This window comes from Prionailurus viverrinus, chromosome D4 (genome assembly GCF_022837055.1).
Source record: "Prionailurus viverrinus isolate Anna chromosome D4, UM_Priviv_1.0, whole genome shotgun sequence".
NCBI lineage: Eukaryota > Metazoa > Chordata > Mammalia > Carnivora > Felidae > Prionailurus > Prionailurus viverrinus.
The window spans coordinates 41,777,636-41,921,814 of record NC_062573.1 but is presented as its reverse complement, the minus strand read 5'-3'; the positions used below and the strand labels follow the sequence as shown (position 1 = coordinate 41,921,814).

The 144,179-nt window shown below is 40.8% G+C and overlaps 2 protein-coding genes and 1 long non-coding RNA gene across 7 annotated transcripts; 2 read left to right on the top strand and 1 right to left on the bottom strand.

The window, feature by feature from the left end:
- The first annotated feature begins 44,755 nt into the window (after nt 1–44,755).
- MTAP (methylthioadenosine phosphorylase) lies at nt 44,756–101,473 on the top strand. Of its 5 annotated transcripts, XR_007146517.1 has the most exons (10): nt 44,756–45,004; nt 54,472–54,558; nt 55,784–55,842; nt 58,736–58,903; nt 79,314–79,416; nt 84,243–84,482; nt 89,650–89,772; nt 90,485–90,662; nt 92,325–93,044; nt 101,461–101,473. XR_007146517.1 is itself a non-coding variant. In XM_047831325.1 (8 exons), exons 1-8 carry the CDS (start codon nt 44,972–44,974, stop codon nt 91,208–91,210), a joined length of 837 nt encoding a protein of 278 aa, XP_047687281.1. In that variant the 5' UTR covers nt 44,757–44,971; the 3' UTR covers nt 91,211–92,299. The 5 variants fall into 5 exon arrangements, 2 of the variants coding, with proteins under 2 accessions (XP_047687281.1, XP_047687280.1); XR_007146516.1 differs by lacking the exon at nt 101,461–101,473 and having other exon boundaries at nt 92,325–93,818; XR_007146518.1 differs by lacking the exons at nt 44,756–45,004; nt 101,461–101,473 and adding an exon at nt 54,330–54,369 and having other exon boundaries at nt 92,325–93,818.
- Nucleotides 101,474–113,996: 12,523 nt separating this feature from the next.
- Nucleotides 113,997–142,844, top strand: LOC125150886 (uncharacterized). Its single transcript, XR_007146541.1, has 3 exons — nt 113,997–114,100; nt 133,076–133,145; nt 142,762–142,844. It is a non-coding gene; the product is annotated as an uncharacterized LOC125150886 (long non-coding RNA).
- Nucleotides 118,574–125,149, bottom strand: LOC125150882 (cyclin-dependent kinase inhibitor 2A-like). Its single transcript, XM_047831328.1, has 3 exons — nt 124,784–125,149; nt 120,953–121,259; nt 118,574–118,785 (listed from the first exon to the last, which is right to left on the bottom strand). The coding sequence occupies exons 1-3, from the start codon at nt 124,907–124,909 to the stop codon at nt 118,772–118,774; spliced, it is 447 nt and encodes a 148-aa protein (XP_047687284.1). The 5' UTR covers nt 124,910–125,149; the 3' UTR covers nt 118,574–118,771.
- Nucleotides 142,845–144,179: the final 1,335 nt, after the last annotated feature.

Genomic DNA, 144,179 nt, shown 5'->3' with positions numbered 1-144,179 from the left:
GACCCTCAGGGGACAATGGAAGTGTCACTATAAATGAAGCATCAAGTCCTTTGTGAAGCTCAGGCTGGGGAAAGATGGGTGGGTGAGGGGGTGGGTGGGTCTGGGTGCGAAGGGCTGTATTTGTGTTCAAAAGCATTAAAGGTCTCCCCACAGGTGCGGAAAGGCTGGCCAAATCATGCTAGACAAAAGCAGTGGTTGAAGGTCTGCCAAAAAAGGAGAGGCATTTGAATTAGATGCAGGACACCTGGCCCATTAGCTCATGGAACTCTTCGTTGCTCACATAAAGATGTGATTTACCAGAATCCTGTTTAACCACTAGTTTTAATACATGAGAGACAATAAATTGTGGTAAAGTCATGGGAGTCTTTATTGTTGTTGAATTCTGTCACGGGACGCCTAAAAGAAATTTTTTAAAAATAGTTTTTAAGTTTATTAATTTATTTTGAGAGACGGAGATCAGGAAGGGCGGAGAGGGAGAGAGAGAGGATCCCCAAGAAGGCTCAGCGCTGTCAGTATGGAGCCCTCTGTGGGGCTCGTGAACTGTGAGATCATGACCCGAGCTGAAATCAAGAGTCGGATGCTTAATCAACTGAGCCACGCAGGCGCCCATGAAAGAAGAAATTTTTCAGTATATTGGTGGAGCAAGTCACCAACTGCCTGTTTTGACTAAGGGTTTCTTCCCCTCTCCCCTGTTGTTATTATTAATTTTTTTTTGGCATGGGAATACAGTTTTTAAACTAAGGGCATTGGCATTTTCATGGTAATAATATACAGTAGGACTGTATACTGGAATAATGGACTCACAATGTTGGTTCAGCAACTGTATAATAAACAGAGAACTTACCACATGCCAGGCACCATGCCACATGCCAGATGTGCTGTTGTGAAATAAGATGAACATGGTCCCTGCCTTCCACTGTTCCAGACAGGGTTATTCACGATTTGTGGATTAGCGAATTGTTCCTGACACTTCTGGAAATTTCAGCCCCGTGGAATCTGGTTAGATAACTAATACCCCTCTTATGCTTAACAACTGGATACCTGTATGTGCTGGACGCTATGCTAGGAACAACAAGTTCAAGAATCATTAAAATAGATGGTCCATGTCTTCAAAGAACTAACAGTCTAGGATGTGCGTATACTATGTCCGTGATGGAAGACTCGAAAATGGGGAACACGGAAGCCATTCGTTCTCTCAAAGGATATGGTTGGTGGTTGTGCAGAGGTAATGGGTTGGGGAGTTTTCGCAGAGTGAGGGTTGAGCCCAAGTCTTAAGTATTAAAAGGATTGGGGCAGATAGGGAAGGAAGTTAAGGGAATTCTGGTGGGAGGGAACAGCTTGAAGAATGGCCCAGGGGCATGAAATTGGTGTGTGGAGCAACGGCAGGTAGGTAGACAGTCTGTCTACTCTTTCCTGTCACATCCCGAAGAGGAAAGGCTCAGACCCGAAGACTGTCCTGGTTAAACATTTCAGTGGAAAGTTAAGACCAGTCTGTCATTTCTTATTTGAACACCTGGAAAGTCTCTAAGCACATCAAAGCATGCACAACTTTCTGGGGCTTACCACATAATCAACTTCAATATCTATAAAAGCAAAGGACAAGTTTAATAGGCAAATGATGTTGATTGATAGGATCGTGCCATGTCAACACTAAGTAGAGGCTAAAGTTTAAGAAGTACAGTATGTCCTTTAGCAAAACTGACACTGAGTCCTGTGATGGCTTTGACTTGGGTATAACTGGTAATTCTTTTTTATTATTATTTATTTTGAGAAAGGCAGAGAGAGAGAGAGAGAGAGAGAGAATGCACACGTGCATAAATGGGGAAGGGACAGAGAGAGAGGGAGAGAGAGAATCCCAAGCAGGATCCATGCTGTCAACACAAAGCCTGACTCAGGGCTCAATCCCACAAACCGTAAGATTCATGACCTGAGCTGAAATCAAGAGTTGGACACTTAACAGACTGAGTCACCCAGGTGCCCCAAACTAGTAATACTCTTTACTGTGAATCTATGTAAGTTGGATTAGTGCAGGCCAAGGGCAAACTGTGTTTACACCTGATGGAAGCATCACAGCAGAGTGATAAACCCTGAAATCAGATTGCCTTCGTTCTAAATCCCAATTATTCTGCCTGTTAGGTTTCACCTTTTCAAATCACACAAATTCACTCGGCCTCAATAATTTTACGTGTCAGACGTGAATAATAATTGTACCTGCCTTCAGGGGCTGTTATGAGGATAAACAAAATTGTGCATGTAAAGTACATAACCCAGCAACTGTATGGCCTTGGCGTGTGTACAAGCTGCTATTGTAGAGCAGTGGCCAAGAACCTGAGTGTCCTTCTCTCGAATCCTGCCTCTGCAGGATCTTTGGCAATTTACTTACTTTCTAAACCTTGGTTTCTTCACCTATAAATAAGGGAAAATAACATGGGGTTATTGTGAAGATTGAATAAGATAATCGTCTCCCGATAAAATTAGGGGGGAAAGCTGCTGAGCAAAAAAAAAAGAAAAGAAAAGAAAAAGTTTAAGGAAAATACATGTAAAGTAACAACCATAATACCTGGCATATAGGACATCCACAAAAAAAGACAGCTCTTTTTGTTATTATTCTGGCAATCATACAATAAAAAACTGTTAATTTTCTCAGCAGTTATATTTTCTAAATTTTTAAAAAATTATTTTGGGGGGTAATTTTGAATACATTCTTGATATTTAATAAGAGCTTATGGTTAACCCTTTTGTACAATGAACATTCTTTGATGACCTTCTCTTTATATGGATTAGAAATTTTTTTTAGTTTATTTATTTATGTTTTTTAATGTTTATTTATTATTGACAGAGAGAGAGGCAGAGCATGAACAGGGAAGGGCAGAGAGAGAGGGAGACACAGAATCCGAAGCAGGCTCCAGGCTCCGAGCTGTCAGCACAGAGCCGGACATGGGGCTCAAACTCACAGACCGCGAGATCATGACCCGAGCCAAAGTCCGATCCTCAACCGACAGAGCCACCCAGGCGCCCCTGGATTAGAAATTTCATGCACAGTTTCTGCTTGCTGGCAGAATTTACTCCTTTCTGTTTTAATATTTAGACTTTATAGCTTTTTTTCTAAGCTGATTTATTTATTTTGAGAGAGAGAGAGAGCACAAGTGGGGGAGGGAGAGGGGGGTGGGGAGAGAGAGAGAGAGAGAGAGAGAGAGAGAGAATCCAAAGCAGGCTCTACACTGTCAGCACAGACCCTGATGCAGGGCTAGAACCCACGAACCATGAGATCATGATCTGAGCCAAAATCAGAAGTCAGGTGCTCAATTAACGGAGCCACTCAGGCGCCCCATAGACTTTATAGCTTTAATATCCATGATTATTTCGAGGCAGTATTGGGGTTGGTTTTCCTGGGAAGCAGACCTTGAAATGTAATGAGGAATGTGAAAGGTTTGGGGAGAATAAAATAAAAGGAAAGAAGGCATTGTAGCCAGTGAGGTCAGCCAAGCCAAAGGCGAGCTCCACACAAGATTTGCTCATTAACGTCATCTTAAGCATGGTGGAAAGGCTACCCTACCTTGATTGATTATTGGTCAGAGCTATACTGAGAAGCACATAACCTTAGTTTTCACCAGCTGGCTTAGTGATCTTCCAGAGCGCTCCAAGAAAGGCATGCCCTCAGTGTGGAAGCCGAGATGGGTCGTAAAGGAGATGGCTGGAGGTCTTCAGCTAGTAAAAATTCTCATGGCCAGGCAAGTCCCTTGATGGTGGAACACATGGGCGGGGCATGTCTGTGTCAGCTACGGGGAGACTTCTTAGCCCTCTTAGCAGGCCTTAATCTTGCTTCCATGCCACAGCTTGGAATAAGGAGGGCTACCAGCAACCAATGTCCCCTTTACATCAAGTGCTTCTCAAGGTATGTTCTCACAAGGAAAGTGTGACTAGTGTTTGAGGGTCCTTGGTGGCTCGTCTTGCAAACTGTACTCTCAGAGCTTGCCGTGGGAGATCAACCATTTATTTTCTGAACAAAGGTCAAGATTAAGCTTGAAAGATTTAGCTAAATCACCAATACAAGAGGATTCAGTTAAGACTGGAGCTCACCTCCTCCTGCCCAAACTTCACCAAAAATAAAATCTATCCGAGGCACAAGGGATCCAAGGTGCTTGAGGTACAAATGTTATTTATAACATTGCGCTCCAGGACTTTGTGAAAATGAATCCACAAGAGGCATTAAAATGCCTACATTTTTTCCGTCCTGTTTTCGTTTTGTTTACTTCAACCCAGGATCATCATAGGACTGAGATGGTTCTGAAAGAGAAGAGGAAATAGTGGTGTGGGTTTATGTTTCGTCTTGTATGTCTGGTTTGATCTGATCATTTCAGCAGGGCCAACGTGTATATTGCAAATGCCTGCAAAGGCAGGCATAAGTAACCTCTGTTCTCGTGACATTTTAATAAAACTATTACATAGATGGCATCAGGTATTGCATTTGCCTGCAATTGTATTTTCTTGAAAGGAGAATGATCAGTGGGAAGTGGCACCAGGATGATTTAGTGTGCATCCATTTGCAACTCATTTAAGTTTCTGTGTAGCTCTGTCAAAGTTTTCCATCTCTGATGTTGGCATCTTGTCAATTACAGTAGCTAACCTCTCTACCTGTGTATCTACAGGAAACTGGCAGGCATGTGAATGTAGGAGCTGTATGGTACCATTGAGTCAGGGAAAATACAACAGTGGTTCCGGAAGTGGGTAAAATAATCTCTCGGAAGGTAGAATCAATTTCCTCCACCTTGGTTTTGGTTACACCTCCTCATTTTTTTCCCTTTTGAAAATCTGGATAGCATGCAAAGTTTGATATATCCAGGTTTTCAATCTTGTCAAGAAAACAGCCATATATAATGTATGGCATTATAATATATAATATATGATATTATGAGATTGTTCCTAATTTCCAGAAAAAAAGAAAAGAAAAAAAAATTAAACCAGAGAGCCAATGAGAAGACCCTTGGGCACTCAGAGCTCGTAAATGACATACATTGTTTCCTTTAGTTCAAGTTTTTCCTTTCATGAGGAAAACTCTAAGATATACAGAAAGAGTTCTTTATGGCTGGAAGCTCTTATATAGCTAATGGATTTTGACAGTGTGTTACAGCTTGTTTAATCCAATTGAATCTGATTATTCATGTCAGTAACAAGATAAACCAGTTGACAGAAGGAATTTTTTTCAGCCACTGGTTCATATCAAATCTGCAAATTCAGTTGTCTAGAAAAGAAGAGATAGGGGCAGGAGAGAGGTCACAGAAATGTAATAATAATCCAGGCTCTTCCTGAAATCTTAATTTGACTATGGAGAAGGTGTTGAGTGTGGAGACAATTAATACTCATTCTCTAAAAAACAGGGTGAAAACTTTCCAGTGGACCACCCCCCCATTCATCAAAAACAGTTCCAACTATGTCCAGCCCATTTACACACACACACACACACACACACACACACACACGCCATCTATTCTACCACTATACAAATCCTTGATGTTTCCTCAATAGAAAAAATTCTCCTCTCTTCTGTTTCCAGCCTTTGCACATTGTATCCTTTGCCTGGAATATCTCCTTTAAATTGACAAGTTTCTTCTTCTTCAAAATGCAGCAAAAATACCACCTTCTTCATGAAGTCCTCCAGGATCCCCTTAGTGTCCCATAGCAGTTTGTATATCCTCTTAATTCAGTGTCACCTCAACCTTCTTTGTGCTTCAGCACCCCAGGGATCTAGCATGATCCTGTTAGTGATGGCAGCTCAGTGGGATTCTATCTGAGAAAGGAATGTCAGGGTTAGGGTTAGGGCACAATGCCTGTCTCCTGTGGGGTTGAAACTTCCAGGATAAGAGTGTAATTTGAAATACCCACAGTTCCCCTGCCCTACTCCCACTCCATCAGAATCTGGTTTACCCACTCTCAAGTCCATAGTCAATCACTACTCCAGTTATTCCTCTTGTCACAACATGTTGTCAATATTTGTTTATGTTTCTTTCTCTGTACAACATGGTATTATTCATCTTTCTAGTCATCATGCCCCTTCCCTTCAGTACAGTCCCTCATATATAGTAGGTGCTCAATAAATATTTGTTCAAGGAACTAGTGAGTGAATGAATAATTACTGAGCAAAGGAATGGTTTCTGGGACACCATAGGCAGTTGGCATTCATAATTGGTGAAAAGATGAACCAAAAAAAAAGAAGTTCTCCAAACTGAAAAGAAGGGGTTCTAACTGGTACCATAAAATCATATAAAAGTATAAAACTCATTGACAAAGACAATTATACCTAATATAGTCAAATTCAAAATACATCAATATTGCAATAGTGGTGTTTAAATTTTTTTTTTTCAACGTCTATTTATTTTTGGGACAGAGCATGAAAGGGGGAGGGGCAGAGAGAACATGAACGGGGGAGGGGCAGAGAGAAAGGGAGACACAGAATCAGAAACAGGCTCCAGGCTCTGAGCCATCAGCCCAGAGCCTGACGCGGGGCTCAAACTCACAGACCGCGAGATTGTGACCTGGCTGAAGTCAGACACTTAACCGACTGCGCCACCCAGGCGCCCCTGCAATCGTGGTGTTTAAATCACAAATAACTCTAGTATAAAGATTAAAGAAAAAAGTGGCAAAAATAACTATAATAATTTGTTAATGGATGCACAATTAAAAAGATGTAAATTGTGACATCAAACACATAAAATGACTGGGGAGCAGGAATTCATAAGTTTTTACCTATCAATAATTACTTTAGATGTCATGGACAAAATTCTCCAATCAAAATTCTCTAAACAAGGGATGGAAAAAATATCCCATAAAAATGGAGACCAAAGGAGAACAAAGGCAGCTGTATTTATATCAGAAGAAGAGATTTGAAGCCAAAAACTATAGTAAAAGACAAAGAAATTCATTACATAATGATAAGAGAGCCAATTCATTAACAGGAAATAATTTTGTAAATATATACGCAACCCACCTTAAAGTACATAAATACACAAAGCGAATATACAAAATATACAAATATGCAAAGCCGATCTGAAGGGAGAAACAGACAGCAGTACAGTAATAGAAAGGAACTTCAATATCCCACTATCAACAGTGGATAGATCATTTAGACAGAAGATCAGTAAGGAAACACTGGACTTAACCTATGCTTTAGACCAAATGGGCCTAAAAAACATCTACAGCACATTCCATCCAACAGCAATAGAATACACATTCTTCTCAAGCACACATTCTTGAGATAAATGGAATATTCTCTTGGATAAATCATATATTAGGCCACAAAATAAATCTTTACAAATTTAAGAAGATTAAAATCATTTCAAGTATCTTTTCCAACCATGATGTCTGAAATCATAAAGCAGTAAGAAGAAAACTGGAAATTAACAAATACAGTAAAACTTTGGTGTGTGAGCAGAATTCGTTCTGGAAACATGCTTATAATCCAAAGCGCTTGTATATCAAAGTGAATTTCCCCATAAGAAATAATGGAAACTCAGGTGGTTCATTCCACAACCCAAAAAAGATCATATAAAAATGATTATAATACTGTAATATAATACAAAATAATAAAGAAAATACAAAATATAAAGAAAAATAATTAACCTGCACTTACCGTTGTAAACCTTCGTGGCAGTGTGAGGGAGATAAGAGAGAGGAGGGTTATTGTGTAGGATGACTTTCACTGTCACTAACAGATGTTGACTACAGTACAGTATTAATAAACTTTTGCCATATACTGTATTTAACGTAACTGGCAATAAGGCAGCAGAGAAAGGGGTCTATATATGCAGACAGCCTGACCTAGAACCAAGCAAAACATTCCTAAGCTTACTCTTGTATAAAAAAGCAAAGGACTGTCCATAGGTGCTCTGAAGTGACAAAAAATACACTAGAGCCGGTTGTGGGCACCTTCCAACCTTCTGAAAAATCACTGGTATCTTCCAAACACCACAGCCTGAGACTGAGCATCTGAGCATGGGAGACAATCACTCACAATCCTGCAGAGAGAGAGAGAGAGAGAGAGAGAGAGAAAGAAAGAAAGAGGAAAGAACCATTGGCTCATCTGTGGTCATGTGATGTTTGGTGTCATGTACTACGCATCTTGCAAAACATCGTTCGTTTACTAAGTTAAAAGAAAAATTTGCTGGTCTTGCGGAACACTCGCAGAACAAGTTACTCGCAATCCAAGGTTTTACTGTTATGTGAGATGGAACAACACTTTCTTTTTTTTTAACTTTTTAAAAAACATTTTTTATTCACTTTTTGAGAGAGAGAGAGGGCGTGAACGGAGGGAGGGACAAAAGGAGGAGGAGAGAGAGAATCCCAAGCAGGCTCCACGTCAGCATGGATCTCATGAACCATGAGATCATGACCTGAGCTGAAACCAAGAGTTGGACTCCCCACCGACCAAGCCACCCGGGTGCCCCAGAACAGCACATTCTCGAACAACCAATGGGTCAAAGAAGAAATCAAAAGAGAGGTCAAAAAATGTCTCGAGACAAATTAAAGTGGAAATGCCATATACCAAAACTTCTGGATGCAGCGAAAGCAGTTCTAAGAGGGAGGTTTGTAGCAATAAATGCCTACTTTAAGGAAAAAGAAAGATTTTAAACAAACAACCTAACTTTATGCCCGAAGAAACTAGAAAAAGATGAACAAACTAAGCTAAAGTTAGTGGGAAAAGGATGTAATAAACATCAGACCAGAAATAAATAAAGTCTAGAGAGACAATAGAAAAGATTAATAAAACTGAGAGCTGTTTTTTTTTGAAACAATAAATGAAATTAATAAATCTTTAACTAGACTAAGAAAAAAGCCAGAAGACTCAAATTAGAAATGAAAGAGGAGACATTACAACTGATACCACAGAAATACAAAAAATCATAAGAAATCACAATTAACAATTACACATCAACAAAATGGACAACCTAGAAGACATGAGCAAATTCCTAGAAGCACACAACCTACCAAGACTGAATTTTGAAGAAATAGATATAGACAATCTGAACAGAGAAAATGCTACTAAGTGATTGACTCAGTAATCAAAAACCTCTCAACAAACAAAAGTCCAGAACTGGATGGCTTCTCTAGTGAATTCCATGAAGCATTTCAAGAAAAATTAATACTAATCGTTCTCAAACTCTTCCAAAATATTGAAGAGGAGGGAACACTTCTCAGTTCATTTAATGAGGCCAGCATTACCGTGCTACCAAAGCCAAGCAAGGACCCTACAATAAAAGAAAATTAGGAGCGAATGGGTGGTTCAGTTGGTTGAGCAACCAACTGTTGATTTCAGCTCAGGTCATGATCTCAGGGTCATGGGATCTCTTACAGGCCTCAGGCTCTGCTTACAATGTTCTCTCTCTCTCTCTCTCTCTCTCTCTCTTTCTCTCTCTCTCTCTGCCCCTCTCCCCAGCTTGCACTCTCTCTCTCTAAAGTAAATAAAATGAAAAAAAAATTTTTTTAAAAGAAAAGAAAATGATAACGCCAATATCCCTGATGGACAAAAATGCAAAACTCCTCGATAAAATACTGGCAACCCGAATTCAACTTCACATTAAAAGGATCATTTACCATGATGAAGTTGGATTATTTCCCTGGATATCAAGAATGATTCAACATATACAAATCAATAAGTGTGATATACCACATTAACAGCGTAAAGGATAAAAATCATATGATCATCTCAATAGACGCAGAAAAATCATTTGACAAAAACAACACCTTTGAGAATAAACACTCTCACCAACGTGGGTGTAGACAAAATGTACCTAAACATAATAAAATCTGTCTGTGACACGCCCACAGGTCACATCATACTCAATGGTGAAAAGTTGAAAGTATTTTCTCTAAGATCAGGATCAAGACAAAGTTGCCCACTGCCATCACATATACTCAGTATAGACTTATACTGAGCAATCAGCTCAGCAATTAAGCAAGAAAAGAGAAATAAAAGGGATCCAAACTGGAAAGGAAAAAGTAAAATTGTCTCTACGTGCACATAACATAATCTTACATGTTGAAAATCCTAAAGCTGTAGTAAAAGACAGTTAAAACTAATGAATAAATTCAGCGAAGTTCCAGAACACAAAATCAACATACAAAAATCAGTTGGATTTCCAAACACTAACATCAATCTATCCAAAAGAGACTTTATGGAAACAATCCCATCCACAATAGCAATGGAGGCAACGAACTATCAGGAATAAATTTAGCCAAAGAAAGATGTTTCCAGATACACTGGAAACTATAAAATATTGATGAAACATGGGGCGCCTGGGTGGCTCAGTCGGTTGAGCATCTGACTTCAGCTCAGGCCATGATCTCACAGTCCGTGAGTTCGAGCCCCGCGTCAGGCTCTGTGCTGACAGATCAGAGCCTGGAGCCTGCTTGGGATTCTGTGTCTCCCTCTCCTTCTGACCCTCCCCCGTTCATGCTCTGTCTCTCTCTGTCTCACAAATAAATAAATATTTTTTAAAAATAAAAAAAAGAGGGGCGCCTGGGTGGCGCAGTCGGTTAAGCGTCCAACTTCAGCCAGGTCACGATATCGTGGTCTGTGAGTTCGAGCCCCGCGTCAGGCTCTGGGCTGATGGCTCAGAGCCTGGAGCCTGTTTCCGATTCTGTGTCTCCTTCTCTCTCTGCCCCTCCTCTGCTCATACTCTGTCTCTCTCTGTCTCAAAAATAAATAAATGTTAAAAAAAAAAAATTTAAAAAAAAAAAAAAAAAGAAAGAAAGATGGTGCAGGAATAAGGGAATAGTGGTAGAGAGAGGAGAGAGCGGGAAGATGGCTACTGCTCTGAGGTTTATATCCATGACCAGTTTTCAATATCTGTTTTCATTTTCCTTTTTACTGGAAATTGTTTCAAAATGCAGATGCTAAACTTATTCATTTATGTGAAGTATTTGAAATACTATCAATTTATATACAAACATTTGGGGACACCTGGGTGGCTCAGTTGGTTGGGCATCTGACTCTTGATCTCAGCTCAGGTCATGGTCTCATGGTGTATCAGTTTGAGCCCCTCTTTGGGCTCTGTGCTGACGGCACAGAGCCTGCTTAGGGTTCTCTCTCTCTCTCTCTCTCTGCCCCTTCCCCATTTGCACTCTCTCTCCCTCAAAATAAGTAAATAAATTTTTAATTAATTAATTAATTAAATACAAACACCTGAAAGAAAATTGGTTTCAAAAATATCTAGATGTGAACACAATCACTTAAGGGCCAGAGTTTCAAATTTTCTTGCAGATAACTGGAGACCTTCTGATAGAGTCTTGAAATTGTTTTAAGATTTTCTCAAGCATACAAATATATAACAAATTGTAAATAACAAAAACATAACTGCCACAAACACGAGGCTTATAAGTGATGTTCTTAAGCCGAGGTGGCCAGAGTAGAGATAAGGCGTCAGTCCCAGGCTGGAGTTGCCTCTCCCTCGTACTAAGTTTATATTTTTAATCCTTCTTGATTTTTTTCTACATCCCCGTGCTTCTGTATGCCAGACCGGTCACTTGCTGCTAACAGGACAGTTCTCTAAAGGTACAGAGTTTCTATGCACTTTTGTAACTGCTCTAAATTCAGAGCTGCTAATGCAGGCTTTCCGTCCTAGCCATGTGAACTCCGTCAACCACATTTCTATTGCTCCTGCTGTTTCTATTTCTGTTCTGAAGTGCTCTTCTATATGTCTCCATTGCAAGAAGTAGATACAACCTTTTATGCGACTAATATCAAATGCTCTAGCCTTCTTGCCTGAGTCACCGTGTGAGGACTCCACTGTGGCTTAGAGAAGAACAGGCCAGGCTCTCCTTCAACTGCTGTCCTCAAAGTTTCCGTTAGCGTTGGATTCCAAATGGGATCACTTTTTGATTATTACTAAGACACTCTTGTTTTCCACAGCTTTATTGAGATAACATTAACGTATAACATTGTAAGACACACTCTTGGTGTGGATCTCAGACTAACCTACCATGACTTGGCTTTTTAACCAGCTCATCGTCCTCAATGGACATTTTTCAAAGATGCTGATTAACCTTCCAGTGAGGAAAATAGTCTACATGCTCCAACTTACTTGACAAACATTCCCCAAATTTCTAAGCCTTTTTTAGACAGAATTAAAACAGATAACGATAGTGGGATGTCAGAAAGCTTCTCTTTGTTCACGGAAGGCAGAAGAATTCAGAAAAGTCTGAAATTGGTACAAATGGGGTACAAGTTAAACCTAAGGGTCTAATTCCTGACTTTAAGGTTTTAACCTTAGTAGAATAGTAAAAAGTTCGTTGTTTTCTTTAAGAAGTTTTAGAACAGACAAGACAATTTTTTGTACAAATATTTATTGAGAATCTACTAAATACCAGGCAACAAGAACCAGTGAGACACTGTCCCAGTTCCCATGGAGTTTGCAGTATAGAATCCAGGTCATGATCTAATGGTTGGTGAGTTCGAGCCCTACATCGGGCTCTCTGCTGTCAGCTTGGAGCCTGCTTTGGATCATCTGTCCTCCTCTCTGTCTGCCTCTCCCCTGCTCACAGTCTCTCTCTAAAATAAACAAACATTTGAGAAAAAGAATCAAGGCAGCTAACTAACCAAGAGGTTATGACAAAGTTTGATATGTGTTATGACAGAGGATATTCAGGGTATTATAGTGTCAAGGAGAAGTCAAGAAAAGCCCTTCTTGAGAAAGTGCTACTTAAAAAGATACCTGAAGGGTCGGGGGAGGCGTTGGAGTTAGGAAAAGAAGGAGTAGGCGTAGAAGGATGTTTGGAACATTCGCCAAAGCATTCATTTGTTTCTACAAATGAAAACACAGTGACAACATGGAACCCACAGAAATTCAAAGTGGCTGAAATTCAAAGGGAAAGAGCAGAGTGGTCTCAAAATAAAGCTGACACCCAGGAATGAGAGACAGAAAATTGCAAATCATGTTAAGGATTTGTTTTTCCCTAAAGAATATAGAAACCATTGAAGGAATTTTATTTTATTATTTTATTTTATTTTATTTTATTTTATTTTATTTTATTTTATTTTAATTTCATTATTTTTTTTAAGTAGGCTTAACACCCAGTGCAGAGCCCAATGCAGGGCTTGAACTCAAGACCCTGAGATCAAGACCTAAGCTGAGCTCAAGACTGAGCTGAGGGGTGCCGGTGGCTCAGTTGGTTAAGCGTCCAACTTCGGCTCAGGTCATGATCTCACAGCTTGTGGGTTCGAGCCCTGTGTCGGGCTCTGTGCTGACAGCTTGGAGCCTGGAGCCTGCTTCACATTCTGTGTGTGTCTCTCTCTGCTGCTCCCCCACTTGTGTGTATGCGCCTTCTCTCTCTTTCTCTCTCTCAAAAATAAATAAGTAAATATTAAAAAATTAAAAAAAAAAACTGAGCTGAGATCAAGAGTCAGATGCCATCCAGGTGCCCCAAAGGAATTCTTCATTTAGAAAAAAAATGTCACTGTGGCCAACAGATTAGGGGTGAGTCAGGATGCAGGAGACCAGGTAAAAGGCTATGAAAGGTAATGGTAACTTGGACTACAATAGCGGCAGAGTCAATAGAGAGACATGGATGGAGTCAGGAGATTTTTAGAAAGTCACATTGATTAATTGGAAGGGAAGGGTGAAGGAGAAGGAAGAAGGAAGCCGGGAAGTGAATAAAGAAGAACCAAGATAGGGGCGCCGGGGTGGCTAAGTCAGTTAAGCGTCTGACTTCGGCTCAGGTCATGATCTCGCGGTTTGTGAGTTCGAGCCCTGCGTCGGGCTCTGTGCTGACAGCTCGGAGCCTGGAGCCTGCTTCAGATTCTGTGTCTCTCCATCTCTCAGCCCCTCCCCTGCTCATGCTCTGTGTCTCTCTGTCTCTCAGTAATAAATAAACGTTAAAAAAAAAAAATTTAAAAAAAAAAAAAAAAAAAAAAAAGAAGAACCAAGATAATAGCTTGAAAGTGAGGCTGTTGCTGAGCTCAAAAAGACGATTCCAGGAATTTAAGCACAGAGCTGTTTTTTGTCAAAGGCTAAAAATAGTGTGATTCCGAGTCTTGCTCAACAGTTCTGTAAGAGTCTCCTACTCATTCAATTTAATTTTTGAAGTCATCCTTAGTTCTATGTTAAATCCACAGTACCATCTGTGAAACAGCGATTTTCATTCAAACCAGCCAGCTACACCCCCACATGTGGGAAGAAATCCAATGTTCACACTTTTAACACTATAAAATATGTGTGTAAATAGAGATCTACTTAGCATAATTTGAGAAAGTACCAATTGGGAAAACTTTGATGCAAAGTAGTACGAATTACACAGCAATAAAGCATATTTTCTATATGGCATTATCTGTTGTCTTAAGAGTTATGAAGAATTTAATATATTCTTGATGTAGCAATAATTGAAACAAGCAAAATCTTAATGGATCCTGTAATTAGATTCCATTGCAAAGGATTACTAAAAGAATACAGAATATTGATCTGTTCGTGGCATGGGGCATTCTCAATATATATGTGATTCTTTTAAAATATTCATTATGTGCTCTATAGCCACAGAAATTATTGATGAGAAAAGGTATTGGAAGACAGCCACATACCAAGGGTTCCTATCAGAAGTATAATGAATGTGGTAGAAGGTGGAAGGAAATTAAAAAATCACTGAAAATAAATGGAATTCTGTCCTGCTCAGTATCAATATGCTGGGAATACATTCTAGAAACCCAACAGTACTAGAGGGACACATAATGAATTCGAAGTTCTAGTAATCAATATATCATTTTGAAATATGAGCTTTCTAAGCATCTTTTTTTTTTCCTAAAAAATACTTATAGCAAATTTTTAACGAGTAAGGACTTGAAAGCCGATCCTGGATGTGTACATGTGACAAAAATAACAAACTCCTCACCTCCTCTGTCCCTGAATTTGTTTATCCCTCTCTGTTTCCTGTCTCAGTGATAGTACGTTCCTGCTGCTAGCCACCAAAATAAAAATCTGGGAAGCATGCTAGGCCTTACCCCTGACATCTACTCAGTCTCTGATTTCAGCCGATTGAATTTCCTATATGTTGCTCAAACCCATTTTTCATTCTCTGGAACCACCTCCAGCCATGGAGGTCACTCACCTGAATTACTGCAGTATTTTCCTAACTGGATTCCCTACATTGAGGTCTTGCTTTTCTTTCTAACCCATCATCCACACTTCCACCAGGGAGATCTATTTGAAACATAGACCAGTGCAGGTCACACCCTGTCTAAATTCCTCCATCACCTTTCTTTTGCTCCTTTGAATCTATAACTTTTATTCTCTTTGAAAGGTTTTAATGAAATTTCAAACGTTATGACCTTGTACATCTTGTACCAGATTAACTAGTCTTCAGAAAACAGTTGTAAACCCTGCACGAAATATTCGAAAAGCAACAACTGAAAGATACTGGAGAGTGACCAAAAGCAGGCAGAAACTGGAGGTGATTTGACGTTTGAAATCAGGGAATCACTGGGTTTATACAGTGTTTCCCCTGACGCCTTCTCTGTGATCTCAGTGGTGTTTGACATATGGAGTTCAAAAAAAAAAAAAAAAAATATGCAGTCTTTCTGGCCTGGGAAGTCAAATTAAGGATTTACCTCCCAGAAAAGATGAAGCTGCAGAAAGGGAGGCTTAAAAGTTGCGTGTAAATATCCCCTCAAATCCTTGGCTGCATGTGTATGAGGAAGAGATGCCGAGAAAGCTGCAGAAAAGCGGTTTAGAGTTCAAGTCCAATCATATTAGCAGGGATGGGTGAATATTTGGGGTTTTCCACTGAAATTCCAGAAGGGTCATACGTTGAAAGTAAAGACTACATTCCAAGACTAAGGGATTTTCTCTTGAACTAAGGACAAAACTGAAATAGACTTGACTTAGTAAATTGCAAAAGCAAACCCGACAAGTTCAAAATGATCTGCCTGTAATTTAACTGTTTAAAAAAATTTTTTTTAACGTTTATTTATTTTTGAGACTGAGAGAGACAGAGCATGAACAGGGGAGGGGCAGAGAGAGAGGGAGACACAGAATCTGAAACAGGCTCCAGGCTCTGAGCCGTCAGCACAGAGCCCGATGCGGGGCTCGAACTCACGAACCATGAGATCATGACCTGAGCCGAAGTTGGACGCTTAACCGACCAAGCCACCCAGGTGCCCCTAACTGTCTGTTTAAAGAAAACTTAATTCTACTTAGAGCAAGGGTTAGCAAACTACAGCCTATGGCCTGTTTTTGTACGGCCCTCAAGATAAGAATGATGTTTATATTCTTAAAGCATTGAAGAAGAGGAGACAGATGCAGAGGCAGGAGAAAGAGAAGAGGAAGAGGAAGAAACAACAAAAATAACAGGTGACCCACAAGCTCTAAATCACTTATTACCTGCCCCTTGACAGCAAAATTTTGCAGCTCACGCTTTAAAGGAATATGTAATAATCCAGAGTCTCTACAATGTGTCATCCATAATGTCCCATATGCCATTATAAATTACTAGTAATGTAAAGAAATAGTCGAGTGTGTCTCAAAGTCAAGAGAAAAATCTATTAATAGAAATAGACCTGGGGCGCCTGGGTGGCTCGGTCAGTTAAGCGTCCGACTTCGGCTCAGGTCATGATTTCATGGTCAGTGAGTTCGAGCCCCGCATCGGGCTCTGTGCTGACAGCTCAGAGCCTGGAGCCTGTTTCAGATTCTGTGTCTCCCTCTCTCTCTGCCCCTCCCCTGTTCACGCTCTGTCTCTCTCTGTCTCAAAGATAAATAAACGTTAAAAAAAAAAAAAAAAGAAATAGACCTCCAATGTTGATCCATAAAAAATTGTACAATAATCTTAGTACGTATTCCAAATATGGCTTCAGGAGGTGAAGAGAAGAGAAATTCCAGGAGAGATTTGTAAACTGAAAAGAACAAATGCAAAAATGGAAATTCTAGAATTTAAATTCAATATCTGAAATAAAAAATTTGTTGGATGGGACTATCAAGTAGATTGCAAACAGCACAAAAGAGGATCAATAATTATGAAGACTGCCTGATAAAAATCATACAAACTTCAGCACACACAGAGAGAAAAGGTTGAAAAAATTTAAACAAAGCTTCCATAATCTTTAGGACAGTATTAAACAGTCTAACGTGTAATTAGAACTTAAGCAGAAAACAATGGGTTAAAAAATGTGTATGTTTCTTTACAGACATAATAGTTGAACATTTTTCCAAATGTATTTAAACACCATAATCCAGAGGCACCTGGGTGGTCCAGTGCTTAAGCATCTGACTTTGACTCAGGTCACGATCTTGTGGTTTGTGGGTTCAAGCTCCACGTAAGGCTCTGTGCTGACAGCTCAGAGCCTGGAGCCTGCTTCAGAGTCTCTATCTCCCTTTCACTGCCCCTCCCCCACTCATGCTGTGTCTCTCTCTGTCTCTGTCTGTCTCTCTCTCTCTCAAAAATAAATAAACATTAAAAAACATTTAAACACGGTAATCCAAAGACTCGAAAAGCTCAGGGAATTCCAAACAGGATAAATACAAGTGCTATATTTTGAGTTTGCTTTAGAGACAGGTGCAGAGAATCCTTGGAATTGGAGGCTCACTTTGTACAGCTTGTCAAAAGCTCTGCAAAAGGTGCTCTCCTCTCCATGAGGACAAAGTCTTGGCTCCTGGTTAAAGTAGTTGGAAAAGAAAAAAAAAAAAAGAACTTTCTCCTCAATTGTCAAATCAGTATACTTGTATCATTTATCGCAGTTCTCCAATGTGCTAGGCCATTCTGGGTCCTTTAGCATGTGATGTCATTTAATCCATACAACCTTGTTTGTGTGTAACGTTATAGATGAAGAACCTGAGGCTTACTTTGCAACCGTTCTAGGTCATGAACCTTGTCACTTTTAGCAGCAGAACTTAAATACAATTCTGTCTATAAATGAGGCCTGCACTCATTCTTCCCACTACTTTTTCCTTAGATATGCACACGTATTATACACAGAGTTCAGTCGCTATTTGCTAAATGAACGGCTAAAGTTAAACTTCATGAATCTAATGCCACTGTCATTCCCAGGTTTGACTAGCTATGGCCTGCAATCGGCAACCAAATCCAGCCAAAGCAGTCAAGCATTTGCAGCTTCAGACTCATCCACCGATCCAATCTAGAATGAGTCTTGTTTACCTAAACAGAGTAATCAGCGTACTAAGGTGATCCCACCAGGCGGCTTTCTTTGCTTAGCAACTGGCTTGTTCCATTCTATGGTTCAGTACTGAACTTGAACTTTAGTTGCCTATTGTGTATCCCATTTACCCAGTTAGGCCTGGGGCTGGACCCCGTCATCAAGATGCTTTTCAGTGTGAGTAAACCCTACCCTCTGTACCCATTGGCAAGGGCCCTGATCCAACCAAATAGTCCACTTAAGGCCACACTAATAGGACTTGGAAAATTACTCTTGTCTCCCATGGCTCTCAAACACCAACCTAGATTGAATACCAGTTTACTTTTTGGTCCTTATGGGCATTGAAAAGTGGGGTGATCTGCATGTCTATGGTGCCCATCCTATCAATGAAGGGCATGTCCTGAAAAACTAGCATTTCCCAGTTACCTGATTCTATACTTTATGCACCAGGCAGACATTGAGGTCCCAAATGCCTAGAGACAAAGCCTGCTGAAGGTTTGGAGTTTTCAAAATCCAATCCCCATGAATATTTACCTGTATGTTGAAGTGTGGTAGTGTTTGTGATTGGTGAGCCTTCAATCAGAGGTAACATATCTGACACCTTGCCTTTACAAAGTAACAATAATAACGTTAGCTAAAGCATTTATTGAGTATGCCCTATGGGTCAAATTTACATGTGTATGATCTCACTAATCCTCACAAACATACAAAAGTGTGGAAGGCGAAATAGGGGTTTCCAAAAGATGTCCACACATTAATCCCACCAACCTATGAATGTTATGTTACAATGCAAAAGAGAAGCAAGGTAACAGGTGAAATTAAGGCTGCTAATCATCTGACTTTAAAAATAGGGAGATTTGGGGGCTCCTGGGTAGCTTAGTCAGTTAAGCGACTGATTCTCGATTTCAGCTCAGGTCATGATCTCACGGTCATGAAATCTAACCCCCCGTTGGGCTCCATGCTGGGTATGCAGCCTGCTTGGGATTCTCTCTCTCTCTCTCTCTCTCTCTCTCTCTCTCTCTCTCTCTCTCTTTCTATTTGCCCCTCCCTTGCTCTCATGCATGCTTGCTGGCTCTCAAAAAAAAAAAAATAGGGAGATTATCCTGGATTATCTGAGTGGGCCTAAAGTAATCGCAAGAGTTCTTGAATACGGAAGAAGTCAGTGCCAGAGTGATGCAATGTGAGTAAGATTCAGTGGGCTCTTGCTGGCTTTGAGAAGGCAAGGGGGCCACAAAACAAAGAGTGTGGGCAGCCTCTAGAAGCTGGAAAAGGCCAAAAACCTGATTCTCCCCTAGGATCTCCAGAAAGAACACAGTCTTACCAACATCTTGATTTTAATCCAGCGAGACCCACATCAGGCCTCTGACCCACAAAACTGAAAAGTCAATGTGTGCTGTTTCAAGCCACTGAGTTTGTGCTACTTTGCTATAGGAACAATAGGAAACTCATTACAAGGAGATACTATTATTCCCCTGAATTTTAGATGAGAAATTTTGAGTCCCAACCAAGGGGCACTCATTACCTCAAAACAGAAATACTTTGTTTTAAGAGACCCTCACCATTTGGACCACGAAGAAGACAAAACGTGAAACTTCTGTTTGTTTTCTTTAATGATATTATTCTTTCTGCCACCCCTCCCTAAAAATGGATGTGAATGACTGCTTGACTACATGTAAGTGTCATATAACACAGGGTTTTAAAAACTAGAAAATTGGTCCGCACAGAATAAAGGAATGTGTCTGGAAAATCTTCTTCGTCTCACCATCACGGGATGCATATTCCATATAACTCAAGTGGCAAAAGCATCCTGTCGGTTCTAGTACTATTTTCCATGCGAGAAGTCCAAGAACTAAAACAAACAAACAAACAAAGTCAGTAAAAAGGAGTTAGCCAAACAAAGACATCTATCAGAAAATGGCTCAAAACTGGGACCAGCATGTGGATGTTTTTAACTGAGCTAAGGTGATTTTTTTTTTTTGGGGGGGGGGGGGTCTGTGTATAAATCAAATAGTTGTGTCTCTTGAGGTGAACCACCTCATATTAGTGACTTTGGCATCACGTAGTGGAGCTTTAGTATTTGTGCCAAGTTCCTTAGGTGTGTCGGACACATCACATGAGCCTATTTCATGATAAGCCCCGTGCCTGTTTTTACTAAATATTACCATAAATCCTCACCTGCATACGTCTGAATAACATGTTTCTGTGGTAAATCCTTCACCAGGCGATAATCTATACCGAGACTAAAATCGCCTCAAGCACCTTCATTTTTGGTATTTTGTTCCAGTGACTTTAATCTACAGCTTACTTCATGAGCAAAGTATATGCCAATATATCTAATGAGGCCTTAAGCCCTAGTTGGCTTAAAATATCATTCTCTAGGGAAACAAGAGGTGGTTACTATTATGAAGTCAGCTAGTAACACAAAAAGTACAGTTTGGCAATTTATTAGTTTCATTTGTAAGGCTGCAGAGCTAAGAGCTGAGACAATTTCTTTAATCCTTTGTCCCTTATCCTATTTCTCCCTCTGACAGCATTCATTTGGCTCCTGCAGCTAAGCTTAAGAGTCTGGCTGGGGAGCTGCTCTCACACTGGTGGGGCTCTTCTTCACCCTTCACCTGCTAGCTCTCCCTTGGTCATGAAAATCAACATGCGGGAACAGTTCTCACAGATGCTTGGGCCACATATTTAAGTCCCTTAGTCATGGCCCTTCATTTCTGACTTTCTGTCTTGTTGACTCAGAAAGAATTAAGATTAGGAAGAATATCTTTCTTCTTATGCACCTCTAGTAATTTTATGTGCACATGATGGCTATCTCAGTCAACTAGAGGCACAATACTGCTGCGTAACAAATGATCCCTAAACTCGGTGGCTTACAGCAATAAGCGTTTATTCTTACACTTGCGGAAGATGTGGTCTGGCTAACCTAGCCTCTTTTCCAGGCTGTGGGCTGGCTGGCTTTGGTTCCCGGCTGCAGGTTCAGTTGAAGTCTATTCTAAGTGTCTGTGTGAGGGGGCTGGGCTGGCAGGGAAACAGCTCTCCAGGTAGAGCATGTTCTTCTCATGGGGGAAACTGGAGTACAAGAGGGCAGGCAGAACCATTCAGGTATGTTTCTGGTCTCTGCTTTTGTCACCATCATTGCATCACCAAAGCAGCTTACATGTCCAAGCCCAAAGTTGAAGAGTAGGAAAAACACACTTCACTCATATGGGAGCAAGGCAAGGGAAGGAATGATATAAATCTGTCATGAGACGATAAAGAATTGAGACCCCAAATTCAGTCAACCACAATGGTCCATATGTAAAGGATATGTTGAACTTCCTGGGGAAACATTTTCTAGCAAGACTGGAGTAGAAGAGGGTTAAAAAAGCAAACGTCCAGTGGGGCGTCTGGGTGGCTCAGTCGGTGGAGCGACCAACTCTTGATTTCCATGTGGGTCACGATCTCCCAGTTTGTGAGTCTGAGCCCCACGTCAGGCTTTGCCCTGATAGCTCAGATCCTGCTTGGGATTCTCTCTCTCTGTCTCTCTCTCCCTCCCTCACTTCTCTCTCTCAAAATAAATAAGTAAACTTTAAAAAAAAAAAAGCAAACTGGGGGCACCTGGGTGACTCAGTTGGTTGAGCATCTGACTTTGGCTTAGGTCATGATCTTACCATTTGTTAAGTTCGAGCCCCCCATCAGGCTCGCTGCTGCCAGCCTGTCAGTGCAGAGACCCCTTCAGATCTTCTGTCCCCCTCTCGTTCCCCCTACCCCACTTGTGCTTTCCCAATAAATAAATAAATAAATAAATAAATATTTGGGAAAAAAAATAAAGCAAACTGCAGTGAGAATAGCAATAAAGCAAATCCGGCAGTTATAAAGTTATACATTTTATTTGCTAGCATCCCTAATTCTTGCATTTTTTGGATAATTACAAAAGATCCACAACTTCTACGGTTACTCTCCTTTTTCCTCCCTGTGTAGATATTCTGCTGCTAGCACGGAAGTATTTAAAAACAACCCTAGCTCTGGAGTTTGAAAGACCTGAGTTTTAATCATAGATCTACTGTGTAATTGCTAAGTATCCCTGAATGATTCCTTCTGCGTTTCTTGACCCAAGTTTTCTCATCGTTAAGTTATGATAGTATCTTCTGTGTTTCTTGTGTTTCTTGACCCAAGTTTTCTCATCATTAAGTTATGATAGTATCTGTGCTGCAGAGTTCTTATGAGGATCAGGCATAGAACGTGGCATGTAGTAGGGATCTAAAAAGGGGGAACTGGGGCACCCGGATGGCTCGGTCCATTAAGCATCCAACTTCGGCTCAGGTCATGATCTCATGGCTTGTGGGTTCGAGCCCGCATCGGGCTCTATGCTGACAGCTCAGAGCCTGGAGCCTGCTTTAGATTCTGTACCTCACTTTTTCTCTCTCTCTACCTCTCCCCCGCTCATGCTCTGTCTCTCTCTCTCAAAAATAATAAATAAACGTTTAAAAAATTAAAAAAGAAAAAGGGAGCTGATGTTCTTATCATTTGTCCTTACTCTCGCCCCCTCTCCCTGTCCTATTATCCAGCATCTACCACAGAAATGTGTTTATTGGTTCAGAATGATCAGTGGACATTTGACCATTTGTCATAAGACAAATAACAATTTGGGACCATAACATGTGGTGGTGGTGGGGGGTGGTATTAGAAGCACACCACCTGGGGGTTGGTAAATGTCTGCTTTGCTCTCATTCCTGTGGTATATCTTGTGGATAATGTAAGCACGGAATTTCAAGCAGGTCAGTGACTAATTGTACAATCAGTTTTCATCTAGGCTACAAAGAAAAACAGATTTCACCCCCTGGCCAGGTGCTTTAGGTAAATAGGGTTTAGAAGCTTTAAACACTTCTTTAGAAGAAAGGATCCCTTGAGATCCTATACTTCACCTCAAACTTAATGTTCAGCCCCACTTCAACTCCCTAATATGTATCATACTTATGACTCACTGATAAATTGTGCAACCAGTTGACTAATGCACAGTCTATTTCAAGAAGATATGGTTCATCTCTTTTTCACCACTGTATTCTTAGCACTTGGCACAGTAGATGCTCTATAAATACTTGTCAAATCAACAGATAAAAGAAGTAATGACTAAATCTGAATTTTAAACAAGGAGAAAGACTTCCTAATTAAGTACAAACCAAGCCCATTAATTTTATTTTTCAACAAAATGCATTTGTATTACTCGTTTCTGTATTGTCTTTAAACTGTTATTTCAAATCATTTTCAGTCCTAGGCCTTAATATTTGAATTATAATAAACTACTCTTTGAGATTTACTATGTAATAGCTCAATTTCCTACTTTGCATGCATGTAGCATTTAGGGGTTAAAGACGAGGTCATTATCATCTACCAAGGATATATTGGAATTTATGAAATGAATAATAATGTTTAAATAAAGCTCTCATTATCCCACAGGGCAATCTTTAAACAACTGGACTTTAACTTTTTCATTCTCATATAAGGATATAATTATACTCAGACTTATTTTTATTTATTGTACTCTCTTTAGAATAAAAACCAAATGCTTGGAAGTCATTTAAAGGAATTATCATAAAATCAAGGAATTCACTATTCTATGAAGTTATATGTGTGTGTATGTGTGTAAAACACAATATATGCAATATAGTCTAACCTGGTAGGTGACATAAATACTATGTAACACAGAGCTATATATAATATTTTATTCCTATAGTTTTATATATAATGCAAAAAAATATATAGTTTCAAACAATGAACTAAATCTCAGTGTGTTCTTTTTGTGGAAAGGTTTCTAAGTAATGTGGCTTTTTATCATAATTAATTTAATTTGAAAAAGTTCATAAAACTATAAAGACAAAAATAAAATCATACATAATGAGGATATTCCCATAATCTTCACTGGCACCATCCAGGAAAAGGGAAGCCCTATTAAATATTTGGTATATTTCTTTTCTTTTTCTTGTGAAGATATAGATAGAAAGATAGATTAGACAGATAGATAGATAGATGTAAAGGTGTGTGTGTTTGTGTGTGTGTGTGTGTGTGTGTGTGTGTGTGTATATATATATATATATATAGGGAGAGAGAGAGAGATAGGACAGATTAACAAAATTGAAGTCATACAGCATAAACCTCTTTGCTCCCTGCTTCTTTCACTCAACAATACACCATATATAGTAAGCATCTTTCAAAGGTTTTTATTCGTATCATTTTAATGACTGTATAACATTCTATACTGCGTAAGTACCCAGTCCTCTAATATTAGACATTCAAGGTATTCTACATTTTCTAACATTATAAACCAGACAGCAATGATCTGCCGGCAATCACTTTATGCTACCCGGCAGCAGGTTTCAACCTAAGTAGTAATGCTCCTTTTTGATCAGGTTTGCAAACCAGGCTAACTAGTTGGTCAGTAATCACACAGTAGATGGGTAGTTCTTTAGCCAGGGACCCACCCCTGGTTGAACCAGCCAGGGTCAGCAGAGGTCATATGTTCAGTTCGAAAGTTAGATAATAGTGCTATTCAAAGTATGGTGGCTGCAATGTTATTTAAAAGTAGGCGAGATGGGTTTAGGCAGTACAGAAACGCACGAGTAGTTATTTGTTTTTAATGAGTAATAAAGTAATATCAATAAGGTAACCTCTTGGCATAAATATTTAAGTCTGTTTTAGTGATGATTTACGCCTTCCATTCATTCGTCAAACAAATGCTTCTTGAGAATCTCCCAGATCCCAGGCTGTGTTTCCACACATTGGGGATGACACTCTAAATAAGACAGGTAAGATTTCGACCCTCAAGAGGCTTATTGTAGCAAGAGAAACACATAATTAAAAAAAGTAAACATAAATATTTGAATTCAGGTAGTGATCAGTAATATGGAGGATATAAAGGAAAGTAAGAGAAGGAAGACAAGGAGGTCTAGGTATTGCTACTCACAGAAGCATTCATTTCTATGAAATGAGAAACTGAGCAGGTGTGAAGATACAGGGGCACAGCATTCTCTGCAAAATGAACAAAAGTACATTCCACATACTGCATACTGCATTCTGCATACTACTTACTGCCGAATAACAAAATGAACGACCTGAAAGAGCAAGCTTAGCGCATTCCAGAAAGCAATGCCAGACCGTTTGACTTAGGCAGACCGAGCAAGGGGTACTGGTAAAGAGGTCAGGAAGGTGATTCAGAAGGCAGGTCACAGAGGGCCTTGTCAGACCCCGCAAGGATTTACCTTGCTCACAGTGGAGTGGCAAACACAGGATAGTTTTAAGCGGCTTTATCAGACAAATTTATGTTACGGAAACATATTCTGCTGCTGGGTGGAGAACCAGTTGGTAAAAAGCAGGAGCAAAAATAGGAAGATGAGTTAGGAATTTAATTAATACTACAGTCAGGTGTAAGACTCCCTTGGACCAAAATAAGAGAGGTGGATGTGGTGAGAACTGTCAGATTCAACGTCATGTTTTGAAGGTGCCGCTGACAACACTTGGAGGAAGAGAGTAAAGTGTGTGAAGATTTGGGATGACACCTACACATTTGACTGTGTGATTCAGGCAATGGTGATGCCCTATACTAAAAAAGAGAATCCGTGCAAAGGGCGGATTTGAGATGAAAGAAAACTAATAATTTTGGTTTTAACGTGTTATGCTTTTTAGACATACAAATGGAAGTATCCAGTAGATGGTATTCAAACCTGAAGCTTCGAGGGCAGGAGGGAACGGGATTCTCACTGGATGCTATTTAAAGCCACGCGCCTGGATGGGATCAGCTAGGGAGCCCGTGAGGAGGGCGGGGCCAAGAGCTTGCAGCCGGAACTGGGAAGCGAAAGAGGTGAGATGGGAGGATACCCAGGAGGGTATGTGCAGGTGTGCAGGGAGGACCCACAAGACCATGCTTCCGAGGGGATATCTGTGCTCAGTCTGCCGCGAGGTTGCAGAACATGGAGATTGAAAATTGGGTGCTAGGGGCGCCTGGGTGGCTCAGTCGGTTGAGCGGCCGACTTCGGCTCAGGTCAGGATATCCTGATCCGTGAGTTCGAGCCCTGCATCGGGCTCTGTGCTGACAGCTCGGAGCCTGGAGCCTGTTTCCGATTCTGTGTCTCCCTCTCTCTGACCCTCCCCCGCTCATGCTCTGTCTCTCTCTGTCTCAAAAATAAATAAACGTTAAAAAAAATTTTTAAAAAAATTAAAAAAAAAAAAGAAAATTGGCTGCTAGCGGTTGCCAGACGGGAGGGGTGGGGGTGGGCAACATGGGAGAAGGGGAACCGGAGATCCAAGCTTGCAGTTATGGATTGAGCAAGTCACGGGAATAAAAGGCACAGCACAGAGAATAGAGTCAATGATACTATACTAGTGCTGTGTGGCGACAGAGGGTAGCTATACTTGTGATCACAGCCTGACGTAGAGAGAAGTCGAACCACTATGTTGTGCATCTAACGTACTGCGATGTGTCAACCATACTCAAATTTAAAGACCATAAAAAGCAGGAGAAAACTGCTGCTTTTAGCAACATGGAGATTGCTGGTGATTTTCACAGAGCAATTTCAGAGTAGTGAGGGCAAATCCCCGCTGAAGCGAGTCAACGCGCTGCGCGAGGTGAGACAGTGCTACAGCGAACAGACTTAAAGTCTGTTAAGTCTTGCCCAGAAGCTGAGTCAATGTGGGAGTAGGTCTAGGAAAGGCTTGTCTCTACTTTGCTGAGATGAAAAGTCTAATTGCATGCTGATATCCAGTGAGACAGAAGAGTGGAAGTGCCGGGGACGGGCTCAGGGTGGACAGACTGTCCTTAGAGAGAGCAGGAGCTGCTCATCCTTTGTGACCAAAGGGAAGACATTGCATGAGGGTGTGGCGAAAGGAGGCTGGTAGATTTGGGACGGGGGAAAGGAAGCAATTCTCATCTGCTTGCTTTTTTGTTGTTGTTGTTAATTATAAGCTGAGAGTGGTGACCGGGAGGAAGCATTGGAGGTTGGAAAAGAGAGACGATCTAGAACAGTCGTCTGAAAAAGTGGACAGGAAACTGAACAGAGAATTCCAGCAGAATTCTCCTGCGGTTCTGGGGCCCCAGTTGAGATCTGTGGCAATGCATGTAAAGCAAATGTCTTTTCTTCACGACCCATCCATCTGGCTGCTAGAATGCAGGTGTGGGATAGGCAGGGTTGAATTATCACCAGGGTTTGGGTTTTGCAGGAACGGTACAATGGAAATAGAGGCAGACAAAAGAGTTGAGGGTGTGTCTAAGGACGTTGTGGTGACACTCTATGAAATCTAAGCTGGGTAGGGAAAGAAGTGAGCCAAGAGGAGAGAATTGGACAGGGAAGAGGTCATGGGGTGGATCCCTGATCTACCGGAATGGTGTCATTTTTGAGTGATATCACAGTGGAGATCACAAAGTGGGGTGACGGAAAACAAGATTTTGGAGCTTGCTGATAATAACAAGATCTAGGCTATCATTGTGGGAACAAGTGAGCATGATGGGGAGATGGGTGGAGGGGAGATGTTGGAGTGAGATTAAGGAATTGGACTTGATCTCCCAAGTAAAGGGGTTCTGAATCCCACCTGCATGTTCAGATCAACCTACGAGTTGAGAAAAAAAATACCCAATGCCTGGATTTTATCTTGACCAATTAAATCAGCCCCTCTAGGGTTTGGGGAGGTGGGCCCAGGTAATCTTGAAAAACATCATCCTGTGATGCAAATGTGTAGGTAAATTTGAAGACCAACCATCTATATAAGTGTTGAAGTCACCAAGAATGAGATCAGGAGCAGTAACAGAAGGAAATGTAGTGAGCTGGTTGCTCAAATCTGCCATGCCTGAAGCGGAATGACTGGGCGGAAAGGAGATGAAAGCAGTCTCGTGTCACCTCAAGGCAGCAGGGGTTTCTGAAAAAGAAGCACTGATGAGAAACAAGGAGAGCCCCTGTTTTCCTATTCTCACCTCCAGAACCCAGAAATGTGGGACGGGGAAGCAAACACAGCCACCAATTGGAAGGGCTGCCGGTAAGCAGGATGCAGGGGGCAGATCCAGGTCTGAGAGCAAGAACGTGAAGGTATTCAGAAGAGAGTCTGGGAAGAGGATTCAGAGAAGAGCGTGAAGGTAAAAGAGGTGTTGCTATTCAAGCTCCGAGTTCCAAAGGCCACACTGGAAAGGACTGCGGTTTGGGAAGGAACGGGAGGGTGGCTCAAATAACGGGCTGCGCAGCAACGTATGGACTGGAGTGCCTGTGTTGACCTGAGAGGCTTGGACTTGTGGTGACTAAGGCCAATGAGAGTGTGAGACATGAGGATTACTCCCGTGGCCTCTTAGGGAAAGGCGGAAATGAATTCTGAGTACAGCTTCCTTCCTGGGATAGGGGGCTAAGGTAGTAGGTGATGACGAAACAGGTGGAGGAACTAGGTTGGTGGAGTTGTGGAAGGAAGGCTGTGTGTCTCTAAAGCCTTTTATGTTGAACTGGAGACATCGTCAAAGAGGGTGGGAGAGTGGCATCTGGGTGACCCAGTCAGTTAAGCATCTAATAGCTGGGAACCTGCTTGGGATTCTCTCTTGCTCACTCTCTCTCTCTGCTCCTCCCCTGAGCTTTCTCTCCCTCCTTCTCTCAAAAATAAATAAACTTAAAATAAAACCAGGTAGGAGAATAATCCTACAAAGGGTAAAGTATCGACCTCCCTTAGAATCTTTGACATAAACGGCTAAATGCTCTGAACCTCAGGACTTGAATTATATTGCAATGATCTGTTTACGTGCCTGTCTACAAGTAGGCTTTAAATTGCCCCAGCAAGATCTTTTTCTTATTTATCTTTTTACCTCCAGCACCTTAGCATAGTGCCTAGTACAGAAGAGGTACTTAATAAATGTTTGATGTACCGAAATGAAATGCTTAAAAAGCCAAAGACCAGGTCTTTCTGTGTCTAGAGTCAAGTAATCAAGTGAGACACAATATTTTGTTAGAATTTCTGGTTTGTAACCTTACCAAACTGGACCTCTTGCTAAGTACACTAACTTGTTTTTTTAAGTTTGTTTATTTATTTTTTGAGAGAGAGGGTGAGCAGGGAAAGGGCAGAGAGAGAGAAAAAGAGAGAGAGAGAGAGAGACAGAGAATCCCAAGCAGGCTCCATGCTGTCAGCACAGAGCCCGTCGCGGCACTTGAACTCATGAACGCTGAGATCATGACCTGAGCTGATGTCAAGAGTCAGATGTTTAACTGACCGAGCCACCCAGGCGCCCCAATACACTTATATTTCTAACCACAAACAGCACTTTTATTTTTTTACTCATTAAAAGAATTAAATTAAAGTAGTTTCTGCCAGGAATTGGTGTCATGATATATGTGTTTAAGTATTACATTAAGAAATCAATATTTCTAGCTTGCACTAAGTACATTAAGCATCCCTTAATTCAGGAGCATGAACAGTGTGTGCACTTAAGATTAATTTTATGAAAAGAGAAGATAAAGTAGATCAGCCAAGCCAAAGAGAGAGTGAGTCCTCAACATGGTCTTTAGTACTAAACTTTTTGCTGTATTTGGGGCACCGGTTTCTCCCTTTGTTTGGAGTTTGTGTCTGGAATCAGGACAAGCTAACACAAAGCAAAAGCAAAGAGACTCTACTCAAAGAATCAGCTATCTGTGCTCAGCTTCTTTTAGAATCCTGTTGTATTTCTCCCTTACTTGTAATATTGTATCTCAGAAATACAAATACTAGCTGTTTAATATAATGTGGTAATTTACTAGATTTTTTTTTTTAGTAATTTTTTACTAATTTACTATAATGTGGTAATTTTCTTTCTTTTTTTTTAGAGAGAGAGAAAGAGAAAGTGAGCGGGGAGAGAGGGGAATAGGGAAAGAGAAAGAGAGAGAGAATCTTAAGCTGAGTGTGGAGCCCATGGTGGGGTTTGATCCCACGACCCTGGGATCATGACCTGAGGCAAAGTCAAGGGTCGGATGCTCAACCAACTGAGCCACCCACGTGTCCCTAGAATATCATTGTTTTAAAAATCTTTCTTATGCTGTATGTCAAAATAAATCCCAAAGAATTTATGTGTAAGGGGGAAAAAAAAGAAGAAAAATAGAAGAAGATAATTCTATCTTGATGCAACCCAGATGCAATAAAAAAAGATTCAAAGGAGGGGCGCCTGAGTGGCTCAGTCAGTTAAGCGTCCAACTTCAGCTCAGGTCATGATTTCGTGGTTCATGAGTTCGAGCCCTGCATTGAGCTCTATGCTGACAGCTCAGAGCTTGAAGTCTGCTTTGGATTCTGTGTCTCTCTCTCTCTTTCTGACCCTTCCCTGCTCATGCTGTGTATGTGTGCGTTTCTCTCTCTCAAAAATAAATACGTTTTTAAAAAAATTTAGAAAGATTCAAACTTTATGAAATCGCAAATATGTAAATCACAAAACAATAATAAAAAGGAAATTGTTTCTCATTAAATGTGAAGAAAAGAATTAATGTCCATATTCAAGCATATAAGAAAAATAATCCCAGCGTGCCTAAGTGGCTCAGACGGTTGGGTATCTGACTTTTGATTTCTGCTCAGGTCATGATCCCAGGGTCATGGGATTGAGCCCCATGTCCTACTCTGCACTGAGCATACAGCCTGTTTAGGATTCTCTCTCTCTCTCTTTCTCTGTCTCTCTCCTCCCTCTACCCCTCTCCCCTGTTTGCATTCTCTCTCTTTAAAAAAAGAAAAGAAAAGAAGAGAAAAGTAATCCCAATAGTTAAGTGTTCAAAGGATACAAGCAATGACCACATAGTAAGAGATATAAATTCTAAAAAAATAAACAGAAGATAACAATAAAAATATTAGTTTAATCCTATCAAATGAGCCAAACTGGATTAATAACAATCCACATCTAGTGAAGATGTGATACAAAGCATTCATACAGCATTTGCAATATTGTAATTTAGGGCAACCATTTTGGAGAGTTATATTAAAATGTCGTTATTTTAGGGGCGCCTGGGTGGCTCACTTGGTCAAGCGTCCAAGTTTGGCTCAGGTCATGATCTCAACAGTTCATGAGCTACAGCCCCATGTCAGGCTCTATGCTGACAGCTCAGAACCTGGAGCCTGCTTCAGATTTTGCGTGCCTCTCTCTCTGCCCCTCCCCTACTCATGCTGTCTCAGTCTCTGTAAAAATAAAGAAATAAACTTTAAAAATAAATAAATAAACACTTTTTAAAAAATATGTAGAATTTGGGCTAAGATTAAAAAGGATGAATATTTTTAATATAATTATTTCAGAATTAATAATAATAGTGACTAATATTTACAAAACACATTTTGGTGCCAAGCACTGTTCTAAGTGCTTTATATATATTTTATCTAACATAATCCTCAAACTGCTCAATTAAGTGAGTACTATCAATATCGCCATCTTATGGGTGAGGAAATTGAAGCAAAAGAGGCTTAATAACTTTTTCCAGGGTCAGTCAGCTACAAAGGGACATGGTCAGAATTCAACTTGAGAATCTGGCCTCAGGATGACAAAACTATGAATTATTCTTCTTTTTCAAGCTGTCCTATACTATGGTTGAGATATTGCTTCTACGATTAACAGAGAAGGAGTTTTCCATAAACTTTTCCACCTAGAGAAAGCTAAAGGTATAGAAGGCAGATGTCTTTAGCTCTTTACCAAACTCCATGGAGATTTCTCTCACTCTTTAATTATTATGTATTTAAAAGAAGCTGGGAAAACAAGGGCTCCATTCTTCCTATCATTCCCAAAAGCCCAGTCTCTGTCCACTACAGCTTGATCCAGGGAGAGTTAATATAGCTGGCTCTCTGCTTTCTGGAACAATCAGCTCCCCTGTGCATGCTGGGGTAAAAATTACGTTCGTGTGTTCGCATTTACTTGAAACACTGCACTCGATTACAGGTGAACGGTTCCATGCTGGAGAAAGGACAGCAATTAAACGATAGAAAATCATGTTTCCTGTGCGAAGAAATGCAGAGGAACAGGCTAGGAAAAAAAAAAAAAAGCATTACAACAATCGGTAATTTTTTTTTTCACTTATCACGAATAAAATCCTGCAGGAAATTCTGCCTTGAGCCTTTTTGCCAGATGTCATAGCATTCTCTTTTTGCTTTCACCCAACAACCAAAGGTAAATCTGAGTGCCATCCTGCACACATACAGTTTAGATTCCTTTTGAGTGGCATAATCCAGTGATTCCTCTTGCATAGTGTGAGACATGCAGGATGCGGTGAATTTTCAGCAGATTCAAAGTGTGGATTCATCACTCGAAACTAGTCCTCTTCTCCAGCTCATTCAATATGAATCAGTATTATTATTATTGTTATTATTATTATTTACTTTTAATATATTAAGGTTTAAATATTTCAGGGATTTTTCCTGCAAGTCTTAGGCAATAACGAAAGGGATCTGAGACAGAAGAAGAAGGAAACGACGAAGACATAAGATTAATTTTCAGCTAAAATAAGCTCCACTCAATTACCTTTGGGGGAGAAATCGCTTTTATTCTCTGGGAGTGCTTGCAGCTGTTTGAACTTGGCTGATTTTTTTTCCCCTCAGATTCTCATCTCGGTTACCTGGACAGTGCACAACATGTTCAGCAAGTTGTTCAGTAGGTAGGAGGAAGTCACTGATTTATCCTTCCTACTTTCCCAACTACCAAGCAAATCCACTTCAAGGTGAGACTCCAGAAATACCTTCTGCATGAGTGACCAGCAGTTAGACCATGTGGCTTCTGGGATGGGATGATGTCACCAGCCAGGGTCTAAGCTTTGCTAATGCTTCTCAACTCTGCATAAGTCATTTCAACTATGGGTCTTGCTCTCTCCTAGTGGCCAGATGAGGGAAAAACAGTGATTAAAATCTACTCTGGGGCTTGTTTGTGAACCATTTTAAGATTCTCCTAATGGAGAATCTTTTTTTTTTTCCTACAGAGGGCAAAACACTTGATTACGTTAACTACCTTTAATGCTATACTGAGGGGGAAATTTTTAAATATATGAAAAACTTTTATATATATGTATTTAAAGAGGCCTTGCTGTGTTGAGAGAGAAATGTATACATAATATGCATGGCATATATTATTTGATGCTGGTTGAGACTTCCCTTAAAAATTGCATCTTAAACTTATTTTTTAAAAAGTAAGTCTCTTTAGAAAGGGCATAAAGAAAAGATTCATTGAGGTGGAAGATATTTTATTAAAAAAAGTGTGATTTGGTATAAAATATATAACTGAATTTGTTCAAAGGTATAGGGAGGATTTCACAGCCATCAGTTTTAACAGCTGAAAATGCATTTTCTTTCGTCAGTGTGTTTGTTTTTCTTTTAAATGATCATGAAGTGAAATGAATGAGTGTCTCCTGCCTGGCACAGGAATGAAAATTTGCTTCTTTCAAGCTATGAGAGTTTTGCTAGGATTTAATTTCTTTGTAAAGTCGAAGGTTAGAATGTATTCACCTCTAGCTTCTCCTGTCCAGCTGTAAGATTCTATTAGTATCTCTTTTCTAGGAATGATTTCAAGGGCATTCTCACAGAAAATTTTGGGGAAAAATGTACTCTTAGTTCCTTCCTTTCAAAGACTTGATTGTTTGAACGTACCCACAAGTCAGCATTCATTGCTGCTGCTTCTGGGCCCGTCACTCGGCTCCGAATTACAGTCATTTACTTGCAGATTGATTTTCTCTACCAGGTTATAACCTACTTGAAGGCCAAAACTTGTGTCTTATTCATTCAAGGGTCCCCTTCCTCCAAGTATTTACAACAGCAATAGACTCCCTAAAAGCAGAGTAGAATTAGCAAGAACCTCGCACCTAATGAGTTTCCTACATTTGTTCAGTGACTATTGGATGTAACTCAGAAGTTGCAACTCAGTTTCACAGAGCTGGGCATAACTCAGTAGCACAGCTTCCTTCTTGTCTCCAGCCCATGATACCCAGACCAGCCCGTGTCCTGGTGCGGCAGTCAGATTGTTGTCTTACCCATTTATTTTCTCAGCACTTCATGAGTGCCGGGTACACCATTATCATCATTAACACACATAGTTCTCACTGCATTCCTAGTGCTTTACAAGTACTAACTCGAACTCTCACCCCCACCTGCTATTCTCTTCATTTTACAGCTAAGGAAACTGAGGCACAGAATGTGATAATATTCAACACCAAATAGTCTACGGTCAGAGGCCACTTTTCTAGATCATAGTTCCTCCCATGTGGAGTAGCGTTACTCTTTGGAAACAAAATTAAATCTAAGGGTCATTTCCTGGGTAATTGACCATTCTTCAGGATTCCTAATCCCTTTTGATGTATCTTTCAGTTGCTAATCAAATAGAAGAGCTCAGAGCCTGTTTTGCCAAGAAGGCAAAACGTTATTAAAACAGCGGTGTTCAAAGAATCTAAACCCGCCTAGCTTTCTGAATTCATTTTCCCTTGATTCAGCCTTGGTGAAAAACAGAGTGCGGCCTGACCCAGCGATAACCCCATTAGGGAGTTTCTTTCGTTGCAAACAACAATTTAAGCAAATATGCCCTTCTGTTTTTTTCTAGTGCTCTTTGTTATTGTAGTAAAATCCAAGTTGGGCTTCATGTGGAATCGCAAAGAGGCACAAGGGGACTTTTCATTATATGCAGAAATGCAACAGAATGCTTTTTATGCCCCTCCAAGCAGTTATTGTTTATCTGCATGGCTAAGGATAGAAGATCTAAAAAGAAGCCAAGTGCTAGACGGGTCTCTGCTCCTTCACCCCGATGGAAGTTTTCAGGTCCTGTGTGCAGTGTCTGGGCAAGTGCAGTCACTCTCAAAGCCAGGGGATCTGCCATTTCCTTTGCAGTTCAAGTACTCCAACTACAGACATTGTTCCTACTTTTAATCTGATTATTAAAAGCCAACTAAAGTAGTTAAATGTTTAAAAAAGGTGAAGACCTGATAATACGTAAGATACTCTGAGTACTCTGTTGACACTTAAATACTGTAGCCAAGGACAACGCAGGAAGTCATTTACTGCTATTAATCAGTAATCTAAAAGCTTTGTGTAGGTGTGCAAGTGTCTCTCCCTTGGCTAACATCTGTGAATTGATCACTGAAAAATCTGATAAAGGAACATTCTAAAAGTACACAGTGAAATCCAAATGATTGCCATCAATTACAGCTTACCTTTTGTCAGTCTCAAACTTGACATTTTAAAACGTTTTCGTTATCATCTTGCTTCAAAACCAACAATGCACCTACGGTTAAAATTCTACCTTTCATCAAGACATTTGAGACCTATAAGACTTAAACTTCTATTTCATACTGACTTTACTTCTATAGTTTTTAAAGTAAAGATTTCATGCCCTCTGTATGCTTTCTTTTTTCCTGAAGATCTTGTTTCCTAATCCTGACCCATGAAAAGTACTGCCATCTGCTGGCCATTGGTATTTAACTCTGTATGAACAGTTTGGGGTCCTTGAAAGGACTGTGAAAAAGCACACCCAATCCATTTGTGGGTACATTTGTGACTTTAAAGTTGACCTTTAAATGATGACACCTCTGTGTGTATCTGTGTGTGTGTCTCTTTCCCGTACAAAGGGAGCGCGACAAATGTTAGACAATATTGACTGGCAAGGTTAAAAAAAAAAAAAAAAAAAAAGGCTAAGTTTTGCTGCCCCCTGCTGTTCAAGTTTCTTAGCATATCTGAGCTTTCATTCTTGCTAAAACTAAAAACAAAATGTGTTTGTTCCTGCTTTTATTTATTCACATAGTTGTTCACTCAATGAATGAATGAATGAATGAATGAATTATTTACTCAATGAATGAATACAAGCCGTACTACCTACCTATGAACCATGCTGTACAAGGTGACTGAGACAAGGAAAGAAAACCTGACTGAGACAAGGAAAGCAAAATGAAGAATTCCAAGGTAAAATGACATGAAAATCTGTTTTAAAATGCCCCTAGAGGGGCGCCTGGGTGGCTCGGTCGGTGAAGCGTCTGACTCTTCATTTAGCTCAGGTAATTATCTCACAGTTGGTGGGGTTGAGCCCCGCTTCAGGCTCTGCCTTGACTGAGCCGAGTCTGCTTGGGATTCTCTCCCTTTCTCTCGCTGTCCCTCACCTGCTTGTACTCTCTCTCTTCCTCTCTCTCTAAATTAATTAATTAATTAATTAATTAATTAATTAAAATAATGTCCCTAGAGTCCATACATTCAGTTGTATCAAATCAGTGATGTTTGCCTTAATAATAGTCTGAGGAAGAGTGGGGAAGAGAAGGGAAGGGGGCAGAAAGGGAGGACAGGCAAGGAGAAGGAGGGGAGGAGAGAGTGGGCAGGACGGTGAACAGAGTGTAATCCAGTCATGGCAGCACCAGGAGGATAGCCACTTGTTTCCTTTTTACTTTAAGTCCATTTTAAGCATAAAACTTTTTTTTAATGTTTATTTTTGAGACAGAGAGACAGAGCTTGAGTGGGGGAGCGGCAGAGAGAGAGGGAGACACAGAATGTGAAGCGGGCTCCAGGCTCTGAGCTGGCAGCACAGAGCCAGATTTGGGGCTCGAACACACAAACTAATGTTTTAATTTAATTCTGAAATATCTTGTCAGATGATCTAGAATAAAATATTGCATCTGGTATAAGATCTCTGGGGAGGCCTGTGGAATTCTCAGCAACACCGTGCTTCCTTTTACTAACCTTTGCTCCATTTGGCCATAAAGCGATAATTTCAGTTTGATCAGAAGCTACCTCAGCGATGGCCAATCACTTACTCTTCGATTCAGCCGCTTGGAACCTATGGCAATACCACAGGAGTGCCATTTCTCCATGAAATATCGTCCATTGGCTTGAAACTTGGCAACTACCTCCCCACTTTACGTAGCTAACTAGGGGCTGTCTTTTAGGAGCCCCATCACATATCACCACCTCTGGGAAGTTTTTCCTGATTCTTCCTGAGCTACCAGTCTGATTAAGAACTCCTCTCTCGAATTTTCCCTCAGCACTTTATAAATACATTTTCCACTGCACTCCGTGAAATGACTGTTTAATTATTAATAAGCTCCCCTACAACCTCACCCTCCTTCTCGATCACTCTTTCCACCTCCTTGCCTTTATTGAAGCCTAGTCAACCATTTCCCTCCACAACTTTCTCCAGGAGAGGCCAAATGTTCTAGCGTTCCTCATGTATCATGGGACTGCCAGTCCCTCAACTGCCAACTCCAGATTGGTTTGCTTCCTGATGTCTATAAAACTAATACTATATTGAGGTCTCTGACCAGCCTTGTAGTTCTCTCTTGCCAGTTCCTCCAGCAGTTGGATCCTGGCTCCCTGCCTTCCCCTTTCCCCGAGTTCTGTTATAGACCATGGAGATACAGTATGATCTCAGACCATGCACACAGACAATATCTTCTGTCCTATCTAATGATCTGATTTAGCTGTACACTTTTCGGATCTTGCCATAACCTGGGGTGACTATTTTTCTAAAACCTTGAGCTTCAATATCTCCCTTCAGGACCTCCCCTCCTTCCATCTTTCACACCCCTTCATCCTACCACCACTGCGCTGAGCCTTTTTTTGCGACCTTCAGTTCCTTTTACCATCACCCAGCTCCTTCTTGGCCTCTGCTCCCTAGAAGGTTGGACTCCCATGACTGATGATATAAACTCACCTTCCCAATTCCGCCCATTCCTTGAGACCCTAGCAAGTCAGACAATAGAAGCCTACGAGGGAAAATTATACACCATTGTAGACTGGTACCATTTCAAATTTATGGTCCTTAATCTGACATAGTCCCACAACCATGCCAAAAGTATGCCATTTATCTTCAGAGCCATTTTGCAACCTCATCTCTCACTTTGTTGAGAATATTAAGCCATCAGGAACCTTCTATTAAGTTTATCTCGAGCTCCCATTCTTACCTCCTTTTTCCAGACCCACAGCTCCTTCCTCTGATACAGGACCATTCTCTTCATCAGTACTTCTGATCCCATCCCTCTGGGAAACTCTGAGATCCTGCCCCATTAGTCATCCCTCTCTATCAGTATCTTCCATTTTTCCTTCTGTGTGAACTTCTTCCCCTCTGCTTACAAATGTATTCAAAACTCTTTCATCGTTAAAGGGGAAGAAAACCAACATTGACTTCCTCTCCTCTTATCGTGTTTCAGTGTCGTCTCCTTTCACTTCCAAACTTCAGGAGGGAGGTATCTCTTGTCTCTTCCTCACTTCCAGACCATTCCTTTTGCTCTTCAGTCTAGTCAGTCTCCACTCTTGGTGGAATAATCAATGTGAGGGCTTTGTTTTTATGTTTAATATTCTGGAGTCAGACGGAGTAGAGAGCTCTGCATATATATAAAGAAGTGTTTAAAACTATTTGGTTTTAACATTAATATTCAATTTATTAAGGCCACAAAATAAAAAACAAGTTGTAAGTATTCCTTCAGTAATTACATTCAGTTTATAAATTGTCCTATTCTATTTTTACATTGGGTACAATGAGAAATACCTTCACTTTTTTACTGATTATTGTATTAACTATTATTGGTAACATTTCTATATTGAACAGAATAATTTTCCTCAGCTCTCTTTTGTCATTAGATTCAATTAAAAATTTTAAATTTTTCAAAAATTTTACATATTTCATTTTATATTGAAGCATTTCACATTTTTTCTTTTTTTTCTTTTTATTTTTTTAAATTTATTTTTTTAACATTTATTTATTTTTTTTTTAATTTTTTTTTCAACGTTTATTTATTTTTGCGACAGAGAGACAGAGCATGAACAGAGGAGGGGCAGAGAGAGAGGGAGACACAGAATCCGAAACAGGCCCCAGGCTCTGAGCCATCAGCCCAGAGCCCGACGCGGGGCTCGAACTCCCGGACCGCGAGATCGTGACCTGGCTGACGTCGGACGCTTAACCGACTGCGCCACCCAGGCGCCCCTAACATTTATTTATTTTTGAGACAGAGAGAGACAGAGCATGAACGGGGGAGGGGCAGAGAGAGGGAGACACAGAATCGGAAGCAGGCTCCAGGCTCCGAGCCATCAGCCCAGAGCCCCACGCGGGGCTCGAACTCACGGACCGCGAGATCGTGACCTGGCTGAAGTCGGACGCTCAACTGACTGAGCCACCCAGGCGCCCCGCATTTCACATTTCTAACAAGACACACTTAAGATACCTATAAGCAAAGCATTTCCAATAACTCAAATATTTTTTAAATGGAATTATTTATATACTTATAGAATTACCTATAATACATAGAAATATAGCAAATCAACTTTTTTGTTTTGGGGTTGGCTTTTTCTCTTTTCTTTTCTTTTCTTTACTTTTCTTTTTTTACTCACAGCTTACTATTGTCAGGCCAGAAAGGAAATGAAAAGATTTCAATAACAGCAATTTCTTTTACACTCAGATATTTCCCAATTTTATATATCCATCCCATCAGAAAACTTATTATGTATGCACCATGAATAGTTGTAAGAACCACTGAGCTATTTCTAATTTATAACCAGCTAATCACAAAGGCTCATATGGCATTCTTTAAGTTTGTCCCAGGAAGAAAGTTAATCATGGCTAATCCTACTCGAGATTATTTCTTACGAAATCTGATTAGCTGATTAATGTTGTCAAAAATAGCATGGTCATTGTCACCACTGAAGAGTTTGGGCTCTCAACCAATTTAATGCAACAGCCCCAGGGTGGTGCCAACACAAAGGGCAATCAACTTGGTTGTGATTGGAAAACCAAATATTTATGTAAAGCACTCTGTCAACATTTTGTGAAAACTGTGGAGTCTTGCCATTTGAATTGTAAATTACCACAGTTAAGTTAAGGATCAAGTGATTTGGTCACTAGTTTATTGCTTAGATCTGGGCATGTCCAACCTACAAAACCTTTCTCTTAGGAGCCAATGACACTAAGACTCAAGAAGTGACTTGGCACTCCTTTCCTCTGATCATCACTCTCCTCCCCAAGTCCTACTTATCAAGCTCCCCATCCCTGTATTGCAAACTCACTAGTCTGAAGTATATCACTTGGTAAAAAAAAAATTAAGAAGCATCAGAGAACATTCAGGTTTTTCAAGTAGGTATGAAGTCAAATTTCACCATTTTAAGAAGACACACTAAGGAATTTGAATGTTGAAAGTTGAAAATCCTAGCCCATCATCATATATGTATACATATAAACATGTATATGTGTATGCATCATATGTATATATATGTATGCACATGTATATATATCATCATATATACGTATATGTAAATTTTGTCATGTCCCAATGTCTCATCCTTGTAGAAGATGGAAATTGACCTGACATTCCTTAATCCTGAGTTTTCCTCTTTCTACAGTGGGAATAATAATTTCTATCTTATAGATTTTTTTAGGAGATTAAATTGGTAAATGTAATTGACATGTAATTGTAATGTAATTGACATGTAGGTATTTTTTCAATAAATGTCCTTTCAGATAGCGAATTTTCTTTTTAGTTCAAGTTAGAAAGTATAGCTGACTATTTCTGTAGAATTAAAACATAAAATTGGGGTTTAGAAAGAAAGTATTTATACATGTTTCTATTTAATATATTTTTAAATTCAGGATATGGATCAAGACAAAACACTTGAAATGTGAATGGCTAACAATATATGAGAAAAAGCTCAGATGTACAAGGAGTTAAATACAAATTAACCACAAAATGGATTTATATTTATAAATATAATGCTTATTATTGGTGAGTATGTGGGAAACAATTTCATTTTCTTCCCAGGAGTGCAAGGTGGTGATAGCTTTCTGTAAGATAATTGGACCCTATTGGGTGCTTGCAAAATGTTCATTCCTTTTGATTCTCCAGCCGCACTCCTAGAAATTTATCCTTAGGAAAAAAATAATATTTAAAGAAGTATTTGTAGGGGCACCTGAGTGGCTCAGTCAGTTAAGCATCCAACTCTTGATTTGGGCTCAGGTCATGCTTAAGATGTGATATGGACAGCTATTAGCAACACCCTCTCAGTATGTTGTTGGCTGGGAGCTGGAAGTTGGGAAGGTATGTATGAGGGATTACCCAAAAAAAGAAGCTATTGAAATACCTGTACAGTGTCATAATCAGAATTGTTATAAGGTGGCCTGGGTACTTCTTTAGAATTTCTTAGAAAAAAACAGGTGTACAGGTGAACAGAGAGAATTTATAGGGCAAGAACAGAAGAATAGAGCAAGATGTTATTTTCATATACAGACTCTTGAGATACCTCTTGTGAATTCCCCATACCAATCAAAAAGAGAGACCACTAACTATTAAAAATGTTGCCCTCTGTTGATTTGAGGGCTTACTAAGAAAAAAAAAAATTATCTAAAACTTGGAAATAAGCCAAAAAGGTTACTGTCTGTCTTTTCAAAGACACAAGAAGTCATTATCCAACAAGTCTGCCCAAGGGTCATCTGCTTCCAGGGGTGAATGGCAAACAATGGCCTTCACCCTTAGCCAAACCAGCTCTCTACCTGTTTTTACATAGATTCAAACTAAGAATGGTTTTTATAATCTTAAGTGAGAGATGAAAAACTCTAAAGAAGAGTTATAGTTTGTCATATGTAAACACTATATAAAATTCAAATTCTAGTGTCCATAAAGTTGTACTGGAATATAGCCATGCTCATTCAATTAGACATTGTCTACATTTTCAAGCTTCACATACTCCTTGATTTTTGCCTCTTAATAGGTAAGGTTTGCAGACCTTACCTAAGGGGCTGTAACTTTGTTTTATTGTTTCTTATTGATAAGTGTTTAGACTCAGGTGGTAGATTTCTTGTTTGTTATGGTTGATAAGTTACTTTTTCTTTTTTTTTTTTTTTTTGGCAAAGCTGCAAATAGGATTGTTGGTAGATAAGAAAACTCCAAAGGCTACAGTTTTATTGTTTTGCAAAAACAGTTTGTATCTAATTTTGCCATCTTCTAACATACTATTTTCTGCTGTTTCAGCTTCTTACTCTCCTCCTTTGAATCAGCTTTGCCACTCCACTAGATCCTTTACTAACGACTAAGAGATTTTTTAGAGACTAAGTACATCTCTGACACAGGCGGACTATATATTCATTTGAGTATTATGTTTGTAATTATCTGAAAACTTATTTTGACACATTCTTCTAAAATTGGATTTTTATATTAAGAGAACCCTATAGTGGCTGCTGTGAGTTCAAATCACCTAGAGTTTGCCAGTCCAATCCTTCTCAGTATTTGCCTGCTTTTTTCTCATAATGCATCGTGATAAAAAACTAATACAGTCCCCTTGGAAGGTGGGTCCATTTGTCTTGAACTACATGCCACACACACACACATAAATAGTGCTTGACAATCAGCTGGGGGTGGGGGGGCAGGGGAAGTGCCTGGTTTCCTACAAGAGGTTAGAAAATTGCTTAAATTTTGTCTAGAAGTGCTAATTTCCTCCTATTGGTGGTTTGTGAATTATATCACTCAAAAACCCAGACCAGATTTGGGACAATTTTCCCTTCACAGACATCACACGTTCAAGAGCACATGTTTGAAGATGTTGGCGAGGATGCGGACAAAGAGGATCTCTTTTGCACTGCTGGTGGGAATGCAAGCTGGTGCAGCCACTCTGGAAAACAGTATGGAGGTTCCTCAAAAAACTAAAAATAGAACTACCCTACCACCCAGCAATTGCATTACTAGGTATTTATCCAAGGGATACAGGTGTGCTGTTTTGAAGGGACACATGCACCCCAATGTTTATAGCAGCACTATCAACAATAGCCAAAGTCTGGAAAGAGCCCAATGTCCATCAATGGATGAATGGATACAGCAGATGTGGTATATATGTATACAATGGAGTATTACTTGGCAATCAAAAAGAATGAAATTTTGCCATTTGCAACTACGTGGATGGAACTGGAGGCTATCATGCTAAGTGAAATTAGTCAGAGAAAGACAAATACCATATGACTTCACTCATATGAGGAGACAAAACAGATGAACATAGGGAAGGGAAACAAAAATAATATAAAAACAGGGAGGGGGACAAAACAGAAGAGACTCATAAATATGGAGAACAAACAGAGGGTTACTGGAGGGGTTGTGGGAGGGGGATGGGCTAAATGGGTAAGGGGCACTAAGGAATCTACTCCTGAAATCATTGTTGCACTGTATGCTAATTTGGATGTACATTTTTAAAAATATAAATAAAATTAAAAATTTTTTAAAAAGAGCACGTTTGAGCCCTGACCTGCAAGTTACAGTACAAAAGTCCAGAAGTCCAGTTTAACCCCTTCCAAGTTTCCAACTCCTTCTCTGAGAGTCTTCTAATGCTTACAGGATCCATTCTATTCACAGGGTCTAACTTTGGGCAGAGAGGCAGCACAGAACAGAAACTGGACTTGCTGGTCACATTAGAGCACAGAAGTTGGTCAAGATCCCCCAATTACAAAGCAATCATACCCAGGGTATCTTCCTTCCCACAATGGTTCCCTTCTGATCACTGGGCTTCCTGCTCCCCAGTAGAGAAATCAGCAGACTCCCAGAAAACTACATCTTTGAGGGACTCCCAGCCTTCTGCCTTTTCAAAGGAACACCCCCGTCTTCTACATTTATTCTTTAGCCATTTCATTTTATAACTTAAAATAAACAAACAACCTTTACATTGTAAGAAAGGGTAGACCTAGAGCAAAAAGTAACAAAAGAGTGGAAGTCTTTACTATTTCAGTAAACAGCTTACATGGGCAGCACCCCCACAGTGGCATTTTAAATGAAAGCGTACTTGTGTCTTGTTTCAATGCTTTGCTGCTGTAGGGAAAGAGGAAAGTGTATTCTTTCACAGCCATCCTCCCAACCCCTAGGTTTATGTGTATTTTTGTATCTCAGAACATTACTGCCACCCAGCATTTAGTTTAGGAGAGTTTAATCCATCAAGGGAGGTTCAACTAGATTATCCCAGCAGGGAAGGGATGGGGACTTTGAGAGGAAAGGATTATCCCAGTGGAGGGCTCGTGCTCTGCCTTGGGGATGGTTGGGGAAGGGGGAATGCAGCAGGGGGATGCGGGAGTGGTCAGTCGGTGTCGAACAATGAAGACCATGAGTCTGGATTCTGAATCTCTGGTGTATTGGACATTGGCTGGGGTGGGAGAGGTTAAAGATGGCCTTGGCCTGCATCAAGCCAAACTGGGTTGGCAGTGTCTCATCCCCTCAAAAGCCTCCCCTCAAATTTAAGATGAGTATAGTATGCACATCAGAAAGGTCATCCTGTAGCCGGTTACTCTGTTTATTTCCTTTTTGTTACCTCGGAGTCTTGCGTCAACCTCATCCCTACTCGGTCCTTTAGGAATTCAGGGACAGGAGCACACCCCCGATTGGGTCGCGAGAGTAGGAAGATCAAGGCTCGGCAGCCGGGTGTTAGCAGTTGGGCAGAATGTCTGTGAACAGCCAGTTTCCTCCAGAGGAGTCTCCCTCCCGCGAGAACTTCTGGAACACGGACCAGCCTGATTTTACAGAGGAGGCCGAGGTTGCAGCTACCAGTGGGCAGAGCAGGGAGTGGCGCTCTTCCTCGTAGGGATCTTGCGAAAGGTAACAGATCTGATTAAAGGGCAAAGGTACAGAATCTGGGGCAGTGCAACGGCTCAACTAACGGTCTCCGTTATTATTATAACTGTGAACCCCTTACTTAGAACTGGGGTGAGAAAAAAACCGCGGAGAACCGGAAAGGTCTGCCAAAGGGACCGGACGCGAGAACCTCCAATTGAGGAGGGGGGTGGCGGGGGCGATTCCCACACCAGCAGCCAATCCAGCTGTCCCGGGGAGGAAGAGGAGGAGCCAGGGCCTCCCCCGGGACTCCGCACTGCTCCGCGCGCTGCCACCACTACAACTAGCTCGGCTCCTGGACTCAGCGCGTCCGCCACCGCAGCCGCTTCCCCGCGCAGATATGGCCTCAGGTGCCACCCCCGCGGCGGTGAAGGTGAGATGAGCCGTCTCGGCGGCTGCAGTCCGCCCTGCTCCCGCTGGGTGGGTCGGGGACCGCGCCTTCGGGCCACGCGCCGGGCCTGTGCGCCCCAGCCACGGCCGGCAGGGTCTGGGGCCCGGCCCCGGGGGCGCTGGCCCAGCGGCGTGGGCTGGGGGAGAGAGAATGCTTGCAGTCTCGCTCCTCTCCCCCCACACCTTGGGCTCAGAGGCACCTGTGCCGCGCCAGGAGTGGGCAAGTGGAGAAGGGCGGTGGGCAGAGGCTGCGCTTGCTCCCCACACTCCCCCCCCCCCAAAAAAAACGCTTCCCCAGCTCCACTCCTTTCCCGCGGGCAGCTGCTGGACTAGCAGTGTGGGCGCCCGCAACTGCTGAGACCCGCCCCCGGTGCCGGCAGGACTCACGCTTCCGCTCCAACTCGGCTCGCTGCCCGCGGCCCACGTGGGAGAACTGGGTGCTTGAACTTGTGCGCGCTTCCGGTTTTTTTTCTTAAGCTTTCAAACGTAGGGCTTTTCTGTCCTGAAGTTTTCCCTGCAGCGCAATGCTTGGGGAATTCTGAGACTTTTTGACCTCACCGAAATGGAGTACCGGGCCGCTCCCTGTTTGGAGGCCTCTGGCTTTAAGCTGCTTTGTTTGCCACCTTGAAACAGTTAGAGATCGGTTTCCTTGTACCCTCGGACCTCACAGGTCTCCATACAAGGGATCTTTGTTCGGTGGAAGCTTTGGCCAGAGGAGGGCCCGAGTTCTGAAGGGTGCCTCGAGCTTCCCTGGGGCTTTTTAAACACATCCTGGTTGTAGTCTCGGGAGAGAATGTAGAATTACAGAGCAATGGAAATATTGATGATGAAACTTCAGATCTCTTCTAGGTTGTTTATGATTGGCTAAGAACTCAGTAAATTTGTTTGACTTTAGAAATTCTTAGCGGATGGGATAGGAAGGTCTGGGATAGATCCCTCTTCGGTTATCTCCTGATTCCCGCCTTTGTGTTCAGTTCTTTTGGGAGAAGGCAAATCTCTGCGGTGTGTATTCAGCCAGAGTGATGAGTTTATTAGCCCTTGCAGCTCTTAATGAGACACTTAGAATGAGAAGGGGTAGGGTAGAGAGTGTTGCATTCATACTCAGACATGAAACTCAGCTTTGACATTTTGAAAAGAATCTTGCGTTTAACAAATATTTGTAGAAGGCCTCTCCCTTGTCAGTAGCAGAGGACAAGCAGAAAATGTTTACCATGCTTATGAGCAAAGTAGGTGAGTTCCTTAGGTGCCCGTCTTTTAAGTGGGGGTTTTCCTGCAGGGTTTGCTGGGATGGTGACAATTAATCTGTCTAGCACATGGTTGAAACTTATTAGATGTTAGTGCTTATTAGCGGGGGAGCTGAAATAAATTTTACAAGTCTTTTCTCCAACAATTATTTTGCTAGGTCTTATTAGATGACAGCTTTCAGTGGCTAAGCAGCGGAAGTGATCACCTTTCCCTTATAGGAGTACACTTAAAGTGACATTAGGAGCAGAGAGGGATGGTTATGGAAACAGCCTCCCTTCAGTCTTGTTTGACATTCTCCAGTCACACAATCCCTGTGAAATTAGTGCAGTACACTTAAGTGCAGAACGGGCATTGACTAGAGCCCTGATGTAAATACTGAATGACCTATATCTTTGGTCTTGGCGAGCTGCTGAATATAAAATTAAGAGGGACAAATAGTGCTAGGCCTGCTGGCTGATTGCTCTTTGAGCTTAGAAAGGTGACTGCTGTGCTTTGAGAAACCATGATGGCAACGCCAAATCCCTCAGACTGCTGAGGCTACATCCTATGCAGGAGACACAAGGTGCCAGCGTGCAGAGCAAAATGGGCTCCTAAAAACCATACCCTGTCCCCAGATTGTGAAATGTAGAGCTGGAACATTTCTTAAGACCACATAGCCACACAGACCCTTTTTGTGGACATAAAGCTGAGGCCTGGAAAGGTCGACTAAGGTGTCCAGGACTATACAGCTGGACCTAGATAGTGATAGAATTGGGCCCAGAGCCCGATGTGCCCCCAACTAGATGTGAGGCAGTTCCGAAATACGACATGTCCTGTTTTATTGTGTGAGTAGAGAGATCATGCAGCCTGCACCCCCCTGCCCGTGCCCACTGGCTACTCTCCCATGTTATTAAGGATAGCTGTTGTCTGGGAGGACTTCAGGGAGACATCATCCTCCAACATCAGTCACGAGCAGGTGGTACGTATGACCATGCAGAGGGCTAAACTGGTTTTTGGCACCCAGACAGAACATTCTAAAGGGCTCTTTCAGCTGGCTATGGTTCCCCCAGGCAGCTGCTCTGGGGGATTAAAAATAAGCCTTATTAATCACGGTTGTTATCACAAGGAGGAAATACGGTTCCATCATAAGTGTGCAATGAGCTGTCAACAAAATGGTATGGAGAGAGACAGGCAAGTCACGGAGTCTAGACTGTGATGAATGGGCCTTTTGAGCTCTCCTTGTGGCTGCCTGAGTGTGGCTGGCAAAGGCCTTCAGACTGAGAGTCCTTGAGCAACTCTCCGAAACCAGGCCCCAACTGGAAGCTAGAGGCCAGGGAGCCTTCATTTTTTGCCTGGGGTCACAGTAGCCTTTTGGACAGGATGCTTGTAGGGCCGCCCTGAGCATTGCCAGGCATATAGTGCGTCCTGGACGCCTCCCCACAAAATGCCAGTGGCGCTTCTGCCCCCTTGTTGTGGCAGCCAGAAGTGTCCCCATGGGTTTCCCAACACTCCCAGGAGAGCCAGTACATGCTGGGTTGAGGGACCTGGGCCAGATCCCTGAGGCAGAGACTACCTGGTGAGGAGATGCGGGAGCAGCCCAGTTTGCATTCCAACCGGCAGAGAAAGACCAAGCAATAGGGGGCTTTTTGTTGTTGCTTCGAGGGAGGTTCATTTTTGTTTTGTTTTTGCTGGAAGTGGGAAGATACACAGAAACGGTGACAGGGGCGCCTGGGTGGCTCAGTTGGTTAAGCATCCGACTTCGGCCCAGGTCATGATCTCACGATCCGTGAGTTCGACCCCCGCATCGGGCTCTGTGCTGACAGCTCAGAGCCTGGAGCCTGCTTCGGATTCTGTGTCTCCCTCTCTCTCTGCCCTCCCTAGCTCTCTGTCTCTCTCTCTCTCTCTGTCAAAAATAAATAAACTTTGAAAAAAAAAAAAGAAACGGTGACAGATATTAATGCATTATTTCACTTGATTCTCATCATTCTATGGATTAAGGATCTCCTTTTCAGTACCGATGAGCAAACAGGTGATATAAATTTTTGTGTCCAATGGACTCTAATCCCTAATTGTGATTGTGATCATGGTATTCTATTTTTTAATTTTTTTTAATGTTTATTTTTGAGAGAGAGAAAGCGTGAGCAGGGGAGGGGCAGAGAGAGAGAGAGAGAGAGGGAGACACAGAATCTAAAGCAGGCTCCAGGCTCTGAGCTCTCAGCACAGAGCCCAACACGGGGCTCGAACCCTTGAACTGCGAGATCATGACCTGAGCCTAAGTCAGGACACTTAACCGACTGAACCACCAGGTGCCCCATGATCATGGTATTCTAGTCTGTGCCTCAGAAACATCTAAAGCAATCGTTTTCAAAGTGGATGATGCATCTGCACCCACCTTGGGGATTTGTTAGAAATGCATGTTATCAGGCCTACCCCAGGCCTGCTGAATCAGAACCTCTGGGGGTTGGGGGGGTCCAGCAATCTTGGTTTTATTTTATTTTATTTAAAAAAAAATTTTTTTTTCAACATTTATTTATTTTTGGGACAGAGAGAGACAGAGCATGAACAGGGGAGGGGCAGAGAGAGAGGGAGACACAGAATCGGAAACAGGCTCTAGACTCCGAGCCATCAGCCCAGAGCCTGACGCGGGGCTGGAACTCACGGACCGCGAGATCGTGACCTGGCTGAAGTCGGACGCCCAACCGACTGCGCCACCCAGGCGCCCCAGCAATCTTGGTTTTAAAGAGCCTCAGTGTATTCAGAAGCCCACTAGAGTGTGATAGCTGCTGACCCAGGGAGCTTTGAAAAGGCCAGGTTTCTGCATTCTTAACAAGCTCTTCAGACGCTTCTTGGTGTTCTAGTTTCCCATGGCTGCTATAACTGTTACACAGACTGGATGGCTTAAAACAATGCAGATGTATTTTCTCGTAGTTCTGGAGGTTAGAAGTGCAAGAATGAGTCCTAACTGGGCTAAAATGGGAGTGTCAGTAGAGTGGCTCCTCTTGGAAGATCCAAGGGAGAGTCCAGTCCCTTGCTTTTCCAGCATCTAGAGATCACCAGTGTTCCTTGGCTCATGGCCCTGGATCACGTCACCTTCTTTCCCATTTGACCATCTTATAAGGATATTTAGGGCCTACCCAGATAATCCAGGATAATCTCCCTGTCTCGAGATTTGTAACTTAATCCAGTAAGGTAACATTCACAGGTTCTGGGGCTTAGGACACAGACAGGATCTCTTTCAGGAGCATTATTTATTTAGCCTCAGCTAGTCCAGATTTTGGCAATTCATGGTCTGGGCCATAGGGTGGGGGTGCTCATTTCTGGCTGCACATTAGAACTACCTGAGGAGCTTTAAGAACACAAACCTTGCCTTGCCCGGTTAATCAGAGTCTCTGGAATCTTGGACCTGAGCTTCAGTATTGAAAGTTCCCCGCAGGATTCTCGTATCCGGGAGCTGACCCAGGGGGAACACCGGGAACATTCCTGCTGCTGTGCCACAAGGGAAGGAAAGCTCTACAGAATACAATTAGCATTGAAGAAAATCCTTCTCAAAAAAGAAAAAAAAAAAATTGGCCATTTCAGGAGGTGAATTATATCTTCAAGGGGGGTGTCTACCCATTAGAATAAACATCCTGACTTTGCAAGAGGTGGTTGGTTAAGTAAAGCTACGGATGTTCTGAGCCCCAAGGTTATCTCTGATCAGAATATCACATGACCAGATTAGTTTCCCAGTGCCGCCATAGCAAAGTACCGCAAACTGTTACTTAGGCAACAGACATTTATTCATTGTCTGGAGGCTGGGAGGCCAAGATCCAGGTGTCAGCACGGTTGGTTGCTTCTGAGGCCTCTCTTTGGCTTGCAGTCAGCCAACTTCCTGTGCCTCACACGGTCTTCCCTCTGTGTGTTTGTGTTCCTAATCTTGTTTTATAGGGATACCAGTCATAGTGGATTAGGACCCTTCCTGTGACTTCATTTAACTTTAATTACCTCAACAAAGATCCTATTTCCAAAAAGAGTTGCATTCTGAGATATTAGATATTAGTGCTTCAAAATACGGATTTGGGGGGAATCAGTTCAGCCCATAACCATCACCTACAAGGGTGGCTTACAGAGAAGGGCATCTTGTCTGAGATGGAGCCACCAGCTATCTGGACCGTATTGCAGGTTTTCAACAGGCCACCCAGACTGAGACATTTGGCCACTCTGTCCCCATACAGCTGGGCTTCTGGGATTTTGCAAGGCCCTGGGAGGCTCAAAGCCAGGTTGGCTCAATTAAAGGAGAACTTTTGTCTCTTGTGCTTGCCAAATAGGTCAATGGCAGCCGGGGCTGCAGGACTGAAATGCTCAGATCAGGGATTGCTGCCAGCTTGAGCTCTGGCCTTCTTGCCTCCTCGTGACCTTGAAGCGCTCAGAGGAAGCCCACCTCTCTGGCATGAGCTAGTCTCAACTGTTACGGTGTTTTGAGAATGCCATCGTGGAGTGCTAGGTTCCTTCAGGTAGTGTATCTGGGCCTCAAAGTGATGGTGAGTGGTTCTTGAAACCAAGTGGGATATGTGAAATCTCCTAGGTCTATGTACCAGGGGAAAAGGACACAGGATAGGGGGTTAGTGTGAGCCCTTTTAGCATTGCTGGAAATAACCATTCTGGCCAGGTAAGCCAACATTTAGATAAAATGCTTTTGCACTCTCAGGAAGTCAAACTCTCTTCTCTTTTGAAGGAAGTTGACTCGGTGGTCTGTCAGTGGGAAAGTATGGAATGAACCAGTAGCTGTTATAATTTGGCAGTGACCATGATTGACCAGGTTGGGGGGGGGGGTGTCTCTATTTTAGAACTTTATCTGGTGTAAAGTGACCTAGGAATTCCATCCTTGTCTCCAAACATATTTATTTCTAGCAGTCTAGGGTTTCCTGGATGGAGGGCTGATGCTTCTGACCCAGAAGGCCTGGTAAGGTCCTGTCGTTGCTTCCTGAGTGTGGATGAAGTCACTGATGGAGAGTCCCCTCCCTTCTTAGGTGTTTGCGTCGATGGCCAGAGTCATTATTTCTGTTCGCTCTGTGACCCCGGTCCAGAATTTGACCTCTCTGGACATCAGTTTCCTTAATACACGGAGACAGAAAAACTTTCCCAGTATGGTATGATGCTGTAAAGGACTCCAGGGGATATTGGAAGGTAGTAGTACATCGTTGTAGTTGAGCGTGAAAGACCTAGGTTCCTATTCCAGCTTTGCTCCTTACTTCTTGGACAAGTTTCTTAATCTGATGCTTTTTTTTTTTTTTTTTTTTGTCTTTGGTAAAGTGACTGTGACACTGTGGGGCCTATCTTGCAGGGTGGTTGTGAAGATCAGTTGAGGTAAGGCATCTGAAACACTCAGCCTAATGCCTGTGACTTGTAAGTACTCAGACACAATTACTTCATCACTAAGGCATTACCAAGGCAGGTACTAGATGGACTGTTGAATTGAGAAGCTCCACGTGACACCCAATTAGGCCATGGGTGCTTGAGAGGGTTCCCTCCTAGTTGTACTTTGCTGTGGAGCCACCAGGTGGCAACATTGCCCCATTCTGGCACTGCTGGCCTCCCTCCTCAGCAGAAAAATGGTTAGAGGTCTATTTCCCCGATATGGCAGTACGCAGTTTGCTACATATGTTCTGTATCCCTTTTGAGATGTGGTTTTCCATGAACAATTGGAGCCGGTCAGATGACTGGATGTGTTCACCTATAGATAATTCCAGTGCCCGAGACCCTGTTCCAACCTTCTGGGGAGCGGTAGCAGCTCTTGTTTTCATGCCCAGTGAAACTATGTGTTCCTCTCTGAGGGCTGAGTTACCAGCTACCGAATGCAGTCATGCAGCCAGGGTGCTGCGGACTGAAGCTTGGGGCTGCTGACAGCGGGCCCAGGGGCTCCAAACTTCAGCAGGATCCCTGGTTGGCATTTCTTCATTGCTGCTGCGATGCTGGGCGAGCTTCCCCCAAACCAAGGTGGTTTCACAACAAAGTCTGTGTTGTCTTGTATGTACAAGTCTGAGAATCCAGTATTGAATCCGGATGTGAGATGCCCTGGCCCAGCGAAAGGAAGGGTTAGGATTATATAAAACCGAATTAAAAAAATTTTTTTTCTATCAAAATTGGCATGGTTTAAATGGACTGACTTAAATGAACATTTCTGTTGATTTCAAAACTGCAATGTGGGTTTTGTCTTACGTGGTAGCAAGGTACGAGAGAAATGTGGGGTCGGCATCGAATGTGTAACCTGCTGTGGTTTTAACATACCACAAGGTGGCACCAACTTCAAAAACTGGTTTAGCCACTTGAGGACGTTGAGGGGATATTTTCAAAGGTCTGGATTCTGTAACTAGCAGTTCTTCAGTAAAATCTCACCAAATTCCCTGCGTTGTTTTATTCTGTTTGGTTTTCCTTCCAGAAAACCGCGGGCCAGAGAGGTGGCCATTTTCCCACATATTAAATAGAAGTCAGCTTGTGTCACTTGATCTGAAAATCACTCAGATGTTCAGTTAATTCTTAGCTCTGGAATTTTTTCTCAAGGAGCTGCTTTCTTTCATTTAGTAGAAATTTTACTCCAGTGACAATAGATTTAAAGCTTTTTGTTGAAAAAAAGGAAAACGTGCAGGTCACTTTCCATTCAGTTTCTAGTAAAGTTTCCTCTCTCTAACCTGTCATCAGTAATTTAAATCCTGTTTCTCTTTGAGGAACTGTCAGCCCAGGGAACCTGAATGATTTCAGTCATTGAAGTTTTAGTTAACTGTTCAGTTAATATTTAGTTGTCTTTGTAATTATTCTTGTTTCTGTTTCTTAGTCATCAAATTAAATTAACTCTGGAATTGCAGTATCAGGTTCCTGTAACTCCGATTAGCACCTGGAGACAAGGACTAATAAGTTCATCTCTGGAAAAGGCAATACAACACTTGAACTTAAAAAATTTAGAACTTGTTGGGGTGCCTGGGTGGCCCAGTCAGTTAAGCGTCTGACTTCGGCTCAGGTCATGATCTCACAGTTTACAAGTTCGAGCCCCTCATTGGGCTCTGTGCTGACAGCTCAGAGCCTGGAGCCTCCTTTGGATTCTGTATCTCCCTCTTTCTGTCCCTCCCCCTCTCGCTCTTTCTCTCTCAAAAATAAATAAACATTAAAAAAATTTTAGGGGCGCCTGGGTGGCTCAGTAAGTTAAGCATCCAACTTCGGCTCAGGTCATGATCTCGCCAGTATTGAGTTTGAGCCCCGCATTGGGCTCTATGCTAACAGTTCGGGGCCTGGAGCCTCCTTCGGATTCTGTGTCTCCCCCTCTCTCTGCCCCTCCCATGCTCATGCTCTGTCTGTCTCTCTCTCTCTCTCAATAATAAATAAACGTTAAAACAAAAAACTTAAAAATATATATATATATATATATATATGAAGGATAGTTTGATTTTATAAATATACATGAAGCTAACTTTTTATGCTTTTTCAGACTCTTCTATCATGATCTCTTACAGCTCTGTGATTTCAGTGGCCTAGGAAAGAAAATCTTTCTTGTTTCTTTATCAAATGGCATAATGAGGAGAAATCATTACTGGATGGGGATACAGAATATTTTCTGTCCTGGCCGTCTTTTGAGCATTCCTTACTCCATAACCCATTTAGTAGAGAAAACAAGATTGGTTAGAACCACATGCCTCATTTTTAGATTTGCTTTTCTAACTTAAGCTAGTTAAAGTATCTTTCTATGCTACCTTTGTTATTTCCATAGTCAGAAACAAATGTCATATAGTCCAAAATATGTCCCATGCATTGGTTATTTCTGGAATATAGAAGGCTGTCAAATGTGTATTGAATGAGTGATTGTTTTTCTGTGATGTTCAGTTTTTTTTTTTTAATTTTTTTTTTTAACGTTTATTTATTTTTGAGACAGAAAGAAACAGAGCATGAACGGGGGAGGATCATAGAGAGCGGGAGACACAGAATCTGAAACACTCTCCAGGCTCTGAGCTGTCAGCACAGAGCCCGACGCGGGGCTCGAACTCACAGACCGCGAGATCATGACCTGGGCCGAAGACAGATGCTCAACCGACTGAGCCACCCAGGCCCCCCTGTGATGTTCAGTTTTTTAAAAATAACTAGGACTTAGCAGGAATGGTGAAGAGCATATATGTATGAATAAATGAACTTGCATGAAATAATGGTTTTGTTTACAATGAAAAATGACCAAATATGTCGTTTTCTTATTGTCTCCTTTAGATTGGAATAATTGGTGGAACAGGCCTGGATGATCCTGAGATCTTGGAAGGACGAACAGAAAAATACGTGGATACTCCATTTGGCAAGGTTCATATCCAGTTAGCAGAGACATACCGGCCTCTTCCTTTCTTCTTGCTGGCTTGGTTTTTAAGTTAAAAAGAACTTTTTTTAAATTGCTTTTGTCGTGGCAGCACAGGGCTCTCTGCCCCCGGCTGAGAGGGGCCAGTATTCCTGTCATTGGGCTCTGCCAGCTGAGACCGTGTCCCTAAGAGTGCCTTGGACTTCACAGGATTGAGAACATGGCTTTTGAACGTGCACACACAACTTCTCAATTTTTATCTCTAGAAGCCAGATACTCATTTCAGAGACCGCAACTGCACTTCTTCAGACCTCTGCATTCAAATCAGCTTCTAATTGGGGCCTGTGTGTCTTCCATACTAATTTTGGAGACAGACTGATGGCACACGGTAGCAAATAATGCAAAGTGGCCTCTTCTCAGTAAGCCCTGGCCCAAAGGGGGGATTTCCTGAGGATGCAGAACACAATAGCATAACTAAACTGGAAATAAAACACTCCTTTTCTGTTGCCTGGAGGCTATTTGTTCTTCCAGCTCTTGTGTCATCCAGCTAGGATGAGGTGTCTACCTTCTGATTCCATAGTGCTGCTTCCAAACTCGATGGTTCTCCTGGTCCTGTAAGATCCCTGCATCTGGCAGTCTCAACCCAGTCCTCCTTTTCATCCAAGGCTATAGATTGACCTTGTGTTCTCTAAGTCCTGCTTTTGCCTTGGCTCACTTCACGGTCTCCTGTTTTCTTAACAACCCTCCCCCCCCCCCCGCCCCCTTCAAGTTGTCGGGACCTTCCTCTCCATTATCTCAGGTTGTCCCATGACCATCTTAGACCTGGTTAACATGGCAAACTGTTCCAGTGCGGAGTCCTTACATTCTGTGACAGCGAACTCCTTTCTGCACCTGTTCTTGTACCCGCCCAATACCCTTGACACATCTCTCTTTGATCAGTGTAAGTGACATCAGAATCCCTGGGGCGCTTGGCTACAAATAGTTCTTGCTAAGTGCGGTCTACCCCATGCACCCAAGGCAGCTCTCCAGGTCCTGTGACTTTCTGTGCTTATAGAAGGCTCAGTATTAGTGACTAAGTTAATCAAATATAGACTCTTGTACTTCTTTAAAAGCATATCTTCCAAGTTCTCATGAATCCTTTTGTGGTTGAACAATGGAAGTGGCAGTTTTTAAATTGTTTATATATGAGTGTATCCACGTCACTGGGTTGTAACCATTTTTCATTATGTTCAGCCTTCTGATGCCTTAATTTTGGGGAAGATAAAGAATGTTGACTGCGTCCTCCTTGCAAGGTAAGATATTCTAAGCTTTTTGAATGTTGGTACCAAAGGAAGATTTAAATTTGACCTGAATTCTGGAGAGAGTAATGACACAGGATTGAGTTTTTATGTGCTGGTGGAGCCAGAGCCTCTCGGTCACCTTTATTTACTACTTATGGTTTTGGGGTAAATTATCTGGACTCTGGAGAACAGAGATCTCACCCCACCCCCCTTAGACTAGGCAAGTGGTTAGAGTAATTAATGAGCAGTACAGCAAGTCTGACAAAAATTGAAGCTTCTGGTTTCAGTTCTAACTTCAAGAGGAGAGAGGCTTTCTCATGTCCGTTGTTTCTCTTCTTTTTTAAAAAATTTATTTTAGAGAGTAAGAGTGTATTTGTAAGCAGGGGAGAGGGGCGGAGGGAGGGAGGGAGGGAGGGGGAGAGAGAGAGAGAGAGAGAATATCTCAAGCAGGCTCCATGCTCAGCTTTGAGCCTGACGCAGGACTTGATCCCACAACCCTGGGATCATGACCTGAGCTGAAATCAAAAGAGTTAGTCGCTCAACTGACTGAGTCACCCAGCCACCCCCATTGTTTTTCTTCTAATAAGGGAGACTGCTTCATTCACGACCCCTGGTGTAGTAACAGTTCTAGGTTTGCAGGGAGTGGGTTCCCTTTGGTATCCACACTCTGTTTTCTTGACCAGGCTAGGACTATTCCACTATTACAGAGGGAGCAAATCATTTTTATCACATGGTTGGAAATTAGACTACATAGATTAGTTTTCTGTTGCTGTAGAACAAATTAGCACAAATTTAGCAGCTTAAAACAATACACACTTTCTGAGCCCCAGGAGTGTGGGTGCAGCTTAGCTGACTCCTGTGTTCAGGGTCACACAAGGTCACACAAGGTACACTCAGCACTTGTTCTCAACATTTGGAGCTCCAGGTCCTCATTCAGGCTTAAGTGCTTGTTGGCAGAATTCAGTTCCGGGGGCGTAGGTCATAGGATAGCAGCCTGCTTCCTCAAGGCCAGAAGGAGGGGGTGCTCTAGTACACGCTGGCCAGGTGAAACCTAGTCAGGAGAGTGACCCCAACACCTCTGGTGTAGCCCATTGGCTGGAAGCAAATCTCACATCCACCTGCAGTGGAGGGAGGAGGGAATTAGGTGGAGCGTGAAAACGGGGATCACCCTAGAGTCTGTTTGCCACACCCCTTTTTAAAAAAAAATATTTTTAATGTTTATTTATTTTTGAGAGAGAAACCTTGAGAGCCAGGGAGGGGCAGAGAGAGAGAGAGACAGACAGACAGACACAGAATCCAAAACAGGCTCCAGGCTGTGAGCTCTCAGCACACAGCCAGCCCAATGCGGGGCTCAAACTCACAAACCATGAGATCATGACGTGAGCTGAAGTCGGACGCCCAACTGATTGAGCCACCCAGGTGCCCCTGTCTGCCACACCACATTTTTAAAACAGAAGTGACTTTGCTGAATTCAGTAAAACTAAATTTAGGTTTAGATGGTTACATGGGTTGATTTCAGGCAAAATTCTTTGTTGGTCTGTGGTCGTTGCAGGAGGATTGATAATTTTTTCCAGGCTCTAAGAGAAAACAGCTAGTGGTGTGGCCCCATGGTGAGGCTTTTATACTACTGCCAATTGAACTGAATTGTGTTGGACTGTGAACTATTTGTCCCTCTAATGTAGTGTTTCTTTTTTTTTTTTTAAGATTTTATTTCATTTTACTTTAAAAAAATTTTTTTTTTTTAATTTGAGAGTGAGAGGGCACAAGTGAGCTAGGGGCAGAGAAAGAGAGAGAGAAGCAAGGCTCACCCAAAGCGGGGCTCAAGCTCACCTGATGTGGGGCTCGAACTCAAGAACCGTGAGTCATGACCTGAGCCGAAGTCAGATGCTTAAGGACTGAGCCACCCAGGCACCCCTAAAGATTTTACTTTTGAGTAATCCCTGCACCCAACATGGGCTCGAACTCACAACCCTGAGATCAAGAGTTGTATGCTTACCAACTAAGCCATCCTCGTGCATGTCTAGTGCAGTGTTTCCTAACTGCTTTTTTTTTTAAATGTTTATTCATTTTTGAGAGAGAGAGAGAGACAGAGAGCAAGCAGGGGAGGGGCAGAGAAGGGAGACACAGAATCCGAAGCAGGCTCCAGGCTCAGAGCTGTCAGCACAGAGCCCAATGAGGGGCTCGAACTTGTAAACTGTAAGATCATGACCTGAGCCGAAGTCAGACACTTAACTGACTGAGCCACCCACCCCTCTTGCCTACTTTTGGTTTTTGATTTTCTTTTGAAAATCTTTTTAGTGTTTTGAAGACCAGTCTTAGGAAAATGCATATCCTTTCTGGGCATTCATGAACCTCTACCTTCTGAGAAGTCATCTGTCAACTCAGGATAAAAACCCTGATAAGCTATTCCCTGATAAGTCTGACATTATGTACAGAGAATTTTGATGTTTTACATAATTCTGTTGGTAAAGATTAAAGTTTTTTTTTTTAATATAAATATGGGATGATACAAGGGATATTTAATAACAATCTATGGTGCAGGTAATATCCATTTTACAGATGAAAAAAACTGGGCTGAGAGAGCTGAGTGGCTGTGATGAGATCACCCCAGTAGTAAATGGCAATGCTAGGATTTGGACCCAGGCAGTTTTACTCCAAAGCTCAAACTTAATCGTCATTCTAGAAAGAGATTTGTGTGTGTTCGGTTACTTCCTTGAAAGCTTACTTCTGTATTACCACATGTAAAGGACACTGGACTTGACACTTTGCCTTTCTGTGGTGGAACATTCCATGTAGTATTGGTAGTTTTTCAAGCAGCCCAGAATAATTTTAACTCTGAAATACTGCTTCTATTCTGACAGTATTCGAGTGCCCTGCTCACTCATCTGCTGTATTCTTCCCACAGGCATGGGAGACAGCACAGCATCATGCCTTCCAAAGTCAACTACCAGGCGAACATCTGGGCTCTGAAGGAGGAGGGCTGTACACATGTCATAGTGACCACAGCTTGCGGTTCTTTGAGGGAAGAGATTCAACCTGGTGATATCGTCATTATCGATCAGTTCATCGACAGGTGAGCAGATCACTGAAGATGCTTTAGGCTCATGTAAGATCATTCCCAGCTCAAATGGACATTTGGTGGGTACCTGGGAGAGATGCGGAGGGCAGGCCCACAGACTTGCTCTAAGCTTTTCATTGTGGGAGTTTTAAACATCTGCAAAACAGAATAAGAATCTCTCCGGTTACCAGTTCCCAGCTTTGCCATATATCAGTTCACTACAGCCTGTAACTTGAAAAGATAAGGACTCTGTTAGAAACAAGCAAATCACTTAATATTTCCTTAGTATTAGCAGTCTAGACAGTGCTCCCCTCTTCTCTACCATCTTAGAGACTTTTGTTAAGTTGGTTTGTTCAAATACGGGTCGGGGGGGGGGGGTCCACTCATACATGCATGAGCTAATAATGTTTCATCCACCTCCTTTTTCCCTTTTTCTTGTTATTCTGTAGTGTCCCCCATCTGGATTTTACTGACTGCATCCTTAAGTGTCACTTAGGGTGTTCCCCTGTGTCCTGTGTTTGTTGTAAACCAGTGGGTAGCTCTGGAGGCCTGATAAGAACCAGGTTCAAATTCTTGGCAAGAACCCTCCCTTCCGCGTTGTACCAGCAGGCACGTGATATCTGCTTGTCTTTACACGGTGTTAAGATTGATCAGTTGGTTCAGGAACTACGGACTTCTTTGTATTTAATTGCACAAGTAATTTATAACTGTCCTTTACCAAAAAAATTCAGTAGTAATAGACTGCCAAGCTCCTGGGCTTTTTCTGGACTTAGAAATAGTTAAAGAGGTCACAAGGGAGAATGGGTGGTCTCCTAGGGATTCCTGCCTGCTGCACCCTGCCCCCCTACAATTCGTGGTGAAAAGAACCACCTCCCAAGGTGTTTTGGATGGAGACAGGTGGCTGTGCTCTGCACCTTGAGTCAATGATGGGGAGAAGTAGCAGAGTGGAAGCCACTTGGTGGCTCCTACTGGAGTCCCCAGACCATGACCTGTGTCTATCACTCCCTTCCCATCTGCTCTGTCTGAGTTTACTACACCCAGACACCTCTCATACCTCTTCTATGCAAGGAAAGTTTATTCAGTCTGGTTCTCTGTGTCTTCTGCCTGCCAGGGATCTGTTCTAGTTAGAGTCCATCAGAAGCATTCTTGATTATTCCCTGATGGAGTGAAACTGTTAGGTTGAACTACATGAAATTGACCATTCTCTAGGTCAGAAATGGTTGAATATCAGCAGTTTCATGTGGCTCCACCTAACAAATAATGGGAGTAGATGAAAATCATTACATGACCTTCATGTATCATTTTTCCTATCATTTTTTCAGCACCTGACACAATATGTTTATTATTCATCTTTCCCTCTGGAATATAGGCCATGTGAGGGTAAAGACCCTATCTGCCACTTTTATCCCTAATACTCAAAACAGTGCATGGCCCGTAGTTGCTCCGTCAGTATTTATTTTTAAAGTTTCTTTTCTTTATTTTGAGAGAGAGCGCGAGAGCGTGAGTGCATGAATAGGGGAGAGGCAGAGAGGGAGAGAGAATCTCAAGCAGGCTCCACTGTCAGCGCAGAGCTGGACACGGGGCTCGATATCACAAACTGTGAGATCATGACCTGAGTTGCAATCTAGAGTCGGACACTTAACCGACTGAACCAGCCAGTCAGTATTGTTTAGCAATTGCATGAACGTGATCGTTCGAAGGAAGAGAGAGGTTGGAATTCTTGATCAAAATCTCTATGGTTGTCAAGAGTCCCTGTGCTTGGAGGTAATGACTTGAGAAAATGGCTGTAATATGCTTGTGTTTAATAAAGCAGAGTACATGGGATGCCTGACTAGCTCAGTCAGTAGAGAGCATGGGACTCTTGACTTCAGGGTGGAGAGTTCAAGTCCCACATTGGGTGTGGGGCCTACTTAAAAAAAAAAGTATAGCAGAGTATAAAACTCCGTATTCAGACTGATCCAAATTTATTAAGTATCATAGATGGTGCTGGAAAGAAATGTCTGACTTGGGCATTAAGCCTTGGATTAATTTGTTACTTAGATGGTGTAACTGTGGTGTTTGCCAGATAGTTTCCTCACATATAGCAAATGTAGATGTTTCCCATACTGGCTCTTTCAAGAAAGCAGTTGGGGTGATGGAGAAGAGAAAGAGAACAAGCGTTGCCCTTCTATGTGGTTTCATTCCGTCGTAGCACTCCTTAGCTGTGTAACCTTAACACCTTCTGATACTTGTTTTCTTTTATGTGAAGTGTGGATGACCTGACTCCTTGCTCTTACCTTGGAAATTCAGAGTCTGGCAAGTGCCTTTTATCTAGCACGTACTACCTTCCCAGTACTTGGGTGCCATTATTGTGCTTGTGGCATGTTGGTTGGGTGGGGCTGTAGTTAACATTATTTGGTAACAATAGAAGAGACTTTCTCTTAAGGGAATATCATTTAGAAGAAATCTGAAGCTTTATGTTGATGACATATTGCAATGATGACATTTTGGATTTACTGGGCTAGATAAGATACTAAAGCTAATTTTACTTATTTCTTTTACTTTTTTTTAATGTGTTAGAAAACGTAAAATGACTAAGTGGCTTGTATTATACTGCTATTGGACAGTGTTTCTGAATAATGCTGCCACTAGCTGGGCCAGTTAACCAAGCTTGGGTACGTACCTGAGTCACTGCGAGTAGGTTTATGTCATAGGAGAGGAGAATCGGTACTTTTTGCCTTATGAGTAATGGCCTTCGTGTATTTAAGGTAAACCTTGGTGTGTTCAGGCAGGCACCTGATGCGTTCTCTGGGTGATGACCTCAGACACAGAATGGTGAGCGAGCGGCTGTGCTGTTTGTAGCTTGAGGTTCCCGTAGCCACCCACCCAGCCTCAGCTTGGGTGACAGAATTGCAACATTCTGCAAAGCCACCCAGTGGGTGATAGCCACGGGGACAGGAGCCCTGGATTATGAGGTTTTCTCTTGGCTCTGTTTATCCTCAGCCAAATCAGCAGCCCGTTGCTCTCTCTTAAATCCAGGTTGAGCCCCACATTGCTTAGGCTCTTTCTCTCTGCACTACATATGGATTCTTCTACAGGGACTGATCTAGAAACATATTTTTGCTTACTGCTGTCACTTTGTCGGCACATTATCTTAGAAAAAATATCCTTGTCCTAAAGTGGTCATCAGAGGATTAAGTGGGATTGTTTTAATATCCCCAACAGAAACTTGTGATAAAGAATCAGGAAGGAGTAGTGTGGCTATTCTTACTTAATAAATGGCAGAACTAAAACATGTCATTTTCTCTGCCGTCCATAGAAAAAGTGCCCAGCATAGAGAAAACCACCACCAGCCTGGCTTATCAGCCAAGCCTACCTTAGAGGCCATTAAGGTTAAGAGTGACAGCAGGCTCTGATTTTATGGTGGTTTTTAAAATGTTAGATTTCTACCCTAAAAATGGAATACACCCTTAAAGGAGTATGATGGACTAGAAGCTCTTTTAAGAAAATAAGCTCATTGTCCTCTTTTTTTTTTTTTTTTTAAGTTTATTTATTTATTTTGAGAGAGATGCATGAGTTAGGGAAGGACAGAGAGAGAAGAAGAGAGAGAGAATCCCAAGCAGGCTCCACACTGTCACCGCAGAGCCCCGTGTGGGGGTCGAACTCACAAGCTGTGAGATCGTGACCTGAGCTGAAACCAAGAGTTGGACACTTAACTGACCGAGCCACCCAGGTGCCCCAAGCTCATTGTCTTCTGAAAGTAATTTTTTTCTCTCCAGCTGTGTTCCAGCCTGTGAAAAGTTGAAAGCCTGGGCCTGAGAGAAGGGGAATCCTGGGTGTGGCTGACATGGAGAGAGCAGGACAGCAGACAGGTGGGGAGGGGAGTGGCTCCAAGTATTTTGGGGGTGTGTGCAGTCATGCATCTCTTTCCCAGACATGCAAAGAAATGCCTTAGCAAATATTTAAAGTGAAAATAATATCTTGTGCTTATGATTAGGGCAGCTGTGGAAAGCAAAATGGATGATCTAGAATTTAAATACCAGAAGAATGTGTTGGTTTTGTCATTTTCCTATTCTTCCTACACGGTGACAGGTTTCTTCACTCTTCCCTTGCCCTGGGTCCTGGGCTTCAGGCACAACGCTTTTCACAAACCAGTTACAAATGGCGTTCTACAAGTACTGAGAACTTGTAGGAGGTTTGTCCACAGTAAGTTTTTTCAGTGCCTCATGCCTTCTGATGGAACTGGGTTTGATTGATCCATTTCTTCTACCTTGATGGAGGTTCTTGTTGTCAGAGCCACAGGTCATTTGACAGTTCGGGATAAAACATGGTTAAGAATGGGACTTGTTTCACTCCTTGACGGTCATTCCATGGTCATTCCTTTGAACTAGGGAAGGAATTTGATCTTTCTGTCTGTCTTAAGAGACTGTTGAGAGGCTGTTTATACTTTAAAAGGATCTCACAAGGGAGATGCTCCGAGATTCATAATTTGGGGGTTCTTCTGTGATGCAAACCCTGTGTGTATAGCGTATACCTGTTACCCCGAACTACTGACTCTCCATGTCGTGCCTGGTACACATGGGTAGAGGATTCCAGCAGTTCCATACATGACTCTTCTTCTCTTCACCATCAATCCTGATAGTTACTGAAAGGAATTGAATTCTGTATATGTGGGTACGCTATTTGGAAAGATACCCACGTTCTATTAAGTTTTTGTTTGGTTTTTTTTTTGTTTGTTTGTTTTTTAAGATGCAGATTAGTAGGACCCATTAAACTGCTATAGCTATCGGAACTATCTCGAGCTGGGGCTAGCAAACATCTGTGAAGGACAAAGATGAGATTCTTACTTTCTAATAGTGGCTTTTATCAGGAATGTTATGCAGATAAGGACTTTTTTTTTTAAACAATAAGAAAAATACAATAAAAAATTTGAGATGAAAAAGAGGGTGTGATTCCTGCTGCCAGATGTTTTCTGCAAAATGCTGTTAACATGTTAGCCTGTTACGTTTGAGGCCCCCAGTTAGGTTCTGGTGGAGAATGCAGTGGGAGAAGCCCCAGCTTAGAAGTGAGAACGTCCAGAATTGTTCCCTGGCTTTGCCCCCAAACTCTTTTGTCACTGAGTGTCCTCATCTGCAAAATGAGGGTGCTGGATTGGTTCTTGAGTTGATAGCCTCCCTCTTCCTAGCGTTCTTTTTTCACTACGTCAGGGAAAGGTTTGAGTAATGTGGCTGCGATGCTTGCTTGCTTACTCATCAGGAAAGTCCCGCTGTAAACACAGTGGTAAGGGATTATGTCAGTTTATTTCCCCCTCCCAAAGCCCTGGGCTTCCCCCCTTGAGGTCATTGTTTGAACGGGCCCCTGCCAAGGACTGACCCGGAGGTTGAGGTGTGCTCTGCTGTCCATTATATCACCAGTCTTTGAACTTCTGGGGCATGGCGTGGATTTTTATCGGTACTAATGGGGCTTCTGGTAAAGGATTGCACAGGAAGCCCTCCCTTAGCCCTTTTTCCATGCCCGTGAGCAGCTGTTTCAAACCCTGACTGCTTCCTGCCCCTCTCCTTCACTCTAGTTGAGAGTGTTAACTTCTTTATGAAAAAACAGAAGCTATTAGGCATAACTTACCATGTTCCTTCCCCCTCCCTCTCACCAGTTACTTGCATGCCCAGCCTTTACCATCTTCCTGCCCACCTGTCCAGGAAGCAGGGGCAGCTATACCCATGTTCCCGAGAGTTTCCTCATTCTGCTCCGCAACCTAGTTCTCTTATTACTGCCTCGCTTCATAGCCCTTCTCTTATTAAAAATGCTGATAAGCTCCCAATTTGGGGGTTATTACCAAGTGCCACAAATCCCTTAATCCTGTTCACCACGTACAAGTGTAATTTTCTCAGTCTATGGTTGAAGAGACTTAAAACTCAAAGATACTGGTCATTACTCTCTAGTAAGTGGGACCCATGGAGTTTGAAGTCTAGTTAGCATCCAGAGCCTGTGACCTCACCCACCCTTCCCACACAGACTTCCCAGCTGTGCCTTCCCCCTTCAGATCCCACTGGCCACTAGATACAGGACAGGGTCCCAGAGATACCTCACACTTTGTAATTCAAGATTAAATTACCCCCCTTGGATGTCTTCTAACCCCACACTCTCACCCCACCTCAGCTCTTCCTTCCCTGTTTGGAAAATTCCTAAGTTGATCATACCATGGTGCTGCCTCAACCTGGCAGTCAGTGCCATGGCTCTGGGTCACCCCTGCATGGAGAGTCCATCCTCAGGTCATACCTGTGTGTGCTTTGAACCACCCTCTGTTCTCTGTCAACCACTTCCCTCACATCCCTCCTCTCCAGTGTGTCTCCTGCAAAGCTGGTTTCCAGACTACTCCCAGAAAATAGAACAGAAACAAAGACATGATCAGAAAAGTGCTGGAAACAAAGCATCCACTACTCTCTGGGAGCACTCGCTTAGGGTTGTCACACAGTGGTGATTAGTACCAGCTCAGACCCACAGGGCTGAGTTAACAATACAGCCTAGGGAGAAGGAATGTCCTAATAAGCTCTTTGTTTGGGAGGGGCCAAGATGGCGGAGCAGCATGGAAGGTTTTTTTGCCTCTCATCCCTGAAATGCAGCTAGATCAACACCAAACTATTTTGCACACCTAAAAACTGATCTGAGGATTAACACAACAGGCTACACAATTTGAAGCACAGAACTTGGCAGTTACATGGCACGCAGAAGTGAACTAGGGGAGAGAGAAGCCGTAGAGGTTAGAGAGCTGATTTTGCTTGCAGAGAGATGATAGAGACTGGGGTGGGGGAGAGAATACAGGAAAAGCACTCCCCCCGAAAGCAGCTGGAGAGAAAGAGAAAGAGTGGAAACACCTCTAAGGGGCTTAACAAGAAAGGGAGAAAGGAGAAAATACAAAGAAGAGGGTTTAAATACCATTAAGACACTATAAACAGGGGAGTGCAGAGTCTGAAACTCCACAGCTTGATACCTGTTGGAGCTCTAGTGGGAAAGGTGAATTCCTAGGAGCAGACAGCAGGGTCTGAGGGGTCCTCAGGCCACATGGGGAGAAGTGGTTCCCCTGCTGAGAGGACATTTGGTAGAGGTTGTGCGGCCTCCCCGCAGGCAAAGGTCCCAGTGGACCCCGGAGAACAGCCACATTTGCTGGTGTTGGAATAAGGATGTTAAAGGTGAAGCCTGGCACCAGATGTGTGTTGTGATTTACCATAATCCGTGGAATGCTGCTGCTACATGATCTGAACTTTTTCTGGGGCAGGCTGGCACCTGGCCATTGCTCAGTGAGACCCTCCCCCAGAGGATTGGAGTGGGTCAAAGCCACAGGGCCCTCAGAAGTGAGGGGTTTGGAAACAGCTCCATCTGAGATAACGCTCAGGAGGGAGGTGCCGCCTGGCAGGCTGGTAGCTTGGTCAAGGACAGTGTAGAAGAGGGGAGTGGACGGAAGCCGGAGACAAAGGAGGGGCGCTTGATTGCCTGTTGGGGAGAGCACAGAGTTCTGATACTAGAGACTGGGTAGCTGGGTGACATCATTTTCACCCTTCCTGTGCATGCACCACAAATGATCCACCCTGGTAAACTCAGCACCATCTAGTGGAGAACAGAGCCATTGTACCAAACCCCATCCAACTGTGCCAACTGTGCTCTAGAGGAACACCACACGTCTCTGCCTGCTTAGTTTAGACCATAAAGTGCTTCATAGTTTGACTTCCAAGAGAAACTGGACATAATTCCAATCATATTTCATTCTGTTGGTCCATCTATTGAATTTTTTTTTCTTCTCTTATTCTTGAATACATAAAGAGAAAAACTTATTTTTATTTTCCATATTAATAAAAATTTTTCTTTAATTTTTTCTACTATACTTTTACTTTTTTGTAAATTTTTTTTTTTTTTTTAATTTTTTTTTTTTTTTTTTAACGTTTATTTATTTTTGGGACAGAGAGAGACAGAGCATGAACGGGGGAGGGGCAGAGAGAGAGGGAGACACAGAATCGGAAACAGGCTCCAGGCTCTGAGCCATCAGCCCAGAGCCCGACGTGGGGCTCGAACTCACAGACTGTGAGATCGTGACCTGGCTGAAGTCGGACGCTCAACCGACTGCGCCACCCAGGCGCCCCTGTAAATTTTTTAGTTCTATTTTACTTCGTCATTCCATTTTATTCTTTTTTATTGTATTTATGTTTTTAAATTTTCAAACGTTTTCCTTTTTTCCTTTTTTTTTTTCCTCCCTTTTTTCTCTATTCTGTCCAGCTTCTTTCAACAACTAGACCAAAACACACCTAGGATCTTCAGTTCTTTATTTGATTTTGTGGTGCTTTTAATTTTTCCATTTTTATTTTATTAATTCTTTTTCTTCCTCCAAAATGACAAAATTCACCCCAAAAGAAAGACCAGGAAGAAATGACAGTCAGGGACTTAATCAGCACAGATACAAGCAAGATGTCTGAACCAGAATTTAGAATCATAATAATAAGAATACTAGCTAGGGTTGAAAAAAACATAGAATCCCTTTCTGCAGAGACAAAAGAAGTAAAATCTAGTCAGGACAAAATTAGAAATGCTATAACTGAGATGCAATCTCGAACTGATGTCACAAGGGCAAGGATGAATGAAGCAGAACAGCGTATCAGCAATATAGAAGACAAATATATGTAGAATAATGAAGCAGAACAAGAGGGAAACTAAGGCAAAAGAGCATGATATAAGAATTAGAGAACTCAGTGACTCATTAAAAAGGAGTAACATCCGAATCATAGGGGTACTAGAAGATGAAGAGAGAGAAAAAGGGGTAGAAGGCTTATGTGAGCAAATCATAGCAGAAAACTTTACTAACCTGGGGAAAGACACAGACATCCAAATTCAGGAAGCACAGAGAACCCCCTTTAGATTCAACAAAACCCAATCATCAACAAGGCATATCATAGTCAAATTCACAAAATACACAGACAAGGAAAGAATCATGAAAGCAGCAAGGGAAAAAGAGTCCTTAACCTACAAGGGAAGACAGATCAGATTTGCAACAGACCTGTCTACAGAACTTGGCAGGCCATAAAGGAGTGGCAGGATATATTTATTGTGCTGAATCAGAAAAATATGTAGCCAAGAATTATTTATCCATCAAGGCTGTCATTCAAAATGGAAGGAGAGATAAAAAAAATTCCCAAACAAAAACTAAAGGAGTTTGTGACCACTAAACCGGCCCTGTAAGAAATTTTAGGGGGGAACTCTAAGGGGAGAAAAGATGAAACAAAACAAAACAAAAAAGCAATAAAGACTAGAAATGACCTGAGATCAGCACCAGAAACTCCCAACTCTACAGGCAACATAATGGCAATAAATTCATATCTTTCAGTACTCACTCTAAATATCAATGGACTAAATGCTCCAATCAAAAGACATAGGGTAACAGAATGGATAAGAAAAGAAAATTCATCTATATGTTGTTTATAAGCAACCCATTTTAGACCTAAAGACACCTGCAGATTGGAAGTAAGGGGATGGAGAATCATCTATCATGCTAATGGTTGCCAAAAGAAAGCCATAGTAGCCATACTTATATCAGACAATCTAGATTTTAAAATGAAGACTAACGAGATAAAGAAGGGCATTTTATCATGATTAAGGAGTCTATCCACCAAGAAGATCTAACCATTGTAAACATTTATGCTCCAAATGTTGGAACCCCCAAATTTATAAATCAGTTAATCACAAACATACAGAAACTCATTGATAATAATACCATAATAGTAGGGGACTTCAATACCCTACTTACAGCAATGGACAGATCACCTAAACAGAAAATCAGCAAGGAAACAGCTTTGAATGACACACTGGACCAGATGGACTTAGCAGATATTATTCAGAACATTCCATCCTGAAGCAGCAGAATATACATTCTTCTTGAGTATTCTCCAGAATATATCACATATTGGAACACAAATCAGCCCTCAACAAGTACAAAAAGACTGAGATCATACCATGCATATTTGAGATCACAACACAATGAAACTTGAAATCAAACACAAGAAAAAATGTGGAAGACAACAAATACTTGGAGACTAAAGAACATCCTAGTAAAGAATGAATGGGCTAACCAAGAAGTTAAAAAGGAAATTAAAAAGTACATGGAAGCCAATGAAAATGATAACACCACAACTCAAAACCTGTGGGATGCAGCAAAGGCAGTCATAAGAGGGAAGTATATCCAGGAAGCAATCCAGGCCTTCCTAAAGAAGGAAGAAGGGTGTCAGATACACAAGTTAACCTTAAACCTTGAAGAGCTGGAAAAAGAACAGCTAATAAAACCCCAAACCAGCAGAAGATGGGAAATAATAAAGATTAGAACAGAAATCAATGCTAACAAAACCAAAAGAAACTGTAGAACAGTCAGTGAAACCAGGAGCTGGTTCTTTGAGAGAATTAAAAACATCGATAACCCCCTAGCCACTTTGATCAAAAAGAAAAAAAGACCCAAATAAATGAAATCAAGAATGAAAGAGGAGATATCACAACCAACACTGCAGAAATACAAACAATAAGAGAATATTATGAGCAATTATACATCAAGAAATTGGGCAATGTGGAAGAAATGGACAAATTCCTAGAAACATAAGCTACCAAAACTGAAACAAGAAGAAATAGAAAATTTGAACAGACCATAACCAGTAAAGAAATCAAATTAGTAATCAGAAGTTTTCCAAAAACAAAAGTCCACGTCTTTCCAGGGGAATTCTCCTAAACATTTAAAGAAGGGGCGCCTGGGTGGCTCAGTTGGTTAAGCGACTGACTTCAGCTCAGGTCATGATCTCACAGTTCGTGGGTTCGAGCCCCATGTCGGGCTCCTTGCTGACAGCTCAGAGCCTGGAGCCTGCTTCAGATTCTGTGTCTCCCTCTCTCTCTGCCCCTTCCCCGTTCATGCTCTGTCTCTCTCTGTCTCTCAATAATAAATAAAAATGTTAAAAAAAATTAAAAAAAAAACATTTAAAGAAGAGTTAACACCTATTTTTTTGAAGTTGTTCCACAAAATAGAAATGGAAGGAAAACTTCCAAACTCATTCTATGAAGCCATCATTACCTTGATTCCAAAACCAAAGACTCCACTAAAAAGTAGAACTACAGACTAATTTCCCTGATAAACATGGATGCAAAAATCCTCAACAAGATACTAGCCAACCGGATCCAACAATACATTAAAAAAATTACTCATCATGAGCAAGTGGGATTTATACCTGAGATGCAGGGCTGTTTCAATATCTGCAAAACAAGCAATGTGATATATCCTATCAATAAAAGGACAAGAACAATATAATCCTCTCAATAAATGCAGAGAAAGCATTTGACAAAGTGTAGCATCCTTTCTTGATAAAAAAAAAAACCTCAGGAAGGTAGGGATAAAGGGATCATACCTCAAGATCTTAAAAGCCATATATGGAAGACCCACCACTAATATCATTCTCAATGGGGAAAAACTGAGCACTTTCCCCCTAAGGTCAGGGAAGGACAGATATGTCCACTCTCACCACTGTTATTCAACATAGTATTTGGAAGTCCTAGCCTCAACAATCAGACAACACAAAAGAATAAAAGGCATCTGATACAGCAAGGAGGAAGTCAAACACTCTTTGCAGACAACATGATACTCTATGTGGAAAACCCAAAAGATGCCACCAAAAACTGCTAGAACTGATCCATGAATTCAGCAGTCACAGGATATAAAATCAATGCACAGAAATTGCTTTCATTTCTATACATCAATAATGAAGCAACAAAAAGAAATCAAGGAATCAATCCCATTTACAATTGCACCAAAACCCATAAAATACCTAGAAATAAACCTAACCAAGGAGGTAAAAAATCTATACACTGAAGACTATAGCAAGCTTATGAAAGTAATTGAAGACACAAAAAAATGGAAAAATATTCCAGGCTTATGGATTGGAAGAACAAATAGTGTTAAAATATCAATAGTATCCAAAGCAATCTACATATTTAATACAATTGCTATCAAAATAACACTAGCATTCTTCACAGAGCTAGAACAATCTTAAAATTTGTATGGAACCAGAAAAGTCCCTGAATAACCAAAGCAATCCTGAAAACCAAAGCTGGAGGCATCACAATCCCGCACTTCAAGATGTATTACAAAGCTGTAATCATCAAGACAGTATGGTACTGGCACAAAAACAGACACTCAGATCAATAGAACAGAATAGAGAACGCAGAAGTGGACCCACAGATGTGTATGGCCACCTAATCTTTGACAAAGCAGAAAGAATATTCAGTGGAATGTAGACAGTCTCTTCAGCAAGTGGTGCTGGGGAAACTGGACAGTGACATGTAGAAAAATGAACCTGGACCACTTTCTTACACCATACACAAAAATTAACTCAAAATGGATGAAAGACCTAAACGTAAGACAGGAAGCCATCAAAATCCTTGAAGAAAGCAGGCAAAAACCTCTGACCTTAGCTGCAGCAACTTCTTACTTAACATGTCTCTGGAGGCAAGGGGAACAAAAGCAAAAATGAACTATTGGGACCTCATCAAGATAGAAAGCTTCTGCACAGGGAAGGAAACAATCAGCAAAACTAAAAGGCAACCAAGGGAATGGGAGAAGATATTTACAAATGACATATCAGATAAAGGGTTAGTATCCAAAATCTACAAAGAATTTATCCCAACTCAACACCCAAGAAATAATCCAGTGAAGAAATGGGCAAAAGACATGAATAGACACTTTTCCAAAGAAGATATCCAGATGGCTAAGAGACACATGAAAAAATGCTCAACATCACTCATCATCAAGGAAATACAAATTAAAACTACAATGAGATACCACCTCACACCAGTCAGAATGGCTAATATTAACAACTCAGGCAACAACACATGTTGGCGAGGACCTGGAGAAATAGGAACCCTTTTGTACTGCTGGTGGGAATGCAAACTGGTAGAGCCTCTCTGGAAAAGAGTAAGGATGTTCCTCAAAAAATTAAAGATAGGGGTGCCTGGGTGGCTCAGTCGGTTAAGTGTCTGACTTCGGCTCAGGTCATGATCTCGCTGTCTGTGAGTTCTAGCCCCGCGTCGGGCTCTGTGCTGACAGCTCAGAGCCCAGAACCTCCTTCAGATTCTGTGTCTCCTCCTCTCTCTGCCCCTCCCATGCTCATGCTCTCTGTCTCTCAAATGTTAAAAAAAATTTAAAAAAAAATTAAAGATAGAACTACCCTATGACCCAGCATTACACTACTAGGTATTTATCCAAAGGATACAGTTGTGCTATTTTGAAGGGGCCACATGTGCCCCCAATGTTTATAGCAGCACTTTTGACAATAGCCAAAGTATAAAAAGAGCCCAAATGTCCTTTGACAGATGAATGGATAAAGAAGAAGTGGTATATATGTACAATGGAATATTCCTCAGCAGTCAAAAAGAATGAAATCTTGCCGTTTGCAGTTACATGGATTGAACTAGAGGGTATTATGCTAAGTGAAGTCATAGACAAATATCATATGATTCCGCTTATATGTGGAATTTAAGATACAGAACAGATGAACATAAGGGAAGGGAAGCAAAAATAATGTAAAAATAGGGAGGGGGACAAAGAGACTGTTATATACAGAGAACAAACTGAAGGTTGCCAGAGGGGTTGTGGGTCAGGGAATGGGCTAAATGGGCAAGGGGCATTAAGGATGACACTTGTTGGGATGAGCACTGGGTGTTATACATAGGGGATGAATCACTGGAATCTACTCCTGAAATCATTATTGCACTATATGCTAACTAACTTGGATGTAAATTTAAAGAAATAAATAAAATTAAAAAAAAGAAAAAGCTCTTGTAGAAGACCTCAGCTCTTCCTGTAATTTGATGTAATTTTTTCCTAGTTCCTTTTGTCATCGATGCCAATGATCTTTGACATATATCTGGTCACCTTTGTGATAGTTTCTTCCATTGCCTTTGTGCTTAGTATCCCTGCCCATTTCCCTCTCCCCAGTGAGTTATTAATGTTTATAAATGATTATAAACATGAAGTTATTTCTGTGTAATTCTGAAGTGAAATAAAATATTAAGCTCCTCCCACATGTCAGGTGCTGTTAGGTCCTGGATAATTAACTCACATAGTTATTGCTGGTAGAGATTGTTAGAACTCTTCTTAAAAGGCAGTCTGGGGGTGCCTGGGTGGCTCGGTCGGTTAAGCGTCCAACTTCCGCTCAGGTCATGATCTCGCGGTCCGTGGGTTTGAGCCCCGCGTGGGACTCTGTGCTGACAGCTCAGAGCCTGGAGCCTGTTTCAGATTCTGTGTCTCCCTCTCTCTGACCCTCCCCCGTTCATGCTCTGTCTCTCTCTGTCTCAAAAATAAATAAACGTTAAAAAAAAAAATTAAAAAAAAAAAGGCAGTTTGACTTCTTATTAAGGTTTAAAGTATGCATGTCTTTCCAACCAGCCTTTCCCTTTTGTAGTTTGCAGTCCTAAGAATAAAAGCAGCAAAGTTTTCTAGACACATACCAGGATATATGTATATTGTTTCCTGGGTGAGCAGCCTAAAGCAGTGGTTGACAGCCATCCTGTGGAATGTCGTGAAGTTGCAAACAGGATCTTGTAAAGCTACATACATTGACCTGGAGTGGTGTCCATGATACTTTACAGCAAAACAAAGCTGCTTTTGTAGTCATAACATGTTCCTAGTACTGCTAATTATCACAGCACTGGAAAGCATCTCGTACAGATGAGAAAACTGAGACCCAAAGAGATTGTTACTCACCACCTGTGTCGGAGTCGAGATTTTTGTTCTTGGCTACTGCTCTGCATCCTCTGTTTAGCAAGACCTCATGAAAAGTCCAGAATAAGAAGGGAAACTGTTAGCTATTTATTGAGCAGTATTGCCTCCTCATTGGGATATAAACATCATTGGGTTTTCTCCTTTTCTGTAGCACCATAAGCACTCATTAGATCAGAGCAATAGTGGGATCTTAATGACCTTTGTCCAAATTTAGAAGGTTTCGGTTTCTTCTGATTAATAGAGCAGACTCCGTCGTGGCCTAATTTGTTGCCATTCACATCAGAATTTCCTCTACTTCTACCCACTGCAGTTTTAAATACTATCTTGCTTTCCCCGTGTGCCCTACCTTTCTTTTCCAGATAAGAACCCTTGACCCAAGTCTTCTAGGATTTGATCCTTCACTTATAAACGTGCTCATGACAATGCTGTTCACAAATATGTGTGTGTACACCTACACACATATATACTCCTAGAAATTGAGAAGGCTCATTCTTAATCCTGTTGATCTTAAAATTATGCATGTTTCCTAAGATATAAATAACCCTTCTGATTTAATCAGTTGGTGACTTGGCCCCTTTTTTTTTTTTTTGCCATCTTCACCTGTTTGTATACTTTTCAGATTTTTAATTTAAATTGTCTCTGGTGTTGTAATATGTGCTAAAACTAAAATGCTATCCAAGTCTTGTGTTTTAAAGCGTTTAAAGAGTAATGCATATTTGTAACGGAATAAAATGAAAATAGTAGAGGAGAGCATATGGTAGAAAGTGACACCCTCCTATGTTTCCAGTGGGTGTATGCCTTGCTACAGCCCTTTGAAAAGCAGTTTGGTAAGATCTATTAAACTTCAAAAGTGTGTGGCCTTTGACTGAAACAGTTCCTTTTCTTGGTTTTTTGAGAACTGTGTACAAGGTAGCTCATGCAGAGATACTGGTTGTACCCTTTTTAATTACCCATTTTTTGTATAATAAATATACTGGCCTATCTGTGGCTTTCTATTTAGCACTTTAAACAAATAGATTTTTATGTCCTGATCTAGAAAAATCGTCGAGATGTACCATTAACTAAAAAAAAGAGATATTGTTAACTAAATCAAGCATTTTGTGAGTCCGTATTATATACATTTATATATTCTTTAACACAAAGAAAATACGTTTGTATGACTGTAGGAATTCTAGAAAAAGAAGTTTTTCTTTTTATTCTATTCTAGTTCACAACATGCGGTTTTCCCTTTTCACCATCTCTTAGCTTTCCATGCCTGTAGTCAGATATCATCACGTTCTTCCTAACAGCTATACACTCTTCCATTGTTGGGTATGTGATTTATTTAAGTTGCCTTCTAAGTGAGAAATTTGTTTTCAGTTTCCTGTTTGTATTAACTGGTTCAGTTAACATTGGTGTGTCCAGTTATCTTTGTATTTGTGTGAACATCCCTATAGGATAAATTGCTAGCACAGCTTCTGGGCGTCAAGGTGGCTGTGACAGACCTACATAGAACACCTCCACTTTCCCTCAGAGCCCAGGCTGTAATGAAGAGGGACTGGGAGGTTTTTTTGTTTCATTTTGGTTTCTCAGAAACTGAGTTTGTCTCTGCCCATGCACATTATCGTTTGGATATCTTTTAAGTGATGTGGGTGAAATCATTTCCCCAAAGCCATGCTCCTTATGAGTAGTTGTTGACCCTGCTTTGCCAGTTTATTAATTGACTCATGTTCCTGCATGCTGAGCCTGCTGGGGACATGTGCCTCCTCAGAGATGTGCAGTTAGGTTTGCTTCTGCTGTAGGACAAGTTGTTTGCAACTCAGCATTTCTTCAAAGGAAAATTATTAACAAATGACTGTCTTATGGCTGATTTAAGAGTCTTGATTCAGAAACAACCTACCAGTCCGCTTTTTCTAGGCTTTTCCCTATTCTGTGTGTGAAAGTGCCCAGTGTTCTCTCCTTGGCAGTCTTGAAGTCATTTTTCTTGCCAGTACACAACACAATTTTGCCTCCTTCACTCTACCATGGGCAGTTTTTTGTTTGTATGTACACGTAACGTCTCTTAGCACGTATCTGGGTTTGATAGCCTCACACGGTTTTTTGTGCACCTTTGCCTTGAGGTCCACACCCACGTCAGGCTCTGAGGTTGGCACGTGGCAAGTACAGAAGTAGATTTTCCCTGAACAGTAGTTGCTAGTGCTGAGTACTTGCTTCATGTGTCTCATTCAGTCTTCACATCAACCTTGGAAGGCAGGTGGTATTACTTACTTCTCATTCTGAATATGAGAAAACAGATAAAAACTGAGGTACATAGACATCAGATTGACTTTCCTAGAGGCATAGAGTTATTGAGTAAGCAGTAAAGCCAGCCAGATCAGTCACTTCAAGAGTCTTTCTGCCAGGTGGGGTCCTAAGCTAGTGGGGAAGTGAAATGATAGTCCTCTTGCCTAGCTGGGAAGGTTTGCTAACTGTAGCAAGAGTTGGGACAGCCTTCAGCGTCATTTCTTTATTACTTGCAGAAACCAGAACTCAGTTGACTGTATCTTAAACCATGTGAGCATATGTATTAGTGTCCTGTTGATGCTGTAACAAATTACAGTTGACCCTTAAACAACATGGGGGCTAGGAGTGCTGACTCCTGTTGAGTTGAAAGCCCATGTATAATTTTTAACCTCCCCAAAACTTAACTACTAATAGTCTACTGTTGACCAGAAGGCTTTGATAACAGTCATTTAACATGAATTTTATCTGGTATATGTATTATGTACTATAGTCTTACCATAAAGTAAGCTACAGAAAAGAAGGTGTCATTAAGAAAATTCTAAGGAAGGGGCGCCTCGGTGGCTTAGTCTGTTGAGGATCTGACTCTTGATTGTGGCTCAGGTCATGATCTCACAGTTTACAAGCGTAAGCCCCATGTGCTTATAGCGTGGAGCCTGCTTAGGATTCTCTGCCGCGCGCATGCGCGCGTTCTCTCTCTCTCTCTCTCTCTCTCTCTCTCTCTCTCTCTCTCTGTCAAAACTAAATAAATAAAAACATTTAAAAAAAGAAAATCATAAAGAAAATACATGTATATACTTTACTGTACTTATCAAAGAAAATGTAATCCACTCTTGTCCCCTATGATTGTAAACCCCCATTGCCCTTGGTCAGCATTTCCTTCAGCATTAATCATGCCTTATTTTATGCTGGACAGGAGTATTGCTATTTATAGCAATTGAAGTTTAGGTCATTAAATGTTTCATTGAATGTACTGACACTTAAGTTATGTGAAACACCACGGATAGGTGGGCAGGCTGTGTGAAGCAAGGTATTTCTCATTTGCTCCTTTCTTTGCTGGATCTCGACAGCCTAGCCCTGAAACTATTGGAAATATTAGTATTAAAGTCTTCATTTCCTCCTCAGGGCTGTCCCCTTCACTTGCCCCTGCAGGCTTGAGTGCTCTGAGGCTCCAGCCTCAACCACAGCTTCTCCTTGGTGCTGGCTCTCTGTTCCATCTCCAGCCCAGACCTCACTCCTGAGCTGCTGGCATTTGTCTGGACATCTTGATTGACTTAATCCTCATAATACCTGTATAAATGGGTGGATAAACTACATTTTATGATTGGAAATGGAAAATCAAAAAGATACGGCAGTTTGCTCTAAGCCATATAGCTAGTGGTTAAAGAGCTTTATTTAAAGTGAAAAATGTAAGGGGCGCCTGGGTGGCTCAGTCGGTTGAGCGTCCGACTTTGGCTCAGGTCATGATCTCATGGTCCGTGAGTTCCAGCCCCGCGTCGGGCTCTGTGCTGATGGCTCAGAGCCTGGAGCCTGTTTCAGATTCTGTGTCTCCCTCTCTCTCTGCCCCTCCCCCGTTCATGCTCTGTCTCTCTCTGTCTCAAAAATAAATAAACGTTAAAAAATAAATTAAAAAATAAATAAAGCAAAAAATGTAAAATCTTCCACTTGACAGAGGAAATGAAAACTATAGTTAATAATATCACATGTATATGACATAACATAAAGCATAACTAATACATGTTTTGTCTTAAGATAGAAGTTCAGAACAGAGAGGAGTGATTAGGCAAAGAAAGGGTAGCAATAGAGGAGAGAGGGACAGAGATACGGTGTGGGTTCTATTGTGTGGACATTGGGGTATAGCTGCTAGAGGTTTTTGTGGCCCTGTTTTTGTACTCGATCATGGTTGTAAATGGGGATATTGCTAATACTTGACTCATGGAAGGCAGATACCAAGCCAGAGCTGGAGTACGTGGCACCATTTTATTGGTTAGTTTTACAAAAAGAGAAAAGCCTCTGTTTATATGGGCTGGAACAGTCATTTGACCTGTTCTTCAACCCCATCTGGAATTGCTTTGGGGTTAACTTGGCCTTCCCCTGAGACACATGACAAAAGGTTGGGAGGAGTACAGGCTAGGTTTTCATCCCTGCAAAGCACGGAGGCCTCCTTACTGAGCCAGGTGGCTTTGGTGCCAGCTAGTGTCCCTGTTTGGTATGTGACAGGATGAAAGTAACAGATTAATTTTGGTAGGCGGACCCACCAGCTGTATAAACTGAACCAGTATATTCTCCATGCCGTTTCCTTCTCTCCCGTCCCCGGAAGTAGATATTAAGTGATCTACCTTCCCCTGTTTTCCCTTGGTCTGGCCCTCTTGAGCCCTCCCCTCTGTAGGAAAGATGAAGAGTCTCTTTCCTGTATTACTCATGAGTTCAAGTTGAGAACAATATAAAGGACATAGAAAGTGCTTTATTCTGAAAACTTCGGGTGAAAATTGCAGGGTGATTTGGCTCTGGCTCTGGGTTAATTTTAACCTCTTCTTTGTGGATTCAAAAATGTTTTACCAAAAAGTTGAACTAAGAGAGTTCAGAACTAATTATGATGGGTAGAGCAACAAGCTAAATGGGGTGGCAAAGAGATTCCCAAAAGTGGAGCAGGACAAATGGCTGCTTTTTCAGTGGGCCAAAGGCATGAAAAAATAAGATTGGGGGTAGAGGGCAGAAATTACTTTCATTAGAGACAGGTCAATCAAATGCAAGTTTAGGACCTCATCTGGAACTTGAAACTAAAAAAGCATTTGCTTAAAAAAAAAAAAAAGGGGACATTTTTGAGGGCATCAAGGAAATTTGCATGTGGTCTGTGTATTAGTTGGTGCTGAGGAATTAATTTTAATCAGATGTGATAATGACATTGCAGTGAAAAGTACACATATTTTGGTCCATCTAATGAGGGGTAAAATGACAAAGTCTGAGATTTGCAATCATGGAAAAGCTAACAGATGAGGCAAGCTTGACAACATTTGAATTGTTGAATCCAGGTGATGGATATATATGGGGTTCACTGTACAGTCCTCTACATCTACAATGATTGGGAATTTTATAGTGACTTCTTAAGTGGTTTACCCAGCCTCCCAAGCCCAAAGTTGAGCTGTGCCTACAGTCCACTTTGGTTGTCCTGTCATAGTCACCAGACCTGGTGGGAAGCATTTTGCCACCAACCCAGAGCCAAAAAAGCCAAATACCATTCCAGAGTGGCTTTTCCGATAGTTGCCTTCACCATATCCAGAGCTATTGATTCTGGAGCAGGCACCAAGATGCTGACCTAGATAAAGTTGATTCACCAGCCTCCAGAGGATGGAGTGATGGCTTTTAAAAAAAATTTTTTTTCACTTTATTTTATAGGACCACCATAAGGCCTCAGACCTTCTATGATGGAAGTCATTCCTGTGCCAGAGGAGTATGCCATATTCCCATGGCTGAGCCGTTCTGCCCCAAAACGAGAGAGGTTTGTAGTCTTCCTAGAAGGTGTGCTAAAATAAGTTGTAAGGGCTTGGGGTGGCATCTAGAGTTAGACTAATTGGCTAAGCACATGGTCCCTCTTCCACCTCTCAAGCTTGCTTCTTGGGCAAGGTTTCACGAAGAGTTTCTCTGTGTCAGTAATGCCTCTCAGTCATTTATAAGCTGAATCACTCAAAGTTGCAAGCTACTTTTTATAGGACTTGATTTTGCTGTCAGAAAACCTTTTTTTAAGTTTATTTATTTTGAGAGAGAGGGTGCATGTGCGCACAAGCAGGGAAGGAGCAGAAAGAGGGAGAGAGAGAATCCCAAGCAGGCCCTGAGCTGTCCACATGGAGCCCGACTCAGGGCATGATCCCATAACCATGAGATCATGACCTGAGCTGAAACCATGAGTCGGATACTTAACTGACTGAACCACCCTGGTGGCCCAGAATACCTTTTAAATAATTTAGTGTAGGACAGCGTATTAGTCAAGGATGTATAGTCTAGAACAAGATTACCTTGGTTCTTGGATCAAACCTCTGCTCTTCTGCTTAGTTGTGTTTTGTTGGACAAGTTACTTAATGCCTCTGAGCCTCAGTTTCCCCATTTGGAAAATGAAGATAATGATAACATGTACCTGTTAGAAATGTGTGAGGGATAGATAGGTTATTACTCATAAAGTGCTTTGAACTATACCTGTTATGAGACATCCAATGAGTGGGAACTGCTTTTATGAATTAAGTTATTAGTGATAATCTGTAAATTGTCACATTGGCATCATTGACTTTTAAGATGAGTTTGGCTATTACTGTCTAGCCTCCTTTCCAGGATTATAGTAAAATCTCAGAACTACGGGGTTAGCCCTACAAATGCCAGTGGAAGTACCTAACCATGCCACTCATTCAGATAATTTCAACACCTACATATGGAAAGTAGAAGAACTTTTATGTTCAACCCTGCATAATTGTGTAAAAATAGGTTCCTTGTGGTTAATAGCAAGGGCATCTTAACCTCACTGTGATCTCAAAATTCTAGAATCTTAAACCAGGAGTTGCGGGGGATCGGGGGGCAGGGAAGCCATTTCAGATATACCACTGCTTGTTGGTTCCCTCTGATTTCTGTGAAAGTAATTTTTTATTTGTTTTTAAAAAATGGAAGGTTAAGTTTGTATTTTTGTATTTGGATGTATATGTTTCTGGGTAGTTAGCAGCAGAATATATCAAAATGTTGGTGCTAGTCTTCCCTCTGAAACACAGATCTGTCCACATAATGAATTTGTTTTCCAGGGTTAATTAGATGTATATAAAATTGTCATCCATTTCCAAATGGGGGCAGCTTGGGAAGAAACAGACTAGGGAGAGATATGCTTGAGATCTTGTCCCACAGAGAAAACACTGATTTACAGTACTAGGAGTAGAGGTAGGGTAAGGGAAATACTAATGATGTCTTCAGAACTCATGCAAATGTGGTGGCTTGGTGATAGTTTCCAGTAACAGAGTTTGGCCTCCCTTGAGACCACATTAACTCAGCAGTTATTGGTCTAGCCAAGTCAAGGGACCCCCCCAACATTTAGAGTGCTAGGAAAGGCAGTTTAAGAAAATGGGAAAGGGGTGCCTAGGTGGTTCAGGCAGGTGAGCGTCCAATTCTTCATTTCAACTCAGGTCATGATCCCAGGGTTGTGGGATGGAGCCCCCACGTTAGGCTCCACACTGAATGTTGAGCCTGCTTGGGATATTCTCTCTCTCCCTCTCTCCCACTCTCTCCCTCTCCCCATTCCCACCCCCCTCCTCTTGTGCATGTTCTCTAACTAAAAAAAAAAAAAAGAAAAAGAAAAAGAAAAAAAAAAGAAAAATAAGCCTTTGGAATATAACTTTATTCCTACATACTCTGAGAGATTTGTAAATATTGTCCAGAAATGTAAAGAGTAGATGGTGCTGCCCCTTGGTAATTATTACTTTAACTTTGAACATTCACATGACTTTTCATGTACTGATGAGGAAGGATTGTCAAGGTGAATTGTCAAGTGGCAAACAAGGTGTGAACAATGGTTGTACTGCTCTACCACTTGTGTTATATATAAAGAGGTAAATATGAAAATATTTACATGCAAATAGAGTCTTTTTGGAAAACTGACCCAAAAAACTTGTGATTTCCCTTGGGGAGGTGAATTGGCTCACTAGGACGTGGGTGGAAAAAATACTTGTCACAGAATAATATCCTTTTGTAGTGTTTATCTTTTGTCCCATGTCACTTCTACCCCCAAAATATTTTCACTTCATGTTGTTTTAGGAGGTAATCTGAAGACACAGTCTTTGGAAGTTCTAACACATAAGATATATTTAGCTTGGTGATCTAATATTGCTGATAATATTTGAAGGATGGTGGTAGGTTCAGGAATTCCATCATGATTGCTCAAAACATGTAAATGAAAGCATCTTGACCTCAGACCCAGAGATCTCTCAGTCAGCCTGTGGTTTGTATCTCTGGTACATAGTGTTGGAGTTCTCTGTTCTTGTGGGGGGTGCAAAGTGACGAGACCCCAGGGTCTGTCACTGTAGCTGGCCCACACCCAAAGAAGCCTTCTCTTCTTCCTCCTCACCATCATGCACCCACCTCCCAGAGTGACGTGAGAACTTAACACGCCATAATCCAGTGTACCAAGTGGTTGTGCTATTCCTTCACTCATCTCTAGAGGTGCTCAAGTTTGGCCAGACATACAGCTTAGGTATTCAGGATTTTAAAAGACATTTAATGAAGACAGGACTGGGCTGGCTATATCTTTTAAAAACAATTTTTTAAATGTTCATTCATTTTTGAGAGAGACACAGAGCACCAGCGGGGGAGGGACAGAGAGAGAGAGAAAAACAGAATCTGAAGCAGCCTCCAGTCTCTGAGCTGTCAGCACAGAGCCTGATGCAGGGCTTGAATTCACGAACTGGGAGATCATGACCTGAGCCGAAGTTGGATGCTCAACCATCAGAGCCACCCAGGCACCCCTAGGCTGGGTATATTCTTAATTTGGGGGTGGCGGGGGTAGGTAGGGGAAAGAGGAGTGATTTAGGCCTTTGAATTTATAACCTGTACTCTAGGGAAAAGTTTTTATTAAGCATACTCTTATTTTCAACATAATCTGGGATAAATAAACATGATATAACATCAACTGTTCACTGTCCTATGACTTGTCACGCTTCTAAATTTGGAGTTGCCAAAATTATTTAAGAAATAGGTTAATTTGCTTATGTGGTTCCGACACATGCAGGCTAGACATACTTTGGCCTAAATTGGAGACTTTATTGACATTGAGTCTCTCCATTTTATATTTAAAGCACCCCAGGAACCTTTGTCAATTATTTGGCAAACGTGTGTAGAAGGTGCCAAAATTAGCAATTGTTAGAAGACCAGTTTGGCTTTTTACACAGTGTTTACAATATGCCCAACACAGTTCTGTGATGTATATTCCTTAGCTCCTTTAACCTGCACAACACTTCTATAATACAATCTTAATTACCATTTTACAGATGAGAAAACATACAAAGATTAAGTGAATTTCTGGCAGTGCTTAAGTAGGTTAACAGTTAAGTTTAAAAGACTTAATTTTTTTTTTAGGACTTCATTTTTGTTTTTAATTAAAAAGGAATGTTGAAGCACAGGCTAGAAATTAATAACCTGAAGGTTAGATGTGCATTATTAATTAGATACTGGAAAAACTGATCAGGCTTTTAAATAATGTTTTTAGGGGCGCCTGGGTGGCTCAGTCGGTTAAGCGTCCGACTTCGGCTCAGGTCATGATCTCGCGGTCCGTGGGTTTGAGCCCCGCGTGGGGCTCTGTGCTGACAGCTCAGAGCCTGGAGCCTGTTTCAGATTCTGTGTCTCCCTCTCTCTGACCCTCCCCCATTCATGCTCTGTCTCTCTCTGTCTCAAAAATAAATAAATGTTAAAAAAAAATAATGTTTTTAAAATCCATGCATAGCCTTACCATTGAAAGAGATGCCATGATCGGGGCGCCTGGGTGGCGCAGTCAGTTAAGCGTCCGACTTCAGCCAGGTCACGATCTCGCGGTCGGGGAGTTCGAGCCCCGCGTCGGGCTCTGGGCTGATGCCTTAGAGCCTGGAGCCTGTTTCCGATTCTGTGTCTCCCTCTCTCTCTGCCCCTCCCCGTTCATGCTCTGTCTCTCTCTGTCCCAAAAATAAATAAACGTTGAAAAAAAAAATTTTTTTTAAAAAAGAAAGAGATGCCATGATAAATTTATCCCTAGAGAGAAAAAACCTGCACAGCCTCATTCTGTTTCGGTATGTTTGTGGGAGAGGCAACAGGCAAAAGAGATTATGAAGAAATCATCTTCTAGCCAAGAAAAGCTTTTACAATGATCTTTAGATTGTGTATGAAAGACCTTTCAGGAGCTTGGAAACTGTTCCTAGCATGTCTTTGAGATGTGACTAGAATCAGAACCTTAGCTCAGCCTCTGGGGTGAAGAGCTCAGACTCAAATCCATATTCACAACCCAGCTTAGTCTCTTCAAGCTGTTAAGAAATAAATGAAATTAAAGTATAAAAAGAAATGCCTAGTGTATAGAAAAAGCTCACTGTTTGCTTTTATTGCTGTAAGCCATATGTGCAAGGCGCTGGGGGAACAGGATTATGTAAGGAAGGTGAGGATCCAGGAAACACATTTCCGTGATCTCCCAGGCTCTGTCTGAGGGCCTCCAGGTACTAGCCATTTATAGAAAAATACTTAAGTAATTAACTTGTTCAACATTGGGGGAAAAAAAACAATATTAAACTGTTACTTACATTTGTATGTTTTGAGTTTGTGACTCTGTGTGTTTTCTAGGTCCTCATAGAGACTGCTAAAAAGTTAGGGCTCCGGTGCCACTCAAAAGGGACAATGGTCACAATTGAGGGACCTCGCTTTAGCTCCCGGGCAGAAAGCTTCATGTTCCGCACCTGGGGGGCGGATGTTATCAACATGACCACGGTTCCCGAGGTGGTTCTTGCTAAGGAGGCTGGAATTTGCTATGCAAGTATCGCCATGGCGACAGATTATGATTGCTGGAAGGAGCATGAGGAAGCGGTAGGTGGAATTTGCTTCTGAATATATACCACCTGGGTTTCCGGGTGCCACGAGAGCCATTGAGAGAGTGCCTTAACCATTTGTTTCTACTGTATTAGTTCCAGAAACCACCTTTCTACTGTCTTAAAGTCAGCTTTTTATATATGGTCAAATATTTTCTTTATAGTTCTCATTGGAAGATACAAAATAGGTCTCCAGAGAGAAGAACAAGACACTTCTTTCCAAGGATCAACAGTAAACAGTACATTGTAGACATGTAGGTGCAGTGGGAATTCATTTTGAGACTTGCGCCTTATTTTTTATTTTTTTAATGTTTATTTTTGAGAGAGAGAGAGAATACAAGCAGGGGAGGGACAGAAAGAGAGGGAGACACAGAATCCGAAGCAGGCTCCAGGCTCTGAACAGTCAGCACAGAGCCCGACCCAGAGCTCAAACCCATGAACCATGAGATCATGACCTGAGCAGAAGTCAGACGCTTACCCAACTGAGACACCCAGGCACCCCGAGACTTGGGCCTTATTTTAAAGGTGAAAGTGTGTTTTGGTTGTAATTTCCTTATCCTGTGCTACGGGTTGTTTGTTTTCAAAGGGAAAGACCTATTACCTCTTCCTGGTAAGAGGACTCTGTGTTCATATCTGTTTAACCTGCCATGACTGGATGGATGATACTTGGTGTAGGAATATGACAGCAGACAGTCAAGCCTGTAAGGGTCTAACATTCTGAGTTTTGGGGGGGCTTAGGGAGGAAGTACAGAGGTTAAGCAGACCAATGTAAGAAAGCTCAGGCTTACAAAGAAATAGTATGGTGAGAAGTACATATCCAGTTGACTCAACCAAGCATTTGAAGTCTGGGAAGCCTTTCTGGTGTATGTGCGGTGGGAAAGGCAGGCATGCGTGGGTGGAGTGGAGAGGAGGGAGGGAGGCAGGCAGCGCCATGTAGACTATATAAGGATTTCAGCGGGGAGGTTAGTAAGGAGTTCTGGGCAGGAAAGACGGCAAGGTCCAACTGGTATCTGAAGACACTCGACCACTTCAGTCAGGCTTCCAAAATAAATATTCTCATTGTGGAAAACTTCAAACAGCTACAAAAGTAGAGAGTCTAGTATAATGAACCCCCGGTTACCCATCACCCACCTTTCCACAGTTACCAGCTATGGCCAGTCTTGGGTCATATAAATATACCCCTACCCGCTTCTCTCTCCCCTGCCCTCATTATTTTGAGTAAATATTTTTCCAAAAGGAGTCTCTTATATTTTTTTAAATAAAATAACAAAATAACCACAATACCATTATTGTACCCCAAAATACTGATATGAATTCCTAGTGTAATCAAATATCTAGACTGTTGACATTTTCCTTCCAGTCTTCTACAACCATTCACATCAGGGTCCCTTATAACCCATACATTGCATTTGAATGATATGCCTTTTTTTGTTTTGTTTTGTTTTGCTTTGTTTTGTTTTGTTTTGTTTTGTTTTGAGAGAGAGCATGCAAGCTTGTGCAGGAAGGGTAAAGGGAGAGGGAGAGAGAATCTTAAGTAGACTCCACACTCAGCACAGAGCCCAACACGGGGTTCGATCCCACAACCGTGAGATCATGTGCTGAGCTGAAATCAAGAGTCAGACACTTAACCAACTGAGCCACCCAGGCGCCCCTGGAATAATACACCTCTTATATCTCTTTCAATCTAATATTCCCCTGTCTTTTCACTCCTTGGATTTTACTTGAAGAAACTGGATCATGTGTCTTGTCCTCTATCTCATTTTAAAATAGAGAAAGGGAGTGCTCGCTTCAGCAGCACATAGACTAAAATAGACAAAGGGACAAAAGTACAGTCAAGGAGTTTTGAAGTAAAGAACGAGTACAGGGCTGGCTGTTCTGAGCACATGTAGGGGAGCTGACATCTTCTCCAAGGTGACCCTTCCCACTGCATCAGAACTGCTTGTTTCACCGTCCATTTTCATACAAAACCGAGTAAGATATTCTTGCTGTCTGTCCATCTGTATATGGAGTTTGGGTTATACTTGAACACAGGTTCCTTGTTTTGCATCAGTAGCTTGGTGTGTAAGAGACTTCCAGATCCTGACACAGCATAATCTCTGACTTGGCAGCTCTGGTCACCTAAGGGACAGCTCAGACTTGCGGTGTTGAGAAGCTGCCTCCAATTAGCAGGAGGCTCCAGCCCCTGCCACTCCCCAAGAGCAGATTGCTTCCTGCCTGTGGCTTTCTGCTCAGTCTGGTAACATCGGTCTCCTCTGCAGAGCAAATGGTGCTTTCCTTTAATACATGAGGTTTGGAAAGCAGTCAGTTGGAGTCGCTTGAGTTGAAAGCAGAGAAACTAAGCTGGGTGTAAGTGGTAAGCTATGAAGGCAGATAACGCTGAATGCCACAAGAAAAGCATAGATGAAGTTCGCATCATCAACCAGCCATGTGTGTCACTGTGCTTTAGACCAGATGTGCAGCCTGGCGTGGTGTGAAGATCTGGGAGTTGCCTAAACCCGCTGTCAAATTCCTGTTGCTCCATTTACTTGTAAGACGGGGCAGGTTACTTGATCCATTTACTCTTCTGTGGGATGGAGCCAAAAGTGAGGGGGGGAGGTGTATATAGTTTTGACCTTGCAGGATTTCTGGGAGAATTAAACCAAATGATACATGTTGAGCAAGTACCATAGTGCTGGCTCCTATGCAGGGGTGGTCATCGGATGGCAGCTATGACGGAGGGGGGTGCAGAAGTGTGAAGAAAACTTGACATTTGAGCTAGACATTAAACAGAGGATTTAGAGGGGCGCCTGGGTGGCTCAGTCGGTTAAGCCTCTGACTTCGGCTCAGGTAGTGATCTCATGGTCATAAGATCGAACCCCACATTGGGCTTTGCAGAGCCTGTTTGGGATCCTCTCTTTCTCCCCCTCTCTGCCCCTCCCTTGCTCTAGCTCTTACTTGCTCTTTCTCAAAAATAAATAATAAACTTTAAACAGAGGGTTAGATTTTATTATGAGGAGGTTAGTAGAGTGGGCATTTTGGGTAGAACCCAACATTAGGAACAAAGAAAAGAGAGGTCAGAGTCTATATAGAAATATCAGTCAAAAGGAAAAGTGTAAGGAAAAAAAAAGCAAATATAAGGTAAATCCCTTGGGTGCTTCATGAGCCTGCCCTGGAAGACTCTGCTTAAAGTATGCCTCTCCATGTACCTGGCAGCACCCAGCCTGTCACTGCTTCGTATCCCCGCAGTGAACGGTGCTCATCATTTTTTTCCAAAACACACCTCAGTGTTTGTGGGAGGGATTTGGACTTTATATAAACTCCAGGAAATAAGTAGAAAAGTATTATAGTCCTTGTGTCCCTGAACCTCAGATCCGTTCTGAAGTATAGTGAGGTGTGACAAATATTCCACCTCTAATTATCCATTTTACATTCACAATTTTCAACTTCCTTATGAAGCAATTTCAGTCATATACAAAAGTAGATAATAGTATGAGCTTTTGTAAATCAACACCCAGCTTCATCTATGAACATACCAACTTAATGGCCAACCATATTTCATCTATACTCTGATCCATAATTTTATCCATAGACACCTAACATACATTATCATCACTTTCCAACAATAATTCCTTAACCTATCGAGGCAGAGTTCACGTTTCTAGTGATCTCTAACACCACAGTTTTTTACTTCCAAGTGTTCTGAAAAGAAACCTTTTCTTTTCATTTGACCCATAGAGTTTCCCACCAGAGTTTCCCACCATCTGGATCACTGAAATCATCTCCTTGGGGTAGTTTGAAAGATTTCTCTGTCCGCTGTATTATTTTCTGTAAATTGACAGCTGGTTCTAAAGATTTTTCGATCCAGTTCAGGTGTCAGATGTAGTGTTTAGTTTTCCCATCAGGAAGCTCATTAAAGTGGACTATTTGTTTGGTTTGGGATTTTTTTGTTGTTGTTTCTGTGATATTAGCAGCTCATCCATTAATTCATTGGGAGCTATAAAAATGATGAGACTCTGATTCGTCTTGAAGACGTCTCTAAAGGGAAACGTGCTGGAGCATCTGGGTGGCTCAGTCTGTTAAATGTCAGACTTAGGCTCAGGTCATGATCTCGCAGTTCGTGGGTTCGAGCCCCTGCATCAGGCCCTCTGCTGACAGCCTGGAGTCTACTTCAGATTCTGTGTCTCCCTTGCTCTCTACCCCTCCCCCATTCATGCGCTCGCTCTCTCTCAAAAAATGAATGAACATTAAAAAAGATTTTTTTTTTTAAATTTACATCCAAGTTAGTTAGCATATAGTGTAACAGTGATTTCAGGAGTAGATTCCTTAAAGCCCCTTACCCATTTAGCCCATCCCCCCTCCCATAACCCCTCCAGTAACCCTCTGTTTGTTCTCCATATTCAAGAGTCTCTTATGTTTTATCCCTCTCCCTGTTTTTATATTATTTTTGCTTCCCTTGTGTTCATCTGTTCTGTGTCTTAAAGTCCTCATATGAGTGAAGTCCTATGATATTTGTCTTTCTCTGACTAATTTAACATAATACCCTCTAGTTCCATCCACATAGTTGCAAATGGCAAGATTTCATTCTTTTTGATTGCCGAGTAATAAATACTCCATTGGATATATATTCCACATCTTCTTTATCCATTCATCCATCGATGGACATTTGGGCTCTTTCCATACTTTGGCTATTGTTGATAGTGCCGCTATAAATATTGGGGGGCATGTGCCCCTTCGAAACAGCATGTATCCCTTGGATAAATACCTGATAGTGCAATTGCTGGATCATAGGGTAGTTCTATTAAAAAAAAATTTTTTTTTTTAAGAGAAATATGTTCATCTTCTGATTGGTTAGCCAGTGTAGCAATGGTTTTAAGACTGGGATCCATTTTACTGTGGATGTGAGGAGAATTAGCCACATCTTTCTAGACCATGCTAACACATACTTCTGAGATGGTTTCTCAGGCATTATATTGAGAACCAGTGGTGCTTTTCAGAGATGTCATTAGGTTTCTCCAAGACCTTCCCCCTGGAAGCAAGACTGCCTTGAAAAATGCAGAGCTGGTGCTCAGGGGATTGGAATTGGAGTAAACTGACTTCACAGATGAGATAGAAACTCGGGAAAATGGTCTGCGAAAAGCAGTGGAATTATAAATTGCTAGTAACACCCTGTGCCGTTGTTTCTCTAGGTTTCAGTGGACCGGGTCTTAAAGACCCTGAAAGAAAATGCCAATAAAGCCAAAAGTTTACTCCTCACTACCATACCTCAGATAGGGTCCATGGAATGGTCAGAAACCCTCCAGAACCTGAAGGTAAGTATCCTTAGCCATCTTTAAGCAGACCCTTCCATAGACCTTCAGCTGCCTTTTTCTCTTATTTTCACTTCACCTTGATTTAGCCCGTCGTGTATTTTATACTAGTCTAGAAGTTCTCTACAAGTTTTCATGCTCTTTACTATCATACTAAAATTGAGTAGTTTTATGTTTTGGCTAATAATGCAAGACTGTTGAAAGTCGAGGTGGTGAGAGTTTTATTATCTAGTCCGCCAGATTCTTAACATTGTCATGCTTTGCAAGGTATCACTAAGTCATACTTTAAAGAAGATTGATTGTGCTTATGGTGCACATGGCTTACATTGTTGACAAAGCTATTTGCTGTTTGGCAGATCCATGCAAAATTTAAAGCCAAAACACTAAGATAGCAATACCAAAACGGTGCCAAAGAATGTCTACCTAGGGCTGATGTTGTGTCAAATTAAGACAGTGATTAATGATAAACATGGGATGGGTTGTAGATTGGTAGCTTTTCAACTCTAGTAGTAATTCCCAGAATATAATTTAAACAGACTGCTAAACTCAGAGACTCATGATTTTTATTTGGACATTTTGTGACTCTGATGATTAACCCCATTGGATAAGGAATTGCCTCAAATGGATTGGATATTATATTCCCCTACTATCCAGAGAAGGTAACTAGCATGTTCTAAGGCCTAGAACCCACCTGTACTCTTGGATCTTATGACAGGTAGTTGAGAGAGGATTTGAAAAGTTGGTAAAAGCCCTCCCTACCTGAACTGCTACTACCAAGGAGCCCTGGAATGAGAGCCACGATTTCAGTGTGATGAAGACACCGTGTGGTGATCAGTGATGGACAACTGCTGGGCTTGGAGGAAACATGATTTGGAGTGGATGCTGACTGCATGGTATAAATGCTCCAGCACAGCTGACTTCAAGCTGTCCACACAAAGCCACTGATAGATACACAGAGCTGGTTCTTGCAAACTGATATAGCAGGCTGCAGCACACCCTATAACAAGGTGTCTGTCAGCCTTAAGGACTGGCAAAGTCAAGAATATTGGAATTTGTATTGTTTTCCCACTAGACTTCAAGTCCATAAGGGACAGGAAATACATGTGTTGGTTTCAACCTGTATACCTAGGAGATACATGTTCTTAAGTGAGTAAACGATAGCCCTTTTCCCCCATCATAATTGAATACAGGCAACCCTTACTATAATTAAGAAGGAAAGGGAAACAATAATTTCTAAGAATAGGGAGTGTTATAACCAGAAACCGTTATATTTTCCTGAGTGTGGTGCAGTAGGAGCAGCATAACGTTAGCTTGTCTAAACAAGCACACTATTGATTGTGGGAAATATGACTCATACTTTTGCAGCTGCTGAGGCTAATGTCACCTGCAAAATATGATGGGTTTTTTTTTTTTTTAGGTTTTCCAACTGACCGTATTTTGACCATGGTCTTTTGAATTTGAAGATAATTTCCCAAGCAATAAATTATTTCAGCCTCATTTTTAAGTAAAAAATGCTTGAATGGTAGAAATTCATGTGTTCCTTTCCTTCTGAGAAACTTCTGAAAGTATGTAAAAATAGTGTATTTCTGTATATATGCATTTTTAAAGAGGGTTAATAGGTGTAGCTTTCATCAGATTCTCAGGAAAGAAATTGATCATCAGATTCTGAAGAAAATGAAGAATTGCTGCTCTAGACAAAACTAAGAATCATGACCTCCATTCTGTCACATTAAGGGACACCCTACTAATAACCGCTTATTCTTTTGGGGTTTTCTGGGGTAGCATGTTCAGACCTCTGTACACTGAAATGTGTATCATCCATTCACTCATGCATTTCAGAAACACTTAGTACCCGTTATGTGTCTGGCTGTGGTTTATAAAGATATATAAGACTTGCTGTGATAAAGAAGATCCTATTATGTTTGGAGATACCAGTATGTTAAAATTTCAAGGATTTTTTCCAGTGGGATAAGGTGAATGACAGAGATTGCATTAAATTAATCGAGGCTGGAGGTTGGTGCATAAAATGTGTCCTAGTGGATGTGAAAGGGAATAGAGATCTGAGAGAATCTGAACAACCTTCTTGAAATAAACACACTTTACAGGAAAGGAGAGAGAGACAGAAGAACAAAGAGTTATGAGCTATGTCCCAAGTCCCACCTCTGGTTGGTTGTTTTTAAGCTTTGGTGAACATGAGAATTTTCTGAGGAGTGTACACCATGAGTCCTCACTCTCTGAAATCAAAATCTGGTTTGGGGCACCTGGGTGGCTCAGTCGGTTAAGCATCCGACTTTGGCTCAGGTCACCGTCTTGAGGTCTGTCAGTTCAAGCCCTGTGTTGGGCCCTGTGCTGATAGCTCAGAGCTGGAGCCTGTTTCAGACCCTGTCTCCTTCTCTTGGCCTCCCCTTCTCGTGCTCTCTCTCTCTCAAAAATAAACATTAAAATTAAAATCTGGTTTTTAATAAGTACTCCAGGTGATTATCCTGATCCTAAGAATCACTATCTACAGCAAGTGCTTGGTTAACTGTAATCTATGCCTGCTTTCTTCCTTTTAGAATACAGCCCAGTTTTCTGTTTTATTACCAAGACATTAAAAGAGCATGGCTGCCTAGAAGACCAGAAGACTTTCTAATTCCAGTCATTTGGGAAATTTCTGCCTAGTTAATGGAAAAAACATGGAAAGACATGCAGCTCTCATGCCCCTGCCTGCTAAGGAAGAACATGACAAGACATGCACATATCAGAAATGCCTTCTAGAAGGCTTGGACTGCTTCAGAAAACAGAAGGAAAGCAAATCACCAGTTAAACACGTGGAAAAATTCTTAAAAAGACAAGACCCCATTTGCCCTTCCCCCAGTAAGTTTGTAATAATACAGGGTAGGAGATAACATCCAGCTTCCTATGTTACCAAGGAAATATGAAGAAGAACTGGAATTCTTAGACTATTTATTGGTGTAACTGTAAATTCAAACAGTCTTTGTGGAGGGCAGTTTGGTAAAATTCCTACAGTTTTAAAAAGTTTTAAAAATACTTACACCCTTTGTGCTGGCTACTCTAGTCCTAGGACTTTATCTTTATAAAATTATCAGAGATACAAAGAATTATGTATAAAGAAGGATGTCTAATATAGTTTTAGTTATAATAACAAATATACAAAACAATCTGAATATCCAACAGTTGGAGGTAAATTATGACCTAGCTCTAATTAGATTGTGAAGCAGCCAAGTAAAGATCATGTTTTCACATATTTAATGTCCTAAAGAAATGACTGCTCTGTAATATGAAATGACAAAAGGATATGCGTAAGCATTTTACATTGCTAATTTTGTCTTTAAATTCTGCATTGATGTATAAAAAGACTAGAAATGAATAGATTATAATCTTTTGTTACCATATTTGGGGGAGGGAAACAATTTTAATTTTCTTTATATTTTTCTGTGTCTTCACATTTTTCTACAGTGAATATAATCAAATGGTAAAGCTGTCTTAAAAATAAAAAAGACCCAGTTCTTGAAAAAATTACAGGTGTAATGATACAAAATTTAAGATGGTAATTCTAAGAAGAGTTCTGTTTGAGTTCGATCTTCATGAGTGACTGTACAGTCAGAACGATATTTGGGCTTGCCACAACTTGAGAAAAACTGGGTGTTTAATACTCAGATAGTCTTAAACCATGTAAGAGACTATATACACACATTATAGTGTGTCAGGTATTTTTAAAATTAATATTTGATCTTTGTTTCTACTTTTTGAGTTGATGAATTATTTTACATGAGTTAGTGGTTTAGATTTTTTCATAAAATAGAAGCTTGCTTCTTACACTGCTTTTTGTTAATTTTATAGGAATGTGTTTTGTTCTGTCACAGGGAGATCTTTTTTTTTTCCTCAGAATTATTACTTTTCACTGTGGGCTGTTACTGGATCCTTTAGTGATGTATCCTGTTTAAAGAGTCTGTAAAGTCCATGTGTTTGTGTCTAGGAGATTGGCTTCAAGATAATCTGCTAATTATAAACAATAAAATAAACCAGTTACCGCCAGCATTAAAACATGGAGCTGTTTGGGTTACATGTGATTATGACTCTCGCATTCTCCAATACAATGATTCAACTCTGGTTGCGCATTAGAGATGCACAGATGGCCTAATGAATCTGAACCCAGGGTTGTCTGGGTCTGTAAGCCCTGATTCACTACTCTGTAATACTATACCTTCCTTTCCTTCATTCTTAGAAGTCTGAGGATATCAAGGCAAAAACGTGGGCATTTTTCTTGCTGCCTTCAGAAAGCACAGTTTTCCCCCAATGACTTAGGTACTTTTCTTGATTCAGTAGCCTTTTCTAGCAACCTCATTTTCAGAGTTCTCATTTGGCATATACTCCTGTCTTTTTGTTGTTACCCATCAGTCAGTCTTTTTTTTTTTTTCCATTTTTTTTAAATGTTTATTTTTGAGAAAGAGCATGAGCAAAGGGGGGGGGGGCATTTTAAGTTTATTTTGGGGCACCTGGGTGGCTCCGTTGGTTAAGCGTCCGACTTCAGCTTAGGTCATGATCTCATGGTTTCAGGGATTCAAGCTTCACATAGGGCTCTGTGCAGACAGCTGGAGCCTGGAGCCTGCTTCAAATCCTGTGTTTCCCTCTCTCTCTCTGCCCTTCCCCTGCTCGCACTCTCTCTCTCAAAAAATAAACATTAAAAAAATTAAAGTTTACTTATTTTGAGAAATAGCACGCACATGCACGAGCAGGAGAGGGGCAGAGAGAGGTAGAGCTAGAATCCCAAGCAGGCTCCTAGCCATCAGCGGCAGAGGCAGACGCAGGGCTGAAACTCAGGAACAATGAGATCATGACTTGAGTTGAGATCAAAAGTCAGGTGCTTAACCACATGAGCCACCCACGTGCCCCAGCTGATACCTTATTCTTAAGGACTATGTAGACTTTCTTCCTGGGATGGTTTTTACATAATCTTTCACTTTTTTTTTTTTTTTTTTTTAGCTACAAAATTAAGGGAACGCATTGGTCAGTTTTGAAATACTTTTCAGTTTCCCTAGTGAAGGTTATGGGCATAATGGAAAAGTTGTAGCATAGTGACTTAACCCTCTGGAAGAGTGCCAAGTTACTGATTTGTGCATTTGCATCTACTTAAAAACTTTATTGATAATGCATTGTTTTGCATTGTTTTTCATGATTTTGTGGATAAACCAGAATCCTTCATATGAAGAGTGTTAATCAAAAAAGGAGAAGGGTGGAATACCAGGGTTATCTTTGAAACCTGACATGTTTTGGGGCACCTGGGTGGCGCAGTCGGTTAAGCGTCCGACTTCAGCCAGGTCAGGATCTCGCGGTCCTTGAGTTCGAGCCCCGCGTCGGGTTCTGGGCTGATGGCTCAGAGCCTGGAGCCAGCCTGTTTCCGATTCTGTGTCTCCCTCTCTCTCTGCCCCTCCCCCGTTCATGCTCTGTCTCTCTCTGTCCCAAAAATAAATAAACGTTGAAACCTGACATGTTTTGCAAGTTAGCCTGAGTGCATTCTGGAGTCGTTTATAGTAGGCAAAAGCTTAGGAATGGCTAAAATTCTCAAAGGAGTGGGGGCATCTAAATAAGATACATCAGCTCAAATAAATGATGTGTATCTTTATGCACCAGAATGGAATGATGTCTGTTACAAGTGGAAGTCAGAAAAATACTGGATGTGTGGATAGTGTTATTTATGCTTTATGTTCATAGAAAGTTTCTGGTAAGAAGCTTGGTGATAACCTCTGAGGTATGAATCAAGAGATCTACTGTGTACTTCATGTCTTTCTGCACTGTTTGAGCTTTTTACTGTAAGCATCTACTCTCTTAAATTGATACCTTTAAAAAAAAAGTTTATTTATTTTGAGAGAGAGCATGTGCAGGAGGGGCAGAGGGAAGGGGGGTGGGCGGGGGAGAGAGAATCCTAAGCAGTTTCCACACGGTCAGTCTGAAACCCCAATGCGGGACTTAAATTCCCAAACTGTGAGGTCATGACTTGAGCCAAAATCAAGAGTTGGATACTTTAACCCACTAAATCACCCAGGTGCCCCTTAAATTGATACCTTTTAAGGAGTGGACTCTAGAGGAGACCTGGCTTTGTAAAATAAAATAACCTCTCTTAGTTTGACATTGAATTCTGTTAAATCATGTCTGGAACACTATCCAGTTCTGGGCACATTTTTAGGAGAACACTGACCATCTAAAAAGCACCAGTTTAGGAAGGTGTGAGGATTGGGAAGACCATGCCACATAAGTAGTGGTTAAAGGAATTGAGAATTTCTAACCATTGAAGGGAAAACTTTGAGAATTTCCAATATATAAAGGGCTATCATTCAGTTAAGGACTTCCCTATCTCCCTCACTCTTTGATAAACCTCCATAAAAGCAGGAACTGTGTCTTTTTCACTGGAATCCTTAGTTCCTTGGGCTTGGCACAAGTTCAGTGAATATTTGCATATATGAAAATCTGATCATTCCTGTGTAATTCTGACCTGGTCAGAGACCTCACTCTAGTGGTTGCCCATCTCTCCATGCTCAAATTTTCCCTCTTTGCATCATTTCTCTCTGCACACAAATAATGCTGTTACTTTCTGCCATTAAAAAAGAATTCTTGGCCACAATCCAGTATGCTGTTTGTCTTACTGCTTTGCCTTTCATTGGAATATAACCCCCAAAGATCTATTCTGTCTCCAATTCCTCCTTTCTTCAGCTCACTCCAATCTAGCTTTTCCAGCACTCTACTTTCAGCACCACCACTACCACCATTTTCAAGGTCACCTCCTTACTAAATCAGTCAGTTCTAAGATTTCATCTTTCTTTTTCTATCAGCTGCATTTGATAGATTTCATCTGTCCCTCCTCCTTGATAAATATTCCTCACATGGCTTCCAAGGATGCTACAGTCAGTATTCCTTCTACCTCAATGGTTGCTACTCAATCTTCTTTTCTGATTCCTGCTGTTCTCTCAGGTCTTTTAATGTTCCCTGCCCCAGGGCTCAATTCTTGGACTTCTCTATCTTCACTCATTCCTCAGTGACTGTTTCCCATCTCCACCCCCACCCTCGCCGCCACCAAATCTCTGCCATCTCTTGGTAGTTGGCAGTTTTATGGCTCTGGTCCCTCAGACCAAAATCATGGAGTTATCCTGGACTCTTCAAAACCCACATTCACACCAGGAAGATGTTTATTCATTCTACCATCCAAAATATATCCAGAAACGGACACCCTCACAACAGCTACTACCTCTACCCTGGTCTGAGCCACTCACCTCTCACCTGGGTGCTGTGATATTCTAACTGGTCCTCTTTTCTTCTTCTCTACTCCCATACAGCAACCCAGGATCCAGAATGATCCTTGTAAAACATGAGTCATTCCTTTGCTCAAACTCTTTCACTCAGAATAAGAGCCCAAATCCTCACAATAGTCCACGAGTCCTCGTAGAATCTGCACATGTCCCTCATCTCTGACTTCCTAACTACCATCCTCTGTGCCACCGGCCTTGCTTTTCCTGGAGCAGATCAGGCCCTCTCCTGCCTTTAATACCAGAGTATTTGCTTTATATTCCTTCTACTTGGAAAACTTCTCCTAGATAACCACGTGGTTCACTCTATCACCTTCCAATCTCTGCTCAAAAATCACAGTGCATCAACCCAACATCCTATTTTAATGGAGGGCAATGATTCTCACTCCACAGCCCCTGCCCTCCTGCCCATTCCCACATGACTCAATTTTTTTCTTCCATAAGCTATTAACACCTCCCAACAAATCTAGTATTTATTCGTGTTTGCTTGTTTGATTTTTGATAACTTCCACCCCCATTCCCTAGAAATGTACACACTGTGAAGGCAGAAATCTTGTTCACTGATAGATATCCCAAGGGACCAGGAAGTGGCACTTGGTAGGCTTTCAAGCCAATACTATTTTGAATGTACAGCTTCTTATTGATTATCACAATTTGCAAAGCCCTGTATGTCCTGACATATTCTGGCTTACTCCAGCCTCTTCTATCTCCCACACCTGACAGCACTACAGACTAGTGCTATCCCTAGAAATATAATGTGAGCCAATATGTAATTTTAAATCTAGGGGCCACATTTTTTAAAAGCCAATTAATTATAATAATATATTTACTTACTCTATCCAAAATATGTCAACATGTAATCAGTGAAAAGTCAAAAAATTTTACACGTCTTTTGCAAATACTAAATCTTTGGAATCAGATGTGTATTTTACACTTACCAGCACATCTCAAATCGGATGCTAAACTTTCATTAGAAGTAATTTGATCTGTTATTAAATTTTATAAATTTTACTATGAAAAAGTTAGATCCACATACTCATCATTGCAAGTATATTGAAACATCAGTTTTTAACTGAGGGTTGATGGGGGGTGGGAGGAGGGGAGGGTGGGTGATGGGTATTGAGGAGGGCACCTTTGGGGATGAGCACTGGGTGTTGTATGGAAACCAATTTGACAATAAATTTCATATACTGAAAAAAAATAAAAAATAATAAAAGTAAAAAACTATCAGTTTTTAAATTTAAATTATGTGCTAAAATTACAAATTGTTTCTCAGTCAAGTAAGTTTATTTCAAGTGTTCGACAGCCACATGTGTCTAATGGCCGCCATATCAGAGCAGCTCTTAGACTTCTGGTCCAAGCAGGATGGACCCCCCTCTTACTTCTGCCCTTTGTTGTCTCTCCACCTGACTGCTCCACCACCACCCTCTTTCATCTGCCTCACTTGGCTGGCTGTCCTTCCTTTTGTGTTCCCCAAACACCCTGTTCACACTGTATTAAATTGCCTGATTGTCCAGTTAGCATAGTGACGGACACATAAGCATTACTATATATATTTGTGAAATGTATAAACCCATTATGCTTCTGCCTATTGAAATTTTAGTGATGCTTCCATTTCCATTTCAAATCACTTCTCCCTAGGACTAGAGTCTGGCTCCTTGTAACAGTTCAATTCAGGATAAAGATCATAGTGTCCTGGCATGGCAGAAACCAAAAGTCCATATTTTTCAAGAAGGGAAGGAATATATTTACAGATAGTATGTTGGTGCCTTAATTAACATTACTAGAGCCCTTTACCCATTCTATTTTGCCCATTTATATCCCCTTGTTATCTCAGCAGAGGTGGGGGTGAATCAAGGTTTAATACAGTTAAAAAATACTTACGATGGAGGGAATTAGGAATTCTGGGTACTGAATTCTGAGTTGACAAAAAATACATATATATAATTTATTCTGTTGCCTTGACAATTATTTTTACACATTTCTCTTGTTCATCTTGTCATGTAATCTGTCTTCCCAAGGAGACTGTAGGTTTCTATAAATTATGGATTGATTTAGGTGCCATTCCCAAGGTGCCCATGTCTTATTACATTTAATGAGCAACAAATAAAAAGTTGTTGGTTTTGCCTCAATCAGTAGTTTAAACTGAACACTCACATAAACTGAACAGCTTGTGATATCAATAGGATCCTGAAAAAATGATTTTTGAAAAAGTACAGACACTGAAATATTTTAAGTGTTTCAGAACCGAAAAAAGAGATGTGTGCTTGATTCCGTAAGTATTTTGTAGCAAAGCACATTTTTTTCAGAATGAAAACAAATGCATTTGATGATTTCATTTAGGGAAAATTAACAGGAAATTGTCAGTGTTTTCAAACGATGCCCTCAGCTTTACAGATGATTCAGGTTTAAAAAGTCTACACATCGGAATGTGATGATGCATTTGTTAACTGCTCTTTTTGACCTCACTTTAGCAAAATTCCTTCCCTGTAAGAATCAAGATTACAAGGTTAAAGAAGTAAGTAATAGCAAAGTCAATTCCAAATGTATAAGAGAATACAAAGAATAGTAATGAACCTTTATCTATTACCTGGCTTCAAGAATTATCATCTCATAGCCTATATGTTTCTTCTATACTATACTCCTCACATGTTATTTTGAAGCATTTTACATACATTATATAATTTCAACCATGAGTATTTCAATGTTACATCTAAAAGATCACTATTTTTAAGATAGGCACAATGCCATTGGCACACATTTGAAAATAAATTAAAATTCCTTAGTGACATCAAATATGCAGTGAATATTCAAAACTTCACATATTTCCTGAATGCCATTTTTTTTTTTACATATTCTTTATTTGAATCAGGATCCAGTTAAATTCCACACATAGCAATTGGTTTGTATGTATTTTATGTTTCTTTTAATCTCTGAGTTCACTCTCCCATTCTTGCTGGCTCTTTTGCTTTCCCTTTCCCTCCCCATCTTTCATGTGTTCTCTCCTGCTCTCTCTCCTTACAGTTTACTTGGTGAGGAAAGCCAGTTGTTTGTCCTGGAGAGTTTCATATAATCCAGATTCTATTAACTGCATCTCCATAGTGTAGTTTAACATAATCCTTGGTCTTCTGATTTCCTCTAAGTTGATTAGTTGAATCTAGATAGATTTTTTTCTCAAGGCTACTTCAGAGGAGGTGGTATGTTCTTTCATCAGGAGGCACATAATGTCTCATCTCTCTTGGATGTTAGTAGCCATCAGCTTTTAATGCCTCTACCCATTAATTTATTTTTAAAATTTTTTTAGAGTGTGTGAGGAGGGAAGAGGTGCAGAAGGAGGGAGGGAGAGAGAGAAGATAGATAGGAAGAGAGAGAGAATCTTAAGCAGGCTCCACTGCTTAGTGCAGAACCGGACATGGGGCTCAATCCCATGACTTTGAGATCATGACCTGAGCTGAAATCAAGAGTCCAGTTGGACAGCTCAACCAACTGAGCCACCCAGATGACCCATCTATCCATTAATTTAAATTGGGTTGCAAAAAAATGATATTCTGATTCAAAGTTACCTCCATTTAAACACATGAAATGTAAGGTGACAGCCTCCCTGTTTAAGATTAAAAATATCTTAATATATATACAGAAAGAGCATTTCATAAAATTTAAGTCATTCATGGCAAAAAAGCTTAGTAAACAAGAAACAGAAATTCCTTAGAATTTAAGAATGGATCAGATATATACTATGAAATACATATTGGATAAATGATTAGAAACAAAGCCATAGGAGGAGAAAATATACGAAATCAATGAGACCCTATCTTAAAATACCAGGCAAATTTTTAAAAGAACTAAATAGTACTAAAGAAAATTTAAAATATAAAATTTTAATAAATAAAATTAAAATAAAATTCAATAAAACTGAATTAAAATCAAAATGAAATTACTCAAATAAAATTAAAAATTCAAGAGTAACTCAGAATATTAGACAGAGTTGGAGAGAAAACTGGTTAGGTGGATTATGAACTAAAGAAAATAAGCTCAGAATGTACAGAGAAATAGGGGTGCCTGGCTGGCTCAGTTGGTATAGCATGTGACTCCTGATCTTGGGGTTATGAGTTGAATTCTAGCCTCGCATTGGGTGTAGAGCTTACACAGAAAAGAATATAACAGAAATAAAGAGATGGAAAATATGACCGCTTGAAATGTAAAGCATGGCAGAAGTTCCAATGTAAATCTTACTGAAGAGAATACATGTTCCAGAAAGAGGAAATAAAGATGGGTAGCATTCCTCAGACTCTCAGCATGACAGCCTGAGGAACTCCGTAGACTCAGTCACCAGCAAACCCAGTGAAAACAATTTTAAAACAACCAGCTAAAATTGCTCAGTATGGTTAAGTACACACATCTGAATAAACACACATTCAAGAGAATTTATTAAAATGTGTGAAGAACCATGACAGTCTGTGGTATTTGAACTGAGAAATCTGCTTCCCCTTCCTCCCAATTCAGCAAGATGGAAACTTCACTCTAGGCTGGCTCAGACAAGAGCACAGTTTCATCTCCCCTAGTTCCCAGTTAGAAAGCTATCATCCCAGGAGGGGCAGGAAGTCAGTATTTCTCATCTTTCCCCCACCGATCTGCTACTGAGGCTAAGTTATAGGCAAGCATAGAGGTGGAGTTTTTCTTCTACCCAGTCCCTAAGGAGCTCTACCCTGGGTGTGGTGTTGCTGAGAATACTGGGACCCCAATCATCTTTCCACCAGTCTGTTGACTACATGCTGGGAGAATCAAGCAAAAAAACCCAAAACAAAACAAAACAAAAACAAAAAGCAGAAGATACTGCCCACCCCACCCCTAACCACCACCACTGAGCACTCAGCTCCTAAACTGGGAATGTCATTGAGAGAGAAGCTTGCCATTGTCCTCGCTTCCAGGTCCATAGCCATAACTCCAAGACTTTTCCTGGAGGGAGAGTAGGCAATAAAGCTTTTCCTAAAGGAAATGACTTTATTTGCAAGAGAGTGTGGAGAAGTTCAAGCCTAAAGGTGCCCCCTAAAACTACTCTCACTACTAGTGAAAGAAGTACTGAAGGGCAATTGGGATGATATTGGTAGAATCATTGGACATATAAGTTAAATTGTGAGCCAGCTAGTGTGCAGGAGAGAACCTGGAAGAACATAGCTACAGGAAACTGTCTAGGGTCAGAACAAATATTAATAACTGCCTTCCAGAACTATCCCTTCAAAGGAGCCTGAATTTCTTTGGTTTAGTTGATGAGCAATTTATGCCCCAGGGTACTGATTGAAAGCCATAAAGAAATCACCCAGCAATTAGAGTTTAACAACTGGGTATGATCAGGAAAAGAGACAACCAAAGAGAACCTTGAAAAAAACCACCATTAACCCAGGGTGACTGTGCATATAACCCAAGGATATGCTCCCTGAAGAGCATATCAGAAGCTTATCAGTGCAAGAGAGGAACAGACTCTATTAAAATAATGTTACTAAATAAATAAACAAGCAAACAACAAGAGGGGAGGCACCAGTACCCAGAGTTGCCAAAATATATTATCTAAAATGTCCAGATTCCAACAAAAATGATTAGTCATGCAAGGAAACAGGAAAGTATGACCCGCACCCTGGGGGGAAAAAAAAAGGCAGACAACAGAAAGTGCCTAACTGCCTACAGAGGAACCAGATGTCAAATTTAACAAAGTCTTCAGAGTAGTCATTATAAACATGTTCAAAGAACTAAAGGGAGTCATGACTAAAGAGTTAAAAAGGAATGATGAACATGTTCAGCAAATACAGAATATCAATAAAGAGATAGGAATTATAAAAAAGAATCAAATGGAAATTCTAGACTAGAAAAGTACAATGACCAAAGTGAAAACTTCATTGAAGAGGCTCAACAGTAGATGTGATTAAGAAATAATTAGTAGTGGGGCCCTGGGCGGCTTAGTCAGTTGAGTGTCCAACTCTTGACTCTGCTCAGGTCATGACCTCATGGTTCCTGAGCTGAAGCCTCTGCATCAGGCTCTGAGCTGACAGCACCGAGCCTGCTTGGAAATCTCACTCCCTCTCTCTCTACCCCTATCCCATTCATGCTCTCACAAAATAAATAAAATTTTAAAAAGAGAAATAATTAGCAAATGTGAATAAAGATAATAGAGATTATGCAACCTGAAGAGCAGAGAGAGAAACGAATGAAGAAAAATGAACAGAGCTTCAGAGAAATATGGACACTATTAAGCGCAGCAATATTTGAAGAAATAATGGATGAACAACATCTCAAATTTACTGAAAAACAATAATCTACACATATAGGTAGCTCAACAAACTCCAGGTAGGAAAACACAAAGTTCCACAAATAAAAACATAGTAAAAATTCTGAAAGAACCATGGGTGCCTGGATGGCTCAGTGGATTAAGCATTGATTCTTGATTTTGGCTCAGGTCATGATCTCATGGTTTGTGAGTCTGAGCCCTGTTGAGCTCTGCATTGATAGTGAGGAAACTGTCACCCTCTCTCTCACCATCTCTCTCCCTCTCTCTCTGCCCCTCCCCTGCTCGTACGTGCTCTCTCTCTCTCTCAAAATAAATAAACTTAAAAAAAATTCTGAAAGAACAAAACACAGGGAGAAAATTGACAGGAGTAAGAAAATGACTCATTTTCAAGGGAACCTCAAAATTATTAAAATATGACATCTGCAGCAGAAACAACGGAGACCAGGAAACGATGGGATAATATATTTGAAGTGCTCAAAGTAAGAAACTGTTAACCAAGAATCCTATATTCAGCAAATCTATCTTTAAAAAACAAAAGTAAATGAAAGATATTCCCAGATGAACAAAGAGAATCTGTTGTTAGCAGACCCTCCTTATAAGAAATTCTAAAGGAAGTTAGACTGAAAGTAAGTGACCCCCAATGGTAATTAAATTCTTATTAAAAAACAAAGAGCACTGGTAATGATAATTATGTCATAAAAAAGACAACATAAATCCATTTTTCTCCTTTCTTCTCCTACCCAATTTAAAAAGCAACTGTATAAATCAATATGTATGTAATGTATTCTTGGACCTATGATACATACAAATGTAATACGTTTGCTAATAACAGCACAAAAGGTATGGGGGGGGGAGTTATATTGGGCTAAGGAAATAACGCCAAATGGTGACTTGATTCTGCAAGAATAAATAAAGAGAATCAGAAATGATAAATAAGAAGGTTAATATAAGAAAAGCTATAAATATGTACTTGCTCTCCTTTCTTCTCTTAACTAGTCTAAAAGACATAGTATTATATAATTATAATCATGCATTGGGTTTGTAACGTACAGATATAATATGTATACCAATAATAACAGAAAACAGAGGAAAGAGAATGGAGCTATTTACCAGTAATGTTTCTAAATCTCACTGGAATTAAATATAAATATAAATATAAATATAAATATAAATATAAATATAAATATAAAGCTGATTCTGATAAGATGTATATCGTAAGCCTAGAGCAATCAGTAAGAAACTTACTCAAAAAATATATAGTATATGATGAGCACCAGGGATTGTATGGAAGTGATGAATCACTATATTATACACCTGAAATTAATATTATACTACATGTTAACTAACTGTAATTTAAATAAAAATTGAAAAAAATATATAGTATAAAAGACTATTAAAAATTAAAATGGTACCTCAGATAATATTAGTTTAATGCAAAAGAGAGCAGTAAAGAAGAAATAAAGGAACTAAAAAGATGTAAGACATACAAAAACATAAAGAAAATGGCAGATATAAATCCAAATATATCAATAACATTAAATGTGACTATATTAAATAATTTGATTAAAAGGCGGAGATTGTCAGTGCATTAAAGATCCACTCTATGCTGTCTACAGGAGACACATTTTAGATTCAAAATACAAAGACTTGAAGCAAATGAACGGAAAGCGGTGCATTATGCAAAGAGCAACAACAAATAAGCTGGAGTGGCTATAACATGAGAAAAAGGAGACATTAAAAAGGTTCTAAACGGGGCTTCTGGGTGGCTCAGGCGGTTGAGCATCTGACTTCAGCTCTGGTCATGATCTCACAGTTCGTAAGTTCATGCCCTGCGTCAGGCTGTGCTGACAGTGTGGGGCCTGGAGCCCACTTTGAGTTCTGTGTCTCCCTCTCTCTCTGCCCTTCCCCTGCTCATGCTCTGTCTCTCTCTCTCAAAAACAAATAAACACTAAAAATGTTCTGGAGAGATAGGTGGAATAAGTGAAGGGGAATAGAGTACACTTACCATGATGAGCACTGAGTAATGTATAGAATTGTTGAATCACTATTTGTATACCTGAAACTAATATAGCATTGTATGTTAACTGTACTGGAATTAAAATAAAGAACTTAATAATAGTTTAATAATAAGAACTTAATAATAGTTTAAGATTTCAATACCCCACTTCCAATAATAGATAGAACAATTAAACTAGCCAGAAGATCAACAAGGAAATAGAGGATTTGGGCAACACTATAAATCAACCATTTATACAATGGTCCTCAAAACAGGAACAGAATACATACTCTTCCCAAGTGTATATGAGCTATTCTCCAGAATAGATCATAGACCATAATACAAAACTCAATGAATTTAAAGTATAGTAGAAATAATTAAAGGATTGTTTTAATAAAGTATACAGAATAGAATCATTAAAAAATTAAAAGGATAGAAATGATATAAAGATATGTTTTTCAACATTAGGAATCAACTGCAGACAGGAAATTGAAAAATTCAGAAACATAAGATATCAAACAACACACTTCTAAATAATCAATGGGTCAAAGAAAAAATCAAAAGGGAACTTTAAAAATCTCAAAAACATCTCAAAGTTGAAATGAATAAAAATGGAGACACACACCAAAACTTAAGGGATGTAGCAAAAGCAGTGTTCACAGAAACATTTCAAGAAGAAAAGAAAGATCCCAAACCAATAACTTAACTTTCCACTTTAAAATACTGGAAAAAGAGCAAAATAAACCCAAAGCAAGAAGAAGAAAGTAAATAGCAGATCAGAGTGGAAATTAATAAAACAAAATTTAAAAATATAGAAAATCAATTAAAAAGCTTATTTTCTTAAAGAGCAACAAAATTGGTAAAACTTTAGCTTGATTAACAAAGACAAAAGAGATGGCATTCAAACTGCTGGAATTAGAAATGAAAGATGAGACACTCCTACTCTTCTTATAGAAATAAAAAGGATTGGGGCGCCTGGGTGGCTCAGTCGGTTAAGCGTCTGACTTCAGCTCAGGTCACGATCTCACAGACCGTGAGTTCGAGCCCCGCGTTGGGCTCTGGGCTGATGGCTCAGAGTCTGGAGCCTGCTTCCAGTTCTGTGTCTCCCTCTCTGTCTGCCCCTCCCCTGTTCATGCTCTGTCTCTCTCTGTCTCAAAAATAAACGTAAAAAAAAAAATTTTTTTTAAATAAAAAGGATTATAAAAGGACACTATGAGCAACTGTATGAGCAAATTAGATAGCCTAAATAAAGTAGGCAAAGTCCTGGAAACACACAAATTTCTAAAATGACTCAAGCAGAAGATAATCTGAACAGACCTACAATAAAAGATTAAATTAGTAACAAAAACACTATCCACAGTAATTATTTCAATAGATAACAGACAAAACATTTGACAAAATTCAACATCCTTTCATGATAAAATGGTCAATAAAGTAGGAACTGAAAGAAATTACCTTAACATAATAATGACCATATATGAAAAGCCTGCAATTAACATCATACTGAACAGTGAAAAATGGAAAGCTGTTCTTGAAACTGAAAAATCAGCAGTGGTGCCTATTCTTTCCACTTCAGTTCAATGTAGTACTGGAAGTCCTAGCCATTGCAATTAGACAAGAAAATAAAGTAAAAGGCAACCAAATTAGAAAGGAAGAAGTAAAATTATCTCCACAAATGGCATAATCTTACATTTAGAAAACTCTAAAGACTTAAAAAAAACCTGTAAGAACTAATACATTAATTCAGTAAAGTGTTATAATACAAAGTCAATTTAGAAAATCAATTGTGTTTCTATACACTAACAATGAACTATGCAGAAATAAAAGTCCCATTTGCAATAGCATTAAATATAACAAAATGCTTTGAAATAAACTTAACTAATGAGGTGAAAGACTTATATACCGAATGCTTCAAAACTTCAATAAATGAGGGGTGCCTGGCTCGCTCAGCCAGTAGAGCATACGGCCCTTGATCTCAGGGTCATTAGTTTAAGCCCCACACTGGGCATGGAGACTACTTTAAAAAGTTGATAAATGACATTAAAGAAGACATAAATTAATGGAAAGATATCCTATGTTCATGGATTGGAAGAACTAATATTATTAAAATATCCACACAGTGGATAAAAGGTCCAAAAAGTGACCTACCATTTCAAAGCATTCCCTATCAAAATCCTATGGCTTTTTTTTTTCAGAAACAGAAAAAAAATCCTAAAATTCATATAGAATCCCAAAGGACACAGAATAGCCAAACCATCTTGAGAAAGAACAAAGCTAAAGGCATTACAGTCAAGTGGGACTGCATCAAACTAAAAAGCTTCTGCACAGCAATGAAAACAATTAGCAGAGTGAAAAGGGAAATTGTGGAATGTGAGAAAATATGTGCAAACCATATATCTGGTAAGGGGTTAATATCCAAAATATATAAGGAACTCCTACAGCTCAATAGCAAAAAAACCAAAACCTGATTTAAAAATGAGCTAAGGAGTTAACAGACATTTCTCAAAAAAAGAAATATAAATAAATAGCTATCGGGTATATGAAAAATGCTCCAATATCACTAATTATTAGGGAATGCAAATCAAAAAACAATAAAATATCACTTCTCATTTTTAAGAATGGCTATTATAAAAACAAAAAAAACAAAAAACCTACAAATGTTGGTGAGGATATAGAGAAATTGGAACCCTTGTGCACTGCTGGTGGGAATGCAAAATTGTGTAACCACTATGGTAAACAGAAAGGAGATTAAAATTTTAAATAAAAATATGATCCAGCAATCCCACTTCTGGATATTTATCCAAAAAAATTGAAAGAGAATCTTAAAAAAATATTAGCATTCCCATGTTCATTACAGAACCATTCACAATTGCCAAGATGTGAGAACAACATAAATGTTCATCGACAGATGAATAAAGAAATTGTGGTATACACATACAATGGAAAAGAAGCCTTAAAAAAGAAGAAAATTCTGTCATATGCAACAACATGGATGAACCTTGAAGACATTATGCTAAGTGGAATGAACCAGTCACAGAAAGAAAAATTGCATGATTTCACTTACATGAGGTATCTAAAAAAGTCAAATTCATAGAATCAAAATATGTAATGTGGTTTCCAGGGGCTGGAGAAAGGGGAAAATGTGAATTATTATTTTTTAAAAAATTTGTAATTTTTTTTCAGTTTTGAGAGACAGAGCGTGAGTGGGGAGGGGCAGAGACACAGGGAGACACAGAATCCAAAGCAGGCTCCAGGTTCTGAGCTGTTAGCATAGAGCCCGATGCAGAGCTCAAACCCATGAGCCATGGCATAATGACCTGAGCCAAAGTTGGACACCCAACCAAGCCACCCAAGTACCCTGAAAATGTAAGTTATTAATCAATATCCATAAAGTTTCAGTTAAGCAAGATGAATAAGTTCTAGAGATCTGCTGTACAACATTATACCTATAGTTAACAATACTGTATTGTATACTTAAAATTTTAAGAGGGTAAATTTCATGTTAAATGTTCTTACTAAAATTAAAGTTTTTTAAAAAAACTTCTAAGATGGGTCTTACTGGGTTAGAATTAATGTGTTAACATGGCTATGGAGGCACTAGGGGATAATTGTTTCTTGCCTTTTCCACTCTCTAGAGGTCACCCACATTCCTTGGTTTATTACACTCTCCTTCTATCTTGAAAGCCAGCAACATCAGGCTGTGTCTTTTTCACAATGCTATGTCTCAGGTTCTCTTTGTTCTGCCTCCCTCTTTTATTTATAAGAATTGTGATACTTTGGGCCCATCTGGACAATCCAAAATAATCACTCTATATATGGCAGACTGAATAATGTCCCCCAAAATATCTGGGCCTGAGTTCCTGGAACCTATGATTGTTACTTTATATGGAAAAAGGGACTTTGCATACATAATTAAGGATCTTGAAATGAGGAAATTATCCTGGATTATCTGGATGAGCCCTAAATGTAATCACAAGTGTCCTTATAAGTGTGACAGAGATTTGACAACAGAAAGGTGAAGGAGATATGATGACAGAAGCAGAGATTAGAGAGACAGGCTTTGAAGGTAGAAGAGAGGGCTGCATGTCAAGGAATACAAGTGGCCACTATAAGATGAAAAAAAGAAGGTATGAGACTTTCCCCTCAGAGCCTCCAGAAAGAATCAGCCCTACATTTTCACTCCAGCCCAGTGAAACTTATTTCATTTGGCCTTCTGACTTTCAGAAGAAGACTGACTTTCAGAAGAAGACTGTATTCAAGGAATACAAGTGGCCACTACAAGATGAAAAAAAGAAGGTATAAGGCTTTCCCCTCAGAGCCTCCAGAAAGAATCAGCCCTACATTTTCACTCCAGCCCAGTGAAACTTATTTCATTTGGCCTTCTGACTTTCAGAAGAAGACTTCTGACTTTCAGGAGAAATTTGTGTTGTTTTAAAGTTACTAAATTTATGGTGGTTTGTCATAGCAGCAATAGGAAACTAATACATCATCGCAAGGTCTGCTGATTACCACCTTAATTCCATCTCCAACCTTAATTTCATTTTGCATACTGTATCCTAACATATTCACAGGTTCTGGAGATTGGGACACGGACATCTTGTGTGGAGGAGCACTATACTGCCTACTACAACTTGACATACATGGAAAATAAATTCCAGGTTGATAAAATATGTAAATTTCAAATACTAACAGAATATATAGGAGAATATGTGCATATAATCTTGGGTGTGTAAAAGACCTTAAACAAGAAAACAAAGTTGTAAGAAAAACATCTTTTAAAAATAATGGTTGGTACATTTATTTCCATCAAAAAATTTAATTCTGTAGGTTGAATGATACCATATACAAAGTAATAATACAAGCAACAAGCTGGCAGACAACATTTGTAATGTTTATAACTAAGATTAATAGCCTCAGAGGAAAAAAAAGAAAGAAAAAAATATGGGTTTGAATATACAAAACAGATATATGTATAACCATGCTCTTTTGGGCATTTTATACTAGTAAAAATTGAAAACAACTTAAATGTCCATCAACAGATAAATGATTAAATAAATGGCACATTTATCCATACACTAGGCTACCTGCAGCAGTTTAAAAGAATAGGGAAGAATCTTTATGACCTGCGAAAAACCTCTAAGACATATTGATATTTTAGCCAGTGTATACTTTATGATGCTAATGAAGGGGGGAAACAACATGCATCAAACAAAACCATAAGTCATAAAGGATCTCCCTCACCTTTAAGACGATATCAGCAATTAATCTCTGGGGAGAAGAGTAACAGCAAAGGGAAATACTAGTTTTGTTCTCTATTATTTGAATGCAAATCCACTTATGTATAAACTGCATAATACTGTTGAAAGCACAGAGTTTTGTCTTGGTCCTCATGGTATCCAGGGATCCATTTTCCCATTTAGTAAATGAAATCCAAGGGGATGGGACTTACTACTAGTGCTAAATCCTGTGCTGGTGAGAAAATAAATTCTTCCTGTTTCAGGTCCAGCTTGATCTTTTTCTGGGAATTACACTGGGGAAACTGAAGGCCTGAGTCAGAGGAGAGTGTGTGTGTGTGTGTGTGTGTGTGTGTGTGTGTGTGTACTACTATTATAATAATTCATAGCCTTTATGTCTAATCCAGACAACAACTCTGCAAAATAGTTACCCTTGTACCCATTTTACAAATGAGGAAACTAAGGTTTAGATAAGGCCTAACTGAATCACTTATCCTGATGGTTTCTTTTTTCTCTTCCTGTTAACGCAATTTTGACAGTTGCAGAATTCTTACGAAATAGAATGTGGTAAGTTCTAGAAAAACTTCCTGCTACCAGTGCTTGGCTTATTTTATTAGTTATTTATTTGTATTAGATAGTTCAAACCCTTGTTTTTAAAACTGGTAGCAAATTGTGTTCTGTACAAAATAAATTTCCCTCCACAGAGCCCTCGGATACCTACATCCTTCCCTTGAGGCAACAGTCAACAACATTTTGCATGTCTTTCCAGAAATATTCTATGTATACACAAATATTTTTAAAATTTAAGTTGAATTATTTTACACACATTATCCTATACCCTTTTTTCCCCTCAACAACATATCTTGAAAATCACTATATTTTTGCCAGATCTGCTGCATTAATAGCTATATATTATTAATTTTAGGGAAGCCTCATAATTTAATTGATCCCTCTCCATTTATAGCCATTGAAATAGTCTCATCTCTTGTGTCATTACAAAACTACAGTTACTATTCTTACACATGGGCCATTTTGCACATGTGCAAATATATCTGCAGAATCATTTCTAGAGGTGGAATTAATCGAAGAGATGTCCCTTTAAATTTTTCATCGATATTGCTAATTTTTCTCTGTGGATTTTATGTAATTTTACTCCCCTCAGCAATATTTATCCACGCCCTTTTCAACATTATGGAAACACTTTGTACAAGAGGAAAAGAAAGAAAAGGAAAAAGGAAAATTGGTTTTATTTACATACACTCGTCACCCAAATTTAGGTTTTTTTAGCCTTGTTCAGGGGTTGGTTTCCTGTAACGGTACTACCTTCTAACTGAAACTGTGAAATCAATTCCCTTCTCTTTTGGTTTCTACATGATTGATCTACTTCATATAAGGCAGACATGGAAATTATTAACTCTGTTCTTCCTATAAAAGATAACTCTGCTTTGGAGCTGACTGGCCCCTCACAACCCTGGCTCACTTTCTGATGGTACCTCTGGTTCCACGGTGGACCCAGTGGACAAGTGTCCCTTTCTAAGAACTATTTACTTCAGGGACTTTTTCTGTCAAAAAGAGAGACATTCCCCATTTCTCTCTTCCCTCCTCTCATCAATCTCATCTCCAGGGTCCTTAGGGAAACATTTTATTTGATTATTGTTTAGCTTCCTGCAAAGTCATTTTCTCAGCTTCCTATCTATAGAGATTCCCTGATTTGTAAAAACCAAACCTATTTTGCCTTGCTGTTCCTATCTGAAGCTTAAGAGTATGGCAACCAATACATTTTTTTTTTACATGTTAAAACAGCTTTAAAATCATGTAGCAATTTATCAGACTTGGTTACTTTAGAAGCTGGTAGGTAGAAGGACTCAAGATTTACTTCCCAGGTTGCTAACTTCAAATTTCATCTGTAGCAACAGTTTTCACACGTGAGTCATTGACAACAACAAAAATCATTCCATTAAATGATTTATAATGAGAGGAACACTATTTCTCTCTCTCCCTTTCTCCCTCCTCACCTCCAATAAAGAAAAAATACCATCACCAGCTTCTTCTAGGTAGACAAATCTGGTGAAATGTTCTCTTATTAAAAAATATTTTTGGTGCTCTTTACCGAATCAAGAAAGACTGGCTTGGTTGGGGAACAGGTATGGTTTTAGTCAGTTAATATTGTTCTCCCCCTGCCATGGAAAGGAAGGACTCCCTCAGGAGATAACTAGAACAAAACATGGGAAGATTTAAGAACACCTCCAGTACCTCCTGTTTTGTTATTTTTTTTTTTTTTTCTTTCGGGATGATGAGCCCTTTACTTCTATTGCCTAGCACAGTGCCTGGCATACAAGAAGTGCTCAGTGATTATTGATTGAATGAATTAGGGAATGGTAAGCTTACTTACAGAGTCAGAACTCCTCGCTTTACCGCCTCCACAGATCTCCCATGCATTTTTCCAGTAAACAAGAGTGCAAGTAGGAAGTGGGGCAGCTACATCATCCATCTAAATGGAGACAAAGGTTAGGAGCTGATTATTCTCAAAATGTTCAGAAATACTTTAAAGAGAACTTAATCTCAGAGAGTAGTCGGTAGACAGAAAACGTTTAAGAGCGACTTTCTCAGTCTCGTTCCTTGGCTGCAGCCTCTCGAAAAAGTCCTCTTATCGACGGCTAGGGCTGCGGCAACACCGAATTACTGCGTCCGCTATCTGATGAAAAGACACTTGAGAATTCAGAAAACTACTAAACCGTTTCAAGACAATTCAAAGCAGCTCAACTCCGGAAAAAGTGAGGTCATAATAATATTCACTTAAAAATATATATGGTTATTTGCTTATTACTTGAACGCTGTTGCCTAAATCACGTATGCGAGGCCTGACAGGAGGTGCAAGAGGTGGGGTGCAAGCCCTTCCCGACCGCCGGCCAGGGGGTGCACGGGGCCCAGGGAGGCTCACGGCCGCTTTCCGTCTCGAGACGCGGCAGCGTCCACTACCGCCTTCCCGGTTCCCAGTTCGCGGGACCTGGGCTGCGCTCCAACCCAAGCTTGAAAATGCTGCAGTCTAGCGGCGCCTTTTCTATTTTTTATCGTTATTCCCTACCCCTCACCACCATACAGCCCACGGCTGCTTGACTCGGTCGTTTGATCCGTTACCAAGGGAAAACCCCTGTCGCGGAGCTGAGCGGCCGTCCTACCCCCTCGCCGCGCTCGGACCATCTTGATGATACCCCTCCCTCTCTCTTCTTCGGCTCCCGTTCTCGCACCCTCCCTTTTCTCTTTCTCCCTTACTCTTTCTAACCACTGAAAGCCGTTTCGCGTCCGGCCGAAGCACCTGTGCGACCCGCGCCCGGCCCGGCGCTTCACTCCCAGATCCCTCCGCGAAGGCGCTGGCGGGCAGGCGTGCGCGCGCTCGGCGTGGGGGGAGCGCTCACGTGGAGCCTCCGCCGTCCTGTCAGAGAGAGGTTCTGGGGCCTTCGAGTCGGCGCCAGTGCAGTCTCTGAGGCGCCCTCACCACAGCGGAGCCTGCTGGCTAAGGGTAAGAGAGTGACACGTGTGTGTGTGTGTGTGTGTGTGTGTGTGTGTGTGTGTGTGTTGTGCGCGTGCGCGCGCGCGGGAGGGTTAAGCAACGAAGGGCGAGCTCCTACAATCTGAAGGAGCCGGGGGGGGGGGGGGGGGGGGGTGGTTTGGGTGGTGCTGGTGGGGAGCGTGAGGAGGAGGGAGAGTGGAAAACATTTGGAGGGACATAGCTTAGTGTTAGAGCTAGAGAGGTTCAAAGAAATGGTGGAGAACAGATACCCAGATGGTGGGAAGGCCAGGAGTGGGGAACCGAATCCCAGTCAGGCGGGATGTACGGGGGAGGGAACTTCGCGTTTCAGAGGCAGTTGGCCATTCTACTCTAATAGAAAACAAAAAGTAGAAGTGCATCGGTGCAAATAACAGGGTAGGAAGCTCCAAGAGCCCATCCCTAAAAAGAAACGTCAAGAAGATAAGCGTCAGAATTGACTTTGTGGGAACGCGGGAAAGTAGTCACAGGTTTACAGCAACCAACTGAACTCTTGATCAAGAAAAAGATGACTTAAACACAGCATAATGGGGACATTACTAGCGACATTAAAGGAACAAAAGGGATTATAAAACTATGAATTATGTATGCTGACAAGCCTAAGTAAAATAGACAAATTCCCTGGAAACACATAACCTACCAAAACTGACTCAAGGGAAAAAAAGAAAATGTAAATAGACTTATAACAAGTAAATAAATTGAATCAGTAGTCAAAAACCTCCTGACAAAAGCCCAGGAGCAGATGGCTTCACTAGTGCATTGTATCAAATGTTTAAAGAAAAATTAACACCAGTCCTTCTCTCTTCTTAGAATGGTGAACACTTCCTAACTCATTCCATGGGGCCAACGTTATCCTGATGCCAAAACCAGGCAAAGACATACAAGAAATTAAGTCAAAGATGAAAAAAAAAATCCTCAAGAAAATCCTTGCAAACCACCATGATCAAGTGACATTTATCTCAGGAATGCAAGGGGTTCCACATACAAAAATGGATCAGTGTAATATATCATATTAATAGAATCAAGGAAAACATACAATCTGTTGATGCAGAAAAAGAATTTGACAAAATCCAACACTTTTTCATGATAAAACATTCAACAAAGTAGGAATGAACAGAACTTCTTCAATCTGATTAATGGCACTTATGAAAAAATTACCACTAACATCATAATCATAATCAATGGTGAAAGACCAAAAGATTTCCTGCTGATATCAGGCACAAGAAAAGAATGCCAGCTTCTGCTTCTTCTATTCAAAATGGTATAAGCAACATTGTGCTGAAAAGTTTAACCTGAACGATTAGGCACAGAAAAAAAAAAAAAAAAGAAGGAATGAGGCATCCAAATTGGAAAGAAACAAGTAAAACTTCCTCTTTGCAGATGATATAATCTCACATATAGGAAATCCTGGAGATTTTTAATTTACTTTTATTAGGGCTAATAAATTTAGTGAAGCTTCAATAAAAGACTAATACAGCAAAATCACTTGTATTTCTATACACTAGTAATGACCAAAAAAATTAAGAAAACAATTCAGTTTTCTGTAGATTCAAAAATAATAAAATAGGACTAAATTTAACTGAATACATGCAATACTTGTGCACTGGAAATTTTTTTAAAATGCTATAATTAAAGACTAAATTAATGGAAAGACATCCTTTGTTTATGAATTAGAAGACTTAATATTCTCAGGGTGGCAGTAGGACCCAAAATGACCTACATATACAATGCAGTCCCCATGAAAATCCCAGTGGCCTTTTTTTTTTTTTTGGTAGAAATGGAAAAGCTGATCCATAAATGTATATGGAATTGCGAGGGACCCCAGACACAAGCTTAAAACAGATTAAAATTATTTTGAAAAAGAAAAAAAGAGTACTCACATTTCCCAATTTCAAAACATAGTAACCACAAAGTTACAGTAATCAAAATAGTGTAGAATTGACATAAAGATAGACATATATCTCAATGGAATAGAATTGAGAGTCTAGAAATAAACTAATATCTGTATAGTCAATTGATTTTTGACACAGATCCCAGATCATTCAATTAGCAAAGAACAGCTGCTTTAACAAATGATGCTGGGACAATTGGATACCCACACGAAAAAATGAAGTTAGAGCCCTACCTTATATTATATGCAAAAAAAAAAAAAAAAAGACTCCAAGAAAACAAAACAAACAAAAACCAAAAATGGATCAAAGACCTAGATGCAAGATATAAAGCTGTAAAAGTCATAGAAGAAAACATAGAGGTAAATCTTTATGACCTTGGATTTGTCCATGGATTCCTAGACATGGCACTAAAAGCACAACAAAAGAAAAACAAGATTGATTACATTTAATCAAAATTAAAGTCTTTTGTGCATCAAAAGACACAAAGTGTCAGCACACAATGAGAGAAAATATAAGTGATATATTTGATAAAGGTCTAGTATCCATAATATACAAAGAACTCCTAGAACTTAACAAAAATTTAAAAACTCAATTTAAAAATGGGCAAAGGACTTGAATAGACATTTCTCCTAAGAAAATATAGAAATCGCCAATAAAAACAAAAAATGCTCAACATCTGTAGTCATTAAGGAAATGCAAATGAATTCTATAATTAGATACCACTTCATACCCACTAGATGGCTTCTAAAAAATCCCAAAATAACAAGTGTTATTGAGGGTATGGAGATATTGGAACCCTTGTATATTGTTGTGGGAATGTTTAATGGTGCAGCTACTGTGGAAACAGTTTGTCAGTTCCTCAAAAAGTCAAACATAGAATTATATGATCCAACAATTCCACTCCTAGGTATATACCCAAAATAATTGAAAACAAGTATTTGAACAAATACTTATATGTGAATATAGCACTGTTTGCTATAGCTAAAAGGTGGAAACAACCCAAACATTTATTATGAGATGGCATAAGCAGTGGGATACTATTCAGCTATAAAAAGGAATGAAGTACTGGTATGTGCTACAACATGCATGAACTGCAAACACTTACGCTAAATGAAAGAAACCAGGCACAAAAGGCAACGTATTGTATGCTTCCACTTACATGAAATGTGCAAAATAGGTAAATCCATAGACAAAAGGAGATTAGTGGTTGTCAGGGCCTGGGGACAGGGAGTATTTAATGAGTATGCCTAATATATACAGGGTTTCCTTTGGAGGTGATGGAAACGTTTCTGAACTAGATAAATGGTGATGGCTGCACAACATTGTGAGTTGACTAAATGACACCAAATTGTACAGTTTAAATTTGTTAATTTTGGGGCACCTTGGTGGCTCGGTCAGTTGAGCATCCAACTCTTGATGTCAGCTCAGGTCCTGATCTGGAGGTGGTGGGATCCAGGCCCATGTGGAGCCCCACACTCAGTATGGAGCCTGTTTGGGATCCTCTCTCTCTCTCTCTCTCTCTCTCTCTCTGCTTCTCTCCCTTCTCTCCTCAGTGCATGCTCTTTTTCTTTCTCTCAAATAAACATTAAAATATACATAAAATTATTAATTTTATATGAATTGCACCTCAAAAAAAAAAGTAATGAAGGTATGATACCTCTACTGCAGAGGAGGCAGCATGGCCTCCTGGCCTCTGCTGAAGTTGAAGCCACATTCCTCCTCCTGCCATGGCAGAGAAGCTGGAGCTGCTTTTGGTTTGAGTGTCGGTCAGTAGCTACTTCACAGCCCTCTGGAACCACTGTGGGAGGGTTTCAGGAAGCTGCGCTGGGCATGGTTGGGGGCAGCTCAGTCAGGCCCCCAGCAGACTGCAGAACCAGGCTCTGTGGTTGTAGACCACACTTTGCTGGCTCAGTCACATGCTTGCTTTGAAGATTTGGGCAAAATGCCCCAAACCTTGAGGGGCTCAACTCCTGCAGCCAGGTGAGTAGGGAAAGGCCAGCCGTGAGTCTGTCAATCTGAGGTCTCCCTGGAGTTTCTGTTCATCACTTTGTTATCCCATTTCATTGATCTTAAGACCCAGCTCTTGACATTTTATCATCTGAAATTCAGATGTCTTACAATCCATGCTATATACTCTTACTGCAGTGTACATTTATCTTTTGGAAACAATACTACCTTCTAGTCAATAAAATCGGCATAAAAATTTCTAGTCATGCGTTTGTGGGTTCATTAATTGATATCTGTCTCCATTTCCCATACCCATGGCAAGATGCCGTAATATGTACTCAGTAAATGTTGACTGAATAAATGAGTAAACAAAAGAACACTTTTTAAAAAGTGAGCTTTGGCACTGCCACTTAATGGCTGCTGGACACAGGAAAGGCCATGTAACCCGTTTAAGTTTGGTATCTTTAGTTCACAAGGGTCTGTAAAAACAACAGTGCCCTTTGAGGTGCCAGGCTGGAAAGAGGAAGTGCCCACATAGATGTGTTTTCAGGGCCTAAGAACTTGCTCCAGAAAACTCTAACCCAATAATAAAAAGGCAGAAACAGTGTTGCTTTTTAGCTTTTATAACAATGTATAAATGGAAATACAAATGTAAATTTAAGGGAAGGGGAAGGCAGATTTAAAAAGCACTATTTGATATATGGCAACTAAGAAAGCAGGGAAGAGTTGGGTGGGATGGGGTTATTTCTCTTGGGTGACGGAAGATCAAAACCATATTGAGGGGTCTTCAGATCTCAATGATTCTTTAAGTCCGGCTGTCTGCAGGCGGTAGAAAGAGAAAGACATTAGAAACCAGAAGTCAAGAATGCGCGACCGATCCCTCCTCTCTCGTAATCTCCCACCTAGTATTCAGACATTTATGGACAAGATTCTCAAACGGCTTCCCTGGCATGTACACCTCCTCTCAATATCCACCAACCCTCGGCACAGGGTCTGTCCACCAAGGCTAGACCCTGCCAGCAGGTGCACTCCTCAGCCTCTCTGATATCGCATCGCGTCCACTGCGCGGCTGGCTGCTCGGGCTCGCCGGCACCTCCGGGCCCGCCAGGCGAGGGCAGAGAGCGCGCGGTCACTCCGCCTCGCAGGCTTGCAACAGGAAAATCCCGGTATATAACGCGTGCTGCGGACGTGCCGCGCACAGCGCCTAGCGCAGGACGTGAAAATACCGCCTCGCTCTTGGCACGTCTGCAGGCTATTCGGCGAACACGGGTAAGCAGAGGGCATCTGAGGCTTAGGAGCGGCTGGGCAATCTAGAAACTTCAGTTCCAGCCCTGTCATCTTTCTCCCTAGGCTTCCTCTCCCAAACCCATTAATGGCATCCTAAAGTTTCTCAAAATCCACGTTTCGACCCAACATCCTTTCTTTGACGTACAAGCTGGTACATTATCTGGCCTTTGCCCTCCTCCCTGATCTCCTTGTGTGCGCGCTCCAGTGCCCGCCTTCTGTCCTCCTAACCCGCCACATTCATTCCTGCCACAGTCTTTGCGACTTGAATGTGTCTCTGCCTCCAGTGGCTAATCTCTTCTCATCAGGCTCTCTGAGCACTCTAATCCTGTCTCCCTATTTACAACTAAATTGGTTTTACAAACTAACTCTGAAAATATATTGTTTAAAGTCTGTTTCCCAGAATATAAGCTCTATGAGGGCAAGTCTCCTGTTTCGTCTCATTCATTTTTGTGCCCCATCTAAAATGGAGGTCGTGTAGTAGGATAAAGAGAAGGGAGGCAGGGAGAGAGGGAGGGACTTGTGTGCTTGGTCAAATCTCTTAGTTTTGCTTATAAAGGGTTACAATATGTATTTGTCTGTGACTCGATTCAATCACCTAATCCTTCTCTTCAGGGCCGCTCAGCAGCCCTATGATTGGTCCCTCGTCCTACGCTGTGTCCGGATACAAGCTTCAATGGGAGGAGGGGGGGGCAGGCTAAAAGAGATCTTCTTGCTTCTTGTCAAAGGCACGTCACTCGCTGAATCACCGGTCTAGGACCCAGAGGGAGCCTCTCCTCTCTGTCCTCCTAGGTCCCCCTAAGGCCCAGAGGGTCTAGTGCCCCAATTCTGAGCCAAAATAGAGTAGATCTCAGTATCTTCAAAGTCATGGTTTACCTTAAATAATTGTGTTAATGTCATGTATATATAATGGTTCTCCCTTCAGGAAAAAAAATCAGGAAAATTGGTGCTTCAGGCAGGCTGGAGTGGAGGTGGAGAAACAGGGCCACGAGAGAAGGCTTGTGGTTGTAGGAGAAGGCAAGGTGGACCGTATAGCCATCTCCCTCTCAGTGATCTCTCTCGCAAAGAAAAAAAGGCTTGAGAAAGAAAAGCTTAAGAGAGGGTCTCTGTTTCTCAGAGTGCATCAAATCCCCATATGCAGACTGCCAGGGTTGGAGAGGTCTCTCTCCCTTGGACAGCTCTGGAAAACAACACCGCACAGAGCTGAGGGTCAGATTTAGCTGAGTTTTGCAATAGAGCTGGGAGTGATAGATTTCTGTCAGATGATGCCACGTGCACATGGTTGTAGAAATAGCAGGGCTGGTCCAGCTACCCATGCTAATGTGGACACAGAGCAGTTGAATGGATGCGGTTGCCAGCTAGTTTGGAGGAACTGGGGCTACTAGACCTCTAGCATCCTGAGTCATCAATGCTCCTTAGTCAAGTCCTTGAGCTGTGGGGAGGGTGAGTATTTGGGGCGGAGGATCGGGGCACGGTTTATGGGATGGGTTTTAAAGTGCAGAAATCCTTCTAGGCTATTGCCTGTCCATAGCCCTGGCCAGGCAGCGAGATTGGACACTTGGGGTTGTTATACAGGATGGCAGTGTGACAGCTGACAAGGGACCCAAGATCCTGCTCTCCCGGCGCCAGCTTTCTTTTCTGAAAAAGGAGTGCAGTGGAATGCTGAAGCTCTTCGGGGTCCAACTCAAATCTTCCACCTCACCTGCGACACCTTCTGCACCGTCTGTACCGGTGTGGCTACCACTGCCGGTGCCCCCCGTGGCTGCGCGAAGGTACCGGACTATGTCGCGGTGGCCCCGCTCCTCAGCCAGGTCCACGGGCAGGCGGCCCCAGGCATCGCGCACATCCAGCCGCGCCCCGGCTCGGTGCAGCACCACCAGCGTGTCCAGGAACCCCTCCCGGGCGGCGTCGTGCACAGGTCGGGTGAGGGTGGCGGGATCCGCGCAGTTGGGGTCCGCGCCGTGGAGCAGCAGCAGCTCGGCCACGCGGGCGCTGCCCATCATCATGACCTGTCGGAGAGAGCAGAGTGGTCAGGGCGGTGACAGGTGGAAGGGGTAAGATTCATTTAGAGAAACTCTTTGTGAAGCCTCCTCCCCGCGCAGACTCCGGTACAAGCAACTGGTGTCTAGTTACTCTCTATTTGCATTCAGTTACCAACTCTCTTAGCTAGTTCTCCAGTATACTCATTCCATCTTTCTGTACACATTGAATTCCATTATATTCTCCAAACTTCTGTGGGTTTCCAGCCACACACACAACACTGCCAGATGCACCGACAACAGCAAAATGGTGAGGGACAAAACTGGCTTAACAACAGCCTGATCTCTTGTATTTCCCCCCTCATTTTGGTACAGTTATATAAGGCCCAGAGATTTTATATGGTTTTCTGCTGTATATCCAAGTACAGATAATCGTTAAAAAGCTAAAATGAAAACAACTAACCTTTAATTCTTATAAAACTTTTAATCTATACTTAAGCCTCCCAGAATATTGAAATTCACTTTCTTTAAGTATAAAATGAGGCTTGCCTAACCAGCCCCCAAATTCCTTCCTGTGATAAGCTAAATAATGCCTCTCAAAGATGTCCACTTGAAAGCTGTGAATATATTACCTGACATGGCAAGAGACTTCAGATGTGATTAAGTTAAGAATTTTGAGGGAGATTAACCTGGATTGTCAGGGTGGGCCCAAGGTAATCATAAGTTTCCTTTAAAGAAGGTCACAGGGAAAAGATCTATGAATGGAGGTCAGAGAAAAGATGCAGGGGCCATGAGCCAAGGAATGTTGATGGTCATTAGAAGTTGCAAAAGGCAAGGAAACAGACTCTCCCCTGGAACTTCCAAAAGGAATGCAGCCCTATGGATCCATTTTAGATATCTAGATATCTAGATATCCATTTAGATATCCAGAACTAGAAGATAATAAATTTATGTTAGTTTCAGCCACTAAGTTTGTGGCAATTTGTTACAGCAGAAATAGGAAACTAAGCAACTTTCCAAGTTTACACTCCGAGAGTTCATTAAATAGGAGGTGCTCCCGTCATTTGCTTCACAAATCATCTTTGAAACAAAGTCATCACCAAAGAGGAATTTTTAAATAGTATCCACAATCACAGCAACCTTATAATTTGAGTGTTGCATGATGGATGGCAGTGATAGATAGTTATTTTTTAGGGTAACCATTATTTGATTATATTAGCTAGACAACAGTGACTTAGAAGGAGGAATTACTTATTTTTAGTTACATTGTGTATTAAACATGAATTATTTAATTTCTCTAGACCAAGGAACCATAATAAGTTCTACTGTGGTGGTTGATTCTTGTCCTAGAGAAAGTGAAACTGATTTGGAAAAAGAGAGAATATGTAAGTGAATCAAATTACAGCTACGAAAAGAAAAAAAAAACAAAACCCTTGCAGTGCTTTAGAACAATGCACTGTTTTTAGAAGAAAAACTGGAAAAGCTCTCACACTGTTAACTGCTTATTTACACAAGACTTCTAATAGATTAAAGGGTCAACTACCAGAACAAGGGGGCCACACCCAAGTATGCCAGAATCTTTTGGGAGCTCTCTTGCAAGTGCCAGAGCTAGGAAACACATGTCTAAAACCTGTTCTTAGAAGACATCAACCTCCATGTCTGTATATGATGCAAGTGAAAATATAACAGATGAAACGTTCTGTTTATCCAATGAAGTGCTTCATCATTTAATTGCTTTTAAGTGTTTTCATCATGTTAAAGTATGGAAGGAAACCTAACATTTAAATATTTAAATCTAAATAGCAATCCAAAGCAAAAAGAAAAAGAATCAATTAAATGAATATTTGTAGAGTGTTAAATCCATTTGATAAGACATGGAGTTCAATGAAGTAGTTAAAATTTTCTATAAACTAAATAGTTTTATATTAAACACAAGTTTGGTTAGGGTTCTAAACCAAAATCATGCCCCCTTTTCTCTATGTTTTTAGCCTCCCTACTTAAAAAATTGCTAAAACTATCTATTTTTTTCTTTTTGTATTTAAACAAATGGAGTCTCTTCTAACATATTCCAGAACTTCAAGGCCAATTCAGTCTTCAGATAAAATTTTCGAGATATCAAATTAGGAATCATGCATGCCTTATTTTTAAAGGATTCATGCTTTTCTTCTACTGTCACAAAACCTCTCTACTCTCAAAATCTCTCCACACTACAAATCCCAAATAATCTCAAGTTTTAAGGCATTTTGGTTTTACTTTCATATCTGTATTTTATTTTATTTTTATTAAAAGATTTTTAATGTTATTTATTTTTGAGAGAGAGAGAGAGAGCACGGGGTAGGGGCAGAGAGAGAGGGAGACACAGAATTGGAAGTAGGGTCCAGGCTCCGGATGCAGGGCTCAACTCAAGAGCTCTAAGATTATGACCTGAGCCAAAATCGAGAGGAGGCTTAGCCGACTGAGCCTCCCAGGCGCCCCTATTTTTATATCTGTATTTTAAAATGTGTAAAATTTGTTCGACGTAGCATAGTTTCAAGAAAGGAAGATGGACTCATGAAATCTGTGAAATTGCAAGTACAAGTTACTTTCCTTTGTCTCGTTTCGCTGGAGTTTGTGCGAACCTTTCTTTCATATACATTTATTTTTCAGAATTAGAAATCACTGTCGACACTGGAAATAAAACTAGGGTGGTGACTGCCAGGAAGAAATCGTTTTTTTGTTTTGTTTCTTTTTGTTTTAGCCTGGATTTAGGAAGTTAGTGAAGGCAAAGAAAAACGACAAATACCTCTTCCCCCCAACCCCACCCCCACCCCCAAACTGGAGAAGGGGAGAAACAACCTTTTTGAACAATGAGGAATTTAAAACTCTGTCCCAAATAAGTTAATCTATAACAAATAAAGTTAAAAATAACAAAATAGGAAATACCCGCAAAAGAGTAACTAAATTGACAACACTTCAGGCAAGGTCACACTAACGTTTTTCTTCATATATGTCTGTATTTTCTAAATTCTTACAACAAGCATATATTTTCTTTATTCGGTTAAAAAAATAAACACAATATATAGTTGCTTCTGAATAATTTCAGTTGATATTTATTCAACAAAAACAGCAGAAGGTTTCCACTGCAACCCCCCCCCCCCCAGCAAGGAAGATGGTCAGCTCCCTTCAGGTGCCTGTGAATTCCGAGCTAAGTGGGCCCAACAAACCTTACATTTCTTTAAAATCTTGCTTTTACCCCCAAGCGTTCGTAACTGTATATCTGATAAAGAACATACCTCGGACTATATTAACACAAATAGGCTCCCCCTGCCCCGATCTTCACCACATTATACAGATCTGCACCCCAAAGGTCTCCTCATTCCTCCCGCGGCTTCCTAAGCCCCCAGGACTTGGACGAGGGGTGGGCTCCCGCTCCAAACTCCACCAGAGAACTCACCAGGAAGTCTCCCCTTACCCGAGAATCGCAACGCTCACCGGTACCAACTCTCTTGCAAACCTTGTGCTCCAAAGGCGCCCGCCACCCCCTTCTCCCGCGGCTGGCAGGCCGGCTCACCCACCTGAATCGGGCTCCGACCCAGGCGGTTCGGCGCATTGGGCTGCGCCCCCGCCGCGAGCAGCGCCCGCACCTCTTCGGCCCGACCCCGTGCAGCCGCGGTCGCGAGCCTGTCGGCCAAGGGCTCCATGCTGCTCTCCAGCGCTCGCTGCCCCGTTCCCTCCCTTCTTCTGGGGCTGTCGGTCGCCAGCGGCCCGCCCCGGCCTCTCGTGATCAGCCCGCCCCTCCTCTCTCCTCCCCGGCCGGCGGAAGCGGCCCCCAGACTCTGCCCTTCCCCTCCTCCTGCAGGAGTCTCTCTCCAGGGGAGCGCCGTCCGCCCTGAACTCGCTGCGAATGTGACACCCGGTGGAGTCGCCCCGCGCGGGGCCTCCGCTGTCAACGGGTCTGCGGCTGGCCGGGGGGACGGGCGCTAGGAGCGGGACGCGGCCCTGGCGGGGAGGGACCCCGGGGCTCCTCCCCTGCTACCCCCCCCCCGCGTCCCCCGCCCGCCCTCCTCTCGGTGCTGCACTCCCCCCGCCCCCAGCGGAGGCACGCGGTCTCCGAGCGAGTTCACGCGATTAAAGCGGTCCTTCTCCCCTGTTTCCCTTCCTCCCTGTACTACCACCTCGCATTTGAAAGCCGCACAGGATTCCTAACTGCCAAGTTCGAACCAGAGTGTTTGATGTCTTAGGCAAAGTACTGCTTCCTCTTTTAATCAGAAGAAACATCTAACTCTTCTGGCAGTAAGAGCCCTGCCCAGCATTGGTATCCCTGGTAGCACTGCGTGGCTTACCTACTTTAATTTTTTTTAAGTTAAAAAAAATGTTGGTTTATTTTTGAGGGGGGGAGGGGCAGAGAAAGAGGGAGACACAGAATCCGAAGGAGGCTCGAACCCACGAACTGTGAGATCATGACCCTAGCCTAGTCGGACCGGGTTTAACTGTATGCGGCCCCCTCCCCAGGCTGCCGGAGGCTTCCTAGTTTTAGATGACTCTAATCCCTTCACCACTCAACACGTGGTTTTTGCGTGCTGGGCCCATTATGCCAGAAATCCTAGCTCAAACATTCATTTCGGAGAGTCGGCCGCCCGGCCAGCAGCCTGTCCTCACTACATACACACGTGTAAAATGGATGTCGACAGCAAACCCTTTTTTCCAAGACTTGTGCAATGCCCGGGACTAGTGCCTTGAATAAGGGTTGGTTCCGAGAAGATGAGGTCTATTTAATAGGGATGATGGAGATTTCTGCCAACAAGCAGATAGGAAACTGGCAAGGGAGTCATTGGGCTGCTAGACTCTGTTCTAAATAAATAATTACTCCTAGACCTTAAAAAGTGCTCAGAGCTCTAGAAGCAGAGTTGCTTAGTGATTCAGAGACCAGGGTCCCGCAATGTCCTGGGGCCGCTCCTCTCCCGCCCCCGCCCCTCCTTCCTACTAGAAAAAAAAAAAAAAAACAACACACCTTACAATTATCCTAGTTATAAATTGGAGGCTAAGAGTAGTCCCTACTTCATAAGGCTGTTGTGAGTTTTAAATGAGTTGCTGAACATATAAGCATTTAGAACAGTGCAGCACATCTTAAGCTAATAATACCTTAGCTCTTAAATTTTCCATTTTGAGGATTCTTTTACAATCTTGTTGTGAGGCACAGAGAATAAAATGCTTTGGATAGAATTATCAATATTATATAAAAGGGAAGGCCAAGCAGACCTTACTCACTGAAAAGATAATAGATACCCTCCACCACCCACAAATTTAATAAACAGTTAAACAACTGAGAATATAGCAAGCAAAAGAAAATCCAGTGAGGTTCTAATTTTACCTGTGGTTGTTACTTTTTCCTGTGGCTAATATATTTTGCAATATATATTATTTTTAAAAGATTGCTCAGGCTTTGCTGATGCCTTAAAGCACATGCTTGATATCCCTAATAGATAATCCAGCTCTACTTGAATCCAGTTCTACTTATGTTTCAATCCGTAGGTGACTTTTCCTGAAGCTCCCAGAATACTTTCAGTTTCTGTTAGCTCAGGCAAAATATGAATGCCAATTAAGGAGCATCTGGCTGGTTCAGATAGTAGAGTATGTGAGTATTGATCTCTGGGTCATGAGTTTGAGTCCCACATTGGGCTTAGAGATTACTTAAAAAAATAAAATGATGCCAGTTAAAACACTTATGGAATGTTAAAATCTGTTATAAAAATGCATTACTGTGCTTTCTATATTTTCTTCTAGGCACCTATCAATTATCTCAGTAATATTGGTGTGGAAAATTCAAACTGTGGCTAAGAACATAAAGTTCTAAAAAACAAAACAAAACAAAAAGGACATAAAATTCTTTTAATGTGACTTAAGGTATTGTATGATAAGGAAGGGGAAAATAGTAGTCGTGGTAATGGAAATGAGGAACAGATTTCCCTTATAATGTATCTGGCTGTTACACCAGTATCAAAATTAGCTTCCATCACCAAAAAAAAAAAAAAATGCTTCTTATTCTTGGCACAGGGGAAGTAGGCCTTTGAGAATCTGTTGAAGGCTATAGACCCTCTCCTCAAAAAATAAAGTATGCGGGGCGCCTGGGTGGCTCAGTTGGTCAAGTGTCTGACTTCAGCTCAGGTCATGATCTCACGGTTTGTGGCTTCGAGCCCCGCATCGGGCTCTGTGCTGACAGCTCAGAACATGGAGCCTGCTTTGGATTCTGTGTCCCCCTCTCTCTCTGCCTTTTCCCTACTTGCTCTCTCTCTCAAAAATAAATAAAAGGTAAATAAAATAAAATAAAGTATGCAATACTTTTTTAAACTAGTGTGTTCATGGGGCGACTGGGTGGCTCAGTCACTTAAGCGTCTGATTCTTGATGTTGGCTCAGGTCATGATCTTAGTCTTGTGAGTTCTAGCCCCACATTGGGTTCTGGGCTGACTCTGTGGAGCCTACTTAAAATTCTCCCTCTCTCTCTGCTCCCTACCCCACTCATGCTCTCTCTGTGTGTCTCAAAATAAATAAATAAATTTAAAAATATAAACTAGTGAGTTCATTTGCACATGTATTTCTGAATATAACTTTCAGGGAATTCAGAAATTCTTCTGAAACTCACCTATGGATTCCTACATCAAACTCATTAAAGGACTCCTGGGTGGCTCAGTTGGTTAAGTGTCTAACTTTGGCTCAGGTCATGATCTCGCCATTCTTAAGTTCAAGCCCCACATCGGGTTCTGTGCTGACAGCTCAGAGCCTGGAGCCTGTTTCAGATTCTGTATCTCCCTCTCTCTCTGTCCCTCCCCCACCCAAGCTATGTCTCTCTCTCTCTCTCTCTCTCTCTCTCTCTCTCTCTCTCTCAAAACTAAATAAACATTTAAAAAAGTTTTAAAAAGAACTCATTAAACTCTTATGCAATATACTGGACTGTTGTTTAAGGAAATGGGTAAAGGAACCATATTAAAACATCCACTGATGAATTGTATACAGACATAGAGGTTGACTTTTTTTTAGACAGGTATATCCTAACTCTGACACTTGCAGTGGAGCTCCCAAAAGATTATGGCATCCCTGGGTGTGGCCCTTTTGTTCTAGAAATTGATCCCCTACTCCATTAGAAATCTTGCATAAGTAAGTAGTTAATAATAGTGTAAAACTCTCCTAGTTTTTCTTTTAAAGAGCCTACATACTTTCAATTTACTCTTCCATATCAGTAAATACCTGAAGGCCAGTACTTCAGAAGACATAAAATATAACCTGGTGCTGGTTATTCCAGCCTCAGCCCACGTGTAAAATGGAATTGTAATATATTTCATAAGTTGATAAAATGAGATGATACACACCAAAGAGCTTTTTTAATCCTAAACTTATTACATATTATTATTATCTTTTTTTAAAGTTTATTTATTTTGAGAGTGAGGGAGCAGCAGAGGGGCAGAGAGAGAGAGAGGGAGAGAGAGAATCCCAAGCAGGCTCCATGCTGAGAGTGAAGAGCCCCATGTGGGGCTTGAACTCACCAACAGTGAGATCATGACCTGAGCCGAAATCATGAATCAGACATTTAACCCACTGAGCCATGCAGGTGCTGTTACATATTGTTATTATCATTCCCAAACTTACTTTTCTTCTTCCTTGAGAATATCATGGCCTTATTTAGGTCTGTGTTGCCTTGGCAGTTTTGAAAATCTACGCTATGAAATTTAAACTTGTTTAATTTTGACCCATTTTTTAAGAAAAAGACTCATGGGGTGCCTGGGTGGCTCAGTCTGTTAAGTGTCCGACTTTGGCTCTGGTCATGATCTCACGGGTTCATGGGTTTGAGCCCCGCATCAGGCTCTGTGCTGACAGCTTAGAGCCTGAAGCCTGCTTCAAATTCTGTGTCTCCCTCTCTCTGCCCCTCCCCAACTCATGCTCTGTCTCTCTCTCTCAAAAATGAATAAATGTAAAAAAAAAAAAAAAAAAAGAAAAAGACTTGTTCATTCATTTGACAAACTTAAGAGGCTAATGGTGGAGCATGGAGGTGGGGGGGGGGGTTAAACATAATGGTTCTAGAGTAGGACTGCCTGGGTTCAAACCTGTACTTTTCATTTAATGCTCCTATAACTTTGAAAAAAGTTACTTAATGCATCTGGGTCTGTTTTCTCATCTGTATAAGTGAGATACAGATGCCTCAAAGAGCTGCTGTAGATATTAAATGTGGCATTACATGTAATGTGTGTGGAAGCAAAAGGAAGCAGAAGATGACACAGGAAAGTGAAAAAGGAACGAAACTTCTGGTGGCTCAGGCCCAGGCTGCACGGATGCTGAAAGCTGACCCTGGCTTTGGAGAATGGTGCAAGAGCTTAGAGACGTAAAAGGAGGAGCAAGATGTTCCAAGCAAAGGTGAGAGCGTGTGAAAAGGCATAGAAGTTCAAGACCACTGAAAATAATTCACTGGGATGTATGGTGAGAAGCTGGAGAAATAAACTCCCTGAAGAAGAGCCTTCAGAGGAGGCCGAGAAGGGCTGCTCAGACTGTCAGCTGGAAAACCCGGAGTGATTATTCTTTCCCAGCTTAGTGGTCACAGTTCACAGCAATGTAGGGTGAAGGGAGGCAGGGCTGGGAGGCTTGAGCACACACAAGGAAAGGTGCCAGGTGAAGAGAAGGACAGCTAGAAGAGAAAAAGGGAAGTCGAGGACCCAGGCAAGATAAGGTATTTCTGAGAACCAGAGGTCCTTAAAAAGTCAGGAAGAAATGGAATACAAGGCACAGAGAGCAGTCATAAATTTGGACGCAGGAGGCACAGCTAGATTTGAGAAAGAAGAAAAGGTTAAGGCAGGGAGGAAGTTGAAGCACTTCCTTTCATGAACAAAGTGGCTGGCTTGTTTGCAGTGAGGATAAGATGGTGGATTAGGAAGTGAGAGTGAATGCCATATCTGATAAAGGCTTAGTATCCAAAATATATAAAGAACTTACAAAACTCAACACCTCAAAACCAAATAATTCACTTAAAATGCACAGAACACATGAATGGACATTTTTTTCCAAAGAAGATATACAGATGGCCAACAGACACATGAAAAGATGCTCAACATCAATCATCATCAAGGAACTACAAATCCAAACTACAATGAGATATCAACTCACACCTGTCAGAATGGCTAAAATTAAGAAACAACAGGTGTTGGTGAGGATGCAGAGAAAGGGAAGCCCTCTTACACTGCTGGTGGGAATGCAAACTGGTGGAGCCACTCTGGAGAACAGTATGGAGGTTCCTCAAAAAGTTAAAAATAGAACTACTCTATGATCCAGCAATTGTACTACTAAGTGTTTACCCAAAGAATAGAAAAAATACTGATTCGAAGGGATACATGCACCCTGATGTTTATAACAGTATTATCTACTATAGCCAATTATGGAAAGAGTCCAAATGTCCATCGACCGATGAATGGATAAAGATGTGGTGTGTGTGTGTGTGTGTGTGTGTGTGTGTGTGTGTGTGTGTGTGGTGTGGTGTGTGTGGTGTGGTGTTGTACACACACACACCACACACACCACACACCACACACACACACACACACATATATAACGGAATTTATACTGGAATATATATAATGGAATATTACTCAGCCATCAAAAAAAATAAAATCTTGCCATTTGCAACAATGTGGATGGAACTAAGAGTATTATTCTAAGCAGAATAAGTCAATCGGAGAAATACAAATACCATTGTTATCTCACTCATGTGTAGAATTTAAGAAACAAAACAAATGATCATGGGGGGGAAAAAGAAAGAGAAAAACCAAGAAACAGACTCTTAACTATAGAGAACAAAACCAGAGGAGACCTGGGTGGAGGATGGGTTAAATAGGTGATGGGGATTAAGGAGGGCACTTGTATGTAAGTGATGAATCACTAAATTGTACATCTGAAACTAATAAAACACTGTATGTTAACTGGAATTTAAATAAAAATTTATATTTAAAAAAAGGAAGTGAGAGTGGTTAAGATTTAGAATATCTGTTACTAGGAGAAAGGGATGGGCTGAGTAGGACTTAAAGAAGCATTTCACCAGCCTGGAGAACCCAGCTAGAATAAGAGACCATGACATTGCAGGAGCATCTGACTATTTTATTTAAATTAAAGAAAGTCTTGCAATGGTGCTACCCCAGTAAACCTACAAATCAAAGAATAGTAATTCTAGATGTGACTATTAATTTAACACATCAGCAGAAGGAAATAGAAAGATAATTAAGAAGGCAGTATTCTGAAATTAGGTTCTGATTCTAACAAGGCACTGCAGGATTGGCAAGATATGATATGAATTGTGTGCAAACGTATCATATGAAAACATTTTATTGGGAAAATAAAAGGCGTTGGAGAAATCGCTCTGAAATGGAACCGAATGACAGTCCTGATGTATCTAGTGAACTGCTGTTTGACTATGAACTCCTTTGAGACTATTTTTAGCTTCAATGTCCATATCTTTAAAATGAGATCTATCTTGCTCTATTTGTTATACTTCATGAGGTTATGATATCAAGTGAGATACACATAAAAGCTATTTTTAAAAGCATATATATCTTTACCATATTCAATATTTGCATTGTTATTAAACAATTGTTCAAAATATAGTTTGAGGTTAAAAATAAAATATACATAGAATATCTCTGGAAAGATATAGAAAAGTCTGTTAACTGTTGGGAGAGGAAATGAGGAACTGTGATGGACATGAGACTTTCTTTTTCACGTTCTGCAACTTGTAATGTTTGAATTTTGCATACTTTAGCCATTCTAATTAATTAAACATAATAACTTTATTAGGCAAATAAGAGTTACCTTTATGAAAACCATCATTCATATCTTTGACAAAGAGTAACTGAATACAGACTGTATGTCAGCTCCTTGGCTTTAAGCTGTGGGTCCAAAAAAAGAAGGGTCCTAGTCAAGAGACAGTCCTAGTCAACATGCTTGCTTCTCTGAAGGAGGGAGGTGGTTTTGAAATGGGATGGGCTCTTGAGGGGAGTCTGCATTAATAATATAGGAGAAGGAAAATGAATTCTGATAACTGACATCCCAGACCTGTGTTACCAGGGAAAAGATGTTTCAGGGTGTGGAGAGGATCCCATAATTAAGGAGAGTTTCTTAGGAAATAGCTTATCAGAGGAAGCTAGGCTGTGTAATAGAGCTTCTGGACATAGCTGGGTTAAGCCTGAATAGATGGGCTCTAGGATTGAATGCTGGGTGCAATAGAGGATTATTCAAAGACAAAGACAATGGGAGAATAATTTCATGTGCCCCTTTTCATTTAGAAGTTAATACTGTACGGAAAAGAGAGCCTACTTCTGCCACCAATCACCTTGAACAAGTCATACTTTATTCTGCTTAAATATCCCCATCTACAAAGCAAGTATATTAATGACTGTGCCTCAAAAGATTGTTGTTGATCCAAGAAACATGCTCCTCCATTAAAGTGCCCCTGGGTAAGAATTCTGAGGGTTCAGTGTCCAATCTGTGTATTTTAAATGGGAAAGAAGGACTTCCTTAGGTGAAAAATGGCAAAGAAAATTAAAGACAAGGTTTCCCTTTATTTACTTTCCCACAAGAAGAAAATACCTTTAACATGAAAGGGAGACCCCTGAGAAAACAGAGCAGACCTCTGAACAAGTTTGCTGAAAAAGGGATGCAGGATTAGCTCTATGGAAAATTCAAGGTGGGGGATGTTTCCTTCTCCCTCTCAATATTCTCTAATCAAATTCAGTATAGCACAATTGCTGAGTGCCTGCTATAGGTAAGGTGCTCTTTTAGGGACCCTATGACATCTCTGTTCACTAGGAATTACTGTAAATTTTCTCTTCTTGTTCAGACAGGACTTTGGCAAGGAACATGAAACTCAAAATGCCTTCACTTATTATAAACTTGATGCATTATTATAGGTAAGTCACAAGTTTCCAAAGTATTAACTGGGCACAGAATCTGCAGTCACTATCATCTTCCCAAGATCATTTTGAGAAAAATTTAGAAGTGCATTATATGTTATATAGCAGATATCTTCTCTAAATTTTGTGCAAAACAAATATGATTTTAAATCTATGTAAGGAGCTTACTATAACGTATTTATAGAGTGGGCTCTTATGAAATGAGGAATCTTTGCAGCTCATGAAAACCATCATTCCCCAATTCAACTGTAAATATCTGCTTTTGTATATGGAGAAGTTTCTGAGGTGAATTACTTGTATTTATCTATTTGTAGCTATTTGGCCAGTTGAGAAAACTAAAATGTTAGCACAGTGTGTGTGTGTGTGTGTGTGTGTGTGTGTGTGTACATCTAGCTATGTATCTATCTATATCTATCTAGAGTATGTATTTGTGTGTATGTGTACAATTTTTTTTACCTGTAGAGATACTGAGAATTAGCCTCATCCTAAGGAACAAAATAAGTAATAAGGTATATAATTAGAGGAGGGATAAACAGACATAAATAAAGAATAGGAAATTCATTCAAAATTGCCAAGAAAATCATAATGGCTACCATTTATTGAACCCCAACTATGTGACAAACATTAAGCAGCTTTACATACATCATGTCTAATCCCACAGCTGTCCTGTGGGGTGGACAGTATCATCCTTCCTTCATAGATCAAAACAGAAGCCCAGAGTGCTTCAGGAACAACATGCACAAGGAGATGGACTTCAAACTGCTAACTGTGTCAGCAGTTCTGTCTGAGAAGTCCACCCTCTCCCTGGTGCGTCTCCTGGTTGCCTGATTTGTACAGAACATGGGGGACAACTCAGCATTGCTCTTTTTTCTTTGAGAATTGAGAAGCAGGTGGCAGATCCTGACCAAGGTGTCAGGATCTCCACTTTCTGGAAGTACTGTGTTTCTCAGTGACGTACTGTTGGTTAAAACCACGGATAATGACAGAAATTTTGATCTTAAGGTCCTTTCAGAGTCACTTACCTCTATTATTTTTGAACGCTTTTTTCCGGATTATAGTTCACATGTGTAAAAAAATTTTTAAGGAATGAGATGCATAAAGAAAATGGAAAATGACACTGCAGAGAAGCAATGACTGTTAACATTTTGAAATACTTCCTTTCTTTTTCCTTGCTTAGTTCTCGTGGATATAACAGAATTCTGAAATAAGATTTTTCTCTCACTTATCATTAAAACATTTCTATAAATTCTCCCCAAAAATCACTTTATAAACACTACTTTTAACAGCTGCACCTCATTCCACTGAAACAATGTTACAGTTTACTTAATGATGCCCTGTTGTCAAATATTTAAGGTGTTTCCAATTGCTACAATAAATAGTATTGCAGTTTTTCACAAAGTATAAGGCTCTTGACACATACTGCAAAATTGCTTTTCAAAAAGCTACCCCCCTGACTTATAGATGAGAAAATGGAGGGGTGATATATTGCCATGGTTACACAGTTAATAAATATTTGCTGCGGATTTTGAACCAATCGTCTCTCCATAATCTTTCTATGTTTACAGCTGTTTACTCTGACTTGGACAGGTGTGGTTGGTGAGATTGTCAACCATGTCCTTCCTAATCTTGGAGGAGACACAAATGCAGCATGGTAATGGGACAATCCCAGTCTGGAAAGCCTGATAGACCTGATCCCTCATTTAACTAGCTCTGTGGGATTGAAGAAATTATGGAAACTTTCTGAGTCTACATTTCCCCACCTCTCAAGGTGGGGAAAATAAAGCTTACCTTATAGGGTTTTTATAAAGAATAAAGAATGTCAGATATATAAAAATCTAAGCACACAGTAGGCTCAATAAATAGAACTTACTTTTTTGGAGAATAGACATGGCATTTACTATCATGTTAATCATTTGGGCCATCAAAGTCAATTTCCTCTGGGGTATTTTTTTGTTCATTACTATACATTCTGGCTGGTATCTGCGGTTTGAACAAGCAAACTCCCTTCCAAAAGGTGTGATTAATTTTGTCTTTGAATTGTAACGTCTGGAAAACAAAGCTTCTTTGTAATAAAGTTGGCTGTGTAAAACAAAAGAACTTACACAAAAACCTTCATTAAATCATGGAAAGTAACAATGAAGTATGTCAGTGTTCAAAGTTTTCTCTGCATTCATTGCCACCCACCACCACTCCTGGTGTGCAGTTCAAATACCAGGTACAATGGGGAAACTACAGGCAAAACTGAGGGATTATAAAGTTTACCTCCTCTAAACCTCTATTCCCAACCTTCTTCTTTTTCTTCCTGATGGGACAGATTTTCTCCTTTCAAACACATGTTGCCCTCTTCATTGCTAAACACGAACTTCGGGTGGAAAATAGAAACTTTGGAAATGATAGAAATGCTTGGTACCTTGACTTTGTGTGCGTGTGTGTGTATGTATGTATATTGCAAACTTCTGTGAACACATCAAATTGTATACTTTAAATATACATAGTCTATTGTATGCAAAATCGACCTCAAGAAAGTAGTGAAAAGAAAAGCATATATACCAAACTAAGAAAATGAAGCATGAAACGAAGAGCCAATTGAGATGTGAGGCATATAGGAATTTAGTGGAAGCCCCCACTATCCTGAGTTGAGCCCCTCTTACCTACAGAAGCTTACCACAAAGTCAGACAAGGTTCCCAAGTAAAACCTATCTTAAAAGGCCTGTTTGCCCCAGGTTCTTCCCCAACCCGGGCACATTGGTATCTAAAATTCCTACTGGTATTGTCACTCCTTCCCCACCTCTGGAGACAGGGCCTTTTCAGCTGAGTGTGTGTGCACTTCATGCTACATCATTGGCTAATGCCTTGCTTTATTTCCACTAGTGACTCCTAACCTTTCCCTCCAGGAACCCTAAATTGCATACCAGGGAGATTCTGTGACTCTAAGCTTCAAAAGTAGCTTTACTATTTTTCAGGTGATAGGTTTGCATGTTGGCATAATTAGCAGAACTCCCAAACTGCTATTAAACCTTGGGCATCACTTACTCCTTGCCCAGTCCTTCTATCCCTAATGCCCTACCCTGTCTTCTCACCCACTCATATGGAAGCAAAGATGGATCATCATGACTCTCTCTGATTGATACCTTTGACCCTGGCATCATGTTGCTTGTGATTACAGGGCTGAATTTTCCTTCCAGTTCATGCCTATTCCCTCCCCATCCATATCCTTTACCCTACCCTTTTTTTTTCTAATAAGTCACTCAAATGGTTCTTTATGATCTTCTGTGTAAATCCTTAGAAGTGCTACTTTCCATGCTGACCTGGAGTTGCAGACCAGTCAGCTGGGTAGCATTGCAGAGTGAGTTGTTGAGTGATTTACCTCTGTGGGCCAACACATTGGGCCAAGTTTGGTGTGTAGGGATAACATATGGGACTGGTAAATGTAGAACGTACGGAGGACATGGGGATGAAATCAGGAACAAGATGGCGCCAGGTCCTGGTGGGGGTGCTGATAGGCTAGAGTGCAGAGTTCTGGAGGTTGTATGGAGACCTTACCTACATCCCAGGGCTGCAGGGCTTTCTCCCTGTCCTCTGTCTCAGTGGTTCAGAAACATGGCATGAGGCTCTAGACACCTCTCTTCCAGGCACACTATCCTCCCAGGAGCCTGGAATCCCCACATGTCTTATTTCTACTCAGAGGAAGAAATTCAGATTTAAGTTAAGCTTTTAACTTAATGATGAGCTAGCCCGTGCACCTTGAAGAGGACAGCGTAGAGCCTTGCCTTTGTTCTAGGATCTATAGGCTGGTGCAGTCGCACACAAGGCCCATTTGTGAAGATGTCTCTGAAATGTATTCACTGAAGATAACTATAGAGGTTTAATACTACTGCTCTTCAGTTAATGATATAAAATTCATGGTCCTTCATTTTTACATCCTGTACAAATGGTAGTGTCATCTCCAACTACAAGCCTCTCTGCCTGACTGCTGAGTATGATTAGTGTCCCTTTAAGTTGAATTAGAGCATGTGATCTTCAGGGGTATGACAAGGTGAAACTCTGCATGTTATTTCCAAGGTTTCAATATGGTATGCTCTTAAAAAGCAGAATTTCAGAGTTAACACCAAAACATGTTTCAGTGACTGATCTTTTGGGGTTGTGGCCACAGGAGAGGGCAGACAGGAACTGGAGGACAGCTCATAAACTCCTGTTTTCAGCCTGAGGTTTACCAGGCTCCACAATCAGCACATTTCCAAACAAAGGACAGACACATTCCTGTATGATAATGAGGCAGGTATAATGGAAATGCAGTGGTACTCAAACATTGTACCCAATAGAACACCTTTTGCAAATAGACCCAGGGGGATGCTTGGCCAGGGAGTAGATGTATTTTCTTGGCAAGAAGTTCTGAGAACTACCAAAAATGGCTGACTCAGTGGCTTAGAGTGGGAAAAACTGAGATGTTACGATCTCTTATTTCAAAGACTAGAGTAACAGAAACTTAGGACTTGGTGGCTTCTGACAAGGATGGTGACATCCTTGCAGGACTCACTGTGTGCACATGTCCATTTCATAAGGGGTGTTCCTACACTGCAGAAAGCTTACAGGAGTTGAAAATATTGGACAGTTTGAGTGCCCTCACACTGAGTCAGTATCTTTACTCTTATTTGGGGAGTTATTGTCAAATAATGGGATACCATCTGGTATTTGAGTCCTAATGGGAGTGTGTAATTGAAGAGGACTGGGGACTAAGGAACATGACAGAAGGGACATGAAAGAAAGAAAACATCAAGAGCCTTAACAGGAGGAATTGGGTCCTAGGCTGATGAATTCTGAGGTCTCTGGCAGCCAGGATCACTTGGATTGATGGACACACTTCTGAAGCCAAATTCAAAGATGGGGTGCCTGGGTGGCTCAGTCGGTTGAGTGGCTGACTTCGGCTCAGGTCATGATCTCTTGGTCCGTGAGTTCGAGCCCCGTGTCGGGCTCTGTGCTGACGGCTTAAAGCCTGGAGCCCACTTCTGTTTCTGTGTCTCCCTCTCTCTCTGCCCCTCCCCCGTTCGCACTCTGTCTCTCCCTGCCTTTCAAAAATGAATAAATGTTAAAAAAATTTTTTAAACAAAGAGAGTGTGCCTGTTTATCCTTTGTGATCTGCTGAACTGCATGAGACACAAATATTCAGAGAATTTTTTTCTCTGTGGCAAGAGAGAATTCCTTGCTGCAGGAACACTGTGAGCTGAGAAAACTCAGAAGTCTGGAAGAGTCAGGTTTAAAGAGTCTGCCTACAGCCACAAATTTGCCTGGCGGGTAACGAGAATTGCACATGGGGGAACTGCTGAGCTTTTGCACGGGAGGAGTGTTGCATCTCACTGAAATAAAGACTTGTAGTGCGCGTGGCATCACTTTGCACAACCATGTTGCTGATCCCTGTCCAGCTGTAGCTGCACCAGGCAAGCAGCCTTCCTGGTGTCCTACCCCATTACAGGAAGGCATTCAGGGGGATGCCCCAACACAAGGTTATGGATATATAGGATGAACACGGGGGCTGGATCAGAAGTAGGAGCTGATTTCTGTATACATAATGAGGGAGAGAAAATCATATTCACCAGCATTCCTCTTAGAGAGAGCTCTGAATATATTTGGGAGAAGAAATACTTTAACAAACCATTTGGGGCAGAGGGTGAGACCCAAGAGTATCATCAAGCTAGAGAAGTTATTAGTAAACTGCTCTGCATGTGATAAGGAGAGGCATTTGTCATAATCATAAGAGGGAAGAGGAAAGAAAAGAAAGTGAGGGAAACTGGTGGTGGTGTTGAGAAGAGGGGTGTGAGAAGAATGCCTCTCCATGGCTCTGGCTCCAGCCCCAACTCTTTTTTTTTTTTTAAGTTTATTTCTTTTGAGAGAGACAGAGCACGCATGAGTGCACAAACAGGGGAAGGGCAGAGAGACCCAAAGAGAGAGAGAGAGAGAGAGAGAGAGAGAGAGAGAGAGAATCCCAAGCAGGCTCTGCACTGTCAGCACAGAGCCCAATGGGGGGTTCAAACTCCAGAACCTCGAGATCATGACCTGAGCCAAGTCAGACACTTAACTGACTGAGCCACGCAGGCGCCCCACCGGCCCCAACTCTTAAATAAAGTGAGGAAGCTCATTATGGGGTTTTGTGAAGATCCCCCAAGGAGCTGAATTAACGGTCTGGTTAAGGGGAGTGAAATAGAGGCAGAACCCATGAGTGTGATCATCAGTGGGGAGGAGCCCACAAGCACATTAGCCATGGACAATCCCAGGATCACAGCACAACCTTTGGATCTTAATAGGTGGTAGAACTGGTTTTGAATCAAGTTTTTCTTATTCACCCAAAGGCAGGGGTAGTGGAGGTGTGGGCACCTGAAATCCAGGTTATTTATGGATAACTATAAAGCAACTGGAATCCCTGAAGATGGCAGTTATCAGTATATTTTGATGAGACATGCTATCTAAAATTAAAGGAAGTTATTATAGAATCTAATGAATTTGGAGGTAGGGCCTCTATGGAGAAATTAAGGTAAAATGAGGTCATATGGGCAGACCCTAATCCATGTAAATTACTTGGGAGATAGGGCTTTCAAAACAGTAATTTAGTTAATCTAAGGCAATTAGAGTGGCTCCTTGATCCTGTATCACCCATGTCCTTATAAGAGAGATAGCAGGGTCAGAGGAAAAGACCATGTGAAGAGGCAGCAAGAAGGTGCCTGTCTGCAAGACTAGGAGAGAGTCCTCACAGGAAACCAATGCTGCTGGCTGGCATCTTGATCTTGAACTTCCAGCCTCCAGAACTGTGAGAAAATAAATGTCTGTTGTTGATGGCAAAAAAAAAAAAAAAAAAGGGAAATATTCCACTTTTGCTTATGCTGCTGATGCATGTATGTGCTATTAGAATGCAAAGAAACTATTGAAACTCACAGAGAAATAATTAAGTTTTTACTCTTGGGGGTAGGGGTTGAATGTTCATGGTTGATTGGGTTAACAGTGACATAGGATACTCTAATTTCAGGGTAATCATCTAAGTTGAAGCTTTCCTCTTCAAATGGAGAAATGATTGCCCTCCTCCCCACAATTACCCTTTAAGAGTAGCCTGCCTTCTTGGGGCTCTGTGGTCTTACTGTTATGTTTTTTTTTTTTTTTTTTTTTTTGGCTTTTCCTGGACTTCTGAAACCAAATTATCATCTGATATTATAAAAGACCTTTAAAAATAGTTCTTGTTTTGGACTGCTTTCCCTCAAGTCACATTCTTCACCTAATATGTGATTAAACTTCTCTGAAAGGAATCAACTTCATAATGATATGTGTCAACTCTGAATAAATGAGGAAATGCTTCTTATTCATGTTTAGCACCTTTTATTCACAGATATAACATCTCCATTCATGTTTTCTTTTGAGTCTCTGGGTTGAAGCTTTATATATTTTTTCTTATGCTTAAGATGATAACTGCCATACATCATTTTTAAAAAGGCAGTGATAACAATACATTTTATGCTTACTCTGCAACAATTTTATACACCTAAGTCAATTTTGCCTTAAGGAAGTTTACATAATATATTTCATATTTTTGTAAATAAATGTAAATAATACATTTTATTTTTTTGATATCCTAATAAACATAAATACCCTCGTAAATTGCAAGCCACCTTCCAAGGCAGAGATTCTGAAGATTTTCAGGATGACTTTAATGTTTCTAGTCCTCTTTCCTTGCATTCTCTCTCTCTCATACACACACAACTTTATTTTTTTTAAATGTTTTTATTTATTTTTGAGACAGAGAGAGACAGAGTGTGAGTGGGGGAGGAGCAGAGAGAGAGGGAGACACAGAATCTGAAGCAGGCTCCAGGCTCTGAGCTGTCAGCACAGAGCCCGATGCGGGGCTCGAACTCATGGACTGTGAGATCATGACCTGAGCTGAAGTCGGACACCCAACAGACTGAGCCACCCAGGCGCTCCCACACACAACTTTTTATACTAAAACTTTTTTTACAAAATTCTGTGCCAAAACTATTGATTCAGATATTCAGACCATGGCAACCATTCTGGAGGAATTAAGAGTCTACTACTTCAGTGTTCCCTCCAGAAATGATTATTCTGGGTTACTGAGTTTTTTGATAAATTGAAGGCAAGTCAGTAACTTTTTTTCAGCTTTCTAAAAGTAACTTGATTTTTCATCTTAGAAAATAGAGGTTAATGAATATTTAATATTGACATCATGATTATGAATACTAGAGTTCAGAGTCATTCTGTAAAGGACATCATACAGGGCTTCTGTATAAACGTGGGTTAAAAAAGTAGGCAAATTTACACTGATTTGACATCACACTTGGAAGGTGGCAGGGATTTGAATTGATAAATACATTTTTATTATGATATGTATGTATTTTAACATGGAGTTCAGGAATTTTCAGCTAGTCTGAATTATTAAGGTCAAATTAAGTAGGCATTTAACTGCAAAAGTAAACTAATGTGCTTTTAAGGGCATAGTTTAATTTGGCACTTTAACAACAACTGAAAAATGTATGCCAAATTAAAATTTACAGTATATCTTTACATAGACTATTTTATGGAGTTTTTATTAGATGAATATAATAGGCTACTGTCTCATGCTTACAGACTAGAAAATGTTTCAAATGCTTAGTCCTAATACTACATAGCTAGTAAGTAAAGGAAACAATCTAATCACAAGTAATGTATTCCAAGAAAGTTACTTTTCTACTTTGTGCTCTAAGCGATTCTTATGCTTGTGCATAGGTTTCCCACTTACGGCTCTTGAATCAAAGTAGGAATAAGTAATTTACACTTAATTTACAAGGGGGGTTTGAATTAATTTTACTCTGGGTAAGAAACAAATTCTGAAAGAAATTAATCTCCCTGTTTTATTATGAGCTGCAATGGCTTTTTGAGCCCATAAGGACACTTCAGTTATTATCATACTGACTTGTTTTTCAGAACTTTTCCATTCACCTGATCAATGTATATTAACTGGAACACATGTGGCTGATGCTGAGTAAAATAGAGATCCAAGGGAGTTAAGCAACTTATGAAGCAAAATGAACTAGAAGAGATAGAACTGAAACAATACAGATATAGATATAGACATAGAAATAGAAATAGATAGATATAAAGATAGGTGATATATGGATATATATATATATATATATATATATATATATATATATATCTGGAAATTATAAAGTGGTTCGTCAGGGCACTTGAGGCAAGAAGCACACCTAGTTCAATTATATATGAATTACTGGTGAATTTTGGCAGACCATGCAACATCTTATCTGAACCTCAGTCTCCAGTCTATAAAATGAGAAAATAAAATCTCTAAAACAGACAATGTGACAATTAAATGAGATGCTGTGAGTTGATGTGCTCTATTACTGTTAAGGTCCTCGTAATTATTTTGAAGGAAAAGAGAAAGCAAACTTGACCCTGTGCTTTTGGAACAAAGTTTCAATAAGCTTCTTTTAAAAATCATATATTACACAAAATATATTCAACTTCAATTATTCAGCATGTAAACTGAATGAGTTCCAAGTGCCCATGTTGTATGGACATTTAACAATTGTTTCAAAGTTAAAATTTGGTACTTATTCTACAGGTGAGAAAGATTTGCAACTGGGAGGACTCATTGTTCTTTGGATGGCTGCTGTTTCTTTAAATTGGGTGAAAAAACTGTACAGTTGCTGAGTCAGATGATCTGGCAGCCTCGGAGATTCAGAGCAAGAAAATGGTGGCACTCATAAAAAAAAGAAAAGAAAAGAAAGCAAAACATAAGCTTCCTTAATACATCTGTAAAGTAGGTATAACATTAGACAAATTGTACTTTAAAGGCAGAAAAATTGTAATTTGGAAGGCATAATATTTTAGTTTTTCTTATAATGGCTAATTATTTTTTTAGCTTATATTATATATATGTGTGTATATATATATATGTATATATATTGTGTGTCAGTGTGCTTTTAGAGAGATACAAAGTCCCATCGTTTTGTCCATAAATGCTTTATTCTCTTATGGCTACATTTTATTGCAATTTTGCCTTTATTAATAAATATACTTTAAACCCGTAAAACACTTCTTTGTTTTGTTTTTCCTCTCTTACGTAATTTTAGATGGTCATGTTTACCAGGCTCGTTTCTGGTTTGGATAATAAAATGAAATGAAAGAAACCTCTTATCGATCTATCTATCTATCTATCTATCTAGAACCATTCATCCTATGTAAGCAGGAGTTAAGTTTGTATAGTGTTTCAAAAAGATATCACAAATGTTTTCTGTGGAAAATTTCTGTTTGTTGCTACGAGCTTTAACACACAAGTATATCATGTTATATCCTTCCCCCCAAAATATGTTCTGATAGTAAAAATCTGGGATCTAAGAGATCATCTTTTTCAATTTAGATGAAGGATCACATAATAATAAAGAGTTTTCCTTTGCTTAGTAAAATAGCTCCTCCACTGATTATTCAGACTCTCCTGGGGCCCAAAGCATGACTGATTCTAAAATCTAAAGTTTACCTAAAAGCCTGGGCCTTGATTTAAAAATAAAAAAGCAAACATAAGATTAGTTAAAAAGCAACATTGGCCATATGTGCCAAATGATGTTGCAGAAATCCACCTGTAACAGAATCCCCTCCAAGTGCTTATTTAAAATGCAGATTCTTGGAATAAAATAAAATAAAATGCAGATTCTTGGCACCTGCAGCAAGTATGCTGAATTAGATTTTCTGTGAGGAAGCCCAGAAATGTATATTTTTAAACAGCAGTCCAGGTAATGATGTTGCTGATAACCTTTGCCTCAGTTCTTCGACTTCTCATTACTCTCATGCTTAAATTAAGAAAGTAAAGGCATATTTGTTTATACCACTCTGATTGCACAATTTTATTAGTTTCAGTTTGTTTAAGAGATTACATATCTTTGCTCATATAGTTCTGAACCTCTACAAAACCTTTCTTCCTACTGGCTTTGAAACCATTTAAATAAATTGAGTTTTTTTTTTTTTTTTTTGAGGTGAAGGGAA

What these genes read in the sequence shown, in the direction of transcription:
- LOC125150882 (XM_047831328.1), bottom strand. Translation starts at nt 124,909, where the DNA reads ATGGAGCCCTTGGCCGACAGGCTCGCGACCGCGGCTGCACGGGGTCGG. An exon ending in TGGGTCGGAGCCCGATTCAG is followed by an intron (nt 121,260 to 124,783) that starts GTGGGTGAGCCG and finishes TCTCTCCGACAG; the next exon opens with GTCATGATGATGGGCAGCGC.
- MTAP (XM_047831324.1), top strand. Translation starts at nt 44,972, where the DNA reads ATGGCCTCAGGTGCCACCCCCGCGGCGGTGAAG. An exon ending in CCACCCCCGCGGCGGTGAAG is followed by an intron (nt 45,005 to 54,471) that starts GTGAGATGAGCC and finishes TGTCTCCTTTAG; the next exon opens with ATTGGAATAATTGGTGGAAC. An exon ending in ATCGATCAGTTCATCGACAG is followed by an intron (nt 58,904 to 79,313) that starts GTGAGCAGATCA and finishes TTTATTTTATAG; the next exon opens with GACCACCATAAGGCCTCAGA.